Raw genomic sequence first — 121,896 nt, 5'->3', positions numbered from 1 at the left:
AGAGAAGACAGAGCAGAGACACAGAAAGCACAGAAGCTCACATTAACCCAGGAGTACTTTCTATGTTAGATGGTAATAGAGGATGATCTGCCTCCCCTGATGATGTCACAGCTAACAGAATGCCAGACCAGGTGTACCTTCTATGAAGAGAAAAATGACAGAGAACAAAAAGTTAAAAGCTGAAATAACAACAAACAATGCAGATTGGAGAGCAGTAGGAGAACTCAGCAGAGAGAGAGAAATAGACCCTGATGTCCTCCAGCAGCCTAAGCCTATAGCAGCATAACTATAGAACCAACTCTTTCTTTTCTGAGGGCAGACATACACAACTCATTGTGGTTTGGCTGTTTAATGATCTACAGATCCATTTTCTATAAACCAATAGACTATTTTATGCCTTTCATTAAAATATTGTATGTTGAGTGTTTTGTTAAGTAGATGAAAATACTAAATTTCACATTAAAATTATTTTTGTGAGTTTGATCAAAACAATACTTCTAACCCATGAGTGTTCTTTAACTATAGGTTAATTGTCTGCCGTGGCATAAAGTTTGGACCCCCCTGCTGTGATGTAATAAATGTGGCTACAGCTGACAGACAGGAAGGATGGTGGTCTGTTTCAGGTCTGAAGGAGGAAGTTGTTTGATTAGTTGCAGCAGGAAGCCATCAGAGCTCCACCATGACCGTCCATCACGCTTTGTTCTTTTTCTTCCTCCTCTGTAAGTAGATTTGATTTTTACTTCTGTTTCTCCTCGTCCTTAAAACATGACCTTAAATTCCTTAAAGCCAAAACTAATAAACTTAGAAACAGCTTCTTCCCCAGAGCTGTGAGGGCAATCGCCCCCTGATGGGAGACTCTATCCAACGCTTTAACATCACCTCGATGTTACTAACACCTTCATGCATTAGAATCACCTTAATGTTACTGCCTACTGCACACTATCATCTCTGAATATCTAAATGCACATTTCTGTAAACGAAGCCTCAAATCATCGTGGCTCAAAAAGCATCTTACTACCTCATTATCTGTGACTCTCCTGAACGTTAAAAAAATGTAACCCTTGTTCATTGCCTGTTTGCTTGTCAGTTTTTACCTTCATCATGTGTAATGTGAACCAGAGTGGCCAAAGATAAATTTCACAGCGGTGAAAAATGAAATACTCTGATTCTCTGATGATAATCAGAACATCTTTAATGTAAAACATCACATGTTTAAATATGAGTCTCTAAACAGGAAGAGCCGTAATTTTATTTTATAATTTTATTCTAAAATAAAATTATAATGTTGGCAGTTTTAGTTTCACCTTTAATTCAGCAGATAACTGTAGTGATCAGAAGCTAACTTATTTAGTGTTTTGGGGTCACAGCCATTTCCATTGTTACCCTGTAATTAGAACACTGCTATTACTGTTGAATGTTATCTCAAAGAGCATTTTTGTTAAAAAAAATCTAAATTATCCTTTGATGTTTAGTCCCAAATCAGGTCCTTCCTAATAGACGCTAAACCAAAAGACGAGTTTAACTCCTCATAAAATTAAAAAATATCAGAGGGAACTCCTGCTCGTAGCAATGACATCTTGGAGTTTCGAAACCACATTTCCACACATTAGGAATAGATAAATGTTATTTGTAGGTTACAGAAAAATACAGAACAACATGCTCGAATCACGAGGTTTGAAGTATAATTATTAACGGGAAATGTTGTATAGCTTCTCCAAAAACTACTACTACTACTAATAATAATAAAAACATTATAACAAGTGGGTAGCGCTGTTGCCTTGCAGCAAGAAGCTCCTGGGTTCAAATCCAACCCTGCGTTTATCTCCATGGAGTTTGCATGTTCTCCCTGTGCATGCGTGGGTTCTCTCCGGGTACTCCGGCTTCCTCCCACAGTCCAAAAACATGACTGTTAGGTTAACTGGCCTCTCTAAATTCACCTTAGTGTGTGTGTGAACGGTTGTTTGTCCTGTTTGTCTCTGTGTTGCCCTGCGACAGACTGGCGACCTGTCCAGGGTGTACCCCACCAAGACTGTCAATGAGATAAATATCATGTAAGTTTCATAAAAAATCTTTTTAAAGGATGTTATGCTCAATGCTCAACAATCTACAGAAACATCTCATCTGTCTCAAACACCAACAGAAACCGTAAAGCAACACAAAGTGCTGCTGAAAAACTAATGCTCTTAAACTTGATTCACATGATTATTAAGTATCCAAGACAAAGATTGGTGAATAAAACAACATTCAACATTAGATCACACTATAACATTGAAATGTCTCAAAAACTGTTTAATATAAAATTGATTATAAAAAAGAAATGGAATAAACGTATCTTTGAACATATTTAGTCCACCATTTGTTATTCTGCACCATCAGGCTGGAGGAAACATTTCAGTCTCAGGATGTGAGCTCACTAATCCAGAAGTTAGAAAAGATATTCAGCCACTTTAGCCAAAGGTTGAAGTTCAGGAGCATCACTAAGCTTCAAAAAGTTCTCATTAAATAAAAAATAATCTATTGAATATTCAGAGATGTGAACTAAAGCTTAGAGCCATGTTGATGATACTGAGTTTCATTATTAACATGAAGGTTTTTCTGTCACTCTGACTCTCCAACTGTGTGATAGAAACAGAAATGTGGTCATTGTGTGGTTTCTCACAGGAAGGACTTGTAAAAACCTTTTTGTTTCTCTGCAGCTCTGCAGGTCAGAAACTGCGGTTCTGCTAAAGTACTGAGAAATATATACGGAGCAGCTGGAGAAGACTTTAGAGTTCAATGTGGCTTTTCTTTATCTGGTTCCTGGAAGATCTTCTGCAGAGAAAACTGTGAAGGAGGAAACATTCTGATTGAAACGAGCTCAGAGTGGACGATACAGCATTGAATGTGGTACAGAAGCACCTTCTGGGTGGTTTGATTTCTATGTGAGAATCTCAGGACTGACCCAGTCTGATTCAGGACGGTACAAATGTGGTCTGGGTGACTCTTCATCATCAGTTTCTTACCAGGACTTCAGACTCATTGTTGTAGACCGTGAGTTTCTGTTTTAATAACAAAATGTTTTAATCTCTCTGAAGGTCTGAGGATCAGTTTAAATTTAAACACTGAGGTTCTGTGATGGCTGTTCTAACAGATCCAGACTGGTTAAACTGGGCAGATCCCAGGAGAACTGTAGAGAAACTGGGATTAATGTGATCAGACTGCATCCTGCTGAGGACAGAAAGTAACTGATGATTATTTACTATTAAGGATCTGCCTCAAATAGAAATTTAGTTTTCATGGTTTTAATCTAAAAACAAATGATAGAGTTGCTGACTTGCACTGAATCATTTTGTGATGTGAATCTCGTTAAGAGCAGTTTGCAGAGAAATTGCCCTGAATAAATGACTTTTTACTGTGAGTTCAGATCAATAATTTATTGCTTCCTTAAATGGATCCTTCGTAGAAAAGCTCAGTCACCTAAAAGATAAAATCAATTATTTCTGTAAAATGCTTTAAAAACTTCTGTTTGATCTTCAGAAATGTCCAAATTCTATCATCTTGAAGCAAAAACATACGTATAGAGTCTCCTGGATCATTGAGCTGGATGAACGTCTCTCTGAGCGCTCAGTGGATTAATTCTCACATCCAAACGTTTTAATTAATGTTTGAATCCTTTATCCTGCTCTGTTTGTTCAATGATTTCACTTCAGTTTATAATATTTGTTCCAACAACTGACTAAAGGTTTGCCTGCAGACGTTGTTGTGTGAATGAGCTGAATTCTGTGAGACTCTGTGCATCAGAGATAAATATAAAGGTGCTGTGGTCTCTCAACATTTTCTAACAGGATGTTCTGGTGTTATCTGTGTTCTGCAGCTCTGCAGGTCAGAGGCAGCAGAGCCGTCCAAGCATTGACACATTATGGAGAATCTGGAGGAAACTTCTCGTTTCAATGCCCCTTTCTCTCTTCTGGAACCTTGAAGATCTTCTGCAGGGAGAACTGTGAAGGAGAAAACCTCCTCATTAGAACAAGTGATAAGACGGCTCAGAATGGACGATACAGAACCGAATATGTCCAAGAAGCTTCTAGAACCTACTCAGTTCTGTCTGTGAGCATCTCAGGGCTGAACCAGTCTGACTCAGGTCTGTACAGATGTGGTTTAGGCGACTCTTCATCATCAGCTTCATACAAGGACTTCAGACTTGTTGTTGTAGACGGTGAGTCTCTGTTAAAGATGCTGAAATGTTTTAACGTCTCTGAAGGTCTGAGGAACCGTAGATGTTTCTCCTCTGGTCTCTGCTGGATGAACTGTTCCATCTCCAGACTGGTTAAACTGGGCAGATCCCAGGAGAACTGTAGAGAAACTGGGATTAATGTGATCAGACTGCATCCTGCTGAGGACAGAAAGTAACTGATGATTATTTTAACAGCTCTGCTGGATGGAAACAAAGATCATCACGTCTATAAAGAAGCTGGCAGCTCGCTCACAGTCGCCTGTTCCTTTGGTTCCTCTGGAAGAACCAAATCCTTCTGCAGAGGAGGACCTGGAGAAGAAGGGTTTCTTTTTCAGATAAGTGGAGGCAGAGCTGAAGGAGGCAGATACAGTTTAGAATATGATGAACAGCCTTCAGGAGGAGTTCTGTTGGTGACCATCAGCCAGCTGACCCAGTCTGACTCAGGACGGTACCGATGTAAACTGGACAGAACTGGTTCAACTAGTTTATACAGAGACTTTCATGTCACCTTCAGAGATGGTGAGATTTCACTGATATTACATCTTCTGAATGTCCTTTATTCTGAATATTTAAGTATTTCAACAGTAATATTTAATGAATTTATCAAACATTTCCTCCTCAGCAGCTTTAATCACATCTAAATCCAAACTTCTCTCTTCTGTGTCCCAGCAGTCGACCCATCAGTCTCCACTCCACCAACCACCGTCAGCATCAGGTCCAGTTCAGGAAGCTTCACACCTTCAGCTTCTTCTAAAACCACCAATGTGACTCAGGACAACACTGCAACATCTAAAGGTGCATCCAACCACAGTGAGTGATGGATAAAACCTTTGTAGGATCAAAATGGCCTCCATCAGCAGTCAGAGCGGTGATCAGTTTGCTGCTGATGAATCCAGGATGATTTATTTGTTGGAGGTCGTGTCTTGCCTCTACATTTCAGGTCCATCGTATAGATAAGCTGGTTGGCTTCATGTTGCAGGGCAGTAATACTCTATGAAAAGATATCTCAGGACGTAAAACTAATTTACTGATTGCCTTTATTAAATCAGGACTGGATCCTGCATCAAAGTAGGCTGTTATATAGTGACCCATGTCTGCATGACCCTCAACCATTAGGATTATTTCTAAATGGGTAAATGAAGGTGAACGTAAAGGTAGAGATGTGTTTTTTGTGGAGTGGAGGTGTGTGAGTTTGTCACCTGGAGGTGAACAGTTGTAAGAGTGGAACCCAAGAGCAGCAAAGGACAGGTGGACCGGGCTCCAGAGGGCCACAGTGGGTGGTGACCCCAGGGACCCCCAGACTCTCCACACCTGTAGCCTTTATATTTAGACGCTGAGCATTTTGGAAGTATAGGAACCTCCTCGCATGCTGTGCATGTTAAAGACTTAACAAACAAGAATACCTCATAATAATAATAATTGTCTCCGTCTGCTCTTCACTACATGTTGATGCAGTTTGTTTAAACACGCGTTAATAAATCTCAGTTTAGCTCCATGTCCCACTGGTTCTTCTTCCAACATTGTCTGCAGGTGTCCTGATGTTTGTGGGTCTAACTCTGCTCATCATCGCCATCCTGATATCAGTGGTTCTGTTGGTTTTCTGCACAAAGCGACGCAATAAACGTCATGAAGGTGAGGTGGCACCTTCTCATTCAATGGTTTGTCTTTATCTTTATTCCAACTAGAACTCCTTCAAGACTGTAGGAAATCCATTTCAGGTGACCAACCTCACAGATATAAGACCGAGAATGACCAAAATATTTAATGACAGTTTAATCACCATCTCGAAATTGTGAGTGTCTAGTTAAAGTAATGTTGCTAAATGATTTTCAGGTAAATCATTGTCATGGTATCTAAACAACTCCAGCATCTAAAATACTAATTGGGCCTCAACTTGAATATTAGAGAGAAATACTTTCTACTTACAGATACTCACAAAACCTTTATTTGATTTATGAAAAGTAGTCGTAACTTAAATTATGAACTGAATGGTTATATTACATATAGTCTGCAACAAATTAATATATAAACTATTGGTAATCACACTAATATATTTTAAAGATTAAAAAACATGAAATCTAATTACTTAAGGAGATCCCCCCCCCTAAACTTTATTTATAGATTAAAGCGCATAATAAACAGATAAGTGATGTACAGTATATGAAAAACTGCCAATATAGAAAATTAAACAAAAAAAAATTACAGGTACAGAAAACAGAGATAGAAAACACAAAAACGCACCAGGTGTCATGGAAAAGTCTTACTTGGTGTAAATAATAATAAAACCAGGAGCAGGTCAGAAATTAATCAGGCACAAAAAGAAAGTTGACTTCTTTCAAGGGTATAAATAACGGTCCCATGTTTTAGAGAATTTATCAAAGGAATCTCTCACAACGAAACAGATCTTCTCAGATTTCATAAAGTATAACCAATCCTGAATCCAATGGATATATAAAGGAGGTGAAAGGGCATTTCTATTTAATGAATAAATATGTCACTAAAAGTTTTCAAACCCAGTTTAGACCAGGAAATAAACACAGTATCTATAAGAGATGGTGAGAAAACATGATTAGAAGCAACTGGGTCGCATAGAATATAGGATTGCCAGCTGAGGTATAGTCTGAACTAATGCCAGATCTTCAGTGACGATCATACAATTCTTTACTACAAGGAGTAATTGGAGAAGAAATAGGAGAGAGAAGCAAAGCTAGGAGTGAGGTTGGTTTAACAGAGTTAGCTTCAATGACAAGCAAAACAGCAGAATCTGGAGCAGCACATTGAAGCCAATATCTAAATATTCTGATATTATATGACCAACAACCAAATTTAAAATTTGGCAAGGCCATGATCCCAAACCTTTTAGATTTTTGGAAGTACTGAATATACAAACTAGGAACCTTCTTATTCCAAATACATTCCAAAAAAAGTAAAAAACAAAGCAACTAGACTTGTTTTCCGTAGTTGAAGTTCAACTACGGAAAACAAGTCCAGTTGCTTTGTTTGGAATGACCATGACCTGGATGACTAAGAATCTTCACCAGCATATTACAAATACAGTTGTCAACAATACTATCAATTTTCCTCAAAAAAGACAAGAATAAGTTAAGAGGATTTTAAAAAAAGAAAAAGATCAAAGTTTATCTTTCTATTAGGTAATACAGATTTACATTTATGAAAAGGTCTACATTTCTTTCTAGAAAAAGTAAACTCACTGTTTACGAGAATGATTTAGTCTTGAATTTACAGGGGGGGGGGTGGTCACATCAGCAAACACAGCCTCATGGCAGGACCTTTTTTTGCACAAGGTTGAAATTGTAGACAAGAAACAATTCCATTGTGGTCCACCCTTTGATTATGGAATAATCACAAGATCATAGTCTCAGCATTTATCTACAATTTTGGGTTCAACTAATTATGTAAAGGCTGTTTTAGATTCCTATGTGCACATTATTTTAATTTACATAAGACTAGGTAATCTAAGCCTACATACTAATTATGGTCAATTTCACCTACTCTCACTACCCACCTGAAGGCCTCCTATGTGCACCCCTGAATTTTCTAACCGTTCCTCCCTAAGTAAACGTAGATGTTCTAATGTCTTTGTCACGGACCCATTTGGAGATGTGTTATCTGGAGTGAATATACAGTAGATGTCAGCAAACGGTGAACAAACACTTCCCTTTCCAACTAAGAGCTGTCTAAGGCCGTTCTATTCTGCTAGGCAGTTAGTGAGCAGCTAATTAGGTAAAGGTAGCTAACATAACATGAGCACATTTAGAACATGACAATCCACCCTGATAACAATGGATCATCCTGAACTCAGTCATGTTTTCAGATGAATTTACCTCAGTGGGATCATTTTTATATTCATTAATAGTCATTAATATGATCTTCTCCAGGAACAGAAACGTAGACCATCGGGATCTGAAAAGATAAATGATGCAGTCTTTAGAAGAAACAGCTCTGGTGGAGAAGACAGCAAACTGATACCAGAAGTTCTTCCTGATCTATAGGGTCTGGTGTGGATAAGGCTCAGCTGCTTCTCTTTGAAATTCAGAAGCAAATTTTAAGCAACCCGGAAAAACTTAGTCAAAAAATTATTAACAATGTTGCAATAACTAAAAATAATCTAACAACATATTAAACAATTGGATCAAACATGTTTGCTGACCAAATTGAGTCCAGCTTCTTGATTGCGTCTCTCTGGTTCTCTCCATCATCTTTTCTGTCTTCAGTCCTTCACTGTGTACCCAGTTTTACCGAGAATCACTGTAGTCAGCATGTTTTTGATACAACTATATGGATATCCATCATTAAAAATTGATTCGGATATATTTTTAAAAGCCTTTATTTACTGTTTCACAGTTAGAGAATTACCAGATTAGAATTTTAACATCTGGAGCCAGTCTGGCCCTTTAAGGTCTTACATTCACTGAGAAATTCTAAGAAGAAGAAACACAACGTGGCATTCTTTAAACCATGACAAAGCATCTGATTGGAGAAAGTCAGCTTTTAGTTCAGGATGAGACATTAATGATGTGTTTTATAGAGAAAATAACACACATAGCTACTTATTTAATAATGAGACTGATGTTGTTGTACAGGAAGAAAAATATCACATGAAAAGACAAAGAAGGTGATGACAAACTGCTTTATAGCCAATGATTACATTTATTTAAAACAGCTACAATTATTTACATATTGTATTTATTATACATATATATAAAAACATGATTATAATCTGGATGTAAAAATACTCAGTAAAAAATGATCCTAGAATTCTGTTTCTGTCTGTTTAATTCCTCCGACTACAGAAAGTTTTCCTGATTAACAGGTTTTATTGTCTGAAATGATCTCATGTTTTTTCTCCGTCTTCTCTGCTCTTTGGACAGTTTCTCATAATAAAAACATTTTTGTACAGGTTTGCATGGGAGAGGAGCAGATGGAGCAATGATGGAGGTGATTTTCTCTCCTTTGTTTTAACTCATAAAGTGAAGTTTGCAAAATATTTCACAAAATATAGATAAAAAACTGTTTTTGTTCATTAAAACCCAAATATCATTGATATGTGGACTGATAGGCTGAGTGCAGAAAGCTGTAAACATCTTCCTCCTAAAGCTGTAACCTCTGAGGCTCTCTGATGCTTTTAACAACAGCTTCTCATTTCAGAACGTTGTCCAGGAGAACGTATCTTCTCAGGACTCGACCTACCAGAGTCTAAGTCCTGCAGGCAGAGACCAGAACCAGATCTACTCCACACTCACACAACCCAGATGAGAGCCTGGACTCAGACCTGGACCCAGTTCTGGACCTCAGGGTTGCAGTTTGTTCAGTGAGGCTGAAACAAGAAGAAATGCATGGTCTTTGTTCTATTGATGATAAATCGTTTAAATGTTTGAATTAAAGCTTTGCTGCAGAAAAACTCCGAGTTTAAATCCAGATAAAAGTTTCTGGTTGTCTTCCTCTAATGATAAGAATGAAACATCAAACAGCCACTTAGAACCAGGTTTTATTTTGGATTTAGAAGGCGAATTCTGCTCTCCACCCTTGCTACATGCAGCTTCATGTTTGCTCAGGTTTTACACCCTGTTAAAGGGGAGTTTTCCTCTCCACTGTCGCTTCATGCATGCCCAGTATGAGGGATTGCTGCAAAGCCATCAACAATGCAGACGACTGTCCACTGTGGCTCTACGCTCTTTCAGGAGGAGTGAATGCTGCTTGGAGAGACTTGATGCAACCTGCTGGGTTTCCTTAGAGAGGAAACCTTCTGACCAATGTTGAGGAAAATAAATATCTTAGTTGTTATATTAATCTGGTATTCGTATGGAAGAACTGAGGAATGCATGGTTTTTGACTGTCTCCCCCTTTGAGGTTAAGATAAACATGCAGATTTGGTTTATGGCCGGGATTTACAGCACCACAGGGTTGACCCAAAAAGGAAAGGAGATTTTCCACTCTCCATTGGCTATAATTTAGACATAGGCTAAATCAAGCGGGGCTGTAGATGAGAAGCTCTCAAAATATCAGAGGTTAAACAGAGCAACTAGTATGAGAGGATTGAATGGAATTTATGTTGAAACCGAGAAAGGACTGAATGGGATTTATGTTTAAGTCTACGTCAAAAATTTAAATAACATAAAAATTACAAGATATACTAAAGAAGTAAAGAAAATAAAAAAGTTAAATAACAAAGACAAAAAATATGTCCGGAGGGTTGGACACACGCAAACCAGGCTGACGAGACTGGTGACTTTAGGGCTGAAGGGTTTTGCTACCTCTTGAGAATTAGGGACACTCATTAAGAAGCAGGGAACAGGTACGGTTAAAATACGTCAACATCTTTAAAAGTTGAGACTAAGACAATTTCTTAAATAAATGCAGCTGTAAGATAAGAAAAGTGATTTAAAAGGGATCCCAGAGAAACAATTTTGGTTGTTTCTCAGCTCCAGAACCAACCACGGCAATTGTAAGCACAGCAGCACGGCAGTTAGATCAGAAGGTTTTAATAAAAAGAGAGCAGATTCTGCCGATACGGAAGGGACAAAGGTCTCTCCTTGCGCGCAAGCTGTCTGTCTTATATGTTGTGTTTGTCATGTCTTGTCCAACATTTTGTCTTGGTCAAAATGGGATCCATTGTGTGAAAAAGAAGACTGCTTGAGCCCGCAGATCTTGGGAGTGTGGATGTCTCTGTGTGTGTCTGTGTGTATTTCTGTGTGTGTGTGTGTGTGTGTGTCTCCAAGTGTGTCTGCAGCTGTTGGGTTTACAGTAGAGACTTGCTGTGGAGTTGGTCTATTTGCGTTGAGAAAGTAGTGAAAAGTGTGTATTATGAAGCAAGAATCTGGCTAGGATATGGGTGAAAGTGAAGGGGAATTTTGAAGTCATTGGAAAAAAAGGTAGATGCATTAATGATGTTTGTTGAAGCGCAGGAAATGTTTGAACGGAGAAAAGTTATTAACAGCAGCTGATGGGAGACTTTCATTGGAAAAAAACACGGCTGGCATGACGGTGAGTTTTGGAGCAAATTTTATTTTAAACCATAGCCTAAAAGTCAGAAAGAGGTAAGAAGTTGAAAAAAGTTGTTGGAGATTTGGGAGAGAATTAAACATCTGTTTGTGACAACTGAAAAAAGGGGAAGATACCTTTTGTAAGAGGATAATTTTAATTAGTGTCATCCATCCATCCATTTTCTGACCCGCTTAATCCCTCAGGGGATTGCTGGTGCCTAACTCCAGCCAGAGGCGGGGTACACCCTGGACAGGTCGCTAGTCTGTCACAGGGCTTAATTAGTGTCATCTATTGCAAACTAGCATATTAAAATGCCTAAATGAGCTTTTACACTTTCATCAATAAAATATAATTTGCGATTAAATGGTGATTAAAATTTTTCATTGTTTGATAGCCCTAGTTATAATATATATATATAGATATAATACACCAGACTTAAATCTGGCTGATCAAAAGAAAGCATGAACCAGCCCACTAACAGCTTCTGCTCATTGTAGGTCTGGGAATAACAAGTGAGCAGAACTAAAAGTTAAACGTTAAAGGTTAAAAGGTAAAATGGAGCCTAATCGTGTTTGGCAAAAGGACAATGCTGCTGATTTGTTAAATTTTGGTAATCCTGCATCTAGTCATGAGTTAGTTTTGGAGTTATCCATAAATGAAGCAGTTGATGTTAAGGAATCTATGACAAATGTTAATGGCTTGCATCGTTTTATTATTGATACTGACACGCTGGCCGACAGGGGGGGACAAATGGGTCAGTTGTCCCGGGCCCAGGACAGGGGGGGGGGGGGGCAAAACTGACACTGACTGACCATTAAAATGGTCAGTCAGTGTCAGTCAGCACGCGCGCTGACTGCAGCGCGCTGTCTCACGGCAGCACTCTGTTGCTCCCCCTCCCCTCTCGTACATGGCTCAGCGGCGCCAGCCAATCAGCACGCAGGCTCAGCCTGGCCCGCCCACTCAGCTCTCACACAAACTCAACACACAAACAGCCACGCGCTGTTGAGAGAGACCGCAGGAAAAACATGAACAGGAAAAGTAGTGCCGTTTGGCTTTATTTTAATGCCGTAAATGAAATCAAGCTGTATGTTCTGTAAAAAGCCGGTTAATTTCAGTGGAAACACAACAAATTTATCGTGAAAAAACATGACTAAGAAAACGTCGAGCCACAGAAACGGAGACAGGAGACAAAACTTCTCTCACTGCCCCGGCAGACTCACAGACTGATGTCACTGACTGAGGCGTTTCAGTCCTCCAGAGAACATCCAGGTAGATCAGAGTGGTCATCTTCAGCAGCACTTCATGTTAACTTTCAAAGTAGATATTATCTATCATATGTTACTGGAGCCCACAGAGAAAATGTAATTAAGACCTTGAAAGAACCCAGTACATATATTAAAAAGTGTTATTTAAGATAAGATAACATTAGCTAATCCTTTATCCCACGACGGGGAAATGTATAGGATTAAAGCAACAGGCAGGTGCACACAACACAGACAAAATTACATAAGGATTGAAACATATTCAAGTCAATTCAATTCAATTTTATTTATATAGCGCCAAATCATGAAACATGTCATCTCAAGGCACTTTACAAAATCAAGTTCAATCATATTATACAGATTGGGTCAGATTATACAGATTGGTCAAAAATGTCCTATATAAGGAAACCAGTTGATTGCATCAAAGTCCCGACAAGCAGCATTCACTCCTGGGGAACCATAGAGCCACAGGGAGAGTCGTCTGCATTGTACATGGCTTTGCTGCAATCCCTCATACTGAGCAAGCATGAAGCGACAGTGGGAAGAAAAACTCCCCATTAACGGGAAGGAAAACCTCCGGCAGAACCAGAACCAGGCTCAGTATGAACAGTCTGCCTCGACCGACTGGGGTTACAGAAGACAGAGAAGAGACACAACAAGAGAGACAAAAAAGCACAGAAGCACACATTGATCCAGTAATCTGTTCTACATTAGATGGTAGTAGCGGGTGAGCCGTCTTCTCTGGATGATGTCACAGTTAACAGAACACCAGACCAGGTGTACCTACTATGAAGAAAAAGAGAGAGAGCAACAAGTTAAAAGCTGAAATGACGACAGTCATTTTAATGTAATACAATGCAAAACTGGAGAACAGTAGACTGAAGAACAGTAGAAATCAGTAGAGTGAGAAAATTAGACCCTGATGTCCTCCAGCAGCCTAGGCCTATCACAGCACAACTATAGAGGTAGCTCAGGATAACATGAGCCACTCTAACTACCGTATTTTCCCGACTATAAACCGCTACTTTTTTCCCACGCTTCGAACCATGCGGTTTATAATGTGGTGCGGCTTTTCTGTGGATTTTTCATAACCCGCCAGGGGGCGCTTTAGCAGAAAGTTAAAAAAAATGAGACGGTAGGGAAGTCAAAGTTGGAAATCAAAGAAGAAGATAGCGCTAATTTTTATTTAGCACTTGTAAGCAGCAGGCACGACAGAGAATTTTGTTCAAAACCATACCCACTCATCATGGAAACCACACGAAGAAGTTCGTATGATGCCGCTTTTAAGTTGAAGGCCATCGATTTGGCAGTACAGGAAGGGAATAGAGCTGCCGCACGTAAACTTGACGTGAACGAATCCATGGTTCGGCGCTGGAGATGGCAGCGGGAAGAACTCATCCAATGTAAAAAAACTAGAAAGGCTTTCAGAGGACATAAAAGCAGGTGGCCTGAACTTGAAAATGTTCTTGAGGACTGGGTTAACACTCAGAGAGCAGGTGGCCGAGGTGTATCCACCGTGCAAATCCGTCTGAAAGCCAAATCAGTCGCCCGCAAAATCAATATTGAGGATTTCAACGGAGGACCGTCTTGGTGTTTCAGATTCATGAGGAGAAAGAACCTGTCCATTAGGGCGCGAACAACTCTCTGTCAGCAACTTCCCCCAGACAACCAGGAAAAAGTAGCAAATTTCCGACAATTTGTTGAAAGAAAAATTGCGGAGAACGCCATAGGACCAGACGACATTATAAATATGGATGAAGTGCCATTAACATTTGATCTGCCGCTGACCAGGACCGTGAACAAGACAGGTGCATCATCCATTATGGTGAAAACCACCGGACATGAGAGAACTCATTTCACCTGCGTCCTGGGCTGCACCGGCTCTGGAAAGAAGCTTCCCCCGATGGTGATTTTTAAGCGCAAAACTATGCCGAAAGACCAACTCCCGAAGGACATAGTGGTTAAAGTCAACCAGAAAGGATGGATGGTTGAAAGTCTAATGAAGGACTGGTTAACCGAATGCTACGGAAAGCGCCCAGGAGGATTGTTTCACCGTAAAAAGGCGCTTCTTGTTTTGGACAGTATGAGGGCCCACATCACCGACTCAGTGAAAGCTGTCATCAAGAGAACCAACTCAATTCCTGCTGTGATTCCTGGAGGCACAACAAAGTTTTTGCAACCTCTGGACATCAGTGTGAATCGAGCGTTTAAAGCAGCACTACGGTGTGAATGGGAGGCTTGGATGACGAGCGGCGAAAAATCCTTCACAAAAACTGGCCGCATGCGAAGAGCATCATTTTCTGATGTCTGTCAGTGGATCCTAACAGCGTGGAGCAGCGTGAAGGAATCTACGATCACCAACGGGTTCCGAAAGGCTGGACTGTTGCTGATAACAACCATTTCAGTTGTTATCAGCGGCTTTTACCCCGGTGCGGCTTTTATATGTACTTTTCTAGTTTTTTTTTAAAACTTAGTGGTTGCGGCTTATATAGAGGTGAGCTCTATAGTCGGGAAAATACGGTATAAGCTTTGTCAAAAAGGAAAGTTTTAAGATTAGTCTTAAAAGTAGACGGGGTGTCTGCCTCACGGACCAAAACTTGGAGTTGGTTCCACAGGAGAGGAACCTGATAGCTGAAGGATCTGCCTCCCATTCTACTTTAAGAGACTCTAGGAACCACCAGCAGACCTGCAGTCTGAGAGCGAAGTGCTCTGTTAGGAACATACGGGGTAATCAGAGCTCTGATATATGATGGAGCTTGATTATTAAGGGCTTTATACGTTAGAAGAAGAATTTTAAATTCTATTCTTGATTTAACAGGAAGCCAATGAAGGGAAGCTAAAATTGGAGAAATATGATCCCTCCTGTTGATTTTCATCAGAACTCTTGCTGCAGCATTTTGGATGAGCTGAAGACTTCAAACTGCATTTTGTGGACTTCCTGATAGTAAAGAATTACAATAGTCCAGCCTTGAAGTAACAAATGCATGGACTAGTTTTTCAGCATCACCCCTGGACAGAATGTTTCTAATTTTGGCGATATTCCTGAGGTGAAAAAAGGAAACTCTGGAAACCTGTTTAATATGGGATTTAAATGACATGTCTTGGTCGAAAACAACACCAAGATTTTTAACTTTATTACTAGAGGCCAAGTTAATGCCATCCAGATTAAGTGATTGATTAAGAACTTTATTTTTTGAAGACTCTGGCCCAAAGATTACAACTTCTGTCTTGTCAGAATTTAAATGCAGGAAATTTAAAGTCATCCAGCTTTTGATGTCATCAAGACATGATGGCAGTCGAAGTAACTGATTGGATTCATCAGGATTTATGGATAAATATAGCTGAGTGTCATCAGCATAACAGTGGAAATTAATCCCATGCTGTCTGATAATTTTGCCAATCGGAAGCATATATATAGTAAATAGAATTGGTCCAAGGACTGAACCCTGTGGTACTCCACAAGTGACCCTAGAGTTTGAGGATGATTTATTATTAACATGAAAAAACTGGAATCTGTCTGACAGATAAGATTTAAACCAGCCTAATGCTTTTCCCTTAATCCCTACAGTATGCTCAAGTCTTTGTAGGAGAATATTGTGATCAACCGTATCAAATGCAGCACTGAGATCTAACAGGACAAGTATAGACACAAGTCCATTATCTGAGGCCATGAGAATGTTATTAGTGACCTTCACCAGAGCTGTTTCAGTGCTATGATGAGCTCTAAAGCCTGACTGAAACTCCTCAAGTAGGTAATTACTTTGTAAATGTTCACATAGTTGATTAGCAACTACTTTCTCAAGAATTTTAGATAAGAAAAGAAGATTAGATATAGGTCTGTAATTTACTAACTCATCTTGATCAAGAGATGGTTTCTTAAGTAAAGGTTTAATAACAGCTACTTTAAAAGCCTGTGGTACATATCCATTTACCAAGGATAGATTAATCATGTCTAAAATAGGACCACTGATCAGAGGGAATACCTCCTTAAACAACTTGGTTGGGATTGGGTCTAACATACAGGTAGAAGGTTTAGATGAAGCTAAAATTTTAGATAGCTCAGAAAGCTCTACTTCTTTTAAACAGTTCAGACACTGCACAGGTTCTAAAGATTCATCCAATGCTGCCTCACTTACTGAGGACGAGGTAATCATGTTTGGGAGGATTCCAATTATTTTATTTTTAATGGAATCAATTTTATTTATAAAGAATCCCATAAAATCATTACTGCTAAGAGCTAAGGGAATGGATGGATCAACAGAGCTATGACTCTGTGTAAGTTTGGCAACTGTACTGAAGAGAAATCTAGGATTATTCTTATTCTCCTCAATTAATGATGAAAAATATGCTGCTCTAACTCTGCGAAGGGTCTTGTTATACAACAATAGACTGTCCCTCCAGATTAGGTAGGATTCCTCTTGGTGTGTAGAGCGCCATTTTCTCTCCAATTTCCTAACATTGTGCTTCAAGGAACGCAGCGCTGAATTAAACCAAGGAGCCAGCTTCCTGTGAATAATCACCTTCTTTTTCAAGGGAGCTACATTGTCTAATGCAGAACGCAATGACGAAGTCACACCGTGTACAAAGACATCTATTTGTGAATTGGAAGAAACAACATTGCTGCTATCTGCAGGGTATTTCTGCAATACTGACGATATTAAGAGGGGGACAGACTTTTTAAAGTTTGATGCATTGTCGGATAAAGATCTACTATAATGGAACCCTCTTTTGGGGGTGGAGAACTCAGTTAGATTAAACTCAAATGTTATTAAAAAATGATCAGATAGGACAGGGATGTGAGGAAATACTGTTAATTCTTCACAATCAATGCCATATGTCAGCACAAGGTCTAAAGTATGGAGCCAAGAGTGCGTCGGTTTATGCACATTTTGAGCAAAACCAATTGAATCTAGGATAGTTTTAAAGGCTACACTAAGGTTATCACATTCTGTGTCATCATGGATGTTAAAATCACCCACTATAATAACCTTATCAGTATTTAACACCAAATCAGATAAGAAATCTGACAACACATCCAAAAACTGAGTGTAAGGGCCTGGTGGACGATACAAAACAACAAACAGAAGATGTTTTATTACTTTGCAGTTTGGATGAGGGGAACTGAGGGTTAAATGTTCAAAAGAACTGTAGTTATTAATTGGCCTGGGACTTATTAATAAATCAGACTGAACGATGGTTGCCACTCCTCCTCCTCTTCCCACAGATCTGGGAATGTGGAAATTTGAATAATTGGAGGGAGTTGACTCATTTATACTAATGTAGTCCTCTTGTTGCCAGGTTTCTGTGAGACAAAATAAATCAATCTGTTTATCAGAAATCAATTCATTAACTAACAAAGTCTTTGGAGGGAGAGACATATAAGAGGTGGATTAGGGGAAAAACACTGAACATAACATTATTATTATTATTATTATTATTATTATTATTATTATTATTATTATTATTATTATTATTATTATTATTTAATTGTAATAATAAAATAAAAATCACAAAACCCAAAAGGTCAACAGTTTTATGATACATCAAGCTTAGGGACTGGCTAATATACAGCAGATCAAAAAGGCCAAAGATCAACTAGTGCACTAAATTCAATAGATGGGTTGAAAATATCCAGTTTAAAATACAGAGATTTCCATGGCATGAAGTATACAGTTAAGTTGACTTTTTTTGGTGTGTGTGTGTGTGTGTGTGTGTGTGTGTGTGTGTGTGTGTGTGTGTGTGTGGTGGCGGCAGGTGTAGAGGGGGGGCCCAAAAAGACTGCGTTGTCCCGGGCCCTAGCAAAGCTGTCAGCTGGCCTGGATACTGATATTGCAGAGCAGCAGAAATGAGCAGGAACAGAAAGTATTAAGGGAAAATTAAAGGACGGACCCAAAAGTATTCATCGTATGCAACCACATTCTCAAAATCCCACCAAAATGCAGATGCCATGCTTACAAAATAATTTAGGAGCAGAGGAAGTTGTTCTTTATTCATTTGGTGAAGGCAACTCCAGGTGGATAAACTTCCCAGCATTGCTGCTGGTGGTCGATCGTGGCTGGCTGAAATATATAATTTGACCAAAGGCACAAAACTGGCTCTGGGTGATTTTAGAGCCATTTTAGGATCTTGTGTTTCAGCGTCTGTAGCAGCTGTTATTGAAAATGTTGCTCAAACATTCCATATGCCTGATGGAACTTTATTGTCTTTAGTAATTTCTTCCTTGGCAGATGCAGTTACACAGCAGTTTCCCTTGTCTACTCCAGCAGAGGTTCCTAAGTTTGACTGGGATTCAGAACAGCAACCGAAGAAATACTTAGATCAGGCCGCAGAAGAATGGATCAAACACACAGGTGTGGATCCTAAAACAAATCAGCCCAATATGGGTGAATTATTTAGAGAAGTAGTGTTAAAAGGTGTTCCCTTTTCAGTATCTCAGCTCATGAACTTAAATCCTGATCTTAATGGTTGTGATTACACTCGCTGGGATAAACATTTGGTACACTATTTGCATGTGGCTCAAAGGGAGGAGAGGAAGAAAAAGCAAGAGGTAGAGGAATTACAAGTTCAATTTCTAAATTTACAGCTACTGGAAGCAAAACGGAAAGTGAGGAAGAGAAAGCTTCCACCCTCTTCCTGTCAGCTCACTGTCAATAAAATGCGTGTCACTAGAGCCGCAAACACATTTTTAAAAAAAGTTTTGTTTTTTCCTGCGTCGCTCTCATCAGTGTCACGGGTTGTTTCGGTGTGAGTGGTTGAAATAGCACGTTGATAAAGATGACAGACAAGTGGCTTATCCAATCATATGCAAGGATTTTTGATAAGGCCCAGCCTTCTGAAACGCCATTCCTATGGATCTGTCCCAGATGGATTAGTGGAGCTAGGTGGAGCGAAATCCATCTGGCTAGGGTTAGGTTAAGAAAAAAGACCATGTCTGCCAAAAAAGGCTGGAAGCACGTGGACACTATTAAGTTGAAACACACACACCAATGGATACACACAGATTCTTATTGTAACGCACACACATCTGTGGGCTATAAAAAAGTAATGTCCACTGTATGTAATCAGAACTCTTTGCTCACACCCGTTTGTACGTGTGAAGTTGAAATAAAAGGAGTTCTCCGTTGGCAAGCAGAGAAACCTCATCTCCCCAAGTCTTCTTTCTTTTTTAAGGTTCAATAGTTAAATAATCTCCCCCAATATCAGGTATGATGAACTTGAATAATATTTTGATTTGGATTCAGGATACGAGGAAGTGTTTTTTCCCAATTCACCAAAGATTAGCCTTTGCAGTTGAATTGACTCCCTTTGACGGCTTTCTACTGTTCTATGTGGATGTTTCTGTAACAAAACTAGTTTGTTACAGACGAGGGAGAGAGGATAGTGTTATGTATATATCAGTAAATGTTGGACAAAATAGAAAAACAGAGGGCAACATAATGCAGATAAGTCGGATTCTATTAGTGTGAGCAGCTGGTGTCTGGGATGGAAAAGGTACGTAAGACCAGAATTGAAAGCTAGTTCTATTGGAGGCCCTCAGGTAAGAAAGTAGTTTTAAGGATTGAAAGCTATATATATATCATGTTGGAACTAACTGGAATAGGATTTGTAACAAGTTGATAGACAGATAAGTAAATGTGTATATGGATCCAGTATGTGTTGGAAAAACAGTGCATGTCAAATGATCTTAAAGAGTGAGTGCAGGATTTTTGACATGAGAATGGCATCTATTGAAGAGGAACTGAGAGAGGAATTAATTACAAGAAGAGTGAAGATGGAGCAGAGCAGCTTCAGAGGTGCGTTGAAGTAGAACGGGTGCTGTAAAACGACCTGATGGTGTTTTCTCCAGGATTAAAACAGGAACTTTTTTTGGGACCACACAGAGTAGGACATCTGAGGTTGAGTAGAGTTTACAGAATTTAATAGAGTGGTGACATACAGTTAGATCCGGCGTGCTGAAATGTTTTGTGTAAAGTGGTGAGATGCGTGGTCACTTTAATCCAAAGAAGATTCAGACATCGTTGCAGGAAAACTTTACTTTGATTTCAAACCACAGTTAACTCATTTTTGATTCCACAGACATGGTGATCCACATCAGAGGTTTAAAGTATGTGTGTATGCGTGTGTGGATTCTTTTGCAGGACGAACAGAGGCCTGTGAAAGGAGAGGACAGAGAAACTATGATAAAATGTCTCATTAACTATTACATTTCTAGACATATATTCACAAGCTTTTTTAATTTCTAAAAAGACATCCCTGTTAATCTAGTTTAAGACTCCTAGAGTCATTTTCAGTCATTATAATGGTAGAGCATACATTTTGTAGGAAATCTTTGAGCATGGGAAATAAGACCTCCTCTTCAGTTATAAGATTAGCAGTTTTTTGATAGTTGCACATATATATTGGGATAACACATCACGTCTAAAGGTGATTTTTATTGGTTTAGTATATTTTAGGATTCAGATAGCCTCAGTAGTTTTTCAGTTTATAAGTTGGGACATTTTACTTTAAAGGGAATAATTCAAACTTAATTTTGTGTCAAAACAATATGTATAGTAATTCATCTGGGTTGTAGGTTTCTGCTCTGTATGGTTTTACTAGTCGTCTACAGAGGGGAAAGTGGATTAGGAAATTCCATCTTATCATTTACACTTTATTTGAGGGTTCCAAGACATTAAGTTAGTTCTAGCTCAGTTATTGGTTTGATCTGTTGGATCAAAACAAAGGGGAATTGTTGACGAAAATAAATATCTTAGTTGTTATATTAATCAGGTATTCGTATAGAAGAACTAAGGAATGCATGGTTTTTGACTGTCTCCCCTTTGAGGTAAAGATAAACATGCAGATTTGGTTTATGGCCGGGATAGGTCATTTGGCTTGACCCCCTAACCGAGAAGAACAGCCTCTTTGTTTGAGAACAGATAGCCCCCAAATCTGTGACCACCTGCTCCCGAACTAAGCAGGAGGAGCAGTCAGTTTATTAAAAGGAGGTCTTTGCGAAACATAGATCAGACAAAAGCTGCAATGCCTGGGATAAGCATGTAGGTAACAATGGTTACCGTTTGGAATTCCTAATGAATAAATATGCACATTTCAATGTTTGTCTCTGATGATTTTTTCACCTTTACTGTCAAATCTTAAGCCGGGGTATGATGGGCCTTCAGAGATATGCAGGAGCAGGCCGGTACTAATATCTACACCAACCTGGAGGATCTGATGGAATCTGATTTTGGAAAGATCCTTGAGATGACGTATTTAACCACTGTTGAATATTATAGTTTGTTGTATTATACCTGTTTATTACTGATTTTTGATATGTTTATAAGTTTAATCTTACTGATGGGTTTCCTTAGAGAGGAAACTTTTGACCAATCTGTCTAAAAGAGAGGGGAAGAAAACCTTGAAGACAGTTTCAAATTTGGTACTGTATAAATAAAAAATAATTGAATATTATAGTTTGTAGAATTATACCCGCTTGTCACTGATTTCTGATGTTTATTAGAATAAAACCAGAGCTGTTCTGGGCTGCTCGAACTGAACTTCTACAGAATATTCAAACCATGAAATCAAACAATCAGATTGCAGTGAAAGAAAAAGATTTATTGAATTGATTGAATTGAATGTTGAGACAGAAGATTAATATTGTCTTCCACCAGTGATGTCATCGAGGCTTTACATCCAGGTGGAAGTGACATCACCAGCAGGAAAGTTACATGGTCATGTCAGATTTTAACCACAAGAGGAGAAAAGTTAGACGACTCTGGCGCAGGTGAACGGAAACCTATAGTGACAGTGCTCATCGTTCACAAAATCTTGTCCTGTAAAAAACAGACAAATTCTGACTTCAAATCTATAACAAAATACTGTTTTGTCTTGAACATTCACATATCATATTAAAAGATGACTGATAATTACAATTATTGTGGAAGGTTATTAAAGCAGCAGGTGTTATGAAGGACATAATGACCTTAAAAGAGCATATATTTAAATTTAATTAAAGTTTGACAATGTGAAATCTTCAGCTGTGAGCAATGAGTACCTCTTAAGTTGATGTTCATGCATCTTTCATCTCCACCACTATTGTTTGGCTCGTTGGGTCCCCAGGAATCAAAGACAAACTTCAAACCATCAGTCCACATCCAGAAGCCGTCCTGAAAGGATAATTTAATTCAAGTTTCTGTGAAAACGGAGCGCTTAGCACCAACCAAAGACTCTGTCAGCAGCTGTAGAAAACATGAACTTGTTAGGTTTTACAAACCCCCTGTTGGTCATTGTAGATTATCAGTTATACCAGGTCCAGGAAGTCTCTTGCATTACAAGATGTACTTTTACGTGTCTTGTGATGCAGCCTCAAAGGGGACACTGTCCTATGTCCTTTTTGTCCTGCCTGTCTTGTAAAGTGCAATAAGTTCACGTTTGTTGTGAAATGACACTATATGGGTAATTTTAACCAAACTGAAACTAAATCTAAACCAAAATATTGCATACAAATATAAATAAATCTCTTTTTTCTTGGGTTAGTTGTTTATTCTTAATTCTGAAAATATTCTCTGCAGCCCAGCAGAGAGGAATATTTAAAGTTCTTACCTGCGGTCCATCATGGCTGCCAGCCCAACTTGTTTTGTGTGTTCCAGTTGCTTTGTAGATCAGGTCTCTGATGAACTTATACTCATCTTTACTGTGGAAGGAGGCCAGGTGTCCTTCCAGTTAGAGGCAGTGTTTCTGAGAAGAGGCAATGCAGCAGTGCAGTGAGACAGATGGAGCAGTTCACGTTCAGCTTTTAGGAGTTATGGTCAAAAAGGTACTTTTAAAATGATTTCCCTTTGTTTAAGTTTAACTGAATTACAACTCTGTAACACTGTTGAAGGTAAAACATGTTTCCTCACATCAGGAAATGTAAATCTGAATGAAACAAATCTGCTGTGATTACCACAGCTGCTCTACCTCAGCATCAGCCCAGTTCTTTTCCTCGTTCACAAACAGGAAGCAGCGACCTTGGTACTAAGTCCAACCATGAGGGCAGTCATCGCAGGTAGCCGCTGGGAAACATGGGAAGTGGGAAGGTGAATATCTTCTTCATTCAGATATTGTCAAATATTTTCCTTAAAAGCTATGTTCACCAGGAATTTATTAACTTATTTTTTATTGTTTTTCTCATTTTTGTTGTGGTTTGGTTTCACATTACTGAAAATAAAAACATTATAACATTTTTATTGCACTCTTTCATGCTTATTTTATGCTTTTATTCATTTAATAGCATTTTTGTGCAACTAAACTCATTCCTTTAGTACATAAGATAAGATAAGATAGTCTTTATTGATCTCACATTGGAGAAATTCACTTGTCACATCGGCTCAATAGTCAGTCAATAGTCAGGAGAAGGTGCCAAAAGTAGGAAAGGGTGCATCAGTTATATACAGTGTATCTTCCTATATACAGTGGATCAAAAAGAAAATGAGAAAAATAAATAAGAATAAAAATACAAAAGAAATAATAATATGCTATTCAATTTGAATAATGATCCTATTTCATTTTTACAATACTGATTGAATAAGAATTTATTAATTAACGTCATTCTGAACTAGAATGAGTTTTAGGTCTGTAATGATGGATGACCTGTTAAAGTTGAGCTATGCAAAAGTTTCTGGTCTCTTTAAAGAATGTCACACAGTGCAAACACTTTCCTTTAGGTATTATAAACTCCAAAAATAAAAGAAGCACGCACCTCTCAGTCTACATCCCGCCTGTGTACGACAAAAAAACAAAGTTTAAGAGCAGAATTCCCAACAACAAAGTTTTTCCAGTGAATTTCTAGAATCTGGAAGCACTGATGGTTCAGATAAGTCCATCTGAGCTCCATCAGTCACCCAGTCTCTCTGCAGGTGTTCTCCAATAGGTTCAGAAAGCAATTTTCACAACAGACACACTAGAAATCTTTTTCTCATCCTTTTGCAGACTTACATCAGCTCCAGCCCAGAGTCCAACGCTCAGACCAAGCAGCAGAGTGAAGAAAAGACCTGAAGCCATCTGTGGAAAGAGCCGTTAGAGAAGGTCAGTATTTAATCACAGAACTATAATTCTTGCTGCTGAGATTTCCCAACTAGACACGGCAAATAAACTGGCTCAAGACCAGATGAAACACCACAATGGACAACAACACCCTAGAAACTTCACCTTGTTTCGATTATCAGTCAAAGAGTCTGTTCCAGGAGCAGTTTCTGGTCACAGGATGTCTTAGAGATGGAAACACAGACTTTATATACCTTCAGTTTGTTTGTGTTTCATCTCTGAACACATTATCAAATATTGTCACACCTGACCAGTGAATGACAGGCCAGGTGGGGAGGCCCAGACCTCCCTCTCCCCGGCCACTTGGGCCAGCTCCTCCGGAGGAATCCCAAAGCGTTCCCAGCAGAGAGAAATAGTCCCTCCAGCGTGTCCTGGGTCTTCCCCTTGGCCTCCTCCCGTTGGGACGTGCCCAGAACACCTCACCAGAGATGCTTCCAGGAGGCATCCTGACCAGATGCCCGAGCCACCTCAACTGGCTCCTCTGGACGTGGAGGAGCAGCGGCTCTACTGTGAGTCCTCCCCGGATGACTGAGCTCCTCACCCTATCTCTAAGGGAGAGCCCAGACACACTACGGAGAAAACTCATTTCAGCCGCTTGTATCCGGGATATTGTTCTTTCGGTTACGACCCAAAGCTCGTGACCATAGATGAGGGTAGGAACGTAGATCGACCGGTAAATCGAGAGCTTCGCCTTTTGGCTCAGCTCTCTCTTCACCACAACGGATCGGTACAGCGCCCGCTTCACAGCAGACGCTGCACCAATCCGCCTGTCGATCTCCCGCTCCATCTTCCCCTCATTCCTGAACAAGATACTTGAACTCCTCCACTAGGGGCAGCACATTCTCCCCAACCCGGAGGAGGCTCTAGACCCTTTTTTCTTGTTCAAGACCATGGTCTCAGATTTGGAGGCACTGATTTTCATCCCGGCTGCTTCACACTCGGCTGCGAACCGCTCCAGTGAGAGCTGTAGATCACGCCCTGATGAAGCCAATAGGACCACGTCATCCGCGAATAGCAGAGACGCAATCCTAAGGCCACCAAAACGGATCCCCTCAACACCTTGGCTGCGCCTAGAAAAACTGTCCATAAAGTTATGAACAGAATCGGTGACAAAGGGCAACCTTGGCGGAGTCCAAATCTCACCGGAAACGAGTCCGACTTACTGCCGGCAATGCGGACCAGACTCTGACACCGGTCATACAGAAACCTGACAGCCCTTATTAAAGGGCCCGGTACTCTATACTCCCAAAGTCCCCCCCCCCCTCCAGGGACACGGTCGAATGCCTTCTACAGATCCACAAAGCACATGTAGACTGGTTGGGCAAACTCCCATGCCCCCTCCAGAATCCTACTGAGGGTGTAGAGCTGGTTCAGTGTTCCACGGCCAGGACGAAATCTACACTGCTCTTCCTGAATCCAAGATTCGACTATCCGACGGACCCTCCTTTCCAGAACCCCTGAATAGACCTTACCAGGGAGGCTTAAGAGTATGATTCCTCTGTAGTTGGAACACACACTCCGGTCTTCCATTTTAAATAGGGGGACCACCACCCCAGTCTGCCAATCCGGGGGAACTGCCCCCGATGTCCATGGAATGCTGCAGAGCCGCGTTAACCAACACAGCCCCACAACATCCAGAGCCTTAAGGTACTCAGGGCGAATCTCATCCACCCCCGGGGCCTTGCCACCGAGGAGCTTTTTAACAACCTCGGCAACCTCAGCGCCAGAAATGGGAGAACCCGACCCGGAGTCCCAAGGCTCTGCTTCCTCAGTGGAAGACGTGTTGGTGGGATTAAGGAGGTCTTCGAGGTATTCCACCCACCAACGCACAACGTCCCGATTTGACGTCAGCAGCACACCACCCCCACTGTAAACAGTGTTGGTACTGCACTGCTTCCCCCTCCTGAGATGCCGGATAGTGGACCAGAATCTTTTAGAAGCCGTACGGAAGTCTTTCTACATGACCTTTCCTAACTCTTCCTCCCATGCAGTCCTGTAATGTTTAATTTAGCTGGTATTCTGTAGAACCCAGGAGCCCAGACAGCCTGGAGGCAAAGTCTGATGTTTGTCTTAGAAACGCTTACAGAGAACGATGTTCTCTGTAAGCTGGGTGTGTAGTTAAGCAGACCTAATGCATACAGACATATTAGCAGGTCAATCTGACAACATGAACGTTATAATTGACAATTACTTGCTAATTATCTCCAACACAAACACATTATTTACATTTAGTCAGCTGTGTGTCTCCAAGTGTTGATCTATTTCCAACAGATCTAAGTGCACAGCACCACTAGGCGCTACACTGAAACCCTGAAGCTGTGGAGCAAACTAGTAGGCTATACTGTTTCCTCTGGTCAGCACAGGCCACAAATTCACATTCTTTGGGTTCAGCTATGCTAACATGTAGACCAGGGAATGGTCTGTCTATGTTTCACTCCACAGAGAACTGGTACATCTAGAACAGGCAGGAACTATAACAAATTAGTTTTTATTTATACAGTGCCAATTCACAATAAATGTTAACTTTACAAAGTCAGCTTCCATCAGATCCTCCAGGTTGGTCAGAAAGTTTCCTCTCTAAGGAAACCCAGCAGGTTGCATCAAGTCTCTCCAAGCAGCATTCACTCCTCCTGAAAGAGCGTAGAGCCACAGTGGACAGTCGTCTGCATTGTTGATGGCTTTGCAGCAATCCCTCATACTGAGCATGCATGAAGCGACAGTGGAGAGGAAAACTCCCCTGTAACAGGGAGGAGAACCTCCAGCAGAACCAGAACCAGGCTCAGTGTGAACGCTCATCTGCCTCCACCTACTGGGGCTTAGAGAAGACAGAGCAGAGACACAGAAAGCACAGAAGCTCACATTGACCCAGAAGTACTTTCTATGTTAGATGGTAATAGAGGATGATCTGCCTCCCCTGATGATGTCACAGCTAACAGAACACCAGACCAGGTGTACCTTCTATGGCGAGAAAATGACAGAGAACAAAAAGTTAAAAGCTCAATTGAAAACAAACAATGCAGATTGGAGAACAGTAGGAGAACTCAGTAGAGTGAGAGAAATAGACCCTGATGTCCTCCAGCAGCCTAAGCCTATAGCAGCATAACTATAGATGTAATGTTCTGTTTTTTTGGTTTTGGTTTAGTGTTTGATTGTGTCGCTTCGTTTTTGTTTTTGGGTTTATATCTTTTGTAGATTCTGTCTTGTTTTAGGGTTTTGTTTAGTCTGTGTATTGTTTTTAGTAGTCCGGTCTCTGTTTGTTCTTTCTCGGTCTTAGGTTTATCCATCTGTTAGTCTCGTTATTGTTTCCACCCGCGGGTAGTTAATTAGTCCCCTCCGCGCACCTGTTTCTCTGCTTATTTAAGTCTCACTCCCTCCTCAGTTGTCTGTCGGTACGTCGCACTCTCATTCCCATGCATCCGTCCCTCCATGTTAGCAGTCTGTTTTTGGTAAGAGCTCCCAGCACCTTTTGTCTGTTTTTTGATAACCTGTTCTGTTTGTTTTTGCCCAGTCGGTTTGCCTGTGTCTGGATGTCTGCCTTACCCTTATTTTTGGATCTTATTTTTGGTCATCGGCCCTTCAATAATCCCAGTTAAAAGAAATCTCAGTGTTTTGGCTAAAGATCGGGTTCCTTCTCACACTAGTCATCACAGTACGTACCGACCATGCCGAACCCGCTGCCAAACTGTTTTTCTTTCACTGGAAGATTAGCGCTCTGCGAAGCTGGTTCTTTGCCCGGCTCACAGGCTTACGACGCTCACTCACCGGACCTCTCCCTGGAGGCGCATGGAGGATCATGGCGTGGATCGTCTTTTGAGGGAACCAGGTTAGCGGTTTGTCCCCCCGGTAACGGTCCCAGACGTCATCTCCGCAGCAGCGGTACTCCTTCGCAGTTGTGCCTTCCGGACCCGGATTTTTTCCTGGAGGTCAATGCAGAGGTGGTGCGGGATCTTCGCCCGGACCTTTTTCCCGGTCAGATTCCGTTCCCCTCCCCACAAGAACAGCCGCAGGGATCGCCTCGGGCTCTTGCGGTTCCGACTTGCCGGGTTGAGTTGGCCCCACCGCTTAGTCGGCCGTCCCACCGTCGGAGGAAGAGACTCTCTTTTGTCTGCCACTCATCCACCATTGGCGCGTAGCGGGCCGAGGAGCCAGCTCGGCCATTGTCTGCCGTCGGACCTCAACCTCAGCCCACTTCCGGTTTGGCGGACCACACTTCTTCGCCTCCCGCAGTGGAGTTGCGCCCAGCCCCCCCTGGTGGTGTCAGTTACTCGGAGTATGTGGCCCTGGAGGACAAGATAAGGACATTTGCACCCCTCATTAAACGTCTCAGGGAGGCTCTACTCATCCAATACTCAGAGGAGCTGGAAGAGAAATTAAAGGAGGTAGAGGGACATTATAGGTCAGCCCTCCAGGCTTTCTATAGCCGATCCAAACCGGTCCCCGAGGGTCTGGCGGATGCCCCGGTTCCTGAACCTGTCCCCGAGGGTCTGGCTGATGCCTCGGCTCCTGAGTCTGTCCCCGAGGGTCTGGACGATGCCTCGGCTCCTGTCAAGTCACCAGAGGGGGTCCAGGAGGATCTGCCTCTGCCCAAGTCCTGTGAGAGGGGTCAGGAGGACCTGCCCCTGCAGACCTGCGACGTGGGAACCCAGAGGGGTCCGTCGCGGACCTGCGACGTGGGAACCCAGAGGGGTCCGTCGCGGACCTGCGACGTTGGAACCCAGAGGGGTCCGTCGCGGACCTGCGACGTTGGAACTCAGAGGGGTCCGTCGCGGACCTGCGACGTTGGAACTCAGAGGGGTCCGTCGCAGACCTGCGACGTGGGAACCCAGGGGGATCCTTCGCTCTTCGGGCACCCAGGACCTCAGAAGGGGATTCAACTACCGGGACCCCCTGGAGATTTTGAGCCTCTCAGAGTTGTGTGTAAGCCAAGACCTCTTATTACCCTCATGGACAGCCAACTCTGGGAGAGACTTTATTGGATGTCTCTTTCTGAGACCCTCCAGGAGTTGATTCTGAGACTCCTGGTCGCTAAGGGTCTGACTTTGACACCTGAAGCCTGTAGCCCGGGGCCTCCTGAAGCCTGTAGCCCGGGGCCTCCTGAAGCCTGTAGCCCGGGGCCTCCTGAAGCCTGTAGCCCGGGGCCTCCTGAAGCCTGTAGCCCGGGGCCTCCTGAAGCCTGTAGCCCGGGGCCTCCTGAAGCCTTTAGCCCTATGGCCTCTGTAGCCTGTAGCCCTGTGGCCTCTGTAGCCTGTAGCCCTGTGGCCTCTGTAGCCTGTAGCCCTGTGGCCTCTGTAGCCTGTAACCCTGTGGCCTCTGTAGCCTGTAGTCCTGTAGCCTGTAGTCCTGTGGCCTCTGTAATCTGTAGCCCTGTGGCCTCTGTAGACTGTAGCCCTGTGGCCTCTGTAGTGGATAGCCCTGTGGCCTCTGTAGTCTGTAGTTCCGTGGCCTCTGTAGTCTGTAGTTCCGTGGCCTCTGAAGTCTGTAGTTCCGTGGCCTCTGTAGTTTGTAGTTCCGTGGCCTCTGTAGTCTGTAGTCCTGTGCCCACCTTAGCAGCCTGTAGCCAGGCCCCCACCTTAGCTACCTGTAGTCAGGCTCCCACCTTAGCTACCTGTAGTCAGGCTCCTACTTTAGCTGCCTGTAGTCAGGCTCCTACCTTAGCTGCCTGCTGTCAGGCTCCCCCTTCAGTCGCCTGTAGTCAGGCTCCCCCTTCAGTCGCCTGTAGTCAGGCTCCCCCCTTCAGTCGCCTGTAGTCAGGCTCCCCCTTCAGTCGCCTGTAGTCAGGCTTTCCTTTCAGCCACCAGTAGCCAGGCTTTCCTTTCAGCCGCCAGTAGCCAGGCTCCCTCTTCAGTCCCCTGTAGCCAGGCTCCCTCTTCAGTCCCCTGTAGCCAGGCTCCCTCTTCAGTCCCCTGTAGCCAGGCTCCCTCTTCAGTCCCCTGTAGCCAGGCTCCCTCTTCCGTCGCCTGTAGCCAGGCTCCCCCTTCAGTCGCCTGTAGCCAGGCATTCCCTTCAGTCGCCTGTAGCCAGGCATCCCCTTCTGTCGCCTGTAGCCAGGCTCTCCCTTCAGTCGCCTGTAGCCAGGCATCTCCTTCTGTCGCCTGTAGCCAGGCATCCCCTTCTGTCGCCTGTAGCCAGGCATCCCCTTCTGTCGCCTGTAGTCAGGCTCCCCCTTCGGTCGCCTATAGTCAGGCTCCTTCGTTAGTCGTCTGTAGCCAGGCTCCTTCGTTAGTCGTCTGTAGCCAGGCTCCTTCGTTAGTCGTCTGTAGCCAGGCTCCTCCGTCCGTCGCCTGTAGCCAGGCTCCTCCGTCCGTCGCCTGTAGTCAGGCTCCTTCGTCCGTCGCCTGTAACCAGGCTCGTTCTTCAGTCGCCTGTAGTCAGGCTCCCTCTTCAGTCGCCTGTAGCCAGGCTCCTTCGTTAGTCGCCTGTAGCCAGGCTCCTTCGTTAGTCGCCTGTAGCCAGGCTCCTTCGTTAGTCGCCTGTAGCCAGGCTCCTTCGTCCTTCGTCCGTCGCCTGTAGCCAGGCTCCTTCGTCCGTCGCCTGTAGCCAGGCTCCTTCTTCAGTCGCCTGTAGCCAGGCTCCTTTTTCGGTCGCCTGTAGCCAGGCTCCTTTTTCGGTCGCCTGTAGCCAGGCTCCTTCTTCAGTCGCCTGTAGCCAGGCATTCCCTTCAGTCGCCTGTAGCCAGGCATCCCCTTCTGTCGCCTGTAGCCAGGCTCTCCCTTCAGTCGCCTGTAGCCAGGCATCTCCTTCTGTCGCCTGTAGCCAGGCATCCCCTTCTGTCGCCTGTAGCCAGGCATCCCCTTCTGTCGCCTGTAGTCAGGCTCCCCCTTCGGTCGCCTATAGTCAGGCTCCTTCGTTAGTCGTCTGTAGCCAGGCTCCTTCGTTAGTCGTCTGTAGCCAGGCTCCTTCGTTAGTCGTCTGTAGCCAGGCTCCTCCGTCCGTCGCCTGTAGCCAGGCTCCTCCGTCCGTCGCCTGTAGTCAGGCTCCTTCGTCCGTCGCCTGTAACCAGGCTCGTTCTTCAGTCGCCTGTAGTCAGGCTCCCTCTTCAGTCGCCTGTAGCCAGGCTCCTTCGTTAGTCGCCTGTAGCCAGGCTCCTTCGTTAGTCGCCTGTAGCCAGGCTCCTTCGTTAGTCGCCTGTAGCCAGGCTCCTTCGTCCTTCGTCCGTCGCCTGTAGCCAGGCTCCTTCGTCCGTCGCCTGTAGCCAGGCTCCTTCTTCAGTCGCCTGTAGCCAGGCTCCTTTTTCGGTCGCCTGTAGCCAGGCTCCTTTTTCGGTCGCCTGTAGCCAGGCTCCTTTTTCGGTCGCCTGTAGCCAGGCTCCTTCTTCGGTCGCCTGTAGCCAGGCTCCTTCTTCGGTCGCCTGTAGCCAGGCTCCCGCACCGGGAACCAGTGACCAGGCGCCGCCGCCTGTAGCCACTAACCAGGCGCCGCCGCCTGTAGCCACTAACCAGGCGCCGCCGCCTGTAGCCACTAAACAGGCGCCGCCGCCTGTAGCCACTAACCGGGCCCCGCCGCCTGTAACCACTAACCGGGCGCCCTCCTCAGCCTGTAGCCCGGCGCCTTCCGTATCTTATAGTCTGGCGCCTTCCGTACCCTGTAGTCCGGCGCCGGGTTCTGTTTTTTCTCTCTCCAGACCTCGCCGCCGGCCTCCTAGATTCCTGCTCCGCTGCCGGTCTCCGAGGTTCCTGCTCCGTAGACGGCCTTCTGGACGCCCGCCGGAGAGCCTGTCACGCCGGGGCCCTCCGCCGGAGAGCCTGTCACGCCGGGGCCGTCCGCCGGAAAGCCTGTCACGCCGGGGCCGTCCGCCGGAGAGCCTGTCACGCCGGGGCCGTCCGACGGGGCGACCGCCGGAGAGCCTGTCACGCCGGGGCCGTCCGCCGGGACGACCGCCGGAGAGCCTGTCACGTCTGGGCCGTCCGCCGAGACGACCGCCAGAGAACCTGTCACGCCGGGCCCGTCCGCCAGAACATCTGCCACGCCGGGGCCGTCCTCCTGGACGCCCGCCGGAACATCTGTCACGCTGGGGCCGTCGCCCGGGACGACCGCCGGAGAACCTGCCACGCTGGGGCCGTCGTCCGGGACGCCCACCGGACTCTTGTTGTTTGACTGGCGCCCAGTCTGGGTTGCTCTTGATTAGTTTTGTTGTGTTTTGGACTATGGCCCGCCATCCAGGACCTCCCTCCTCCCGCCCGGTCTGGGTTGTTATTATTTTACTTGGACTCTTGATTCGTGTTCAAAGGACGTCTAGAATCCGTCCTTGAGGGGGGGGCTCTGTAATGTTCTGTTTTTTGGTTTTGGTTTAGTGTTTGATTGTGTCGCTTCGTTTTTGTTTTTGGGTTTATATCTTGTGTGGATTCTGTCTTGTTTTAGGGTTTTGTTTAGTCTGTGTATTGTTTTTAGTAGTCCGGTCTCTGTTTGTTCTTTCTCGGTCTTAGGTTTATCCATCTGTTAGTCTCGTTATTGTTTCCACCCGCGGGTAGTTAATTAGTCCCCTCCGCGCACCTGTTTCTCTGCTTATTTAAGTCTCACTCCCTCCTCAGTTGTCTGTCGGTACGTCGCACTCTCATTCCCATGCATCCGTCCCTCCATGTTAGCAGTCTGTTTTTGTTCCTTCTCACACTAGTCATCACAGTACTGTGATGACTAGTGTGAGAAGGAACCCGATCTTTAGCCAAAACACTGAGATTTCTTTTAACTGGGTTTATTGAAGGGCCGATGACCAAAAATAAGATCCAAAAATAAGGGTAAGGCAGACATCCAGACACAGGCAAACCGACTGGGCAAAAACAAACAGAACAGGTTATCAAAAAACAGACAAAAGGTGCTGGGAGCTCTTACCAAAAACAGACTGCTAACATGGAGGGAGTGAGACTTAAATAAGCAGAGAAACAGGTGCGCGGAGGGGACTAATTAACTACCCGCGGGTGGAAACAATAACGAGACTAACAGATAGATAAACCTAAGACCGAGAAAGAACAAACAGAGACCGGACTACTAAAAACAATACACAGACTAAACAAAACCCTAAAACAAGACAGAATCTACAAAAGATATAAACCCAAAAACAAAAACAAAGCGACACAATCAAACACTAAACCAAAACCAAAAAACAGAACATTACAATAGAACCAACTCTTTCTTTTCTGAGGGCCAGACATACACAACTCATTGTGGTTTGGCTCTTTAATGATCTACAGATCCATTTTCTATAAACCAATAGACTTATGCCTTTCATTAAAATATTGTATGTTGAGTTTTGTTAAGTAGATGAAAATACTAAATTTCACATTAAAATTATTTTTGTGAGTTTGATCAAAATAATACTTCTAACCCATGAGTGCTTTCTAACTATAGGTTAATTGTCTGCCGTGGCATAAGGTTTGGACCCCCCTGCTGTGATGTAATAAATGTGGCTACAGCTGACAGACAGACAGGAAGGATGGTGGTCTGTTTCAGGTCTGAAGGAGGAAGTTGTTTGATTAGTTGCAGCAGAAAGCCATCAGAGCTCCATCATGACCGTCCATCACGCTTTGTTCTTTTTCTTCCTCCTCTGTAAGTAGATTTTCTTTTACTTCTGTTTCTCTTCATCCTTAAAAAATAATAAACTTAGAAGCAGCTTCTTCCCCAGAGCTGTGAGGGCAATCGCCCCCTGATGGGAGACTCTGTCCAACGCTTTAACATCACCTCAATGTTACTAACACCTTCATGCATTAGAATCACCTTAATGTTAGTGCCTACTGCACACTATCATCTCTGAATATCTAAATGCACATTTCTGTAAACGAAGCCTCAGATCATCGTGGCTCAAAAAGAATCTTACTACCTCACTATCTGTGACTCTCCTGAACGCTAACATGTTTTAACCCTTGTTCATTGCCTGTTTGCTTGCCAGTTTTTACCTTCATTACTACTTCTACTACTAATGATAAAAACATTATAACCAGTGGGTAGCGCTATTGCCTTGCAGCAAGAAGGTCCTGGGTTCAAATCCAACCCTGGGTCTTTCTGCATGGAGTTTGCATGTTCTCCCTGTGCACACGTGGGTTCTCTCTGGGTACTCCGGCTTCCTCCCACATCCCAAAAACATGACTGTTAGGTTAACTGGCCTCTCTAAATTCACCTTAGTGTGTGTGTGAATGGTTGTTTGTCCTGTTTGTCTCTGTGTTGCCCTGCGACAGACTGGCGACCTGTCCAGGGTGTACCCCACCAAGACTGTCAATGAGACAAATATCATGTAAGTTTCATAAAAAATCTTTTTAAAGGATGTTATGATCAATGCTCAACAATCTACAGAAACATCTCATCTGTCTCAAACACCAACAAAAACCTCAATGCAACACAAAGTGCTGCTGAAACACTAATGTGCTTCAACTTGATTCACTTGATTATTAAGTATTAACGACAAAGATTGGTGAATAAAACAACATTTAACATTAGATCACACTATAACATTGAAATGTCTCAAAAACCGTTTAATATAAAAAATTATTATAGAAAAGTAATGGAATAAACGTATCTTTGAACATATTTAGTCCACCATTTGTTATTCTGCTGTCATATCTATGTAAATGTGATTCTGAAGAACGCAATGACTGACGAAAAGGTAGATTTTAAAGGGTTTATTATATGGTTGGAGATGGATGGTTCTTTCTGAGGTTTGAAGGTCTCATGGGTTCTGCCAGAAAGATGGAGAAGGTGGTGAACAACTTGAGCTTGGTTATTGTGAAGATGAGACTTGGTCGGGAACTCACTTAGGCGGTAGCTTGGGTTTGGTGCAGAGGAGAGGTACTGAGCATATGTCCGGGTTGTCGGTGCAAGTCCTGGTTCCTTCTCGGTGTTGTGGCTGGCTGGAGGGTGGACAGGCAGGTGAGCGCAGGCAGGAGGGCAAACAGGGTTCCGTAGGTTCAGTTCGGTTCTTGTGGACTGATCCAGGTTGGCTTCTGACAATGTGACGCAGTTTCCAGGCTGAGGTCAGATGAACAGGTTTCTGGAGCAAGGAGGCAACAAGAACAAGGTTAGTAACTGGTTTCAGGAAATCACAAGAGAACATAGGGTAGGTCTGTACCACGCAAGAGCGCAAACGAACTGACGCCCTCCTCCTGGTTCTAGCTCCTTATAAAGGGTGGCAATCAGCTCTGATGAAACACACCTGCCCATCCAACCCTGCAGAGAAGAGAGAGCAATGAAAACAGGCCTGCACCTAGACCACAGAGTATGACATCTGCACCATCAGGCTGGAGGAAGCACTTCAGAGTCTCAGGATGTAAGCTCACTAATCCAGAAGTTAGAAAAGATATTCAGCCATTTTAGCCAAAGGTTGAAGTTCAGGAGCATCACTAAGCTTCAAAAAGTTCTAATCAAATAAAAAAGAACCTATTGAATATTCAGAGTTGTGAACTAAAGCTTAGAGCCACATTGATGATACTGAGTTTCATTATTAACATGAAAGTTTTTCTGTCAGTCTGACTCTAAAACTGTGATGGAAACAGAAATGTGATCATTGTGTGGTTTCTCACAGGAAGGACTCATAAAAACCTGTTGCTTTTCTCTGCAGCTCTGCAGGTCAGAAACTACGGTTCTGCTAAAGTACTGAGAAAAAAATACGGAGCAGCTGGAGAAGACTTTAGAGCTCAATGTGGGATTTCTTTATGTGGATCCTGGCAGATCTTCTGCAGAGAAAACTGTGAAGGAGAAAACATTCTGATTAGAACGAGACAAACCAAAGCTCAGAGTGGACGATACAGCACTGAATGTGTTAAAGAAGCAGGTTCTGGATGGTTTATTCTCTATGTGAGAATCTCAGGACTGACCCAGTCTGATTCAGGACGGTACAGATGTGGTCTGGGTGACTCTTTGTCCTCAGCTTCTTACCAGGACTTCAGACTCGTTGTTGTAGACGGTGAGTTTCTGTTTTAACAAGGAAAATGTTTTAATCTCTCTGAAGGTCTGAGGATCAGTTTAAATTTAAACACTGAGGTTCTGTGATGGCTGTTCTAACAGATACAGACTGGTTAAACTGGGCAGATCCCAGGAGAACTGTAGAGAAACTGGGATTAATGTGATCAGACTGCATCCTGCTGAGGACAGAAAGTAACTGATGATTATTTTAACAGCTCTGCTGGATGGAAACAAAGATCATCACGTCTATAAAGAAGCTGGCAGCTCGCTCACAGTCGCCTGTTCCTTTGGTTCCTCTGGAGGAACCAAATCCTTCTGCAGAGGAGGACCTGGAGAAGAAGAGGTTCTTGTTCAGACAGGTGGAGACAGAGGTGAAAGAGGCAGATACAGTTTAGAATATGATGAACAGCCTTCAGGAGGAGTTCTGTTGGTGAACATCACCCAGCTGACCCAGTCTGACTCAGGACGGTACCGATGTAAACTGGACAGAACTGGTTCAACTAGTTTATACAGAGACTTTCATGTCACCTTCAGAACTGGTGAGATTTCACTGATATTACATCTTCTGAATGTCCTTTATTCTAAATATTTAAGTATTTCAACAGTGATATTTAATGAATTTATCAAACATTTCCTCCTCAGCAGCTTTAATCACATCTAAATCCAAACTTCTCTCTTCTGTGTCCCAGCAGTCGACCCATCAGTCTCCACTCCACCAACCACCGTCAGCATCAGGTCCACTTCAGGAAGCTTCACACCTTCAGCTTCTTCTGAAACCACCAATGTGACTCAGGACAACACTGTAACACCAAAAGGTGCATTCTACCACAGTGAGTGATGCATAAAACCTTTGTAGGATCAAAATGACCTCCATCAGCAGTCAGAGCGGTGATCAGTTTGCTGCTGATGAATCCAGGATGATTTATTTGTTGGAGTTGTGTCCTGCCTCTACATTTCAGGCCCATCGTATAGATAAGCTGGTTGGCTTCATGTTGCAGGGCAGTAATACTCTACAGAAAGAGATATCTCAGGACGTAAAACTAATTTACTGATTGCCTTTATCAAATCAGGACTGGATCCTGCATCAAAGTAGGCTGTTATATAGTGACCCATGTCTGCATGACCCTCAACCATTAGGATTATTTCTAAATGGGTAAATGAAGGTGAACGTAAAGGTAGAAATGTGTTTTTTGTTGAGTGGGGATGTGTGAGTTTGTCACCTGGAGGTGAACAGTTGTAAGAGTGGAGAGAAAACCTTCAACACTCAAGAGCAGCAAAGGACAGGTGGACCGGGCTCCAGAGGGCCACAGTGGGTGGTGACCCCAGGGACCCCCAGAATATCTCCACACCTGTAGCCTTTATATTTAGACGCTGAGCATTTTGGAAGTATAGGAACCTCCTTGCATGCTGTGCATGTTAAAGACTTAACAAACAGGAATACCTCATAATAATAATAATTGTCTCCGTCTGCTCTTCACTACATGTTAATGCAGTTTGTTTAAACACGCGTTAATAAATCTCAGTTTAGCTCCGTGTCTCACTGGTTCTTCTTCCAACATTGTCTGCAGGTGTCCTGATGTTTGTGGGTCTGACTCTGCTCATCATCGCCATCCTGATATCAGTGGTTCTGTTGGTTTTCTGCACAAAGCGACGCAATAAACGTCATGAAGGTGAGGTGGCACCTTCTCATTCGATGGTTTGTCTTTATCTTTATTCCTACTAGAACTCCTTCAAGACTGTAGGAAATCCATTTCAGGTGACCAACCTCACAGATATAAGACCGAGAATGACCAAAATATTTAATGACAGTTTAATCACCATCTGGAAATATGGCTTCATCGTGAGTGTCTAGTTAAATTAATGTTGCTAAATGATTTTCAGGTAAATCATTGTCATGGTATTTAAACTCCAGCATCTAAAATACTAATTGGGACTCAACTTGAATATTAAAGAGAGATACTTTCTACTTACAGATACTCACAGAACCTTTATTTGATTTATGAAAAGTAGTCGTAACTTTAATTATAAACTGAATGGTTATATTACATATAGTCTGCAACAATCAATAATTAAACTATTGGTAATCACACTAATATATTTTAAAGATTAAAATACATGAAATCTAATTACTTAAGGAGATCCCCCCCCCACCTCAACATTATTTATAGATTAAGGCGCATAAATAACAGATAAGTTATTTACAGTATATGAAAAACTGCCAATATAGAAAATTGAGCAGAAAAATATTACAGGAACAGAAAACAGAGAAAGAAAACACAAAAACGCACCAGATGTCATGGAAAAGTCTTACTTGGTGTAAATATTAACAAAACCAGGAGCAGGTCAGAACTTAATCAGGCACAAAAAGAAAGTTGAAAAGGGCATTTCTATTTAATGAATATTACTCTACATGTGGAAAGAGTCACGGAAGCAGGTGATGATTTCTGAGAAGATAACAAAAGTAGTTCATCTTTTTGCCGACTACACCAGACCTAAACCAGAATTTGTAACACTTTAGTCCAATAATTTAAAAGTTGAGTACAGAGTCAAAAAGTAGGAATTAAAAAAGAGACAGGCTGTTGGCATTTGTCACACGATGTTGAAATATTCAGATTTTAGCTAAACGAGATTCTGTGTAATAAGTACGGTGCAAAAGTTTACATTGTATAAAACTATTCCTAGAACAAATAGAAGATTTGTGGACTGATGACAAAAGTTGTGACCAAAGTTCATCTGATATAACTTCCCCCAAATCTTTCTGCCAAAGCAATCTGACAGTTTCTGTAACATTAAAACGCGGTAGTAGTAATCTGATTACATATATAATAATAATAAATCAAGAGGAGATTCTTCTGCAGCATTAGGCATTGTGGAGAACTTTCTGTGAACAAAACTGTGAGTAACCAAAGAAATTACTGCCAGGCAGATCAAACTCAGTAGTAACGGGCTGTAAGGAGGCAAAGAAGTAAACATGTCCTTAAAAGTTTTCATGCATAGAATAAAGCATTGCCAGCTGAGGTATAGTCTGAGGATAGTCTGATGTTACGCCAGTTCGGGACGTGACAGACTGCATTTTGTATGATGCAAGGTGGTCAAAATGGCCACCAACTCCCATCATGTAACCCGCCCAAAATGGCTGCCGACCCTGACAACTCAATGACAGATAACGTTGCTATGGAAAGGTATATAACACAGCGGCACGCTGCATTCTGCCTTCTTACTTGGCGCCCGTCAGACTGGGAAGATACCCACAGCTGTTTCATCCCGTGGGATTCAACCCCCACACGCCACGTGCTCGATAGCTCTTCACTGGACCGAAGATTTTCGGAGCAAAACCATCCCTGTGTTGAACAGGAGGTCGACTTTAAAAAGCACATTTGAATTTCCTTTTTGATCAAAGACTGAGAGCCGTTTATCTCCCAGTGATCGTAAAAGGGACCATGCTTTGGTTTTGGCTGAACAAAGCGTCCAAACGCCCAGAGAGAGAGACAAAGGGACTTCTCCTCCCGTTCCCCCGCTGTCCGACACACTGCTCGCTGAGCTGAACCAGACCCGCGGACCCCAGCAGGGACAACGTCAGAGTAAAGAAAGATTTCCCCTTTTTTTATTTCTCTTTTCACCCATAAGGTGAATTAATTGTGCCTGGGCAGATTTAGGATTTTAGTTTAATGCTTGTTTACTCCAAGACGGAGTTTGTTTTAACTGCTGAATATTTTCGATGTATGTGCATGCATTTTGGAAGTGGTTTTGGCTGTGTTTTGGTTTGTGGTTCTTCATAAGTGAAGAACCACCACGGGTCGATTTTTCCATCCTTTTCCCAGTTTCTATCTTTCATGTACTCTTATCAGTTAAATCTCTTTGTTGGAACTATCAGTCCGCAATCTTCCGTTGAATTTCTCATTCAGACCGTCTTCTTAATCAAGGTGCCACCCCACATCAGCATAAGCGTTGATTACGTCATTAAGACCTCCCCCTTTACGTATCACGCATGGTGATGCGTAAGGGTCACGTGTCGTCATAGTCGCCATCTTGGGAAGGTGCAGCGTAGCTAAGCTATAACTCGCTTGTTGATAACGTCGAGGCGCCCATCCAGTTTGGCAGAGCTGTCTCTGCCTTTCCCATCCTCCCAAACATGATTGCCTCGTCCTCAGTAAGTGAGGCAGCATTGGAGGAATCTTTAGAACCTGCACAGTGTTTGAACTGTTTAGAAGCAGTAGAGCTTTCTGAGCTATCTAAAAATTTAGCCTCATCTAAACCTTCTACCTGTATGTTAGACCCAATCCCAACCAAGTTGTTTTAGGAGATATTCCCTCTGATCAGTGGTCCTATTTCAGACATGATTAATCTATCCTTAGTAAATGGATATGTACCACAGGCTTTTAAAGTAGCTGTTATTAAACCTTTACTTGAGAAACCATCTCTTGATCAAGATTACTTAATAAATTAAAGACCTATATCTAATCTTCTTTTCCTGAGTTTCAGTCAGGCTTCAGAGATCATCATAGCACTGAAACAGCTCTGGTGAAGGTCACTAATGATATTCTCATGGCCTCAGATAATGGACTTGTGTCTATACTTGTCCTGTTAGATCTCAGTGCTGCATTTGATACAGTTGATCACAATATTCTCCTACAAAGACATGAGCATACTGTAGGGATTAAGGGAAAAGCATTAGGCTGGTTTAAATCTTATCAGTATGACAGATTCAAATTTGTTCATGTTAATTATAAATCTTCCTCAAACTCTAGGGTCACCTGTGGAGTACCACAGGGTTCAGTCCTTGGACCAATTCTCTTTACTATGAATATGCTTCCGATTGGCAAAATGATCAGACAGCATGGGATTAATTTCCACTGTTATGCTGATGATACTCAGCTATATTTATCCATAAATCCTGATGAATCCAATCAATTACTTCAGCATTTAAATCCCATATAAAACAGGTTTCTGTCAGGAACGAGAGATTGAGGACCCAGTATTCAGCCAGACACGAGAATGCAAATTAAAAGGCTTTAATAAAGCTCAAAAAGATCAGACAGGGATAAGCAGGCTCGGTGGTCAAATAACAGTCCAGGATCGATACAAAAACAGGCAAACTAGTTCAATAAGGGCAGGCAGATCCGATGGTCAAAAACAGTCCAGAACGGTACACTGATGAGCAAACTAACTAGGCAGAGATCAGGCAAACTCAGAAACTCCACGTTAGAACCAGGCTCAGGCAAAAAAGGCAGTCAAAAACAGGCGGGAAAAATAGGTTCAAGGATCAGACTGGCTCAGAAGACAAAAAGGCAAATTGGGTAAATATACACAGGACTATCAGAAAAGAGTACGCTGGACATGACTCACGAAAATGGCACGAAATAATCTGGCACTGTTGTCTGGTCTAAGAGCTGGTTATATACTAGTGAGAGCAGGTGGAACAGATCTGAAGTGACGAGGAATGGGCGGAGCTAAGTCTGCAGGCTGGATTTCTGGGTTTTTCTGAAGAAGGGAAGGTGAGAGGTGAGCAACGGAAAGGTGTGGATCTTAATGGTAATAGTCTGAGGGGAGCACTGAAACTCACTGGGCTGATGGTTTGGCTTGAGCTAGGGAGGGTGCGGTCCAGGATGGTAGATGGTGGGTGCAGGACCGGTAGGTGTTCTCCAGATGTTTGGTCAGAGGGTGGATGGGCAGGCGAGCTCAGGCAGGAGGGCTTACGCAGGGTGTAAATCTGAAGCTTCACAGGTTCCAGGAAGCTGGCTTGGAACGTCTTGGTGGAGTCTTCAGAATGTGTGAGTAACGAAAGAAATGGTTCTAGGCTTGGAATCCAGGTTTCTAGGAGGAAGGAAAACGAGAACAAGATAAGGCTTGGATCATGCAAGGAATCAAGGCTTGGAAAGAGGTTTGGTCTGTACCAACGCATGAGCGTTAACGAACTGATGCCCTCCTCCTGGTTCCAGCTCCTTAAGAAGGGTGGTAATCAGCTCAGATGTAGAGCACCTGCCCGTCCAACCCTGCTGAGAAGGAGAAAGAGAAAACCCGGCCTGCAGCTCGGCCTGGAAAATGACATGTACAGCAGGGAGGGGTCAGAACAGCAAACACAGCCTCATGACAGGACCGTGATCCCGGATCAGATGCTCCTGCTCCAGGTCCTGTAATACAACAACATTTTAAACAATTGGATCAAACGTGTTTGCTGACTCAATTGAGTCCAGCTCCTTGCTTCCGTCTCTCTGGTTCTCTCCATCATCTTTTCTGTCTTCAGTCCTTCACTGTGTACCCAGTTTTCAGAATCAGATTCAGAATCAGACATACTTTAATAATCCCAGAGGGAAATTGCTGTTTCTGTACCATCACCATAACATAAGCATCACAAACATTTCGGGGGGGAGACGGTTCACTGGGGCCGCGCTGCCAAGGACACTACTGTGTCCACAAGGCGCTGCCCTTGGATCTGTTGAAGGAAGATTACAACAACATGGGGGAAGTGGAGGGAGAAAAAAAAGACAGATGCTTGACAATTTATGCTCTCACGAATAAAGAGTGAAGCATCTGACAAAAAAATCCGAGAATGACTGTAGTCAGCATGTTTTTGATACAACTATGTGGAAAACCATCATTGAAATTGATTCAGATATATTTTTAAAAGCCTTTGTTTAATGTTTCAAAGGGAGAGAATTACCAGATTAGAATTTTAACATCTGGAGCCAGTCTGGCCCTTTAAGGTCTCACATTCACTGAGAAATTCTAAGAAGAAGAAACACAACGCTGCATTTATTTAAACCATGACAAAGCATCTGTTTGGAGAAAGTCAGCTTTTAGTTCAGGATGAGATATAAAATAGCATACATAGATACTTATTTAATAACGAGACTGATATTGTTGTACAGGAAGAAAAATATCACATTAAAAGACAAAGATGATGACAAACTGCTTTATAGCCAATGTATTACATTTATTTAAAACAGCTATAATTATTCATGTATGTATTGTTTTTATTATACATATATATCAAAACATGATTATAATCTGGATGTAAAAATACTCAGTAGAAAATGATCCTAGAATTCAGTTTCTGTCTGTTTAATCCCTTCCAACTACAGGAAGTTTTCTGATTAACAGGTTTTATTGTCTGAAATGATCTCATGTTCTGTTTCTTCTCTGCTCTTTGGACAGTTTCCCATAATAAAAACGTTTTTTACAGGTTTGCGGAGGAGAGGAACAGATGGAGCAATGATGGAGGTGATTTTCTCAACTTTGTTTAAAAAGTTTCACAAGCCACAAATAAAAAACTGTTTTTGTTCAGCCAAACCCAAATATCATTGATATGTGGACTGAAAGGCTGAGTGCAGAAAGCTGTAAACGTCTTCATCCTAAAGCTGTAACGTCTGAGGCTCTCTGATGCTTTTAACAACAGCTTCTCATTTCAGAACATCGTCCAGGAGAACGTATCTTCTCAGGACTCGACCTACCAGAGTCTAAGTCCTGCAGGCAGAGACCAGAACCAGATCTACTCCACACTCACACAACCCAAATGAGAGCCTGGACTCAGACCTGGACCCAGTTCTGGACCTCAGGGTTGCAGTTTGTTCAGTGAGGCTGAAACAAGAAGAAATGCTGGTCTTTGTTCTATTGATGATAAATTGTTTAAATGTTTGAATTAAAGAGTTAAATACCAAACACGGTCTTTTTAACTTCTCTAAGCAGCTTACCACTATAAACACCCTTTAAAGATGACTCAACTTTAGAGTTTAGCTTTACTATTTATTCAAATATGGCATAGAAATAATCCAAAGTTACAGCGCAGGACTCCTGCAACCAAATGACCTGGGTGACGCACCACAGATGAAGAGCCCCGTTCTCATGCAAACATATTTTTTTCTCAGCTTAGACATACCCTCCAAGGAGGCGGAGTCTCAGCATCTTAGGCTAACCCTCTTTCAGATCTCTAAAAAGTCGTTGTACGTACATTGTATGTATAATGACACATAATGCATCTTATTTTTTGTATGATGGCCCATCTCTCACCCAAGACAAAACTTTATCCCACTTAGTTGACGGTCTATCTGTGACTGTCTGGAATAAGACCCACAAAAATAGTCCAAACGCATTTCCAGAAGACATAGAAAATCTGTTTTAAGAATAGAAACAAAATGCAATGACATTCAAATTTCACAAGCCAATGTTCCCAATAGAATATTGATAACATGGCAAACGCTCAGCCTAAATAATCAGCAGGAAGAAAATCAAGCAATTAACGTTAAATAGCATCACCTGCAATGCGGATAACAGACGGCAGTGTGAACATGCCCCAAAATGAAAAATCCATCACGAGGAAAAGTGGTGAAACTTGTATCTGTACAAATTCAGCATTCATCAGCTGATTTAACATTATTGTCAGACTGAGAAAGAGCGAGAGAGAGCATGCTGTGGGGAGGGATGGCAGAAGAAAGGATGGAGACAGTCCTGAGAGGAGAGAGAAATATGGACAGAGAAATGCACTTCCTCTCACACAGACACACAAACCGTGTTTACATCAACCTTTTTAATGCTTATATTGAAATATCTCATTAGAACAGGTTGATGGAAACAGCTAAATTTGTAATACCTAGACATTTCGTAAATCTGTTTTTATGCTGGCTTAAAGTGGTTTTTGAGGTCTTTGAAAAACAGTAAAGGAGCTGAAGAGGAGACGGAGACATTAGCCAGACAAGCTCTGATGCAGCAAACATTTACCTCACATGACTGATCAGCTGTTTCTGCTGCCGGCATCTTCCTGAATTTTCTCCTAACGCATTAAAACATGACTAGAAGTAGCATATGGGTGACCGATGAAGAGATTTGGGCATTTCTTAGTCTCATCCGTGAAAATAAATAGCAACACATTTATTAAAACCTCACTCCATTACTGGTCCAGGCTAGTTAGCAACCGCTACTTCCCGTTTATTACAGCAACAGATGATGACATTACTCTGTGTGTCACCTGGTTAATTCACTATAAGCCAGTAAATGAAAACACGTCTGATTCACATTTTCGTTTTTGCCACATTTTAAAAGTTTGCTAAAAACTTAACTTTCCATTACTATCTCAGAATACAGCTTTATATGAGCAGTCATCTTTTTTCTCTCCATCTTTCCCTCATTTATGTCCATCTTATATTTTTGCCTTATATATGATTAAAGTTGTGCCTACTTTTATGTATGAATCAGTAATCAGAGCTCTAATATATGATGGAGCTTGATTATTATGTGAGAAGGAGATTTCTTTTTTAATCAGATCACTTGCTGCAGCATTTTGGATCAGCTGAAGGCTTTGAACTGCATTTTGTGGACTTCCTGATAGTAAAGAATTACAATAGTCCAGCCTTGAAGTAACAAATGCATGGACTAGTTTTTCAGTGTAACTCCTAGACAAAATATTTCTAATTTTAGCGATATTCTGGAGGTGAAAAAAGGAAACTCTAGAAACCTGTTTAATATAAGAATTACTAGATTAAGCAGAATCTGTTATTTGGACATTGTACCAACTGCAAATTAGGAAAACTGAGCATAATTTAAACCACTAGCTGGCAGCAAAGAGCTTTCAGTGTAATCCTTTGTCTTAGAAAACACATCAACAGGTGGTGGGTTACATACATTACCTGTGAGGTGGTTCAAACATAATAGCCTCCAGGGGGTAAAAGCAGTGGAAGTCCACCCTAGAGCATGTTATTTGCATTCAGGGCATAAATGTTATCATATTGGAAAGATGATAACAAATATGGCATCCAGGCAGTCCATTACAATTGTGAAGAAATGGAGAATGTGATTCGATTTTCTTTGGACCTAAAGAGGAACTAGAATCAGCAGCAGCATCAGTTATCACCACTACAAACTAGAGATCAGGCCTGAAATCTGGGAGTAGTGATGGACTCAGACCTGAACCTTCAAGGACACATAAAGACCGTCACAAAGTCAGCAATCTACCACCTGGAGAACATTTCTAGGATTAAAGGACTGATGTCTCAGCAGGATCTGGAGAAACTAATCCATGTTTACCTTTAGTAGAACTGATCACTGCAACGGTGTTTTCACAGGTCTGCCTAAAAAGTGGATCAGAACGCTACAGCTGATCCAGAACCTGCTGCCCGTGTCCTCACTAAGACTAAGAACGTAGAGAACATGGACCCGGTTCTGAAGTCCTTCCACTAAGACTAAGAACGTAGAGAACATGGACCCGGTTCTGAAGTCCTCACTAAGACTAAGAACATAGAGAACATGGACCCAGTTCTGAAGTCCTCACTAAGACTAAGAACGTAGAGAACATGGACCCGGTTCTGAAGTCCTCACTAAGACTAAGAACGTAGAGAACATGGACCCGGTTCTGAAGTCCTTCCATGGCTCCCTGGATCTCAGAGAATAGACTTTAAAATCCTTCTGTTAGTCTATAAATCCCTGAATTAGCACCTAAATCCATCACAGACTTGTTATCAGGGCATCAACCCTCCAGACCACTCAGGTCTTCTGGCTCCAGCCTGCTCTGCAGAACCAGAACCAGAACCAGACATGGAGAAGCAGCTTTTAGTTCCTATGCTCCACTGATCTGGAACAAACTCCCAGAAAACTGTAAAAGTGCTAAAAGCCTGAGTTCCTTTTAATCACAACCTGTTCAGAGCTGCTTTCTGCTATAATAACAGGAACTCTGACCAACATATTGATGTTTTCACCTGATATAATTTAATGTTTGTTTCTGGTCACAACAAGTGACTGATGTGTTTATGATGTTTTCATGTTTTCATGATGTAAAGCACTTTGAACCGCCTTTCTGCTGAAATGTGCTAAAAGATAAACCTGACCTGACTTGGAGAGGTTGTAAAGGTTAGTTTTAGGTTTCCGGCTCTTTGGGAATCACCTTCCTGGAGCTTAAATGCAGAGGCAAGTAAATCCTTGAGAAATTCTCAAACTCTCTATTAAGATTAACTGAGAATAATACTATGGAGACTTCAAGGCTTCATTTTAGACTGAACTATAATCCCTGATATGATAAGCAGATGTTAGTTTCTCTGGTTCTCTGGCTGAGACAGGAGGATGATTTTATCAGAATCTCTTCAGTTAGATGCAGTCAGGATGAATAAATGTTTATTCTGTCTGCCTATAACTCCATCCTAACCCAGCTTCAAACATCTACTTCTGGTCCTCTAATCAAAATGCTTCCAGTTTGAGAAATGGAAAACTGCCACATGTTCCAGAGAAAAGGTCCACCTTTCCTCTCACTGCAGCATTGAGCATCACGTTTTCCCAATGAACCTGATGTTTTACTCTTGATTCCATCTGTTAGAATATTAATAAATCATCATTGGTCTGTCCTACTTAAACTGTGGTATTTAGGTCATTTTAAAATAAAAATGGTGAATAAATTATATAATAATAACACCTTTGCTGATTTCAAATAAATATAAAGTGACTAAAGTCAAGAAACTGATTTTATTACGTTCACTGTGGATGAAAAGGAAACATTCATTTAGATGGATTTATTTGCAGGCCAAATAATCACATTAAAAACACATTAAAGGATTTAATCTGTGGTCAGTTGTGTTTGTATCATCTAGTTTTCACTTTACCACCAGAGGGCAGCCCAACTGAGCGTTTAATTGTGTCTGTGTGAGAAAGCCAGAGCCAAAAACACCAACAGAAAGTATGCATGCGTGATTGTGCAGGCAACTGTGTGCATCTGTGAGGGTGCCAGCTTTGTTTGTATGCCAGTCCTGACAAAAGCTCCATCCAGCCGTGCAGCAGAGGGCTGCTTGTTCCCAGAGACCCTCAGAGCTCCAGGACATCCAGTCCCTCTGCTGCCTGCAGCCCAGACACAGCAGCCCTGACAGGGATACGGACCCTCAGCGTGCTGCCCGCCCCTGTCCTCCGCCTCCTGGAGCTCTGTTTGGATTACCAATGGATGGGAAACACATAGAGGAGTGTTTAAAGTAAGAAAGTTGAAGTGTTTGGGGAGGAGGAAACTTAGGATTTGGCCAGAATCTCAGTTGGACGTCTGACCAGCAGCTGATGTTTCACACAGTTTGGAAAATTCAAATTTAACCATCAGCGTTTTTCTCTTGGATTGGGATCTTTTTATTTGACCAACGTCGGGGGAAGAATATTGGCAACTTCCAAACATCAGACTCGTCTCTGTGTCTCTGAGTATGAAAACTTTCTCGGAATACTGCTGGAGTTGATCATTGAGTTCTTGGTCAAGGACTTTACAGAACCAGGCTGAATCAAGCAGTTTGGGTTTGTGTTGGAACTAAATCATTTAAACCTTTAGGTCATGTCTCCATCACTGTTCTTTCTGCTGTGTCTGCACCTCCTGCCGCAGTTCATTCATGCAAAGAGTGGTGAGCAACGGGACAAACAGCAGAGCAACACCCATAAATCTCCCCATAGTGTCCAACTGGAGGCTCTTCAGAGTGGTAAGCAGTTAAATACTGCAGATGATGTCTACAGCCCTAAGGAGAGCCCCCCTCTACCTGACATGATGGACCTGGACCTGGACCGCCGTGTTCGCCTGGCCCGTGGTGCAGACGAAGACGAGCAGCAGTCCACCTTCAGTTATTCCTTTGAGAGCGAGTGGGTGACGATGCCTCAAGTCACAGAGTTCAGTAACACAACTAAGGTAGAAACAAACGACAAAGACAAAGACAAGATCGACCTTTCTGCCAATACCTCCAGCCCAGACCATGATGGCACACGTCTTTTTAACCCATTCTATCCGCTGGTGGAGAGCTCCTACGTGGCGTATGCGGTGCTGTTCCTGGCCGGTCTGGTGCTGGCGGTGGGTGTGGTGGCCAACATGGCTGTCATGTGTGTTGTTTGGAACAACTACTACATGAGATCTGCCTGGAACTACCTGCTGGCCAGCGTGGCATTCTGGGACTTCCTGGTCCTGGTGGTCTGCCTGCCGGTGGTAGTGCTCAATCACCTGTCCAATAGGAGGGTCCTAGGGGACATCACCTGCCGCATGGTGCCGTACATGGAGGTAGGTGAGCCATGCTGTCCAATGTGTCCAACGTCTGGGGACATGAAAACATGAGTTATCCCCTGAGGAGCAGATTCATCTGGATCTTTGAAATAGTTTACCAGTTACAGAAAGGTGCATCTGGTGATTATTTTGTCATGTGTGTGTGTGAGGGTGGGGTGGGGGGGGGACTTGTAAGTCTATCGTTGTGAGAACCAAAACTGACAGTAGCCCCCAATGTTGTGTGGACAAATTAGCTTTGTGAGGATATTTTGCAATGTCCACACAATGCAAATTGGGCTAATGCTCTGGTTTAAGGCTAAGGTGTGAATTGGGTTTAGGGTTAGGTACCATGACCTTAGGTTTAGGGCTAGGGTATAGGAAGCAACAGGAAATGAATGATGCTGCCAGAGGCCACTTTGATTGGCAGATAACAGGAATAAATCTGATTGGATAAATACTGTAACTATGCAAAAAGCACTGACTGGTCACGGTACCAGAGAGCTGTGGCCCATTTTATGAGAGAAATGATATACAGTAATTACTTTTTATTTCATGATATTTTTTGTGTTTATATTTCCTGCAATGTTAATGGGGACAGCAACCTAGTGCCCCCTATTGTTAAGGCACCACTGGTTATAGAATAATTTAGACCATGACCCAGAGGTAAATATGTCACTTGACACAATGAAGAACCTTTTACACTTTCTAGTCCATCACTCAAAAGTTCTGGGCCTTGACTTTCTACATACTTTTAAATGCTTCTTTGCATAAATCTACCAGATAAAATGACTGAATTATGTAGTCAAAATGTCAACAAGTCAAAGAGAAGTGTGTTATTCAGCCATAACGTTAAATCATAAAAATTATGCAGCAGAGAAGACATCATATAACAAGTTGTAGATTCTGTGTACAAATAGCGGTAAATCTGCTGCAAATCACAAAACGATCACTTCCTGGACCCATTTAAGTCCAGCAATTGAACCTGTAAGTCCTCAAAGTTTGGAAAGTAAGTTTAAGGTTTGGAATCTAAAAGGTAAGCACAAGAAAAGCAACAAATTCGAGAAAAGTAACTTCTAAGTCTTAATCAAGTAATGAAAGTAATGAAAATTAAAGTAACTTTTATAGGTAAAGGCTCTGCTTTTTCCATTAAAGTACCAGGTGACAAGACATCATATATTCAGCCTCACTCTGCCCTCCTCTGGTAAAATAACCTGTAAAGTTTAAGAAAATGGTCTGAAAGTTCTTGAAGGTATCGTCAAGAACTACTAGGGCACATGACATTTCATAAACCAACCCTGCCGCAAAGTAACTCAGTTTATCTTTAAAAAAAACTTTATCAATCCCAAAGGGAAATTAAATGTTATTGTGACTTATACTATGCAAGTATCTTCAAAGAGTTGTTGCAGACAGTGCTGCCAGATATTGTGAGACAAACAAGCAACCAGCGCTGTAAAAACAAGCCCAAAAGAAGCAGAAACTCCAGGGTACCTCATTTGGCAATGAGATTCAGCCTTAGTTTGTCAAATACAGAGACAACAAATTAATAGGCAGTAAATTATGGTTTATGGGTCGGGTTTCTGCAACGTTATCAGCACGTAAAAATCTCCAGAACCAATCTCAAGATGGTGATCTGCACTGCGTAATCTGCTTTCAGTGGTTATCGGCAGTTATTGCAACCGTAAACTGCAGAAGATGCAGGCTAAGTCGGTCCCTCTGCATTTACTCCCGCCGGCTCCTATGTCAGCCTAGAGTAGAAAAGACCCAATATGGCAATGATGCAGGATGCGCTCCAGCACGTAGTGGGGCGGAGGGATATGTCAGCTGGTTATACTGTAGGGCGTCAGTGCAAGCAGGTCTCTATAACTCGTGTTTATCGTCACTTATTTTAGGGCCCAAATAAGCGACTTTGCTTTTAGAAACGAGCTAAAAACTCAACCTGTGACTCACAGAATTTACAAGCGACTTAAGAAAAACGAAGCTCAACGTCTCTTATAATAAGCAGACTTGGCTACAGTGGTTGTAGATGCTGAAGGCTGTGGGCTGGAAGGATCTTTTGTAACGGTGGTATGGTTCTGTGTGCTGTCTGCATCCATCTACACCTCTCCTGCTCCAGGCTTAAGGATGATTCACTGCACCTCTGAGAATGCCTCTCAGCCACTGCAAACAAGCTCATCACACACCTGTTTGCTACTTTTCTTAAGCCTGATGCAGACAGTTTCTTAATTTACCTGCTTTGCCAGGCTCTTGACAGTCATCTATCTCAGCTTCTGTGTTCTGGACCATGACTTGGACTGTTCCAACAACTGAGAGCCATTCATTGACCCTTTGATTAGTCCACCTCTATCAGTTCATGACCAAACCTGCCTCCTGGACTCGTACCAAGCCTAAACCATCCTGTCTGTTTCTGCTGAAGTGAGTAAGTCAGCTAACATATCCAGGCTACTGAGAGAAAGCTTCACAGTAACATGTCCTGGATTACACCATTTGTTCTTCACAGGCACCACTAATCCACCTCCTTTGCTTTTGCCTCTCCCTTCCAATTCTCTGTCAACTCGTATGGTCAGTCAGCCCAGCAGGAAGACACTGGACTTCGGGAAATTATGCTGCAGCCATGTTTCAGTGAAACCTATACTACTATATTCCCTATACTCTGGCTGGGTCCATGTAAGGACTTGGAGTTCATCTAACCTGTTTTCTTGCTTTATTCTGCATTCTGTTTCTTCTATGGCTCTCCCGTGTCTCCTTTTCAACCCACCTGGGATTTGGTATCATTCAAGCTTTTGAAATGTTAATCAGCTGTTGCTATGGTTACGCGTTATAACAAATGTCCAAAAGTAAAAAAAAAAAAGCTTCAGCAAAAAACTCCCCCAGCAGCACAGTATCCAACACCAGAGAGAATAAATGTCCAACAAGCAATAATTTAGCCAGAAAAGGATGAATTAAGGTTTTTGAAAAATAACTACTCAGAATGAAAGTAACAGCTATTCTAACACGCCGCCACCATAAGCAGCGCAGTTCTACAATTTGTAACCTGGAAGTTCTGGGAAGGTTTTCATTTTGTGCATCAGTGCAACTATTCCTGTCAGAATAAGAACAAAAAAGTCACATAGATCCGTGTTTGTAACCAACGGCCGTGATTCTTCACAGCTTATTGGAAAAGCTGCACTCAGATCTCTGTTAACTGTGCCAGACGGGCTGCAAACAGAAAACATCAGAATGTCTTTAAACTGAGCGTGAACTGTGATGCCTGTTTGTTGAGTCGCTACACAGGAAAAAAGCTGCTGCTCCTCCTGATGGTTGCTGTAGCAGCCTGTTACTATGCCTGCTGGAACGTCCTGCTGCAGCCCGCTTTACTAAAGAAAAGTCGCTTTTAAAACTACTTGTTGAATCTGGAAGGTGAGCTGTGGTGTGAACTTTGTGCAGAGCTGTTGGGGTTTCAGTCCATCTCACCATGAATGAGGATGAGCTTACCAGTAGTCAGTGTTTCATTTTAAAGCATTAAACTAATTTTATTCAACAGATTTTGAGGTACCCGTCAAAGCTAAAGACTCCCTGAAAACACTGAGGGTGTGTGTGTGTGTGTGTGTGTGTGTGTGTGTGTGTGTGTGTGTGTGTGTGTGTGCGTGTGTGTGTGCGTGTGTGTGTGTGTGTGGGGGGGGGGGGATGCACACTTTCCGGTTGGATTCTGGGTTACTTCTAGTTGGGGGCATTCATAGAAACACTTGTGACTCCTATCCACATCCAGGCAAACCAGAAACATGTTAGTCTGTCGGCAGATATTAGAAACACAGACCGATGGGTGAATAACCTACTAGTGTTTTCAAAATATTATCCAAACCTTTACAAAAATAAAATCTTTCTCTTGCTTTATTATGGTGGGATTATTCTGTTTACAGAAGGTTCTTTTATCCGAGAGCAGTGAATGCTTCATGAAGCCAAACTAGACTGGACCCAAAATTAATGAGCTATGCTCATTGTCAGCATCCATCCACCCGTCCAGCATTTGCTGAGGTAATGGTGGCGGTGGGAAGCGCTAAATAAGAAACACAGACATTACTCTCTCCCTCTCCCTGTGGGAACCCAAGTTTATGAAGTCCTACGTTCATACACACAGTACCTCCAAAGCTCTGGGTCTTCCCTGGGGTCACCTCCTTTTAGAAAATACCTGGAAAACCTCCAAACCGAGGCATTCAGGAGGCGCCCTGATCAGATCTGGAACCACCTCAGTTCTTTCAGTCGAGGAGCAGCTCTACTCCGTTGCTTTATTTCACCTTCTTGTATCCAGGATCTCAGCAGATCCCAACCCATTTATGGTCAGATCAACATCTCCCTCTAACCTTAACAAGAGAATTTAGACTGAAAGACAATTTTTTGAGACAATACAGTGTTCCACAAGTTCTGTGTAAAATGAATTGACTGGAAGCTCTGATTGGAGGGCAACTAACTGGGTAAAGCTGAAGCTTCATGATGTTTTTCTTCTAACTTTCAAAGAAAACCATCAATATGCTGAAAAATAATCAACTATCACTATCACTGTTTATCTGTCAGTCTGAGCAAATGGTTCAGAGACTGGAGATGTTCTGCAGATAGTTGAAGTACTCATGCCCAGCCTGTAGGTGGCGATAAAGTCCATGTTAAGAGGTCAAAATGTCAAAGGAAGAGCATTTAAAAATAAAGTGATGCATCTAAAACATTCCCGCTTGTTTTTCCACTAATGTGATCTGTTCTCCATAACCACCGTTCTCAGCTCATCACCTGACACACTGGCTCCGGCTCTGAGAAAATATTTACAGAAAAATAAAATACTCCTGTTGTCGGTTGTACTGCATGCTCAGAGACATTTTCTGCTCTCTGCCTCCTGAGACGGTGTGAGGATCCCGGGGAACCCACCAGGAACGTCTCCAGGAACCCTTCACAGGACTCTAACGCCAACATATGCTTGTGTCTGCAGGTTGTGTCTCTTGGTATAACCTCCTTCACGCTGTGCGCCTTGGGTATTGACCGTTTCCACGCGGCCACCTCCTCGCCTGAGCCGAAGGCGCGGCGGGTGGAGCACTGCCGCTCGGTGCTGCTGAAGATGCTGCTGGTTTGGCTGGCGGCTCTGCTGCTGTCCAGCCCAGAGATCTTCCTGTGGCAGCTCAGCCAGACGGTGTCGCCCTCCTCTGGCAGGATGGTGGACTCCTGCACCATCACGCCCTCCTCCCCGCTGTCCCTCTACCTGCCCGACTCCCTCCACTCCCTGCTGCTCAGGTATCACCAGGTGAGATTCTGGCAGACCGGTGAACTGGATCCTCATCAGAGATATGAGCTTCTCTGATCAGACGCCACGGTTCTGGTGCTGAGTCTCCTTTCACGTCTCCTCCTTCACGTCCTCCAGGGTCGCATGTGGTGGTGTTTCGGCTGCTACTTCTGCCTCCCCGTCCTCTTCACCGTCCTCTGCCAGATGGCCACCCGCAACGTCAACAGCGACTCCAGCTCTGCCCAGAAGAAGCGGAGTCACGACGAGCGCTCCGACAGCCAGAAGCGTCAGCAGCACCAGGCGGTGGAGCGGCAGCTCAACTGCACCCTGCTGGCGTTGGCGGTGGTGTACGGCGTCTGCGCTCTGCCAGAACACGTCTGCAACATCACGCTAGCCTACACGCACCTCACCATGTCTGAAGTCACGGCAGCCGTTCTGGCGCTGTTGCATCACTTCCTGTTGTTCCTGAAGTGCGCGGTGACGCCGGTGCTGCTCCTGTGTCTGTGTAAGGTGGGTTCAGGTTGAAGAGTTTTAAACACCGTCAGCATTTAACAAGGAACCAGGATCAGACTAGAGGAGTAGACAACTCAGCCAAGAAAAACATGAAGATTTCTCAAAACAATCTGATTCCAGAGAAGCTAGTTGCCTAAAACGTGGCATTTCTGTTGGTCTACTCAGTCATTATAGCTGGTCATTTGAGAAAGCTGCACAAGTTTAGGAAAAATAAAACCGCTTTGCTTTTAGGAATCTGGTCCCGACTTGACACAGGAGGCTGTGGTTCAGTTGATCGTCCAATGCGGGCCCAGTTTTCCTGATATGGGCCCAATGAGGGGCTGTTGTCCTGTTCTCTGTCTGCCCTTTTCATGGATTCACCTGAAAAACTTTCCTGAATTTTTTCCTTTGATTTGTTGCTCAGAGTTTTGCTAGCATGAAATCATACACACCATTGCAGGCTCAATTATTCCAAATTCTCAGTTGATTTTTGAGCCCATATTTTATATAATAATTTGCACTGTAGGAGGTATGATAAGATAAGACTTTATTCAACAAAGTGAAAACTGCTCGTCTAGGAAGATAATTCAAAGGAAACTATTAATAAAAACAAAAAGTGCAAGCAAAAATAAATTATATTATCCAAAGCAAAGGTTCCCACAAATTCAATAAAACTTTATTTATATAGCTCCAATCCACATCACATCATCTCAAGGCTCTTTCCAAAGTCAGACTCCATCAGATCCTCCAGGTTGGTGAGAAAGTTTCCTCTCTAAGGAAACCCAGCAGGTTGCATCAAGTCTCTCCAAGCAGCATTCACTCCTCCTGAAAGAGCGTAGAGCCACAGTGGACAGTCGTCTGCATTGTTGATGGCTTTGCAGCAATCCCTCATACTGAGCATGCATGAAGCGACAGTGGAGAGGAAAACTCCCCTTTAACAGGGAGGAGAACCTCCAGCAGAACCAGAACCAGGCTCAGTGTGAACGCTCATCTGCCTCCACCCACTGGGGCTTAGAGAAGACAGAGCAGAGACACAGAAAGCACAGAAGCTCACATTGACCCAGGAGTACTTTCTATGTTAGAGAAGACAAAGCAGAGACACAGAAAGCACAGAAGCTCACATTGACCCAGGAGTACTTTCTATGCTAGATGGTAATAGAGGATGATATGCCTCCCCTGATGATGTCACAGCTAACAGAACGTCATATATGAACGCTATTTACCTAAAAAAAAATAGATATAAACAAGGTGAAACAAACAGTTCTAATGTTCATTTAGAGCTTTTTATTGTAGAGTATAGGAGGAAGACCTTCTGAAGCGTTGTAACCTGCAGAGTCCAGGGGACAGGCCACAACGAAACTGGACCTCCAACTTTAACCGGTCCATTAAGTGATTAACACTGTTGCCTGGTTTCTAATGTCAGCCAGGACTGTTTTCTCTGGAGCTTCCATGTCCTTCATTTGCTTCCTTGACGTTTTTTCTGAGTTCTCCAGTTTCCTCCTGAAATCTGTTTGCTGAGTAAATCTGCTTCTGTTAGCCACCCTGACAAGAGTGAGTGGGTGTGGACAGTTTCCAGTGTTGTGGCTCTTCTGATGGACAAGCAACTTCCTCAGGTGTTTCCCATCTGTCGCCTGTTACAGGGTATGATAAATGGACGCATGGGTGTTCTGTGTGCTCCAAACTCATTAAAAAAAGAAAGTCAATATAGAACCCAACGTGTGAGCAGTACCCAGTGACTCCACCTCAGGCTTGCTAAGCATTGTCACCATACATGTGTCTGTTGGTTCCTGTAAGTCTCTGGCAGCTCAGTCATTAAAACTCAAAGCTTTATGGGAAGCTGACAGCAAAGTGAAATAATTTTCATCCTTTCCTCACTTTTTAATGGGAAAACACAATAAGAAAATGCAGTGTCATTGTTCAGAAGGTGAAGCACAAAGCTTAGCCTGGAAGCAGAGTTTGGGAAAAGCTACGAACCTTATTGCCTTTGAAAGACGCTGGCGTAATGTTCTGGTTTGGTCCACCTTTGTTTCTCCACTGCAGCTGCATGAGAAACCTCATTGTTGTCAAACAGCAGAGTTTACTGATGGCTGGCAGTCCTCTCTGCTGTGTTTTGGTGTCGCTTTGTAAAGGCACTGAGCTCTCAGTTCCTCACGTAATCATTCTGCATGAGTTCAGGCAGAAATCACTGGATTTGTTGAGGATACTGCGTACCGAACCGACAGGGCTGTACTGGATATATTCAGCACCAACAGGTCCATTTACACCCTTAATATCTGTGTAACGGGGGAAAGTGGTTTGCTTCTCTAGACACAATTATGGGTGTTCTTACTTAGCGTATGGTCTCCCTTCACAGCCAGACATACAAACAGAAAGCACTGGGGATTCTTTTGGAAAGCACAGACAGGCTCCACTGGGTTTGACCTGTGGTCTTTCTGCATGGAGTTCTGTCTGCGCATGCGTGGGTTCTCTCCGGGAACTCCAGCTTCCTCAGTCCAAAGCTGTTAGGTTACTTTGTGTCTCTAGATTGTCCACAGGCATATTTGTGTTGCCTTAGGATAGACTGGCAACCTGTGCAGGGTGTACCCTGCATGGAACAGCAGGGACAGAGGGATGGATCATATTAGAATGTGAGGGACTGCCACACTGTGTGCAAGAGAGAGCAGTTGGTGTTACACAGCTCTGCAGGATTTCGTTAAAGATGTCTAAATAAAGACAAAATGTTTATGGAGTAGACATTTTAACTTCCTTTAGCATCTTATTTTACCTTCACTGCAAAAAGGGAAATAAAAGTAAATAAACCTTTCTTGAAATTAGTGTATTTTATCTTGATTTGAGCAGGTAAATAAGACTATTTACCAATGGAATAAGATTTCCGCTCTCAAAATAGGAACAATTTATCTCCATCTTCTTATTTCAAGTACAGGTTGTCTAATTATCTTATTTTAGGAGTAGAAATAATCATTCAATTTGCATTTAGTCTTATTTACATGCTCAAATCAAGGAAAATATACAAATTTCAAGAAAATTATATTTACTTTTAGTTCCCTTGTTTAGTGTGATTAGCATTACTAGCAGCAGTATCTGTAGAGTTAGTAGAACGTTTCCTCAGCTGCAGGATTTCTAAAATACTCCTAGTATTTGTTGTAAAATGTTCACCTTCTGCAGCCGACAAGCTACCACAGAAACCTTTCTTCCATTTTTTGTCTTATTTCTCATTTCCTGTTTGAACACTGCAGTGATCCCAGAATTAGCTAACTGAGCTAACGTCTTCCCTCAGTAAAAACCTCCTGACCAGAAAGCATCACTGTTAGCACGACGTGCACGACGCTCACTGCTCAGACAAACATCTGATTTTTAGTGTCAGACCAGCCAATCACGGCGTAGGATCTGCAGCGTATCTGGTTATAACGCATTTCGTCTGTATTTCAGGCTCTTGGTCAGGCCTTCATGGACTGCTGCTGCTGCTGCTGTCAGGAGTGCCAGCCAACCACGGCCCAGGGTTCGCCGGGCTCCGCCCAGGCCAAACTGAAGGCAGCCAATGAGACTTCCATCTTCTTTGACAAGGCTAAAGACACGACGGCCATCTTGTCCATCTCCAGCTAGAGCCACCTGTTCCTCTTCATTTATTACTCCATGAATCAATCTCCTCCCGCTTGTCCCGTCCTCCCATAGCGTTAACTCCAGGGTTTCCTTTCTTTCCTCGCTGTTAACCCATCTCTCTACGTGATCTCTCCCTCCTTTTCCTCTTTCTTTTCCTTGTTTTCTGTGCACACTTGTTGTTTGAGGACACTGCAGCTTCCTGTCTGTGCAGGAACTGAGGTTCAATCAGTCAGAAAAGTTCCTGTTGACCCCTGTGTGGACAGCAGGAACCCGCTTCCAGGACTCTGAGGAGACTCTCGCAGAAGGAAAACCTCGACCACAATCCTGTAGATCCAAGCTGTGAAGTTCTTTGTTCTTACTGAAAGTAAATTAAGCTAAATTAGGGCCGTAGTTTCTACGAATGTGGAGCTGGGTGAGGAAGGTTAAGGTCATGCTGCTGGGAAGAGACGCTGCTTTAATGTTTGATGACCAGCAGCTTAGATGTCGAAAGGCAACGCATTCCTGTGAAAAACTCTAGGTTATAGGTTACTGGAGGTAAAAGAGAAAATAAATACTTATGTCATATATGAAACAATTAGAGGTAAAACTCAACTCAACTAATCAAATTAAATAAATCTGTTGGGGGTGGAAAAAGAAATCAGAGAACTAAGAGAGTTTCAAAAACCTGGCTGCACAACCTTTGCGTAACAACGTTAATTTAATGACAAAATTCTTCAATTCTCACCTATTATAAATAAATAAGTTATAATTATATATATATATATATATATATATATATATATATATATATATATATACATAGTTTTTTTTCTTCATATGGAATCAATGTTTTTGGTGAAGTGGATAAATTTGTGGGCATTTAAAAAAAAAGTTTTTTCACTTGTCACTTGAAAGCAGAAGAGGAAGAGGAGGAGAGATTTTTTAGCTCTTCTGTGAGTCCAGCATGGATCCAAATCAGCTTCACCAGACCAGATAACTAAATATTACAATCTGACAGGTTCTGATTGACAGAGCGGGAAAATATCTTCAGATCTGGGCTGAATGCTAAAAATAATCTAAAACCTGTTTTATTAAAGCATTAAGTGAAAGTTGTGAACAATGCAATCAGGTTATTGAAACCCCTCCACACGGATTAGTTAGTTTTTGCATTTAATTGTTCTGGATAAATGATTTATTCTGAGTCTCCAAACGTTGGAATTTCAGCAGGGGTATGTAAACTTTTGAGTCACTGCATGTAAAACTATGACGGTCGTGTTGTGAAGGGTGTTCTTCATGAAAACTTAAAGTGCACTAACATTTCCAAACCTGACTAAAGTTTGAAAACAGCTCCTCTTGTAATTTTTATTTCAGTTTTTTTAAGGGAAGCAGAAATTTGAAAAATATGAAATAAACTCACAGAAATGGGGATGAAAAAAAATGCATCATTCAGTGCTTTAATTGTTGGTTGAAAAACATTTTCAGGTTGTAAAGGTTGCTCATTAAGTAACAAATATGTAAAAGAAATCCATATTATTTGGAAACTAATCGAGGAAATCCCTTAAAATACTATGAAAGATGGAGATGATCCCAGGGTGCAGTGGGGGTGAAACTCTTCACACAAATCTGTCCTCATGAAATCAGAGTTTAAAGTTTCCTTTCTAAGATCAAATTCTGTCTTCATCTCCGTTTAGAATATGAATTGGATTTTTGATTAATTCAATAAATGTAATGGAAATGCATAAACAGAGCACTAATATCCATTAAGATCATTTGGACCTTCCTGGTACCGTTTCTGGATCAGCTGGTCCGGTTAAACCCAAACGACGAGCTGGACGTCTGCGCCTGGACCCAGTTCAGCTGGTGCTGCTTCCTCGTGTTGTTCAGAACGCACGGTGCTCTCATCCAGGGAAGGTTCTGGGTTTCACCGGCTTCCTGGTTGTTTTCAGGACCAAAAAGAGGAGATGAAGTTAGTGAATTCTCTGGGCTTTATTGTTTAAAACGTTTTTGATAATCCACTGAATCCAGAAAAATGATGTTTTTTCAAAAGGTTGATAGTTCAGAGTGGCTGTTTATTTGGGGCATTGATGAGATTCAGATTCCCCTGTTTGCTAGCGTCTCGTCACGTTCTCCTGTCACGCTGTTAATGTGGACCTTAGTGCTACCAGAGTCTGGATCCTGATGGTAAACCCCTGTTATCTCCTGAACTTTAGTGTCAGACCCATTTAAACAGCCCTAACATGAATAAAGAGCCTCAAACTGAGCGTTTTCTCCTTCCAACATGGCTGCCGTTGTTCCCCCCCCCCACTGCTGGAGTCTCCTCATGCGACTGTAGCGTGAAGAACCAGGCTGGTCTGTTTGTTCCCTGCGTCTCGTGACTGTTTCTCTGCAGGTGTTTCTGTGAAGGTTTGTGCTGCTTAGTGAAGCTACTAATCTGAGCTAAAGAGCCGCGGTGTTGATGAAGACCCTGGAGGAGGAAGAGAGGAGGAAGAGAGGAGGAAGATTGTAGTTTAAAGCGTATTAATGTGCCTTAACACAGGCGGGCTAACAGCCAGAACCTGGAGCAACAGGAGACCTAAACGCAGCTCAGTGTCAGGTTAGACGTGCCACTAATCCCAGGTTTGTGTGACTGAAAGCAGGATGGCGGATTTATGTGACATGGACGGTTGTTTCTTTGTAATATTCTCTGTTTTAATGTTACATTTCTGGGATTACAGCATGTTTGCCAGAACTGGGTGTGTCCTTTCTTGTCTCTGCAGCAGAATTAATCCAGCTCCTCTGAAGGGCTGCGAGAGTAACTGTAGAAAATATGCAGACTGACTTCTGGTTTTATGCATCAGTTTGTAGTGACTCAGAGTCAGTTTGACTCTGAGTCACTACAAACTGATGCATGAAGCCTCTTCCTTCCAGAACCAAGATGGTGGCAGGACTGAGGTTAGCAGAACTGCACCTGGAGGAAGGACCAGACTTCAGGACATCGTCCTCTGGACAGAACCGTGATGGACAGAACCGTGATGGACAGAACCATGATGGACAGAACCAAGATAGACAGAACCATGATGGACAGAACCTTGATGGACAGAACCGTGATGGACAGAACCGTGATGAGGGATGGGTCACGGGAGATCAGCACAAGCTTACTGTCAAGCACGGTGGTGGAAGAATGATGATTTGGGCTGGTTCTGCAGCCTCTGGACCCGGCCACCATGCAGTCACTGATTGGACCAGGATCTCCTCTGGAGTCAAATTTGAGTCCACCTGTACGGCAGCTGGAGCCTGGACCAAACCGGGTCATCGACAGAACAGAGGTCTCAGAATGGCCTAGTCAAAGTCCACGTGTCAACAGCACTGATATTAGAGTTGTTGGACCTTCGGAGAGTTCTGCAGACAGAACCTAAATGAACTGAAACGTTCTTAAGCAGATTGGACCAAAAGCTGCTGCATAAGGTGATAAACCCCACAGAGAAAGGTGTTACGCAATAACAGGTCCGGGTCAGAACCAGTTTAACGACACTAACGTAATTTCCTCACCTTCGTAAATCAGAACCAGTCAGAATATTTTCCAGGTCTTTCTCTAACGCTGAGCAGGACTTCCTCTCCCCAGAGCAGCTGCTCAGCATATCAACGACCTCGGTACCATCCGGTCACCACTGGTACCGGTCCAGATTCACCCGCACCAACACAGCTGTGGACATTTTCTGTCAGACGGCCACAGAAAGGAGCTGAAGGACGCTACAAACGATCCTCTGGGCCCAACAGAACCGGTTCGAGTCCAGATTCAGGTCTGATAGCGGGTGAAGACAACATCCTGAGGAGAGTTAGACATGTCTGAGGACTTCCTTGGTTTTTATAAAGGTAATAATCGAAAATACTGAAGAGAACCAACCGGTTCCTGCAGGGTCCAAACCCGGGGTGTCCCGCTCCAGACATGGAGAAGCAGCATTTAGTTCCTATGCTCCACTGATCTGGAACAAACTCCCAGAAAACTGTAAAAGCGCTGAAAGCCTGAGTTCCTTTAAATCAAGAGTGTTTAGGATTTTAACTGTTCTAGTTAAACTGTTTTACTGAAAGATCATTAGTTTAACTTTGTAGTCCAACTGTTTTTAATGTTTGCTTTTAGTTTATATTTTTTCATGTTCTATTTTGTTTCTACATCTTATTCCAACTTGCTTTTATTCTGTTTTATTTTCCTATATTTTAATCATGTAAAGTACTTTGCATTGTCTCTGTACTGAAATGTGCTATATAAATAAATTTGCCTTGGAGAACTACTATCTAGTAAGAATCAGCTGCATCGGATGGCTGACCCATCTGGGTCAGGTGTTCTGGAGCATCTGAATGCTGCAGGATGGTACCTGTCCAGAACCCGACCTGAGTCTGAACCCACTTTAAGGTCCGGTGAGCCCAGTTTCTTCCTTGGATTTAGTCAGACCACTGGGTTTGGAGGCGGTGGAGCGTCTTCACGTTGAGGAGAACCGTTTGGGTCGGCTGGCTCCTGAGCCGGGCCCACGTTGAATGTGGTGTTTCTGGACCATGCTTGGCCTCATGAGCTAAAGGCCGGTTATACAGATCCAGGTCCAGTCTGAGCGTTCTGACCGTTTACACATAAAACAGGACAGATCTCTGAGTTTATTTAATGTAAAATCATTTATTTTGATGCTTCTTTCACTAATTTAATCATTCTCTTTAAAGCAGGATTAATATTACACCATTACAGCGAACAGAACCGGCCCGATGGACTTCAGTATGATGTCTCTGGTCCGTTTTGCAGAGGAACAGAACCAGAGTTCTGATGAAGTCCTGGTGGGAACCAAGAAGCAGATTTAAGGAGAGAACGTCAGGATGAGGAGTTCATTCAGAACCAGGAGAGCAGGGGTTCTCCTCAGGGACAGACGGGTCGCCTGTCTCACCAGAACCGTGTCCATTAGCAGGAAAACGGGTTTTATTTGTGTCTCGTTTGATCGTGACTGTGTTGCATTATCTCTGCTGGAACCAGCAGCAGTCCAGTCATAGGAACCGACCCGATGAGTCGGTTCCTAATAATAACACCCTCTAAACGTCTCAATAAGCACATCTTTCTGTACCTTAAATGTGTTTTTCTCATTGGTCTGATGTAATATTCTAATTTTAAATATGTTTTCATTGGCTGTGAGCAGAACACGACCAGAATTAACAGAAATAAAGGCTTGAAAAAGTCCGTCTGTGTGTAATTAATCTGTATTTTTCACTTAATGACGAAGGTAGTGAAATAAATAAACTTTTAAACAATAATGGATCTGATTATTGATCTGCCTTCAGAATCCTGATTAATAGATTTCTTCCTAAATTCAAGAATGTTGGAAAGATTAAGGATTCATTTCCTGGTTTCTCAGAAGATCCAAACAAATCCAAGTGAAGGTTTAATATTTAATATATTCAGACTAGGAAGAGCATCCAATCAGAAATACTCCTGAATGTCCCTGAGGGTGGAGAAATGAACCTTCTTTAATTTTTTCACACTCGTTTGTCTGAAAGACGATTTATTGTCAAAAGTCTTATTAGGATTTCTGAGTTTAGCCTCCAACAATATTCACTCTTGTGACTCTTTGGCCACATCTGGGTCGGGGGAAATGTGTCGGAGCAGCTGTTTCCTCCTAAATCCTCCCAAACGTCCAGCTCCACCCGCCTCAGTCCGCTGCTGCGTTGAGTCAAATAAATAAAGACGGTTTGGGGCAAAAGAAGCTGCTGGAGGTTTAATGAAGGCGGCAGAAAGCGAGCTCCAGCTGCTGATCATTAAAGGCTGATTTTAGCTGCTGTTGGATCTGCTGCTGAATGGAGGAGGACTGATTGATGGCGAGCTGGAGGAACAGAGTGTTTCAGGCCCCGCCGCCTTGTTCTCATTAGCAGTGCTGAGCGTTGGCCCCTCTGAAGCAAAGCCCCGAACAGACCGCCTCTGTTCGCTAATGAACGCACACACCGAGGCGACTAGACCTCCGTCGGTCATACAACGCGTCTCTGGGCCCGCCTGGATGGGAACCAACTTCAGGCCGCCGCTTGTGTAACGCAGAGGTCACAGGTTCGAGTCCCACGTCTCTCTGGGAGGAGGGGTTCACAGCCTCTTTCAGTACATCCATTTTATCGCTTCTTTTGTTACTTTCTGTCGTTGGCTTGGTTTTAGTTGAACTTTTAAAGTTTTACTTCAATCAGAAAGAAATACTTCCATAAATAGAGCATGAATTAGAAAAAAAGAACTGGACCTAGAAAACTTCCCTAGATTATTCATCGGATCCGCTACAACCTTGCATCGTAGAACTTTCATTTCACGTTTGCAAACATTTTTACTCATTTATTTTTTTTAAATGTTGACGTGTTTTTAGGATTGTTCACATTTAGGTACAAAATGTTCCACCTTGATCTGCTAGAATAGTAAAATTATCTGTAGGATCCACAAACTGGTACCGGGTCTCTTGGATAATGTTCACGTTTTACATTTCTGTGGTTTTGTGCTTCTCAGACAGTTCTGCCGGTTCTTTAAAGCATCTTCTGAGAACAGTTTCAATGTGGGTTTTTTTTCTGCATTTTATTCAGATCCAGTATAAGAACCTGAATTTAAATGTGTATAAAGTCTGAAAAGTTGTCAAATTCTTCTTTTTTATTTTTGATTGTGTTTGAATTCAGTCAGGAAGTCAAAATTCTGCCAGTTTTCAGTATTTGTGCCACAAACCCAAGATAATCTGAAACAAAATGAATCAAAGTGGAAATGCTGGTGCTGCCTTGCAGCGAGAAGGTCCTGGGTTCAAATCCTGAGCTGGGCTCCTTCTGCATGTTCTCCCTGTGAATGCATGGGTTCTCTCTGGGTACTCCAGCTTCCTCCCATGGTCTGATATGAGCGTCTCCATGACTGCCTGTCCAGGGTGGACCCGCCTCAGTTTGGTGGAACCTTGGTTTGGACTCAGGTGGTTATAAATATAAAATGTTGGATCTAATTAGAAAGGCTGGAAGGAGGAGTTTTTATGAAGGCAGCTCTGGTCTGGATCTGTGTTGTTCCTACAGGTAAGGTTCTTCTCCACAGAACCAGAATCTTTCCCTTTAAGAGGCACTAAAACCCAAACAACATTCACGTAGAAATACTCGGGTTCTGGACCCAAACCGAAGGAGAAACCCCAACAGATAACATCCAAAGATCAGCTCTGAAAGGCCTTAACAAAGCCTGCAGAACTTTTGCGCAGAACCACCTGAACCATCCGGACCAGGAGTTCTGGACCGCTCTGCGTGAACGTGTGAGTTTCCTGAGTGGAGCTGAAGCTCGGCCTCAGCGTGTGAAACCGTCTGATGGAGAAGGCCTCGTCCATGAGTGTTTGTGTCCGCCTCTTATGACTGAATGCCAGTGTGAGTGTGTGTGTGTGTACGTGTGTTACTGTGTGTGTGTGTGTGTGTGTGTGTGTACGTGTGTTACTGTGTGTGTGTGTGTGTGTGTGTGTGTGTGTGTGTGTGTGTGTGTGTGTGAGAACCACAAACTAATCTGACCTGAATGCGTTACGCGCACGCCAACGTGCACGCTCTCTGAAAGCTGAGAGCACAATGAGGCTTTTGTTCCTGTGGGAAAACTGATGAAGAGGAGGAGGCGGAGGAAGGGGGGGGGGGGGGGGACGGTCGCCATGATAACAGGAGGGGGGGGGGAGGTGGGACCACCTCACACTGCGGACAGGAAACACCGAGGCCCTCGGCTTTGTTGGTGGCGCTCCTCACGCTGGGAAGCAGAGGTTTTATCAGTGCGATCACGTCACAGCCTCACATCCACACCAGAGAGCCTCTCCTCCTTTCAGCTCCTTCTCTCCTTCTCTGGTTTTGTCCGTCCGGCCTTTGAGTCGATGAGAAAGCAGCAGACTCGTCTTTCTCTCCCATAAACTGGCCTTATCCTCCAGCACTGCTCCCTAAACGGGACACGGGGCGCTGCAGCAGCATCAGAGGCCCCATTCAGACTCTGGAACGCCACCGCCTGGCCTCAGATTCAGGAAGCTCTAAAAATACGTCATAAAAATCATTATCAGGTGAATTTTTACGTGAAGATGTCAGTTTGGTGGACCTGCAGCTGTAAAGTCCTGCTGGATGGAGGGACGGGCCTGACGTGTGTCTGCTCCTGCAGATCTGACCCCTAAATGACCCTGAACCCAAACCTGACACCAGCAGAGATTTTTACCCCCCCCTCACCTGTAAGGAGCAGCACAGGTGAGCTGGGACTTTAGGGGACATTTGGTCTGGATGTGACATGGAGCACACATGAACTCCAGGATCTTAAACCCAGAAACATTTAATCACTGGTGAGCTTTATGTGTGTGTGCTGCCCCCTGCTGCCCCAGCAGTAAAACTGCAGCTCAACCCGGTGGTCCTGTCACCACAGTTTGGTCATTTATCCTAAATTTGAGGATAAAATGTTCACTTTCTTGCCTGATGCTTCCCGGAGGTCTCCAGGTGCAGCTTAGTGGTCATAATGTTATGCCTGATCGATGTAGCAGAGAATCGTGGATCCTTTCCAGGGTGATGAAGGAGATGGTCATTGGTGGAGAGACAGGATGCAGCCACCTGTCCATCACACTAACGCTCACCTGAGCATAGACATATATACTTAGACGCCCCATTGTATGCTGCCGGCCGCTGGGCTGACGTGCCTACAGGGCGGCCATCTTGGGTCAGACCACAGATCAGACATCTGCTGCCAAAATGAATAGGAGGCAGCTCAGATTTAATTTAAATCATATGTTCACAATCAATGCTGGTGACCTTTCAGACAGATTACACATATTTATTCAGAACAAAAACAATTTAACCTGAAGTCTAACGGGATGATATATATACTCACCGTTATATATTTTCAGTTACATATTAATATAATAAACACAAATTATACACACATCTCTCTATCTATCTATCTATCTATCTATCTATCTATCTATATATATATATATATATATATATATATATATATATATATATATATATATATATATATATATCCTCAGTCAGATCTTTTAGAAATCAGGGTGTTTAATGTACTTTTCTCCGCTTCCATCCCTGCTACCCATTAGCACATAGTGTATTTATGCCGGAAAAAAACTGTAACTGTAAAGTATGAGGATTAACTATCATAAAATCTTCCTTATGGAAGGTAATTCCCCGGGATCTGGTTTGTAATGCCCTTTTATTTCCGCACCCATAAGCGGAGCAAAAGTCGGGGATCCTGGGACGGAGCTCTGGAAGTTTGCTGACTGTCAATCAATTGGTCCCATGTAGCCCCTAAAGGGGTGACGTCTTCAGCCAGCTAATTTATCTGGAAATCGGTTGAGAATTCACCGGATTCAGAGTGTCTGAAAACATAAAGCACCACTTACCTGAACTGACGTGTATTGTCTGACTGCAGATTGGTCTGACCTAAGATGGCCGCTCTGTCGGCACGCCTCTCAACCGAGAACGCGGCGTCTACGTATTCATGTCTGTGCACCTGAGTGGGAGTCAACTCTCCAGCCAATCATGTGGGAGCATCAACACACCTGAGAAAAGGCCCACGTGGTCACGGAGAACAGGACACAGGTGGCAGCTGATGTTAGGAAGCTCTGGAACAGGAACGACATAAAATCTTCTCCATCTTTGGTTCCTGAGCTGAGACTGATTCCTCTTTCCCTTAAATCCGCAGCAAACCTCAGAAATCCACTTCTTCTTCTGGCCTTTAGGTGAAACTTCAGAATAAAAGTCAGTTCAGCTGTTAAAATGCACCGTTTCCCATTTTTCTATCCGAGTTGAACCTCTTCTCCAGGTTATTTAAAACGTCTCTGAATGGAAATAAATAAATGTTGAGATTGCAGCTTATTTTTTAGGTCCATGTGAAAACTTATTCTACGTTATTTAACTAAAGACTTTATTTTCTAAAATTAAACTAAATTACAATCTTACATTTTAAATGTGTGCATTTATTACCAGCTCAAATATATAGACTAAATTTATCTTTTATAGCCTTTATAGCTGGATTCCTGCTACCAGTTAACTTGCTTTAACTGTACAGAACCAAGAAGAAAAAAAATTACTGAATCATTCAATTTAATAAATTTTGGTACCAAGACCCAAGTTGAAACTGAAAACTCAGTTTCTCTCAGGAAACTCTTTGATTTAACCTGATATTTTTAAAATGTTTCTATAGATTTTTATTAAGCTGAAAACAAACTGACTTTCCTGTCAGCTTGATTCAGGGAAGAAAGAAGAAATTCATTTAAAATAGAAATAATTGACAAAAAAGAGAAGCTTAGGACTCATAATTTGAGTTTAAATTAAAAATTTAATACGTGATTACAATGCTTCATTTAGTTCGACATGATGCAGATGTTTCATGAGGTCACATGACACCGCTGGTCCAATCAGAAACACTGAACTCCGGTTAGACGAATCATAAAACAATAAAAAAAAAAAAACAATAATATAAAACAAACATGAATAAAAATCTAATTACAGACAGAAACAATAACATTTGTCCTTCAGGTAACGTACCACACGTCAGGGTCGGGTCACAATTAGATTATTAACATTATTCTTATTAATATCTTACAAAACCAAACAGGACAGTGCAATAATAGAAAGGTTCTTAATCCCTCGCTCGGCGGGAGGAAGAGACGGCGAAGCGACAAAACATCAGAAGAGCAGAAAAAGAAAAGGACAGGAGTCCAGAGGAGGACGAGCAGGAGGAACGGAGGGATGAAGGATGCGGAGGTAGAGAGGAAAACGAGGGGAGAGAGGGATGGAGGGAGATCTGAAGAGGAGCTGATATCTGAGGAGGAAGAAATGTTCCTCCTCTCTCCATAAACCGAACTGGAGAAGATTCTGATCCAACATGGCTGACAACACGCAGCCAGGAAGGTCAGAAATGCACCGATGGCCCGGTTCTGATGGCCCGGTTCTGACGGCCCCGGTTCTGACGGCCCCGGTTCTGACGGCCCCGGTTCTGATGGCCCCGGTTCTGATGGCCCGGTTCTGATGGCCCGGTTCTGCTGCAGCACGACCCGGAGCTGAAAGTGAAAGCTGGATCTAAACGGACTGAAGCGTCTCTGGGGTTCTGGACGAGGAACGTCTCCCGCCTGCTTCGGGTTCTTAGCTCAGTAATTTATAAAGCGGCTCACGTTAAAAACCTTAAATTTCCCAGAAGCCAGCGGGTCTGTGCTGTGTTGCTGTGCTGGTGTTCTGCAGGAACCAGGTTCCCCGGACCTCTACCCGCCGCCTTCTGCTCCACTTTCAGCTCCGGTCCTGCAGCCGGAGTGAGGCATCTTTGTTAAAAGCTCAGAGACGGGGGGGGGGTTGGTGGGGGGGGGGCGCTCAGACGGGCCGCAGGAGGTCCGTTTGTCCTCAGCTGGAGTTCTAAAACCCGGCAGAGACAAACGGACAAACTTTGGGTTCATTTCGTCCACGTCGGACTGAAGCCGGCTGGAAAACGTTGATAAACTGCGGCATTTTTGTCCTGGGATAAAACCAGGAATGTTTGGACCCTCAACCAGAACCGCTGGAGGGTAAACGGGCCTGAGAGGCGTTGGAGGGATGAGGTGGATGAGGTGATGTGGAGGGAGGGGGGGTGGGGGGGGGGGGGGGGGGGGGGGGGGGGGGGGGAGGGGGCGGGTCAGGGCTGGTGGGCGTGGCCTGTTCTGTTCGGGTTCCTGTCGGTTCTCAAGAACTCCTCTTGGTCCTGGAGTGTTGGATCAGCCACTGGAGAGTGATGTCTGCAGAGAGAGAGGCGGAGCGCCAGCAGAACCACAATCAGAGACAATCAGTGGGGGGTCCAAACTACGGCGGTGTATATAAATAAATAATAATGATAAACCTATAACTATATATAAAATGTTTATTATTTTAACCATTAGCAGAACCAGAACTCTGACCAATCACTGCCATTCGGACCAAACGGCAGTGATTGGTCAGTTTTACAGGCCTGCAGCTCACAGACATCTGAATACATAATTAACATATTACAGAGTTCCTACAGCATAAGGCAAGTTAAATTCAAGACTTTTTAAGACTTTTTAATGCCACTTGAAATAAAAAGTTAAGACCAACTTCACGATAAACAAGATAAACCTGGTTGCGACAACTTCACCCAAATGTTTATTTTAACATAAACCATTACTTTCTGGCCCAATAGACATGTTTAAAAAAAAAAAAAAAAAAAAAACATTCCATATAGGAAGAAAGCTAAAAAACACAAATTACAGATATATTTTTAACAACTACTGAACTGAACTCACAAACTTTGTTTTGTTCTCTACTAAAATAAACTATAAATCAGTTTTAAAAAACCACAACATAACCGGTGCCAACTCTTTTTCGCAGCTATGGTCCGGCCGCAACAGTTTTTATTTTATTATTCATTAAATTAAATCTTATTCATTTAAGACCTAAGAAAGACTGATTTAAGACATTTTAATGCTAATTAAGGCCTTAGTTTTATATTACAGAAGTCAATGCCTTTTAAGACTTTTTAAGGATCCGCGGGAACCCTGTATTAACTGCTGTCAGGATGAAAGGAACATTATAACCAGTATAACAAAAACAGGATTACCAGGTAGAGATTTAAGGTTAATATCCAAATATCAGATGGATGTCTGCCTGTTATACAGTTTAGATTATTGGTTGAGTTTAAATTACCCACAATTCCCAGTAAATTACTAAATGTTCTGTTATTTTCATGGAAAGTTTCCCATTGACAGAATTCCTCAGGTTAAGCTCTCATAGAAGGTGTCTGGACACTGTGAGTGTGTTTGGTACCGATGTTGTCTTTCTCCTTGCAGGAGATGGAGTAGCAGCAGATCTCTCTGTCCTGGATGGCCGACAGGTTCCTGGAGGCAGAAACATTGAGCTGAAGCTGTGAAAGGAGCAGCGGAACACCGAAGATCCAACAGATGCAGCAGAACTTACATCCTCTCTATGAGCTCCTTCTCATCCAGGGCTCCTGGAAGGTCCCGCTTATTGCCCAGAACCAGAACCTGTGGACACAGAGCAGGTAATCACCAGGTTGGACCTGAAGCAGCAGAACTTCACAGGAGCAGCAGCTGGTCCAGTCAGCGGTTCTGGTCCACAGGGTTCCTCAACATGTTGTCCTTCAGGTCCCCGGACTCTAATTTCTGGATTGTTCTGACATTTTTAACATCATCATCATCATCATCATTATAACGTGAAGCTCTAACGCAGCAGAGAAGAGAGTCTGACACAGAGTCAGGAACTGCTGCAGCTGTTTGGAGTTAATTAGCTGATTAGGGAGAGACACCAGGATCTGAGACTGGTTCTGACCCCAGAATGATCCAAATTAGCAGAAATAAAGGCTAGAAATGAGTTCCTGAAGCTTTCTGCTCTTGTGGTCCATCTCTGTGGAACAATCCTCCTCAGACCTTCAGCAGAGATGTTCTGTGTTTAAAGCTAGAGACTCGTTCCCTTCAGAAGATCCGGCTTCATTTTAGGCCTAAAGTTGGTGTTTCCTTTTTGTCTGTTTTAAAATGTGTGTTTCATCATTTTTATCCTGTACACAGAACTAAAATTAAGTAAAATGTTCTTGAAATAAATGTATTTGCCCTTGAGCAGGTGAATAAGATTATCTGCCAATCGAATAAGAGTTTTTGACCCTTAAAAAAGATAATTAGATAAACTGCACTTGAAGTATGATGGAGATGAACTGTTCCTGTTTTAAGTGAAAAATATTCATATTCTATTGGCAGGTCATCCTATTTACCTGCTCAAATCAAAGGCAAATAAAATTTTACTTTTTGTTCCGTCTTTGCAGTGTAGTTGCTGCACAGAACTTTATAAAGTTATGATTATTAAATATTTCCCTCAGTCTGCTTAATATGGGCTTCGGTTCCTGAAATCAGTGATTAAAACTTTACTTTTTATTCTCCTCCATATTCTGACTGTAGGAGACGCGTTTATCCAGATGTTTTAAGACTGTGGAGGAACCCTGGGTCCGCCCGGTGGGACTCGGGTCGGTTCCGGCCCGTTTAACCGAGCCGGACCGTCATGTTTTCAGTCCAGCTTTGCGTTCTTACAGGAATCCCCTGCAGCTGCGGCTTGTCCAGCAGGTTGTGCAGCTCGTTCTTGGAAGCTTCGATCTTCTCTGGGTCTGCGGCGTCCACCATGTACCTGCAGGAGAAGCAGACCACACGTCACCCACAGCCAGCCCGGGACACCGGCTGAAGATCAGAACCACAGATCAGAACCAGAGATCAGAACCAGAGATCAGAACCACTGATCAGAACCACAGATCAGAACCATAGATCAGAACCATAGATCAGAACCACTGATCAGAACCAGAGCTCCACCCCTGCTGCTCCAGCTCATTCACACGTGGCTCGTTCAGCTTCTCACCGTGAAAGAAAACCTCTCTGTCGACGTTCCTCTGAAGAACGTCTCAAATAATTCACATTTTAGCAGCTTTGAATCACATCTGATGAAGACTGAGGCCAAAATAATCTGTCTACTGAAGCTTTAGGTCCACCTCTGTTCCTTAATCTGTAAATAGAACCCTGTCGTACGGTACCACCGGTTCACGATCCAGTGTTCCCTCCATGGAACCAAACGTCAACCAGTCGGGTTTATGGAGGTTTTACTGGTAAAGCCTCAGAAAATATCCGGAAATCCCACAGAAACACAACATCTTCTATATTTCTTCTCCACAATCAGCCTGATGGACGGATTAGAAACCAGATTAGGATTAGGATGACAGGATTCGGATTTGGACAAACTGGATTAGGATTTGGATGGACAGTCTGGATTAGACATGGACAAAAAGACAGATTAGGATTAAGATGAAGACAACAGGATTAGGATTTGGACACAGATGAGGTTTACGAGATGGAAGGACAAATGGTTGGATTAGATATGGACAAAGGGACAGATTAGGATTAGGACAGAAATCAAGATTAGGATTAGGATATAGACAGCAGGTGTGTAAATTTGTCTGGATGATGATCCGATATTTGCTGATCTTACAAAATCTGTTACGATTTTGGATCGATATGATGCGATATAATCACTATAACACTATTTTTTACACTGCTATATAAATAAAAACATTTGAGCATTTTATTTCTAAGATCTTACAGGTATCGGGCATTTAAATACCTTTAAAATTTAAAAACAGCATATTAACAATAATAATAATAACTAGAAAAGGCTGTTCCTGCGAAACAGCAGTGAGAATGCTAATCTGCAGAATGATTGAGCAGAAGATGCAGAAAACATTGAAATCAGATTTGAAGAATTTGAAAAAGTTTGAAGAATTGAAAGAAATAGAAGAATTTGAAGGATTTTGAAGTTTGAAAAATTTGAAAAATTTTAAGAATTTGAAACATTTGAAGAAATTTGGAGAATTTGAAAAAGTTTGAAGGAATTTGAAAAATTTGAAGAAATTTAAAATATTCGAAAATTTTCAAAAAATTTGAAGGAATTTGAAAAATTTGAAGAATTTGACAAACTTGAAGAATTTAAAAATTTAGAAGAAATTTAGAGAATTTGAACAAATTTGAAGGAATTTGAAAAATTTGAAAAATTTAAAAAAATTGAAGAATTTGAAGATTAAGAACAACTAAAAAATTCTGAAGAAATTTAGCATGGCGCCTGCCTCATGGTACCGTCAAAAATAATAACGGGGAGTAACACTGCGAATTTCAGCTTCCTACGGTCTTCACAGCACCCACAGTGCCCTTCGAAATGTGCCATGTTAAGTCAATGGACCTCCTAGAAGCCTCTGGCTAAAAGGGTTGTCATGGAGACTCCTTCACAGCTGTAGCCCTCTATTTGTCTGTAAAGGCAGAACAACCCCGGCTAAGCAGAAGTTGGTAGGACCTTTCTAAAGCTACTTCTGGTTAGCAACATGCTAACCGTTAGCCGCTAGCTTGGTTGTGTTCAGTATCACCGGGTGATTGTACTCTGTCAGTGTGGTCCAAATCCTGTACTGGGAAATGCCTCAAAAAGGGGTGCCAATACTTAATGTCACCAAACGTGACCAAAGTTCATGGGTCAGATTGGCCTCCTTTAGCAACTCAGCCTCACCAAATCTGGGCCAAGAACTCAACAATTGACCAAAATGGTCAGTAGCGCCATTTCCCACATGTGGGGGGTGCTGTATTGGCCAATTGGGTCGTGTCTGGGCATCATGCCAGGTCCTTTTGGAAGCAAAGGCCCAATAGGAAAGCATGTGACATCCAAAATGGGACAGAAAAGTGACATATCGCTGAAAGTCACTTGAAAATTTTAAAATGTTAAGAGGAAGTGACTGTGCGAATTTCAGATTGCTACATTAATCATAGCCGCTGCAGCAGGCGTCGAAAGTTGCCATTGTATCTCAATGGAGATTCTCCCTCTGGCCCTCAGAGTTCCGTCGTCATGGAAACTCACTGACACAGCTGCAGCGGCCAGTCTCCCGAAGTGCAGAGACTTTGTCAGACTCTGCCTCATTGAAATAGAATGGAGAACTTTGCCTCAAACAACGCTCCATATCTCCTGTTCTGTAAATGGTAGAGACATAATTTTTTCAGCGTTTAGTTCGTAACAGATAGGAGAACAAGAAAAACTATCGGTTTTTGCTAGAAATATTTTAATTTAGGCGTAAAAAATTATGATATAAAGAGGATTTTTATGAAATTTGAGAAATCCTCTACAAACGGTCACGAACAAATCGCTGTAGCTGAAAAAGTATAAGAGATATCAAAATAATTCTTTCACTCTGAGTATCAGCAGGCTTTTGAGGACTATGGAGTTCATTTTTAGGTTTGTACAAAAATCGGTGTAGGCACAGCGACGACGTAAAAAGTGGATGATGTGGAAGAATGAAGCTCCAAAGCGTTTTAAGGATTTTGCACATTCGCTACTCCCGAACAAATTGTTCCTGCGGAAAAACCGTAACAGTTATCCACAAAATTCCTTTTTTATGAGTGCCAGAAGGGTCGGGACATTCATGTGTGAAAGTCTCATGCCTGTACATAAAACGGTTTAGGAGTAGTGACGATGTAGAAAAGTGCCTCATTTGGGGAGATTGAAGTCTGATCCTGTTTTAGCATTTTCCCAAAACGCTACTCCCGAACAAATTGTTCCTGCGGCAAAACCGTAACATTTATCGACAAAATTTCTCTTTTGTGAGCGCCAGAAGGGTCTGGACATGAATGTGTGAAAGTCTCGTGCCTGTACATGAAACGGTTTAGGAGTAGTGACGATGTAAATACATGTGATGTTTTGGATTTCCAGGTGTCATTTTTGAAAACCGCTCCATAGGAAATGAATGGGGAAGGTTTCGGGTTAGTGTCGCTCTGAGGTGATTTGCGAAAAATCTATAAATCCCACACCAATGATGGTTACATTTTCCGAATCCAGACAAAAATTCCTACGTTTTGATGTATAATTTATGTGGATAGGTTGAAAATTGAGCGAGTGAGAAGAAGTTGTTCGGAGAAGAAGAATTTGTTGAATTTCTAGAGTGCGCACTCTAACAGAGGCTCCTTGACAACCATAGCAACGCATGTTATTTGCTGAATTTCTTGAAAAGCCAAAATTATTTTAAGGAGGTACTATATGAAAATGGTAAAAGATATGAAAAAGCTGAACTATACCATAATAGCTGAAAGATATCACTACATTTTAAAAGTTGAATGGCGTTTCTAGCTGAAAGTAGGCTGAAGCAGTAAGCTGTCAAAAAGCTGAAATATTTGAAGAATTTGAAGGATTCTCCATTCATTTGAATGAGACCAAAAAAGTTACAAAAAGTTGAATATTTTAAATATTATAAAAGTTATAATTACCAAAAGTCATAGCAGTAATGTCCTGAAGGAGCTGAACGTTTTGATACCAGAATGGTTGAAATCGGTTGAAAAATGCGGAACGAGAAAGGCGTCGAAAAACGTACGGAATAATAATAATAAAAAGTAAAGAAAAACAGGAAAACAATAAGTGAGAATGCTGTATAGCATTCTCACTTGATAATAATAATAATACTGGGTTTCCTGGGGGTAGGTGTCATGGTGGTGCGCTAACAGCTAGCGTGTTAGCTTATTAGGAGGCAGGAGGTTCTTCTGCTGAACTTTAAGGACCGTTTCATGTCGCTCCCAAACATCGAGGCATTTAAAGAACAAACGACGCTCAGCCTGGTGAGGAAGAGAGGGGTGAGTGTGTATCTTTGTCACACAAAGATGGACGCCATCTTTGTGTGACGGCCTTCTGGTTCCTGATTGCATAGTTTGTGGAGCCTCTCTGGACAACCTTTGTTTTAATAGAGCTGCTCGCCTGTGACGCGTTCTTGTGTGTCATAGATTTAGACTTTTTAACACGAGATTCATGAGAAGATGAGATCTGGCTAGCACCGACCACTGATGGATGGAGGGATGAGGTCTACGACACTGAGAGACGATTAAATCAGGGTTTGTGTTAAAGGACGTTTGATTAGGATTAGAATACAGATGGATGGATGGATGGATGGATGGATGGATGGATGGATGAACAGATGGATAGATGGATGAACAGATGGATGGATGAATAGATGGATGGATGGATCAATAGATGGATAGATGGATGAACAGATGAATGAATGAATAGATGGATGGATGAATAGATGGATGGATGGATAGATGGATGGATGATAGATGGACGGATGGATGAACAGATGGATGGATGGATGAACAGATGAATAAATGGATGGATGATTAGATGGATGAACAGATGGATGGATCAATAGATAGATGGATGAATAGATGGATGGATGGATGAATGGATGAATAGATGGATGGATGAATAGATGGATGGATGGATGGATGGACGGATGGATGAACAGATGGATGGATGGATGAATGGATGGATGAACAGATGAATAGATGGATGGATGATTAGATGGATGAACAGATGGATGGATCAATAGATAGATGGATGAATAGATGGATGGATGGATGAACAGATGAATAGATGGATGGATGATTAGATGGATGAACAGATGGATGGATCAATAGATAGATGGATTAACAGATGGATGGATGGATTAATAGATAGATGGATGAATAGATGGATGAATGGATGAATAGATGGATGGATGAATAGATGGATGGATGGATGAACAGATGGATGGATGGATACATAGATGGATGGATGGATGGACAGATGGATGGATGGATGCATAGATGGATGGATGGATGGATGGATGGATGGATGAATAGATGGATGGATGGATGAACAGATGGATGGATGGATGAACATATAACAGAAGCCTCTCTAAGGCTGAGCTGCCCCCCCAGAGCTGTTTTCAGTCCAGGTTCTGGTTGTTCTGGTTCTGATCCAGACCTCATGGTCACAGCTGAAGGTCTGAAGCTTCAGCTCTTTCTCCACCTCAACAGACCGGATCAGCGCCTGCAGCCCATCAGAATCTGTCCTTCTCCTGATGATTACCACACCGGGTCGGCATATCTCCAGCAGCATAAAGGACACGTCAGCGTGAAGGTTCCCAGTCTGTGACGGTACCAGAGCTCTGGTTCTGTTCGGACTCGGCAGAGACGACACGCTGACCCGCATCACTTACACGATGGCGCTGACTCCTCGACAGTAACGCTCCCACATGCTCCTGAAGCGAGGCTGGCCGCCGATGTCCCACAGCTGCAGGCGGAAAACAGCGGAGGCTCAGACACATTCTGCTTCTGACGGCAGAGAAGCAGGGAATCGAACTACCAACCTTGATGGTGACGTTGCCCTTGGTGATCTTCCTCATGTTGAATCCCACCGTAGGAATCATGTCTTCGCTGAACTGACCCGACTGCAACACAAACACAAAGCGTGAAGTCATGGGAGAGTTGATCTTCATCGTCTGGAGGAAGCTCCTCCTCCTCCTCATCATCATCATCATCAGAACCACGAAGCTGAGCGGGTCCAAAAGGGTCCCTGGGCTCGGCCTAGCGGTCGCAGTCTGACCCTGGAACCGCTGCAGGCCAATAAAAAGATGGCGGCGGTCATAAAATGGAAAATCCACCTTTTTAGCCGCTGTGTCCTCAGAGTCGTTAGTGCAGCAGAACCGTAGAACCGGGTCGGTCCAGATCCTGTTTGGGTCAGATTTCTCGAGCCGTTCAGTTCTCTCTGCTTTCTATTAAGTTTCCTGAACAGTATTTGCTAAACGAGGTCTGGAGGTGCGGCCCAGGGCTGGACGATAAAGGAAAATAGCAAATCTATAAAATATAAATCATATTGATCCATATCAATAATTATCAACAAATTTAAAACATGTATTTTAAACGCATTGCTGGCCATTTTATGCTGTTGCTTAGCAACCTGTTTTAAGATACAGACACAAACACTGAATTCAAAGTCAAACCTTTATTCAACCAACTTTTTTACCAAACTGCAAGTTTTTAGAAAATAAAAATAACGTGTGCTCTCTGAACTCTCTGATGGGGGCGGAGCTTGGTTCCTGGGTCTGCATTGTGATTGGTTGCGAGGATGTAATGATGTAATTAATATTAACCTACATGATAGAATGCAAAAGAAGGAAAACTATTATTCTATTGAACGTTTTATTGACCCTTTTTGTTCCATCATTAATAAATATTGTTATTGAATTATCGTCCAGCTCTAGTCCGGCCTACATGTCTCATGAATCGGACGTTTTTTATTTCTTGGAGTGATTTTGTACTCTGAGAAGCTGTTCGTTACAACTCCTCCTGCTTGCCTTGACTGGAAGAAACTTTTTCATAAAACAGGTGATCTATTTATTAAAATGTAAATCTGATTTGATAACTACTCCAAATGTGTCTGACGTTTAAGGAACCACGGTTAGCAGGCAGGTTGCGTGAGCTGCCTGCACTACGCTGCGTTCACACCGAACACGACTTGAGCGTCAGCGGCGTCCGGTTGACACGCCTGGTGGACGCAGAGAGGTCGGAGCGTCTGAAGCAGCAGACTAGCGCTGTAGAATCTGAACTTTTCCAATCAGAGACGTAGAGGTCGATTTTCCAGCGGGACGGCAGGAAGTGGACCATCATGGTCGGCGTTCGTGCCCTTCGCTTTCCCTACGGTCCTGCAGAGACAAGGACCTGGAGGAGGGTTAGCGAGGATCTCAGGTCAGTTAGCGAAACCTTTAACACAGTAAATGTTTCCCTGCATCGGTGAAAAGAGCAGCGCAGCTCCTCCAGAGCCAAAATGTACTACTGATCGCCATTTACACAGCTTCTTCCCACAAGCTGTGATTGCTTTGAACAAAGCATCTTAAACTAGGAACTTGTATGTATGTATGGATTTTATTGTACAGCATTTTTATATGGAGCATTTTTAATATTGAGGCTTCATGTGGCTTTGTTTGTCTGTTTTCTATGTTGTGTCCTCTGATGTGTTTACGTTGACTTTGCACTTTGAGCTACTTGCACATTTTTTTTTTTACAATGCAGGAAAACTGCAAATGGCTAATAAAGTGAATCTGAATCTGAACCCAGCGCTGCGCCTTTGTTGGTTCATGTTGCCAGACCGGTTCTCCTTAAATAATTTCTTAATTCTTCGTGTCGGGCCGTAATCAGGCCTGGGTGTGAGCTCTGAAGTTAAACTGACAGACGAATAAATCAGAGCTATTTGAAGATGAAACATATTTACAGGAAGTGTGAAAATATGGAACCTTTACAGTTTTTTTTCCTGTTTAATAAGTAAAAAAAAAAATCATAATTTAAGGACTGTTGTGTCACATGACTGTGATGTTTGATGATCTAAGACATTTAACTGTGATAAGCTGAATAAATCTGTCAGGGGATCCTTTTACATACATCTCGGCACCATCTGGAGGTTATTTTACTGCTCTTGGACTCAGACTCCGGACCGGGAACATGGATCATCCACCAGGGGAGGATCCGGACATGGCCTCCCGCAGATGCGTCTCTAACATCCGCATCTCTAGCCAGAGGACAGCGGCGAGGACGGACCAGCCGGAGGTCCGGTGTGGAGGCGCGGGTGCCGGACCCGGTGGGTCCCACCCCGCCCGCCTCCAGCTGACCTCACCGCTGCAGGACAACAATGGCAGCGGCCACCGCCGCCGACTTACCGCGATCACGTTAACGAAGGTGGTCTTCCCGGAGTACTGCAGGCCCACCAGGGTGAGCTCCATCTCCTCCTTCCAGAACAGCGCCTTGAACCAGTCCAGGAGTTTGTTGATCAGCGCGATCATGTCTGCGCTCCGTCCGCTGGGGCTGCTCCGCTGCTCGGCTAGCTGCTAACTGACTGCCCGGCCCGACGCGCCGCTTTCACTGCCGCTGACAGCCGCTGAGACACCCGCAGACGGTAAGAGGCGGAAGCACGGAGCCGGCAAGCCTCACATTAACCCCCGGGGCCCCGTTAGCTCGCTGTCTGACCGCTAAAAACGCACCGACAGCCGTTTTTCTGCTGTTTACTAGCTGCGCCTTTTCCTGCTAGCACCGACAAGGAGGAAGCAACGCACCCGAGCACATCCGGTGGAGCCCTTCAAAATAAAACGCGGTGAAATGAGTCATGTCAAAACTTGCAATGAGTTACGATTTTTACACCGGGATCCAGTTTCTTATATGGTGAAAGATGTTTCAGCTAATCAAAATATATATTTTATTTCACATATTTATCGCTATTTGACCATGTTTGGTGGTTTCAAATAAAAGGTCAAAGAAAAACTTGGGGAGCATTTCCGGTTAGGGTGGGGTTGGTAAAGAAGGCAGAGGAGAGCAGAGCAAAGAGGAGGCAGAAACAGCAGAAAATATGAGGAATTCTAAAACACTGACCTCTGTTGGTTCCTCACATACTTTCTATCAATATTCACTTTTTCCCCCAAATAAGAGTAGACAACAAGGTTATGCGCCCTTACAGATGCTGTAGTCATAGTTCACATTGTCTTACGTCAGTGGTTATTAACATATTCCCATGGACCGCCATAGTAACATTTTAAAAATAGTAGTGCTACAGGTTTGGACTCTTTTAGTTTATTTCATGAAAACAAACATCCCTTTCACTCACAATTGTTCGGATGTCCACCCCACAGACAAAGGGGAGAAGTTTGTGGACGACTCCACTGTAGTGGGTCTCATATCCACCAATGATAAGTCCCACTACAGGGAGGAGGTCAGCAGTCTGATGCAGTGAAGCTCCAAGAATAACCGGATCCTGAACACCAGTCAGACCAAGGAGGTAATGATAGACCAGAGGACTGAACACCTCCAACAGGTTATTGGGCATTCACATCTCCTCTGTCCTCTCCTGGATCATAAACATCTCCCACGTGGTGAAGAAGGCCCAGCAACGGCTCCTCTTTCTCGGGAACCTGAACAGGTCTGAACTTTCTACTGAGCTGGTCATAAACTTCTACAGAGCTACAATAGAGAGTGTTTTGTGTGGCATGGGAGCTGCAGGACAGGAGAGGAAGGACTGGTGGTCAGGTGGTGAGTGTTTGTCTCACTTCCATCAGGATAAACGATTCAAGAACATTAAAAGGGACATTTCATGATTTTCCGTTCTTCCTTTTTCAAATGAAATAATTTAGCTTTGATTAATATAAAGTGATATAAAAACTGAATAGCTTACAAAATATGATCCAACCAGAAAATAAAGACATCCACACAGCTCCTGGAGAGACTACATTCAGGTTGTCTGCCTCCAAGACTCCCAGTACACAACAAAATGTATTTAAGGGCTAAAAGGTGGATTTTTGTAAAGGTATGTCACCTTTAAATCAAAAACTATTAGACTTAAATATAGTTTCTTTCCCAAAGCTGTGAGGGTTATCGCCCCCTGCTGGGAACCAGCAGTCCGGTTCATGAACTGTTACAAGTTAGCAGACATGCTGCTGGTTCCACAGGTTCTTGATTTGATACAGAATTATTTACGTTGTCTCTCACATGCTGCCGGCTGTTTGCACACTTTTTAATTTACCAAGGAGAGTTTGTCTGATACATTCACGCAATTGCACCGTATTTTCCATCGTTCTGCAAAGCTATCTCTTTTGACTTGAACATTTGCATTTCATCAGAGGCTAAGGCCTATTAGCGCACCTTTTAGCTTCTCAGCAAGTGTTGTCGGTACTTGAATATTTTTTTATCAGAATATGTCTCATTATTAATAGAATTTTCCCTCTTCTGATACGTCTCTCCATTCTTCTACTTAACTTCAAATGCAGCTTTTTTCATAGTATATTTTTACATTTTTGAAGGTCGTTTCTAGGAATGCTCATTTATCCTTTTTGTATGGATGTGTTATCTATGAATTCTGAGGTGCCGTCTCACCAAAAATTTAATTATGGCACCATAATGACAGGAAAGGTTGTTGATGTTAGATTATTCATCCATCTTCTATAAACCGTCAGACAAAGCAACCCAGGGACACACAGGACAAACAACCATGCTCACACACTCATGCCCAGGGCAAATTAAAGACACCAGTTAATCTAGTAGTCGTGTTTCTGGGCTGTGGTAGGAAACCAGAGTACCCAGGGAGAACCCACACATCTACAGGGAGAACGTGCGAACTATTTGTAGAGGGATTTGAGTCCAGGATCATCTTGTTACAGTGGAACCAACTATATGACCATGCAGCCCGAAATGCTAATAAAAAAAACATAATATTTCACTGTATGATGAGTTGAATGATATTGTTTGATCCATAGTTTAATTTTTACACAAAAGCTTAAAGTTGAGATAAAGGTCACAAAAAGCCAGAGCTCCAGGTAAAAACAGCTGAAGGTTTTCACCAAACACAAACTGAAAACCTAATTTTAACTTTCTGCTTCTCATTAAATCTTTCACACAAACCAGTCAGAGAGTGAATTGCTGCAGTGTGTGAAAGCAGAACAGGCAGCAAATGACATTGTTATTAGCTTGTACTGCTAAGGGCAGTTAGCACTAGCAGCACATCAATTAGCAAGTCTCGCTGGAAATAAGCGGATGGTTAAGTTAGGATTAATGTCTCTCCAAGACCCGCGCTCCGACTTCAGGGCGAAATAAAGCAGAAAGCAGTGGCTGCTTCATTTTGTTCTGGAAGTTTTCCACATTTTCTCTGCTGCACCGTTACCTAGAGACGTTTCTGATGAGGTAGACACCAACCTGCTGGAACAGTTCATCTTTCTTTGACTTTGTGTCTATTAAGTCTGCACAGTTAATTAGTTCATAAGGACCTGCAAATAAATAAAATGTTTATTTTCAGACAAAATAATTCTCACTGAGTATTTAACCAAACAGAGTCCTAATCACCTGCACAGGTAAAGCCTTCAGGGGATTGTCACACATTTGCCTAAAATCGGCTCATAGCCGAGGTGTTGCATGATGTGTTCAGGAAAACTCCTCAGATCTGAACACCACCGGGGACCTGAGGTCAAAGGTTCAAATAACATCCTGAAGTTCTGTTTGGGAAAATCTCAAAAAGGTTGGGATGCACAAGATCCAGCACCATGAATAATATGATGAAAAAGGGAGTTTTTCATCATCGTGATGATGATAAGATGCCAGAGAATATCCTAGTTTAAATGTAGCCAAATTATGCCTTTAATTGTGGAGAAAAATATGTATTTTCTCAAATATTTACAACTTTTTGACATCAGAGGACATCAAAGTTTTTTATTGCAAATGTGTGAAATGAATGAATTTTTGTGGATATGTACTCCTCCATGGCCAATAATCTATTTTTATTTAATCTATGATTGCCCTTATAGGATTTTTTGTGTGTGTGAAAATGATGAGAATACAGTCATATTAGGTGTACAGGAGTGACTAACATTACAAAAAATAAAGTTGTGATATTAGGGGAAGAAAGTCATAATATTAGCAGAAAAATCATGAGAATAAAGTCACACTTCGTTTCAAAGTCCTTATACTAATAATAATTTGATGCTGATGTGCTAAAAATGATTTAGCATTTTCTTATTTGCAAAACCGATATCAAAATACAAATTTACAAGATGCTCAACATTTCTTATTTTAACACTGAGCTTTGTTGGAAGAGTTCTCCTAAAATAAAGCCTAACAGAGGCTGAAACGTTTAGGAACCCCTGCCCCAAAAGACCATCATGATGAAGACTCTTAGGCTGCTCTTCATCATTCACTAATAGCTGAGGAGAGCAGGAATTATTCTGGGAAACCTTTGTCCAGCTCTGTGGAGTTACTTTTACAGGTGCTATGGTATAAAAAGGATATTAAACTTGTCCAGAGGCGACATCCACTTCTCTATGATGATCATTTCACGTTGATTCAGTTTTAGAGCCGCTTCATGGTTTGTGAATGATGTCAGAACGACGTCTAGCGTTCAGCAGTGGTACTGCACCGTTAAATTCCTCATGTGTTAAAAGTAAACCAAGCTGTTAATAGAGCAAAACTACTTTTTTTATCGGAGATAAGTTTCTGATAAACTAAATGTAGTTTTACCTGCTCTGTGTTTCACTGCAGCTCTTCCCAAAATCCTCCAATATTCAGGTAAAACTATGAATTTCCATCATTTATTCTATTTATCCTGACAGCTATCTTCTCCTGCACGGCGGCTTTGTAGCTAATTTGGCAACAAGATTCAGTTTTTTTTTTCACAAACGTCATGAATAACAAATATTTTACTTTCAAACAAACTTAGATTTATTAATTTCAGATTAAACACAAAGGGGTAAAGAAAAGATTTTGTTTGAGTCCAGGGTTTAATTTTCAGTCCAGGACGAACATCTTGGTTCTTTGGGCTCTCGGTGTATTGAGGGAAATCCAAACAAAGTGTCCAGTTCTGGTTCTGCTGTGTTACCCTGGCGGATCCAGGCTCAATCCGAATACCCTTAAAGAGACAGTTAAAGAGACAGGACTCAGGCCAAAGCAGAAGAGCGTCAGCGGTCGCCATGATCAGCTGTCTGAATGGTGCAGTTGGTGAGGAAGGAGGCAGGAAAAGGAGCCTGTATGCTTCCTTCTGCGGCTAGTTTAGCCTAGGAACCTCGTGGTGTCCCTTACCGGTGCAAGGTATCCCACAATCCTCTGCGTAACATGACGTATGAGCACGGCCCCTTTACTGAAATCAACAAAAATGTCCGGAGAGAAGAGATTCTGCATGCTGTTGTTCATTCTCTGACTGTAGGCTGTAGGATCTGACTTCATCCTCCATGTTTCTGACTCCATCCTCCGTGTCTCTGACTTCATCCTCCATGTCTCTGACTCCATCCTCCATGTTTCTGACTCCATCCTCCATGTTTCTGACTCCATCCTCCATGTTTCCGTCACTAATGACGTCAGAGTCAAAGTCTGGAATCAGCTCAGCAGCTGAAGCTCCTTTCCTCCCTGATGGAGTTCTGCTGACCCAGGAAAGGTGAAAGGTCAAGGAGCAGGAGCTAGGAGCTAGGAGCTAGGAGCCGTTATTAAGGGTATTCGGATGGAACCCCAGTCGGTTCTGTCCTCTGCTGGTGTCCAATAGGCTGCCCTCAGGTTCTCTGCTGCGCTGATTTCCTCCAGTTTCTCTGAGGGCGCTGACACTTATCCAGGTTCTGGGTTTCTATCAGTTCTGCAGCCGGACGTTCTGCAGCCGGATGCTGACCTGGTCCTCAGGGTTCTTCTGGTTCTGTGGGACTGTGGTGGTCTGGTTCTGGTCCTAATGGAGAGGAAAACAGAGTAAAACTGGCAGCTCTTCCACTGAGACACCGGCCCAGGATCTGTTGGAGGACGACATTCAGACTAACAAATGTAAAAATTCTCCAAAGTTACTGATACGGAACGGAACCCGGATCAAACCAGAATCTACAGAATCCCGGTGCCACCAGTGCAGAGCTTGTTAAATATTGCAGCAGGTGACGCTGACACTAAAACCCACTCCTCTAAAACCAGTTGAGGTTCTAAAACTGTTCTAGGCTCAACCGGGTGAGGTTCTGTACCTGGTTCTGTTGCAGCTGGAGGCTGTACTGGGCCAGTGTGGAGTACAGGAACTGGTACTGCTCTGTGGTCTGGATCATCCCACCCCTGCACAGGACGGAGAAGGAGAAACATCACATTCCAATGAAGGTCACGGCGTTTAACGTTTAGGTTGTTCCAGTTTCTGCGCCGAGAATTCTGGTTATGCTTCAGATTCAGATGGTGCAGAGACGAGTTTGTTACAGAGAATTTTAGAACTTGAAGGTACGAGGTTCACTGGCAACAAAGTAGACGAGGATGTCCAAGATGGTCCATCAGCCTCCAGGACGGATAACGGAGCAGCTCAGTCAACCCCGGCTTCAGGTGGACACGTCTGTGTCAAAGTCAGATCAGGTCTTCGTCTTCCTCCATGCTCCCGTCCTGGCATTTCAGGTATGGAACATGTAGAAGCTGGCTGTGTATATGTACCAGGGCAGATTTGCTCAAACTAACGAAACACTAACGATTGACTTTAATAAATCAAGAATGCGTTCAGCATCAAAGAGGAAGTCCCCAGGGCTTTACAAGTAACCCGTGTCTGCCCTCCTGGGCAGCCTGCTCTGAACAAAGCTAAGAAAGACCTAAATACGTCACAGTGATGTCTGATTCCAGCGTAACGCCCACGCTTGGCCCTACACATCCCCAGGGCCCGTGGGCATCCAGAGAGGAGCCCATCAGTCGGGGAGGTAGGAGGAAGTCTTGAACAAGAAGGGCAGGAGAGAAGTTGCTTCTGTCCAACGAAAACATCAAGAACCTCCTTAAACTCTGCAGGAGGATGAACAGCAGCAAGGTGTCGCAAAGGTATTTCCTCCTGATTGTTTGGAACATCTGGAGAGGAAAAGACGTGAGCACCACCGGTGAAGCGTCTTAAACCCGTCCCTGTGTGGAGCTGCTTGTCCTCGATAACGAGTGTCTTCAAAAGGTCCTCCAAGAGCAATGGTCAGTCCATGTTCTCTGGCTTTACCAGCAGAGTGGCAAAGAGTTCAGAACACTGATTATGGACCTGTGGTGAGGAAACCTTCCAGATCTGTGCCGCCCTGAGAACCTGTGGTCAGTTCAAACCAGGATCCACGCTGAGCTTTAAGAAGACAAGAACTTCTGCACCATCAGGTAGAACCTTTCCCCCTGACGGTGGTACCCAGCAGGTCAGAGAAAAATAAAAGTTAAAGTGTTTCATGTTCTTCACACTAGAGACACATCACATCACCTGCAGAAATGGTAGCAGGACCCCCTCACCTGTCAAGTCGGAGCTGACACACCGTCTCCAGAATGTCCACGTGTCCCGTCTCTCTGAGCTGCTGACAGCAGATGCTGCTGGCTATGAAACAGCCCGTCCTCCCGATGCCGGCACTGAGGACACAGCAGGAGAGGAGCTCTTAGAGGTGGACTGACAGAACATGGTTCAGATGTTAGAGGCGTCCAGCAAACAGGAACCCTCTGTTCTGTTTGTCAGGCGGTCACTCATTCATCTGAAGACGCTGGAACAAACCGTGTCTCAGGCGCAGGGTGCAGTGAAGAAGCTTAATGAGCCTGTTCCATAAATGAAGACCGGAAATCATCATGGTGGCTTTCAAAGCTGTTCCTGCTAGACCTGCTGCTGCTGCTGCTGCTGTACACGAACAGGTTTCAGGAGGAAATCTGACTTCTGCAAGACTGTCCATCTGCTGTCCATCTGCTGTCCATCTGCTGTCCACAGCCAGCACGGTCTGACCTAACTATGAAGACTGAAGCTGATGCCCTGACCATTGAATCTGAAGGTCTAGACCAGAGGTCTCCAGAGCTACAACCTCCAGATGCATCCCTTCTCCAACACACCCACAGAAGACGGCTGAATCAGCCTTCAGCTCTGCAGAGGCCTGAGAACCATCAGGTTCAGGTTTGTTGGAGAAGGGATGCCTGTAAAAGTGTCAGGACTGGTTTAGGCCTAATTATGTCTGCATGCCTTGTTCCCACTGCGTCCTGCAGGATGATGCTCCATGCAGATCGGCATGTCTAAAACATAACTAAAATGCATGATCCGACATCGGTTTGGGAGCAACGTCTGCAGCACTGAGGCTTTTAGTCTCTTTTTTTCTTTAATTCTAGGTTGCAAATAAACTTTTACTTGTTCGACGTTTTAAATTGTGTCTTAAATTGCTGGTGAACAGAAGCTGAAGCGTGTTGACGCTGCTTCTCAGCAGCTTCTCAGCAGCTTCTCAGCAGCATCTGTGGACTAAAGCGCCGCAGTGAACCGGAGGTTTTGTTAAACGCCAACCTGCAGTGGACGACGATTGGCCCGGGTCCAGGCACAGCGTCTGTGATTGGAGGAGAGCTGGCCGGCGGTCCCAGAGACTTCTTGTACGTCTCCACCTCCTCCACCAGTTTCAGCAGGGAAGCGATGCATTCTGGGATGTGGTGGTCGGGCCAGGAGCTGAACCAGTAGTGTCTGAGAGGACGGCGCTCAGAGTTAAGCTGCAAAACAAAGCAAACAGATTCACATGCTTCACAGGATAAACATGACAGGATGCAGATTCTGCCAGGGTCAGAGGTCAGCCTCTGCCTAGACTGGAGGAGCAGGGAGGACTCCAACACGTCTGAGCTTTGCATGCAGCTCTGATTTATGGCAACAGATATGGATCATGACAACAGAGATCCAAGAACATCTCACTGGGAAGAAAGACCCAGAACTCACGACCAGAAGATTTATTTCTATGATCCTTCTGCTCAGCGAACCCATGAGATCCCTCAGGAAGAGCTGGGCAGCAGAATGATCTCTGGGTTGGCCAGTCTGAAACATTTGCATTTTGGTTGCCTGCCTTCATTTTTGCAGCAGACTGAAAAAAACTTATTTTGAAGGTTAAAGTATAAAGCTTTGGTTGAGAGGATTTTTTCCTTAATCAGATGATTCATTGTGTGTTTTTATTAACTTTTGCAGGAGGAGTTGGAGTTTTCTAAAAGAGAATTTGAAATCAGAATCAGGAAATGAAGGGGAAGATGCCAGAGAAAAGCTCAGATTGATGAGGGAGTTTGTTCTTTCAAAATGATCCCACAAACGATCATAATTCCCTACACAGCATGGGCGTAGGTTTGTATAGGGACCATAGGGACATGTCCCTACCAATAATTCGATGTGAATAACATGTTTATAATTTACAATACAGCGTTGCAGCTCCGCTGCTTGGCTGCTGCTGCTGCAGCTCCGTCTGCCAGCCTGCGTGTCCAGTCGGTCTTTCCTGTCGCTTTAACTCAGCAGCACACGTAACTGTGCTGTGTGCTGTTTAACTCCACTCTCATTGGTTGTTTTGCCTTAAGTCCCGCCTTTTCTCTCCCTGGTTGGCTGTTTTCTAGTGCGTGCATGTGCGTGCATGCTTGCAGCGCGAAATTTAAATTTAATTCACGCTAGAATACTGCGGTTACTACAACGAATATTACACTACGAAACTAGTCCCAATTAAAAAATATATATTATCCACGCTATAACAGGCGATAGAAGAAGCAGGAGAGAGTAGTTTTCATTTGTGGAACTTAAGAAATGTAAGTAACCAACGTTAGCATCTTAAAATAATATTTAATTCTGAAGTATAATACATTTTATCAACAAAAATATTCTGTGTCAGGCAGGAGTTCTGAAGACTGCTGGAAAAATCGACAAGCAAAGAGTGTAAGCTTTCAAAAAATCCCTTTAAGGTGGTTCAGATATAAATACCAGGTGTTATTCGTTTTATAGAGTATAACAATACGAGATGGTGCCTAAACATTGCTATTTTTTGTTTAGAAAGCATAATTAGGGTTCAACATAATAATAGTGCTATTTAATTGACTATTTCTACTTTTGGAAATAGGATAAAGTACAAACAGAGGAACACATTGGTTTGATTTTACATAGATTTCCACACAGTCCATAAGTAAATTAGTACAAACATTAGTGTCCGGTAAAAATGCTTGAATCTGGCTGTTTATTTTGGATATTATTACATTACGGATAAGATAGTGTTATATTTTCTTTTAGTAATTGTTAAAAGCGATTTTATATTTGAATAAACTTAGGCTCATGCTTAGTGTTGTGATTGTAGATAATGCCACCAAAAATGAAAAGAGACATAAGGAGCTATTTTAACACTCAGACAGTAAGTATCATAGGATGATATTAAAGGTTGTGTTACATTTAATCCTTTAATACTAAAAACACACTTGTATAATAGTAACATTATATGATTATAGGAAACACAGATATCCAGTAATAATGATGCAGGGCAGCTTGAAGGTGAAGCAGCTGGCCCTTCAGTGCTTCAGGTGATGTCTAATTTATTTTAATTACAAATTAAGGAGCAGCTTTTTATTTATATACAATATATATAGTGCTTATAAAATTTGTATTAATGTTGCAAAAAATGCTGCTTTTGTCTTTAAACGAAATGTCCCCTGATGCTCACGTCAAGTATAAAAAAATAGGTGCATGCATACTGCGTAGGACCAATGACATCAAACCAATGAAACTTGAGACCAGTGTCCCTACCAAAGTTGAAATCAAACCTACGCCCATGCTACACAGAATAAATGGTCAGTTTATAGAGCTTAAAGCTCACAAACAGGCAAATTGGAATAACTTTGTAGATTTAATAACAGTGAAAACTAGCATGAAGACCAGGAACTAAAGCATTAAAACAGAGTATAAGGTCTGGAGAAGAGCTGTAGTGGTGAGCTGGAGGTGGATAAATGGCGACACCTAGAGGCCTGTGGCAGTAATACAGGCCCTGGACCCAAAGAACCCAGAACTTAAAGTCATGGTTTGCAAATTCAGAGAAATACTGTGAAGCAGATGCAAACAGAACATTTTATATAAGCAGAATTAGTTTTTTGATTAAACCAAGAATTCAGGAAACATCTCGTTTTTACTTTGTTTTAGCTGAGATCTGTTTAAGAACCAGGCAGCTGTCTGGGATTCACATCCTGACTGATGAGGGTTTGGATCGGAGCTGAAAATTATCCGTTTGACTGATTTTCAGACGGTCAAACCTCCAGGATCTAATGTCCCAGAGGACAGAGAATATAAAAGCTCCCTGTTTTTCTCTCCATTATTCACATTATCGTGTTTGTGTTGTGTGTGATCCAGACATTCAGAGGCACACTCTCTCCTCCCAGGTACATTCTCCAGATGACAGACACCTGTTGAAGACAAACTCACCTGGATCTCTAGATCTGTGATGGTGAAGCCGTTTTGTTCCCGGCTGTCTTTGACTCTCAGCAGGAACCTGCCAAACCGACCCGTCTCCCCCTCCACTCCATCTCCCTCCCTCTGAATCTCCTCCTTCTGGTTCTCATCCTCCTCCTTTACCCTCGTCCTCTCCGTCGGCCGGGGCCAGTACGGCTCGCATTTCTGAGCAGATAGACGGGTGTTAAAGGACAACAGGGGACTCTCTGGACGTCTCCGTCCCACCAGGAGCTAGGATAAGAGAGAAGCACCTAACCTCATTGTTCTCCTTCAGTTTGGTGACCATGATGATGATGCTGCTCCTCTCCTGCCACACCATGTCCCAGAAGTCTCCCACAGTGTGCAGCATCGGCCCCTGGGTGGCGATGAAGGCCCTCGGAGTCCCTCTGTAGCCCTGCAGGACGTGGAGAGGATCAGGTCTCAGATCTTTAAGGCTGGTTTCAGCTGCAGAAAGCAGGCTCTCTGCAGCTGAAGCGTCCTCAGCGTCTGTATTAACACGCCGCTCTCATATGTAGTCTTGGGTTGATGAGCGTCTGTCTACACGGAGCATAACGAACACAGAGCAGGGGGTCAGGAAACGGACGAGTCCAGCCTCTCCAGGTTGGGCTCGGCACCATCGGGCCATCAGAACCGTTCTGACGCTTCCCAGGAATCTTTTTTTAAAAGTTGTCTTGACTCAGAACACAAGTTGGGGTAAAACTGGTCGACCGTTGCTTCACGTGTGGTTTTGTTAAGAAAGCGGCAGCCCGAAGATTTGCATGCGGAGCTAGCTCTCTGAGCAATTACGTGAAATAGGGAAGTTGGGTTAGCCGAGCGTAACTGAGGTCAGGGTTTAGAAATCTAACATCTGGCTGCTGCTTCACCTTGACTCCCGTTTCAGCCGTTCTGTTGAAGCTTTGCTGCCGTGTTTGGGATAATTTTTCTGTTTATGACCCAAACGTCAGCTCTCAGACAGATTAGCTCACATTTGGCTGTAAAACAGAGAAGTTTAGGGTCCAACTAATGACTGTCAGCCTCCCAGGTCCGGTGGCCTGACGAGCCCAAATCACCAGTCTGCCAAACCCTACTGTTGGTCTTAGGCTTTAAAAATGCTGCTGTGCAGAATGGCCACATCTCTACTTTGTCTCATCTTTGTTGACATTATTCCAGAAGTCTTGTGGTTTATCAAGATGCAGCGTATCGTTCTCTAGAGCAAAGAAACGTTGTGCTTCAGCTCTGTGTTTGTCTGAGCTCCCTGTCTAACCTTAACTGGCTATCTGAGGCCGAGGGTCTGAGATGCAGCGTGCCTTTGAGCAAGGCATGCTCTGACGCAGGGGGAATCTGCTTGGAAGTCCCTTTCCAGGAAGACTGGGAGTCGTGAAGAACATTTTTCTCCGCAGAGTTTGGAAACTGCCTTATTACCCTTCCTGGATTGATGGGTAGAAGCTCCTCTAAGCTTATTACTGATCCTGTTCCATCTTGGTGTTAATTAACATATCTCTGTACTTCACCTTGTACAGTTGTTAATTGACAAAAGTCCTGCTTTTATAGAGGCTCTCACACTGATAACGTTCATCTGTGCATTTGACAAACAGCAGCTGGCTGCTACTACGTGTCGTAAATATGGTGGAGGGACCTAAAGTGGACTTTGGTTTTCTTCATGACTTTATATTGGCTGTTGAATCATTTGTGTGTTGGAAAAAGGTAAATAATGCTGCATTTCAGACCGGCTTCAGCTCCTCACACAGGGACTTGTATGTTAATGTGAAGAATGTTGGGTCATTCTACCAGAACTGCTGTCTTCACATCACATTTTGTTTTAGGGATAGTGCATCAAGAAAGCCACACTTTCTTTTACATCACATCAGCTTCTGAAACCAACACACTTCCTTGACTTCATTAAACAGGAAGTTAATGATTAAGACAGTTTTGCTCGTGAAAATCTTCCACCAAGCACTGAAGCGGAGAGTCACGACTCCCTACCTGGGCGCACCAGAACAGGTGAGCTGGAAGACGAAGCCTCTTTAGAGCTGCTGCACAGATGGCACAGCAGCAGGTATCAGCTTCATAAAAAAACATCTCTGCAAACACTCTCCTGATGCGGCAGAGTGTGAGGGACGCGTGGGCGGCACTAGAGGAGGGGGGGAGTCGGGGACAAGTCACTTCCTCCCTCACTTCCTGTGGTTTTCCTGGTTGTCAGACTCCCACGCTGACAAACTGACGGCTGATACCTCTGTGTGTTTTTGCTTCGCCATTCAACAAACACACACACACACACACACACACACACACACACACACACACACACACACACACACACACACACACACACACGGCCGTCTCTAGAAACAGATAAACCAGAAGACACCCACGCTGACTGATGACGCTGTCACACACTTTACCAGCTTCCTTTTTCTTTAATGAAACCCTGAAGGCATCAAGTTTCGCTGTCTCTAAACCTAATTAAACACACATTTGACACTTTACTAATAAGGCCGCTTGGCAACAGCAAACAAGTCATCACATCCTGAAGTTCAGCGCACATAAAAGATGCACACATAACTCTTTTTATTTGGCCTGTAAATAACAGACATCCAGTTTCATGTCAGTGTTTGTCTGTCAGCCACATTCTGCACATACTGCTTGCAGTCGGATGCATTTGGTTAATCGAGATTTGATCCTGCAAAGCTCTTAATTCTGTTCAAAACAATCTGATTTATTGTTTAGGAAATGTTACATTCAAAGCAGCTCTTTATTTTTACTGGAGAAGAATGAGTGTTTGGACCGGTCCTCATCCTAGTCCCTATGACTCCATCTCCACCATTTGCAAAAATAGTTCAGGTCAAATGAAACATCCCCTCTCTGTGTTTTTCAATTTTAAAAGTCAGATTTTTTGGGAAATAATTAAAAAAACAGGGTTTATAGTATTGTTTCAGCTGCTTTGACGTTCAGCATGATAATCCATGTGTCCATCAGACATTTATTTTCTGACTTTCAGATGGGCTTGCCTCTAACGGCTCCAGAAGTAGCTCACAACGTGGCCCAGAATAGTCAATGAAAGCTTTGTTGCACAGATTTTGTCACAAAAATGCTAAATTATTGTGGGAGATGATGATTAAAAACAAACCCCAACATGTTTAAACCCTGAATATTTAAACCGAGTTTAAACTATAGTTTAGGGTTTAGCCGTTTTTTCTTCATTATGCAGTTTGGGTCTACCCTAATTTCATTTGGTCCAAACAGAATCTGAATTTGAGCCTTCAGATTCTACTGGGTGATGGAGATGTTTCCCTGTGATTAGTAACATTAAAGAGCATGCAGAATTGGCATTGGGTCTGAATGGGTAAACTCATATGCAGATGATGCACGTTTCTACCTGACCACTTATTTATTTATAGAGTTGTTCTCATTTCTGTACAAAGTAGATAGATGATAAATTGCCTTCACGGCTTTTATCAAAGTCACTGGTGCAACTCTCATTGGTTCCTCTGCTCTGATACTTTGGACATCAGGGCGCACTTGGTCTCCAATAACATTTCACAATGTTGGAGCATAGAAAGAGAGAAACGTTTCACCGTTCTTCTTTGTACAATCATTCTAGACCAGGGGAGTCCAGCTCCAGTCATCTGATGTTAGACATGTCATCAGTTGAGCTGATTCAAACGGCTCAACGACCTCCTCAGTATCTCATCTACCACTGCAGAGTCCGTCTAACGAACCACTCGTTTGATTCAGATGTGTTGAATCAGGAATAAAACAGGAAGGACACCGGCCACGGAGGACTGACTTTGGACACCATTGTTCCAAATCATCTGAAATTATTGGTCCTTTCTGATTCTCTCCTCACTAAAGCTTAGCGCTGAGGTTTTCTACAGGACCCGGTCTGGGGACCATGGTGAACACGGTGCAGCTGCAGCTGCTGAACAACTTGTGTTGATCTGCCCACATCTGGTTTATCACTATCTGCTGATCAGCGCAGTGATGAGTCATTTTCAGCTTCCTGACACAGACCACCAGATTTAGATTTTATGATATCTTCTGATGCAAAGCATTCTGACAAGGTTCACCTGGGAGAGAGAGAGAGAGAGAGAGAGAGAGGAGAGAGAGAGAGAGACAGAGAGAGAGAGAGACAGAGAGAGAGAGAGAGAGAGAGAGGAGAGAGAGAGAGAGAGAGAGAGAGACAGAGAGAGAGAGAGAAAGAGAGAGAGACAGAGACAGAGAGAGCCCACAGCATCACAGATCCTTTACCATACCTAACATGAGTTGCTTTCCTAGATGCCCTACATCTGATTTATACCCCAGAGAAAAAGGATATCCTTATATACTTACATTTCATTATATGTATTTTATTAATTAATTCCTCTAATAGTACTTTCAGTGAGTACAAATAACTGTGAAACTGTTAAACTTCAATTAATAAATTATAAGATTAATGTTTTAAAAAGGGTTTTTCACCATCTTTTCTTGGGCTGCCAATAAGAGTAAATGGCTTGTACTTGTATAGCTTTAACTAGTCTTGACGGCCTCCAAAGCGCTTCACACTACAGTTCAGTCATTCACACCCTGACGGTGGTGAGCTATGTTAGCAGCCACAGCTGCTCTGAGGCAGACTGACAGAGGCGATGCTGCCATACACCGGCGCCATCGGGCCCTCTGACCTTACCTGACTCCGCCAGATAGATTTGCTCCGCATATCCATCTGGAAACCTTCCGTTGAAGTAACTTTGGGAAGGGGCGAAAATACTGGTTAGCTGATTGGCCTATGTTGGTGATAGACGGGCCAAATGAACCAATCAGATTCGTCGTCGCTCTCTGTTACGAGCGACGACGAAAACACAACCACAAGCCAAGCTACTCTTGCTGCTGCAGGTAAAGGCTCGTTAGCTCAGCAAAGAAATACTCTGTAATTCCGATAAAACTTGCTCGATAGCCACGCTAACGCTAGTTTCATCGGCTGAAGCCGCCATGTTCTTTAGACTGAACTGACGCGCTTCCCGTTGCGTCACACCTCAACCCGCCTCAAAGCCAACGCTGATTGGACGTTCGTTTGGTGAACGGCTCCAAATTTTCTTTAACGGAGAGTAGCCAGACTGATCTGCGAGTGAAACCTTGAAAGCTTGCGAGATCAGGATGGTCTCACGAGGCTACCTCTGACCACCACCAACAGGCAAATCAAATCAAGTGAAGTGTCTTGCCCAAGGACACAATGACAGAGACAGTCAGTGTGGGGGATCAAACCAGCAACCTGCCAATTGCAAGATAAACTCCCTAACCTCTGTGCCACGTCACCCCACAAGTAAGGGTAAAGTACACTATTAAACTCTTCACCTCAGGACATGTTTTACATCATGACAAGTGAAACCTGAGTTTAATTAATTGCTTCAATGGAGGGAAAAAGGTTCCATAGCAGAGCTATATTTATCATTAGGTGTATCAAAGGTAATAGAAAAAATGACTTTTTTTCCATTTTAACTAAACTGAAACCCTAATAGGTGTTTTCATTTTCATTCTTAGAGATGTTTTCCACCTCTTTGTCATTTTCACCTGTCTCACATTCAGATTAAAGTTTAGATTCAACGTCTGACTGTTGTTGAGTGGGAAGTAAAGACTTCCTGACAGCAGGACGCTTTAAACAGACTTCGTTAAGAACAAAGTGAATCTCTGACCCTGACATAGTTGGCGTTGATGTAGCGATCCGGTCCCGGTTCCTCCTCCGGGTTCTTCAGGATCACTCGACTCTCTGGGTCTAAGAAACAAACAACAAACTCCAGTGATGGTAGAGAAGTGAAGTTAAGGTCGGCGGGGCGTCTGACGAGACTCTTACTGGGGAGGATGGTTTTGTATCGGTCTTTCATCGTGTGTCCGGGAACGTCGAGCTCGGCTGCGCTCACAAAGTTCGGAGGAATCTTCTGCAGATGAGAGCAGAACATGTTCAAACTTATTCATGTTGTCCCTCGCTGTCATCGATCGGAAATGAAACTGCTGGAACTGTCTCAGTGCCAAAGCATTCAGGACCCTGAATACGTAGGATTCAGTTCTGTCTCTTTGAGTTTAGTTTGAATATATTTTGTATTTTAGTGGATTCTGGTGTTCAGTCATGTTCTGTTCAGGATTTAGATTTACAAACAAAACAAAATTCAATACAACTACCTGATGTTGATTCAACAGTGATTCGACATCAGCTGGGTTTAATTGTGTGTTTTTTTGGCATTATGACCATCCAGTTATTAGATCTGCAAAATAGGCCTCGTTACATTTAAACTGAATTATTTATCTTCTTTGAAACAATTGTGAAACCTTTACTCTGTGAAAACAATTTGCAGGTTTTCTTTAAGAGTTGTGATGCCGCCTTCCACTTGCCTTCCACCCAGTCTCATTGGAAGGTTTTAAGTGATTTTTTATTTTGCAGAATTAAGTCTAGAATGCATCAGTTTGGGCTTTAAAATCTGTATGAAATGTGGAACACACTGTATGTTGGGAATGATGAAACCACGAAAAAGCACAACATGCTAGCATCGGTGTGTTGCTAATGACAGTAAACATAATCTGTTATGCCTAAATTAGGTAGAAAGCTCACATTGGCTAACATGCATGTACTGGCTAATGATATGCCTATAATTAGCTCATAAGGATGCTTTGGTTCAGATAAAAAGAGATATATTATGGTTTTGGTGGATGCACTTGGATCAGAAGATCTGAACCTTTACCATCACTAAACCATCCAGCGGTTAAAAGTTCTGGAGACCTTTTGGGAATTGCTGGGAAGCTTTATATCTACAAAGAATTTAAAAAATAAAAAAGGGCAATATAAACTTCAATAACATACTGCCAATAATAAAATATTTGGTTTTCCAACAAATACAACATGTTTCCAGAAAAATAGAGATGAAAGCAGGAGCTGAAAACCAGCACAGATTTTTCTTGGCCATGGCCAAGAAAAAATATAAAAAGCCTTTTTTGTTTTTGTCCTTGAAGAACAGAACTTTTCTTCAGTCTCTGAATAAAGAAGCAAGCATTGTGTTAGGAACTGTACCTGGTACTCTGCGTTCAGAGCGTTTGTGTCTGCTGCAGCTTCCTGCAACTGAGCATGTGTGAGCGCTCGGGAGGAGGTATGAAGCAGCTGAAGCCACACCTCCTTGGGCGTGGTCACAGAACAAACTGACTCCACTCCCAGGTTGCTCACATCCAACAGCAGAGACAAGTTAGAGCCCCGCCTTGTGAAAACAAAAGTCAAAAGTTTAAAACATTTTTACGTTCAACATATTTTTAAACATTTACGACTAAAGATAAAGCTTTACATACTACAAACATCACTGCATTGTTTTATAGAAATATTTATAGAGTTTATATACGGTTCCGTAGAGTTTATCTATACTGAAGATTTGATTGAATGCTTTGATATCCTTAGGCAAAACCTTCTACTAATTGACTTTATAAATAATTTATAGGCCTTAATTAGAAAATGTATTGGAATTAACTGGATGTTACTGGAATGAACGGGAAACCTTCCATCCCGGACGAGCCCCCATTTTGTCACACCTGGCTCAAAGATCATGTATAAAACGGGAAAGGACAGGCACAATGTTGTAATTAAAATGACAAATTGGTTGTTTTATGTAAAGATACGGCTTGGTAATGAATTACCACAAATACATAAACTCAATTGATTTCAGTCAAGTTAACTATCCCCAAATGTAGGCCAATCCAGCACTAACTGAACACATGCCGATTCCTGTTTAATTTTAATTACATCTATCCCAGATTCAATTCCAGTTTGATCCATTCCAAACATAAATTAAGCCATGCTGTCACATATGGTGTTAAATTGTAATGGGTTACTATTAAATCAATGTTAATTCAATCCACTTGAAATCCAATTTAAATCTATACAGAATAACTTTAATTTTGCCAAATCTAACCAATCTCTGTTTAATCTGACTTTAGTCCAATTCAAACCAAATTAAATATTAATTACACTACATTATGTACCAATGCCAATCCAAGTGAAAACTATGATTGAATCTACATAGTTGTAATGTTTATAGGAGTGTGTAAATATATTAACTATGCAGGGTTGTGTATAAACTGTCCAGCCAAGGAAGCCAAAGAATCATCCTGCTCATTGGTTCTAGATGATTCTTGTTCCCTGGTTGGTCCTTACCTCTCCTGGAGGCGGACCGAAGGTTTGCGAGGAGGCGTGGTCAGTGGCGGGGGCGTCAGCGGTTCCTCACTAGGACTAGAGCTGAATGAGCTCATTTTGAGTCTTTTCTGGCGGCGGTTTTCCTCTGAGCTGGACTCAACTGCTCACCTCAACACCATGCTGCAGAAAAAACAGATGGATCTGTGGTGAGGAAAGCTGCTACTGGCAGATTTCAACAGAAATCACTAAATGACGCCATCTAGTACTTTACACGACTGGCCACCTCTGCTTACTTGTAACCAATGCAGTAGGAGGGAGACAGAGATGATTTAAAAAGACCCTAAATATGTGGGTGACAGTGGAAAAAGAGGTACAGAGTTTATCCTGCAATTGGTGGGCTGGTGGTTCGATCCCCTGCTCCAGCTGTGTCAGTCGTTGTGTCCTTGGGCAAGACACTTCACTTGATTTGCCTGCTGGTGGTGATCAGAGGGCCCGGTGGTGCCGATGTCTGGCAGCCTCACTTCTGTCAGTCTGCCCCAGGGCAGCTGTGGCTGCTAACATTGCTCACCATGGGTGGGTGACTGACTGTAGTGTGAAGAGCTTTGGGGTTGTCGGACTAATTTAAATTGCCGTACAAGTAAAAGCCATTTGCCATAAATATAATAATATCCATCCATTTTTCGACATGCTTAACCCTGCTGGGGTCTTCTCTCTATATTCAATTTACGTCACAGTTCTAACATCTTTTCTATAACTTTGGACTTTTAAAAGTGACCCAAGAGAGACTTTCTGAGAAACTTTGGAGAAGTTTTTAGTTGGGTTTTAGTTGCGTGATGTTATACTTTTTGGTCCATTTAGGGGCAGAAAACAAGTAACTGTAATGTAACTCTGGAATTTTTTTTACGTATTTGTGTACATTTGACTTTGGTCTTATAATGATTAGTTCTAATGCAATGAATGATCTAAGACAAAGAAAATATTACATTTCCGCCCCGGGGACAGAGTAAATGATCACCCAGATGCACGGTTCACTTGCAGCATGGATATGCTGCAGCTGGGAGGGACTGCTGGGCTACAAGTGGGGCCCTAAGTGAGCGGGAGCACACGGAAATGCCCGCTTTCACCAAGAAAAGAAAGAAAGACACATGCTTTCACATCAGCGTCTCCAGAACCACCAGAAGAAGTAACTAGATCTGTTAAATGTTGTTCTGTTGGTAATCAGTCACTAGTTGGGTCTTTGATCGTTTTAAAGATGCAGAAGAAAGTTAGAAACATATTGTGGAGTAAATCCAAGCTGCTGCAAGTTGCTTAAGTCAGTGGGTTTTATTCAACATCATATGTAATGTGGCTATCACTAAAATGCATTTAAACTTTAGAACAAAAAGACATAAAAAGGCTCCAGGAACTGAGAGTAAACCCAGAATTGATAAAATTTTATAATAACTACACCTTGTTTAGATGTAATTGATAATGAAATATTAAGTAATTAATCTGCAGAACATCATTAAATTAATTAAGCTGCTACTTAAAAAGCTATAGATTAACACAATTACATCCATAACCAAGATACTTAATGGCCCCCAAGAACCATATGTGGTGCCCATGGTCTCAAAAATAGCATAACCCTCCACAAACCCATTTTATTTTATTCCATTGCTCTTCCTTTTTAATCAAACTTCCATTTATAAAGACTGAAAAATTATTATATCTAAAAAGCATGAAAAATGTATTAATTTTACTTAAAGTTAAGGGTAACTTTGCCTCTTCTAGTTCAAAGGTCGGTGCTGGCAGCCCTTCGTATGGCACAGCACCAGTGAAGCAGCTCTCAGAATGGTTGGTGACTCCTGCAGTACGCAGAGATTTTTTATTTGTATCAAGGAAGGCCAAACCAAAACATACATACATGTTTTTATTTTTATTAAACCTAAAAAGTTGAGGCATCCTGGCATAATAGTTTGATCCGGCTGCGGACCAGGGGAGGGTTTGTTAACGATCCACTCAGCAAGCACAGAGTGGCTGCACCGTGAAGCCAGGGCACCTCAGGGAGAGCACCAGACTTTAATCTGAGGGGCCTTGGTTGAAGTCCCTGTTCAGGCATTAATATTAGGCAGACTGGTTAGAGCAGGATGCTGGTGTCCTGGAAAGGATGCAAGATCCCCGGTTTGAATCCCACAGACTGCCACAGAATGGTCCCAGGTGCCGCTCAGAGGAAGCCCGCTGCTCTCTGAGGGACGGCTTAGGTGCAAAGGACTATCAAACGCCGTCTGAGCTTGTAGATCCACTGTATCTCCTGACCTCCATCCCTGTTTCGACTGTCAGGTGCTTCTGTAACTGCCTGATGATCCTTAGAGCGACTGCTGTGGTCCTCTGGTGCTGTACTGGATATCAGACACTTACACCCTAACCACCAGTCTGCTTATGAACACATCCACATTTAACCATTTAGTGCTGAGCAGCTTTTCACAATGAGTTTGTACAGTTAGCATTAGGATCATAGAACATTTGTTTACCCCCCCCCCCCCCAAAAAAAAAAAAAAAAAACATTTCAAATGTAAAAGTTGAGACTGAGCATAAAGTGTTGCAGGTAAAATCATAAGATTAGCAGACAGCATCAGATCTTACATCGTGGTTAGTTTGATTTTGGGCAATCAAACAAAAGTTGTGTTTTTGAAACTTGACGAGGCTTTCAAAAACTGATAAAATATTAAAAAGCAAAGGAATTGTTCTGATTGTTAAAAATACGTGAAGCAGCTGATTTAAGCCTCAGCGTTTGTCCTCAGATCTGCAGAGAGCTGAGGAACACGTCGGTCACAGCAGGGAAGAGCAACAGATTTCAAGTAAATGAAAGAGACACAAGATGTTTTCTGTCATTTACTTTACATGTTTCATTCAATTATTGTACTTTGCATTCATTTAAACATTACTACATTATTTCACTCATTTTTTCACAAAGATATTTTTCTCATTATTTTTAGCGAGCAAATATAAATTAGGACTATTAATTATTTAATGAGGATATTATTAATTTGAAGAAAACCTTGGATCTTTGACTAGAAACCCAAACAGAAATGCTCACTTAAATGTTCTGTTTGCAGGTTTCACCTGGTCCAGACCCACCATTTATTCTGGGATAGAATAGTTAATACCAGATCCTAGATAATATCTTAGGTATTATCAGTCCATAAGTAAATAAAGAATAAAGAATTATTGAATGCAAAACAGCACAGAAGTTTTTAGCCTCTCCACTGCACCATCTCAGCTTAATATCAGCATAATAAAGGTGCATTCAAAAACTCGTTGAACTTTCAGCTTGTTTTCACTACAACATTGAACCGGATCATGCTCACCATTCTGATCTCCGTAGATCTTCCTCTTGTCTTGCTTTCAAGGTTCCCTCTAAGTTAAACTTCTGACGTACTTTAATTCATAAAGAAGCTTCCTGAAGAGGTGAGACTAACACCCCCGACTCATGACTCCTCTGACAGATGCCGACTCGGCTTGAAGTCGATGTTTGTTGAATGGGTTTCTGCTGCGATGAGGAGGCAGAGCTCCCGGCATCACTATGATGAAGTAGAAACGGGTGAAACGGACCTGCGTGTGTGTAGGTCTGTTAGAGTTCTTCGTGTTTCCACATCACTACAGATCTGAAACGTTTCAGTTTGCCTCTGTCGGAAGAGAGTTTCCTCAGAGCAGGAAGTCAGCGCCCCCACGCTTACTCAACACACAGTCATACCAAACATAGACACCGCAGTCAATACGGTGAAACACCAAGTCCACTCTGACGTGTTGCTATTCTGGATTCTGAAATACTAAACAAGAAATATGATATTGTTGGTTTTGTTGATTTTTCTTTGTAGATATGTATGTATACAATGTTTTTACTTGCGATAGGACATGGCTGGATTGGTGAAAATAAGCGCAGTATCAATCTAGTTCCTCTGACTGTTGGGTACTCATCAGAGAGACAGTCTGGAGAGAGAAACTCTCTGTAAATGGTAAATGGCTTGTACTTGTATAGCGCTTTTAACTAGTCTTGATGACCTCCAAACCGCTTCACACTACAGTCATTCACCCATTCACACCCTGACGGTGGTGAGCTATGTTAGTAGCCACAGCTGCCCTGGGGCAGACTGACAGAGGCGAGGCTGCCATACAACGGCGCCACCGGGCCCTCTGACCACCGCCAGCTCCTGCACCAACTCTGTAGCTCCTGGTTTTCTGCAAAATAGCGCTCTTTAGCGCCACCTGAAGGTAAAAGTCTAGGACCAGCTCAGGGCCAGTGTCTGTGGGGTCTGCAGAGATGTTAGCTGCAGGTGCTGGACGGAGGTAAGGTCTGCCTCTCTGCAGACCTGATTGGCTGTTGCAGTTTGGACCGGTTCCGCGGATGAACCGAACCACGCAGTGATGGATGAACACAGGACAGAATGAAAAGATGACCAGCAGCTCCTTTGGAAAGGTGGACTTCCTGAGTTGCAGTCTAGTCCTGGGTCTCTGCTGGACTTTCTTCTGAACAGCGTCTTTGTGAAGGACCAGTTCAGAACCAGAGAAAGTGTGGTTCCTAGAGACTGGAAGTGACACAGTGCTGTTGAGGATGGAGAGGGCAAAGGGTGTTTCCACAGGTGTCCACCATCATCTCCTCTGTTAAGCTCCAGGTGGACCAGCCGATCTGAATGTAGCCTCTTCACTCTCCTGGATCAGAGCAGTGAGAGCGGCGATTCCCAGACAGGTCTGCTGAGATGCAATCCTTTGTGTACGGAGTAGAGGAGGGGGGTGAAAACACATTCCTGGAGAACGCCGGAATCCTTGTGTACATTCTGGGTGGTTGAGGTGGTGCAGGATGAAGTCTAGTCCTGGGTCGGCTGCATCATCTGCCGAACTGTTCACCTGGTAAGCAAACTGCAGGGAGTCCAGTAAGGAACCTGTGATCTCCTTCAGATGCTTCACACCCAGTCACTCAAAGGATCTGATGACCAGAGACATCAGGGTCACGATCCTTAGTTATTCATCCATGAGATGCTGCATTTCGTGGGGACTGGGATTATGGTGGAGCAAGAACCTCACACCGCTCCAGAGACTTGTTGAAGATCTGAGTGAAGATGGAGGCCAGTGGTCAGTGCAGGCTTTCAGTCAGAATGCGCTTCCTTTCCCTTTAAAACAAACCTACAGTCTATCGGATGTTTGTTGATTAATTGAATTTGAAGGTTTTGTTGGCATTCATAAAGGTCACCAGGCTGCTTTGACTCATGGAGTCTGCATCATTACACTCCCATCTCTGTACTTTCACTAGTTTCATAGTCCAGGATGAGTTTCATTTAAAGTGTTTGTCATACTAAAAGTCAGGTGGAGCTCAGCCTCATGTTCGGCCTTCTGACCCTGACTCATTGTATTTGCTTTTTCTCACAGTTCCGCTTTTTATGGGTTGTTTGGTCACTGCTTGCTTCTCCTTAGTTCATTAAAAACATGAAAAGCCTAAGTCCACAGCAACCATGGTTCTTAACTGCTGCCAGGAAAAATGTTAGCATACAGTGCTTACACGCTAATAGACAATCTAATTACCAATTATCAGCCGAGCCATGATGGAAAACTGAAAAGTAGACAGTAGCGCGTCGTTACATCATGGTGTCAGCTGCAAAGAGTGCAGTGGAGAATATTTAGAGATCTCCAGGGGAATCTGTGGATCTGTCATGATGTGTGAGGATCCAAATGCAACAGGGCAGGAAGTGTCAGAAGATGTGTTTAATGAGCTGATAATAATCCAGACACTTACTGATACAAACACTGAAAAACAAAGGGAACACCTTGGAGGAAAGCAGCCAGGATGATGGAGGACATGGAAACGAGCACGACTGGCAACCAAGGGAACTGACAAGAAGGGAAGGAACCTGGGTGACGTGACGACTATCTGCTAGAGGGGCCGTTAGCTCATGGGAACCCGGTGAGTAAAATCCACAGAATGCAGAGGAGCGGAGGACCTGCCCCAAGGAAGTGAATGAAAACGACTCATGAACACACAACAGACCACAAATGGATCTTAACACCATACAGAAGGATCCTAATAATTAAAAACAAACACAGTAAGAATCTTAACCAACACACAAAATCAGAACACAAGAGACGTATAAACCAGGCAGGGAAGGCTGCATGGGACAAACCCAAAATAATTCCCACAATCCAGAATGATCTGAACACAGAAACTCACAGATCATGGCAGGATGATGGGTATGAATGCAGGTCATTTAATTTGGATTAAGACAGCTGTCAAAAAGATGATTCTAACAATTCAAATTTATGTAAGTCAATAAATTACTGTACACAAAATGTAGCTGTCATATACGAGAGTTTGAGGTATTGTGCAGGTTTGGATTGTTTTTATGAGTATGAATCTAAAAGCTGTGCGTACAAAGTCTAATGAATACAAATCTAACTTCTACAATTATAAAGTCTTCTCTGCTGGGAATATAAATTCAAGTTTGTGGAGGAAGTCATAGGAGGGCATCCCAAGGGGTCTCGCTCAGGGATCCAGAGTGACAGACAGAATTTCGAACCATCAACCTTTAAGGGTCTCTCCAAAACGCAAACACCCAGCTCTCTTATGACTGGGACGCCACTCCCACTCCCACTCCCACTCATTAGTTTCTGAATCAAAGTGGGAGGGCTCGCCATGACGGCACCAGATGGAGCTGTGTTTTTTTTTTTTTAAGACGGCGCTGCTTTATACCCCCAGCGGCAGAGCTACCTACGTCACAGTCTCCAAAAGCAGTGTTGATCCGAAATTCAATGCCAGACCACCGTTTAAGCCTGGGATGGAGCAACACTGACAATTTTAAACACAAAAGCAGGATTTCAACAAATACGCACAGATTTTTCAAAATATTGACCAGGATATGTTGACAGTTCTATAAGACAACCATATTAACAGTTTATTGATGAGTTACCTTTAAGGGTCTCTCCATGGGTATGAATGCAGGCCATACCCATGGATGGCTGTGAAAGCTGCAGACCTATAAAAACTTTGACCAAATCCTGTTGCTCAGTCCAAAGAGATTCAGAGTGGTCAGAGTTTTGTTCGTGCTCCTCCTTATCTACTGGTTCTCCCACATGTTAATCATTCTGAGGCGCTCACATAACGCCAGTGTGCGTGCTCGTTCCTTTCTAGTCTCCGCTTGCTGGCTGCACATGTGCACTTTTATGTATCTGGTTAGCATAGCGGTTAGCTGAGCAGTTAGCTTAGCAGTTAGCTTAGCAGTTAGCTTCAGTGTTAGCCATTCATTGTAGCTCTGCTGCTCCCACCGTAGATTTTGAACATGGCTGAGAGTCGCATGAAGCAAACCGTGTTCACGTTTATGAGAAGAAGAGGAAGGACTCTGTAGAATGAAATATGACCAGAGAGGATTTGGGAGATTTTTTTTTCACACGATCTTCCTGTGCAATTATTCAAAAAGGGACTTGGGGAAACTTTTGGAAAAATCAACGACTCTAGCTTTAAAGGTGACCTATTATGCTTCCTTTTAAACATTTAGCATAGATCCGTGTGCTGCTTAGGTCTATGTGCTTTACAAAACATTTTTTTTTTTTGCACAATATCATTCTCAAATAATGAGATTTCACCTTCCCAGTTTGACAGTTTTGGCTCCTTTGAGCTACTTAGCCTATCTGTCTTTTTTAACTTGAACAGGAATCTTATCAGATGCTATGGACTATTTGCACACGTTCGGCTTCTCGGAAATTGTTGGTGCAATCAACTAATTTCTTAAAAGAAAAAAGTGAAAACATTATGTCTTGTTGTGCCTGCCTGTATGTGTAATCTATGGACATTCTGTCCCGATGGTAACGCCTAATGACAATAAAGATTTTTGATCCTTGAAAAGGAAAAATACTGACGTACAAACAGCAGCGGCATCTGATGTGGAAGAGAAACGCTGAGTTTCAGGCTTTTATAGACACACACACACACACCCAAGGATGACCTCAGAACTTAAACAGCCGGGGCGGTACTCATCTGCCAGCACTAGGGGAGCTGCAGTTTTGAATTAGGGGAAAAGCAGAAATAATTGTAATATGTCTAAACAGCTAAAACAAAGTTGACATTTTGTGCCATAAATCCAAAGGAGATCAGTTAAAGAAGCGGAAGGAAAGACGAGAGGGACAAACTTATTGGTTAAGCTTACCGGTGACTCCATGTTGTTGTGTTTTTATCTCATTTAATCCTCCTGACTGCCTCCAGATCAGCTGCAACACCAACATGACTAATGTCACTAAACCAAGACCTGGCCTGACCCAACCGGCCAGCCCACTAACTGCACTAACTAAGCGGCAGTCAAACAGACCAGAGTTCTCTGCTCCTTTCCACCCTTCCTGGAGTGAAACTTACTGTGAAACCAGGGGCAAGAAGAAACAAGTGAACTGAGTGAAAGTGATAGCAAGCTGCAGAAGGAGAGAATATCGAGGGAAGAGAAAACAGAGGCAGCAGGATTAGACTTGTCTTGTTTTTCTGGCCGTTATTACCCTGATTCTCATGTTCAGGTGGAGAGACCTGAGGGAAGAGAAAGGGAGCGTGAGTCAGCCAGCGAAGGAGAGGAAGAGAGGGATGCTCCGGGCGTTGATTATTAACACACCGACGGCGGCGTCTCATGAATCATTCATGTCAAGAGCAACACAAACATGTGCGCTAATGTGCTGCAGCAGTCGCATCCCAGCAGAAATAATAATCAGCGACCTGATCCTGTGCTCTGTCACACTTCAGACTGTTTATGGCGGCGTGCAAAACAAACAGATAAAATCCAGCAAACGGTGAATCAGCCTCACACCTCCGCTCTGCTTCTCGTTTATCAGCCCAAAACTCAATGTTTGATCCTTTTAACCCCAAACTAATGACTTTAACAGGAACAACGCTCTCATTTCGAGGCCTGTCGGCTTCACAGGCCCGTGCTGTTTTAAGTCCATTCATTTCTGACAACAGCAGCCGTTTTATCTGAGGCTGAACTCTGCAGCTCTGATAAAAACCAAAACAGTGAGTGCTATCAGCGCCTTCCTCTTCTGCTGCCTGCTCTGCTTTAATGTCATTTCAAAGTTGGGCAAATTGGGTAAATTTGGTTCAAAATGGAGGAGGAGCAGGCTGAAAAACAAAGGAAATGGACCTTCTGGAGAGAAATTGAATTGTACAGAGACTGAACAGCAGGATGGGAGCTGGATTCAGCTTTCTGGACCTGCAGCCTCAGCTGTTTGGTTCAGCTGGACTCATGTTGGTGTTATTGTGCCTTAAACTTCATACATGTGTGGGTTGGGGTGAATTTAGGACGGATGTGCTCAGTACTTTCCAGGCAGGATGTTCCTGCTGATTTTCCCTGAGATGCTCTCCTGGGCCTGCTCCTACACCAGCAGCACCATGACCTGACCCGGATCTGGATCAGGCCAGCAGTTCAGAATGCAGCATTCAGCAGACGATGCGCTGCTGCCTCAGGTTCTGGCCCAGCCATGAGGCGATCCTGCCACCATGGGCCATCCAGGGCCCTGATACACAGTGGTGCTTTGTGAAAGCATTTATCGTCCTTGACTTTGACTAGGCCATTATAACTTGTGAATAAGCTTTAATCTAAACCATGCCATAATATCTCAGGCTGCATGTTCAGGGGGTTCTCCTGCTGGAAGGTGAACCTCCACCCCAGTCTCAGGTCCCCTGGAGCCTCTGGCAGGTTTTCTTCCAGGATTTAACTCCATCTTCCCATCAGCTCTGACCTGATTCTCAGTATCTGCTAAAAGAAGAGTGTTTCCCCCCACAGTATGATGCTGCCACCACCATGTTTTACCGTATAGATAGATGACGTCATTTGCATTGTTAGTTTTTCTCCACATGAAGTATTTTGGAGTAAAAAGGTTCTGGTCTCCTCTGACCAGAGGACTTTCTTCCACATGCTTGCTGTGTCTCCTACACTTTAAGTGACAAAATGCAAACAAGGCGCCTGAAGGCTTTCTTTCAACAGCAGTTTTCTTCTTGCCTTTTACTTTAATAAAAGACCAGATTTGTGGAGATCACAACCCGGTCTGAAAAATCAGAACTTTGGTTTTTACAGGGATTGTCTAGATATCAAGGAAAAACTGATTTCCTGCTTATTTTTTAATGGTAATGATTTACTTGTGATCTAAATTCAATGTTTACTTTCAACAGAAAGAAAAAAGCTTCTGACAAAACACAACAACCATATTATCAGTCATAAAACGGTGTTCTGCTATGTTCAAGGTCCTGATTTCAGAAACAAAGACACTGATCAGAAAAATACTTCTATTTTTCAACTACAGTCAGAAAAGGCAATTGCATGATAAGAAAAATGATAATTAAAGGGACAAATTTAATTGCTTTTATAAATACATATTCTTCCAAAGTCTAATTACATCATATCAAGAATGAAAGCATTCTCATAACTTAGAATTAGTATTATATAAAACATAGGTGTCCGTGCATCTAATGAAAGACGTCATGTTGTGTCACTATTTCTGATTTCAGCAGCTGAAAGGGAACAAACTTGTCAGCCATACGTGTTTTACCCCATCTGTCTTCTATATGAAGACATGCTGTCGGTGGTGGAGGAGTAGAAACAAGCAAAGACGACCGTAGATCATTCTGTTTGATGTTTTCTGTTGGAAAGAGGAACATCCATAGTCTCTGCCCAGCGAGAGGGAAGAGAAAGTAACCAAGAAAAGAAAAAGATGTAATAACCGGGAGAAATGAGAGGCTACATCAGTGTAGCTATTATTACCAGGTGCAGACAAATCATGAGGGAAGTAAGTTCATTAATTATAAGAGTGAAGTTTATTTTTGCCGTCACATTAGAAACAGGGCAGTGTAGAGCAGCAACTACTCTGTCCTCCCGGCAGAGACGGCTCGTTTGTTAGTTAGCTAACACTAGACGAGCTCCGTTGCAGCAGTTATCAGTTGCTGTTATTCTTCACAGAAGTCATAGCAGCAGGCGACCGTATGCTTCACTCGGCCGTATTTTACAAGAGTTTCCATGTGTTTCATCATTTATTTTGACACTTGAACTTGTGCAGGATGTTGACACATTGTCACATTTATGACACTCCGCAGCTTCCGTAGCAGTTATTACGCGCTTAACGAGCTAAACGAGCTTAACGAGCTTAACGAGGCACCAGAGTGCGCATCTCGTCTGTCATTCATTTAGCGCACCACTAGATGGGAGTAAATTTAACATGTTTCCTTTAAGTCTATGTGGGTAAGAGCAGCTTTTTATGGAGGAACGAAGTTGAAGCAACAAACTTTACATTTAAATTACTCAACACAGCAAATATACACCGACCCACAGTAACACAGTAATAAGAAGGTAAGCTTGTGTGTGTTTTTTAAACAGGTTTGACAGTAGAGACATCTGAGCTCTGATGAGTATTTACAGGCTGATTGTTGGAGCGGGTCTGTTGGTCTCACTTATTTATAGCCTCAAATGAAAACATTTCCAAAGGTTTGACTAAATTTCCTCTGGACCAGCGCTGCTGCAGCCTGACAGCAGGCAGGAAAGCATCGTTTTATAATCCATATTCATTTCTGAGATCAGACTGAAACATAAAAAGCTAAACCTCAGTGAACATCTGCTCTCACAGAAGGCTGCAAGTCAGCCTCATTATCTGCTGCACAGAGTTTCATCTTCTGGAGAAAAAAATATCAAGGACAACCTGTTGAGCTTTTTTGCTTTATATTGAAGTAGTATAATATAACAAAAAATAAAATTGTATTTAAATATAGGCATTTCAGCAATGTCTTTTATTGAATAAATGAGCAAGAGAGATGTATTTATAAAGAATAAAATGAATGTAAACTAGATTTAAATCAAAAAAATCAAAAAAATTAGGAGACATAAAATATTAACAAAGCAAAATGAAAATCAAACAAATGAATCATAATGTTATTTAAATTGTAAATTAAAAGCTAGTCTTCATCTTATAAATTGCATTAAAACAATAAACCAAACACGTCACGAGAAACTCATCCTGCAGGAACAGAGCGATCCCTCTGGGTCTGAAACAGGAAGCGCCAAACGCCTCGGCTTCAACACATCAGGAAAAAAGATCCCTCTGAGGCTTCTCCATGAAGACGCTTCATATTTCAACAATAAGTCTTTGCTTGGAGTTCTGCTGCCATCTTTGGGTCAACTTCACAGGGCGACACAGAACGGGTCACGACAAAGACCCACCTAAAGAAGAGCGGGTAGTTAACCCGGCATCAGCGCTGTTTAGTTCTGAGAGGAACCAAGGAGAACATCTGGATGCACCCTGAACTTTGGGGCAACATTGCATCCAACTACATCACTCTGCAACACTAGAAGTTAAACTGGATCTCTAATGAAGTAGTAAAAGAATAATAAATTAAGTTTAGACAGCAAGAACAGGCCTGGGCCTAAAGCAGAACCCTGAGGAACTCCTCATGACATTACAGTCAGACATCATCTGGCTCCTGTTAGAAACGCGATTTATTCCAATAAATAAATAAATAACGCCTTAATAATCAAAGCTCTTAAAATGCTGTGGAAAACATCACTGAAAGCTGAGCTGACAACTAACAGAACCAGAACCACATCATCAGAATCAGCTTCAGTCATGAAGTTTGCTTCAGCCAAGGAGTTTGACTCTGGTTCCGCTTTGCTCTAAATGACGACCTCTAGTAAAACATACAAGAAATGAAAATAGAAAGAGTTTTTTCTTGTAAATATGTTTACAAACATGTTTCTACATTAAATGAAGACACGGCTGAGTCTGGTCTGGATCTGGACCCTCTGACTGTTCAGTGTCCGTCAGAGAGACAGCCTGCAGCGCCACCTGGAGGTTAAAGTCTAAACGATGATGTGACCTTCTAAGGTTTTACTGATGTAGACTTTCCAGAAACCACACAGAGATTTATCGAGGAGCAAGGGATGAATGTACGATCACAAGTCCATCACTGAGACATGAGACTCCAGAAAGCTTGGAAGACTTTAAAAGTGAATCGTTATCTGCAGATATCAGAGCTCGGCCCATCAGAACCAGTGGTCAGTCTGGCCAAAATGACGCTCTGTCCAATAAAACCTTGGAATCAACTCCAAGGCAGAAGCAAAGTTGTTCTAAAGTTGCTTTTAACGGGTCAACCACCTGTTACCATGGTGTTGTGCTGCACCGTCTAATCCAGACACCAGCCAGATGTTTCTAAATCACTTATTGGAAAATAAAAGCCCAGAAACCTGGTTTAGTTTTCCTCTGTATGAGACGCAGTCTACTGTTATAGTGCATTATGGAGACTCCGTACACTCTACGGTAATTTACAGAACGTACATCATAATTTACATAAATACCTTACATAACTTCACCTGAATAAATATTAGCGTCTTCAGATGTGCTTACAGAATTATTTGAAAACATCAACTTCAGATTTTTGGCTATATTTTTCAGGTGCATCGGAATAAAACTTGAATATTCTCTTTAATGGGAAAGGACTTTATACTGTAAAAGATGAATTTCAACAAACAACATATAAGGAATATTAATTTTTGCAGATTTTTTCACAGCTTTCATGCATCCATCACTTCCCCGTTGAAAGAAAAAGGTTCAGATGAACAAGTTTTCATAACCTGTGCTGCTCACCTGACCCTCGTTCTCTTCCTCCTCCTTCCTCGCCGTCCTCCTCTTCTCCTCTTTTGATTCTGCTTCTCAACTCCGTCTCGGTCCTCCTCCTTTTTCTCATCTGTTGCTCTCTGTTGTTCTGTTTTTACGTCTACCTTCTCCGCCACTTCTTTGCCTGCCCCCTCCCACCCACTCGCTCACCGCCGCACACACACTGGTTTCCACGCAGGCACATTTTCTGTTCCCCCATCCAAGGTTATGGGTCCCCTTCAGACTGCACGCCACAGGCTCCAGCGCTGTTTATCTGTGTGTTTGTGAAGCCCACAGCAGCATCTCACACCGAAGCCGGTATGAGCTGATGTTCCACAGCTTCTTTCCGCTCCAGCTAATATATGAACAGCAGCAGGAGGCAGTCCAAAGTACGTTAGCCTAATCTTTTATCTTTATCAGAGCTAAGAAGGAAATTGACTGAGAAGAGCAGGCTCCACTGTTTGCAGTGCAATCCTTCCTCATGTTTACTCTCAGTCATAAATAATCTCTTCACGGCAGATCAAATGTCTCTGTGCAGCAGTTTGTTTCACAAACTTGGTTTATTTGAAGGTTGTCAAATATTTTATTCCTCACATTTTACAGACTCTAGATGGCCAGGATGTTAGTGGCTGCTGTCTACAATCTTCAAGTATTAGTAGTAAAAGTTTTGAAATGATAACTTAACAAAATGTTAAATGAAGATATCCAATGTTGGGACAACAGGGTCTAATTTCAAACAGGAAAAAGGCTTGAAGAAAAAATATAAATGACATATGTATTAAATATGGTAATCTGGATAACATTATTAATCTCCATGTTTTTTCCCGTTACCTAAAATACCAAATAAAAAAATCAGAGACGGCTAAAACAGCTAGCTTAACAGTGACAAACAGCTAGCATGACGTTGCTAGCAGACAGTGCTAACATTTTCTACAGCTTTCCATTTATCTGAAGAAAAACTCTTACTAAACAGAGTTCACCTGTGTTTGTTTGAACCTCAGGATAAAATCCAACTGTCCTTTGAAGGCCTGGGAGGTTCTTCAGAGATCATTAGAGAACAATCAGCAGGTCAGGTTCTACAGAACCTCCCAGAGTTCTGATCATCATGTGGACCTGGAGAGAGGATGGACCACCTGCAGACCTACCAGGACATGGACGTCCACCTGGACTGACAGGCTGGACCAGGAGAGCATTGATCAGAGAAGCAGGAGGACCATGGTGGCTCTGGAGGAGCTGCACAGACCCACAGCTCAGGTGGAGGTTAACCAGGAGGACCATGGTGGCTCTGGAGGAGCTGCACAGACCCACAGATCAGGTGGAGGTTAACCAGGAGGACCATGGTGGCTCTGGAGGAGCTGCTTTTATGAGCAATGCACAAATCTGCTATTTAAGAAAGGAGTGCAAGAAGGAAGCCAGAAGAAGACCATTTTACAGTTTGCCCAAAATAGGAGACACAGAAATCATGTGAAAGAGTGTTCTGATCAGATGATACAACCACTAAATGTTCTGGCCTACATGATAACTGCTATGCCTCACCCTAAACACACTGCCCTGATGAAACATGGTGATGGCAGCATCATGCTGTGGAGATGCTCAGCTGTTCCAAGTTGATGGGCTGATGTATGGAGCTAAATCCAGGACAATCCTGGAAGATTGTTCTGGATTACACTGGAAGCTTCTCAGAAAGGGGACATGGGGCCATCTGAGAGATGACTGGGGTGGGTTCCTGGACCTGTTGGCCCCCGCGACCCGATCTCGGGTAGGCGGGAGCCGATGAGCGGATGGGTAAACTGATTGGCTGAGCAGGTAAAAATGCAGGAACAAACACGTTAGAGAGTGAAAACACAGGAGGAACGCTGCGTCATGCAATCGCTGTGATGCACTGGAGCGTGTCGACACAACGCAGATCCCTGAACCTGAGCTGTGGGGATTTTTCTGCTGCGGAGCAGGATTGGTGAGGTTCCCGCCCAGAACCGGTGGAGCTCAGATTCTCCACAGCCAACCAAAGCTTGAGTCACGTCCGGACTCTGCAGCTGGCAGATCCTGCTGAAGCACTGAATACACGGCAGATAATGTAGGAAACATTTTATCTAAATGGTTTTTCATAAGAATATCAACAGACAGCAATGAACTGAGTCCAGATATTTATTAAACATCTTTACAGGAAACGACATTAAACATGAAATCATCTTTTTCTTCATCAGACATGAATAACGGCGTGTAGATAAACATTCAGCACTTCATCCTGCCTTCAGCTGTTTTTACTCCTTCAGCTCCGTCTGTCTGTGTCCGGCATGGACGCTGTGAGTAAACAGAGGTCAGAGGTCGGATTCATTTCCACAGCTCTGCCTCAGAGGCTTCAAGGCGACTGAAAACATGCAGCGCTTTCGCTAAAACATCCAGGGGCTTTTCGCTCGCTCCTCTGAAATTACTTCCCTCCATTTGGATGGAAGATGAGGAAGCCTTTTACATCTCAGTTATTATTGCTCTGCGGCGCCTGCCTGCTCCTTCCCAACACTTATGAGGCGCTGGGTGATTAGCGCTGGTCTGTTTTCTGTGAATGGCTCGATCCTGATTCTGCAAAGCAAATTTCCCTCAGCAACAATAAGAGCAGAACGACTGAAAGAATCAGACGGGGGAGTGTTGATGAAGCTCAGCGAGGCCGACTTCAGCGGCTCCCCGTCAAGCTGTTTCATTAGTTTCTGCAGCAGTTTAACGTCGTGCTTGAAAACGGTTCACCGTGGAGTCACAAGTGAAATACTTTAATTCAGACCTTAATGGCACAGGGAGGATTTACTCTGCCATCTGGGTTCTAGCGGGACTCAGGGAGATGACAGAACGAGAAGAAATGTGAGAACTAAATTAGTGAAGCAGAGCCAGAGAGGATGTAGTGAGACTGAGGAGAGATGAAGGTAAAACCGCAGATTAAAGACGGAAACAAAGGACAAAATCAGAACTTGATGGAAATTAAAAACACAAGATAACAGGAGGCAGGACTTGTGATGTGCAGAATAATACGATCAACTACACATTTTTAGATACAGTTTACACCAAAATTATTCATACCTCCAACAAATTTTGTTTTAAAATGATTTTCATTTAAGGAATTTGATTCCCATGAGAAATGAGGAAGGCATCTATCAAAAAGCAATACGTAAAAAACTAACTGTTTTTACATGACAGCAGAACAGTTCATTAACGTGGCAACAATCAAACCCTTCGATTTATCTTTGGTGATGAGCATCAAGTCTTTGAGGAAGAAAGTCCTCTTGGCCACCACCCTAATATTTAGCTCCTATCACAGATTATATATCAGAATAAATGTTACTTTAGTCTGAATCTACCAGGATTATAAATAATTGTAGGCTGATGTGTATCAGAGGGCCGTCATAAACGTAAGGTTTCTCTAGATTAGGAAACATCTTTCATACAATCTTGCAAAAAGCAAAAGATGATGCAATGTCGACCTCTAGTGGTTCTGTTTGTTTAATGCATTTCTGTCGATGTGCTGTTCAGATTAGATTAGATCAGGTTTATTTTTATTATATGTGCCATTCAGTGAAATACACATAGTTGCTCTCAGCATTGTCAGCACACATAGGAACACGATTACACACAAATTATCACCCAAGAGCAAAGGAAGGTGACCATCCAATAAGTTAAGTAACATAAAATGTATCAAGAGAGCAAAAAGGTAAGGACAACATTGAGATTGAACAAAATAAGCATCCCTCTTAAATGGAATGGCACAGTTTAAATGAAAATTGTATAATTATATTAGGCACAGAGTCAGCCACAGTCTAAACAAAAAGTGTTTATTATGGCCTTTTGTCTATAGAAATAATGAATCCCTAAAGCAAATAAAATATGATTCATAAATACAGAACAGTGAGTGAAGTTTTAAGTTTAAATTAAATTAAATTAAATTAAATTAAATTACATTTTTCATCTGAAATATAAGCACTCCGGCTGGTGGGAGGGGGCTGATGATTTTCACCTAGAAACAGAAGACCTCTGGTCAGGGGGGACAAGAGGCTGTCCAGCATTTGGTGCTGGGTAAAAGCCACAGGTCTACTTAAAGCCTCTGACTTCTATCTAGACAGAGGTACATTTGAAAAGGAGAATTCTCTCTCATTACACCCGAATGGCCAATAAGTGTGAAACCTTTCATTTGGTTGGTCGACCTCGCAGAGGACCTTTAAAAACGAATAAAAAAAGAGAGTCTAAAAGCAGAGAAGTCCGTATAATGGGTCAAAGGCAAAGCTTCCAGGGCAACATTTCCCTCAGGGTGGAAAGTTTGATTTCATGATGAAAAGTATGAGCCTAAAGCATGACATGCAGGGTCCGAAATTAACACTCGCCAGTCGCCAAATGCGAGTAAATTTCCCGTTTGGCGAGTGAATTGCAGAGGGCTAGCTGCCACATGGCGAGTTTGTAAATTAAAAATAACATAAAAATAACAAAACCCATCTGTGCTGCGGATGACCTGTTCACAGCTGTCCATCCAGAGCTCAGTCTGAACTCCTCCTTCTGCGGAGCAGGAGGCATGGGGGGAGAGTGGCTCCCAGATGAATCCTTTATTCAGAACCAGTCATGGCTTCACGCTGGATCAGAAAACAGTTCTGCTAACCAGATACAGTCTAAAACGCCAATTAGTCTGTTTATAAGTTTCGTTCTTATTTATTCTGCATTTTTCAACTACGTGCGCTGTGTCTCTGTGCTTCACCGCTCTTACTGCCCCCCCCTCTCGGAGCCAGGTGCTTTTATCAGCGGCCAGCCTTCAAAACTTGAATCATTACGTTTAATGTCCTTCCACTCGTACCAAAATGCCCCACATGAAATGAATAGTAGAGTCAGTAGCTGTGTTTCATGCTATTTTGTTTTTAACGACACAGAACCAGCAGTTCCTCGGTGGTGCGGTGCCTTGCACTTGAATTCAAGTGCGCAAAATTACGTTTGATGTAATGTAGGTGCGCACTTTTAAGGGTCATTTTAAGGAACTTGTAAGATCAGGGGCTTTAGCTTAGACCCATTTTTCCTTCTCTCCTCCCTAAAGGAGCCCTACAGTCTTCATTAATGCATTTTCCCCACCGTTTATCCCTCGCATGCAGCGTACCAATGAGGGTAAAATCCAGCAGCTGGATCAGCGTAAAGACGCAGCGTGAACCCCTGCGTGCTGTAAGTGTTGCAGCTGAGGGAAAAATGTTGGACCGCTTGATGAAACTCTGCCTCGTTCACAAATGAGACCAACATGGATAGAATAATGATAATCTGTAGTGTTTTTATTGCCTGGATGTGAATCTGATAATTCATATTGTGCCTTTTATAATAAACTTGATAATTTCCTATCAAAGGTAGGAAACAAAGATTTCTCTTCCAGGGTCCAGTCAGCCACGCCCCCCAAAAATTAACATAATCTCACTCTTAATTTTTGGTAAAATTGAGAGGTCTGGTGAGGGTTGATATTTTGGCCGGTAAAAAATATGCCTGGCGGGTTGATTTTTACATCTACCGGCCAACTTGGACGGTGAATCAGGAAGTTAATTTCAACTTTGTAGTCCAACTGTTTTTAATATTTGCTTTTAGTTTCTCTTTTCCCATGTTTTATTTTGTTTCTACATTTTATTCCAACTTGCTTTTATTCTGTTTTATTTTCCTAAACAGTCATGTGAAGCACTTTGTGTTGTCTTTGTACTGAAATATGCAGTAGAAATAAATTTGCCTAGCCTTACAGTGACCGTTTCAAAGCAAACTTCACTGTTATTGTTAGAGGGGTGGATGGAAGCAGAGTCAGGCATGATAAAGCATGAATAAAACTGGGCTGAGCACACCAGGCTGTGTGCTCATGGTGTTGGCAGTGTGCTCGCGTTCTGGGAAAGCTATAACAACCCCCCCCCTCCATACTACCACCATGGGTCCGTAAACAAGACCCCAATCCCTGGATTACCCCTTTGGCCCACTGCCTCCTGAGGGATGTGTTAAATGCAGAAGACAAATTTAGTCGGAATGTACAATTACAATAAAAAAAGATTTCTTCTGCTGGGGTTCAGGAATCAAGAAGCATTATTGTCGTTGTGTGTTACCATAATTACATTTTGATTACGTTTCAATTAGCCAGTATTACATCATCACATGAGTGATGATGTAATACAGTATTACATCATCACATGAAAAATGGAAAGATCATTACATGATCTTTCCATTTTTTAAGATGTTGATTTTACTGGCCAACAACAACACTCCCAGAGGGCGTAAGTGTGTAAATACTCCTTAGCAGCTAACTGACTCAGTTTCAAATAAAAAAGATACGAGTCTGGGCAATAAATCTTGTTTCAGAATTAAGCAATTTTCATGGATGTCTAAACAAACAGTCCCTGAGAGGTTGAAGTGTGTGAATACTCTTTAGCTAGTGAGAGACAGTATAAAAGATTTTCATCAGATCAGAGACCTGTGGAATCAGTAGTGTGTTTCTAACACAGCAGTCCAGATTATGGACTGCTCTGATGATTTACTGATTTTTAGCAGGGGACAACAGCCCTTACAGCTTTAAAAAATTAGATGTTTTTAAGTCTGTAAGTGTTTAATTTAATTTTCCTGAATCGTTTACCTGATGGAAGTGGAACAAACAGTGCATTGTCTGGGTGGATCAGATCCATGTGGCAACATGTCTGACCCTTCGCTGGACTCAAGCAACATAGACCGTGTCTAGGTCCTGCATCCCACAATCCCCTGTTCTGTCCTCACCACCTGTGTTAAATGCTTCCTCTCCTGCACTGGGTAGCTCCCATACCACACTGTCATACTAAGACAAAACATGCTTTCTATTGTAGCTCTGTAAAGGTTTTTTAACAGCTTGGTGGAAAGTTCAGTAGAGCCGTTGTTGGGCCTTCTTCACCAGGTGGTAGGTGTTAATGACCCAGGATGTCCACACGCTCCACCTCCTTCCCCTGTATGCAGAGAGGAGGTGTTCAGTGCAGTTGAGTCCAACTGTTGTTGTCTGATGCCCCACTCTGACATTTTGAAGTCTGTTTGTGAGGAAGCAGTGTATCCAGGACCAGAGTCATGTGTCCAGGCCTAGATGGCTGAGCTTTGTTGTCAGTTCACTGGGTAAGATTGCATTGAATGCTGACAGAAAGTCTACAAGTAGCATAATCAGAGACTGTCCTACCCTGAGATCGGTGTCTGAGACTGCCACCTGAGCCCTTCGTTTTTTGTTTTTGGGGCAGGGGTGGATCCTTGCCCTCTTTCCGTGACTCCCCTCCATCCACAGTGTCTGGTTTGCTTTGTGTTGGATTTTTGGTAGTCTGGATTCAGCCCCATCAGCTCAGACCAGTTCCACCTGCAGCTACTAATTAGTTCCAACTCTGCCCACCTGTTGCCCTGCCTTCATATACCTGCCTCACCTTTATACTAACTGCCAGATCGTCATGAACCCATTGCTAACACACAATTTACGTTCTGGAATTGCCATCAAGGGGTTCAGTTCGGCACCAAGAGCAGTAACTGGAACACCCCTGAGGTCTCCTTGGGAGCATCGTTCATGGGTTCCAGACTGATGAATTGCCCTCTCGGTACCAGAAGGACAAGGCACCCAGTGTTAAGGCTGAGGGGAGTAGAGCCAATTAGTCCAACATTTCCAAAAGACAGATATGGGGCTGCTGCTCCTCCGCCTTCCTACTTTCAAGTCAGTGCATCAGCTGGGGGGGGGGGGGTGTTTGCTTGAGGGTGTGATCTGATTGGAGAATATCAATTATGTGGAAATGTAACCTGTTTTCTGATCTGACCATTTTTGAGCAGATTAACAAAGCTGAGCAAGTGCTTTGGTATTCAATTTAGACATTAGCACGGCCTCATCAGTGTACAACAGACCACATAACCTCAAAATTTTTTATTTATTGTTATGGTCCCTTTAAGAGAATAGGTTAGAAATATCCTTATTGTGGTCGTAAAATTATGACAATAGCAAAAACAAGCAGAACAATGACATCAGACTTACACAGATTATTCAATATGGAAAATCCACAGAAGAGAACAAGAACCAAACTCTCCTGTAGATGGACAGTTCTGATATAGTAGTGGAACAAGCTCTTAAAGTTATTTTCGCTTTGCAGTGGAGTTCTACTTTGTTGTTCCCATCATCTTTAAACTGCAGCCAGATGCTTTGTTTTCATGCCTTCGTTATAGTTGGACTATAGAACAATGACCCACCCATGGGTGTACAAGAGCACTCTTCACTCAGTATGTTGACTGACTGTTGGACAATCTAGAAACCATGTATTTTCAATTGACGTCTGCATTGTTGATGGCTTTGCAGCAATTCCTCATACCCAGCATGCATGTAGCAACAGTGGAGAAGAAAACACCCATTTAACAGGAAGAGACGTCCAT

The 121,896-nt window shown here is 43.0% G+C and overlaps 4 protein-coding genes and 2 long non-coding RNA genes across 8 annotated transcripts; 2 read left to right on the top strand and 4 right to left on the bottom strand.

The window, feature by feature from the left end:
- Nucleotides 1-612: 612 nt before the first annotated feature.
- Nucleotides 613-44,091, top strand: LOC118564564 (polymeric immunoglobulin receptor-like). Its single transcript, XM_036143202.1, has 7 exons — nucleotides 613-719; nucleotides 3,854-4,195; nucleotides 4,409-4,732; nucleotides 4,883-5,023; nucleotides 38,001-38,102; nucleotides 43,616-43,653; nucleotides 43,842-44,091. The coding sequence occupies exons 1-7, from the start codon at nucleotides 680-682 to the stop codon at nucleotides 43,947-43,949; spliced, it is 1,095 nt and encodes a 364-aa protein (XP_035999095.1). The 5' UTR covers nucleotides 613-679; the 3' UTR covers nucleotides 43,950-44,091.
- Nucleotides 22,068-23,104, bottom strand: LOC118564566. Its single transcript, XR_004931935.1, has 3 exons — nucleotides 23,065-23,104; nucleotides 22,517-22,628; nucleotides 22,068-22,295 (listed from the first exon to the last, which is right to left on the bottom strand). It is a non-coding gene; the product is annotated as an uncharacterized LOC118564566 (long non-coding RNA).
- Nucleotides 23,108-24,706, bottom strand: LOC118564565. Its single transcript, XR_004931934.1, has 5 exons — nucleotides 24,652-24,706; nucleotides 24,439-24,504; nucleotides 24,203-24,221; nucleotides 23,422-23,516; nucleotides 23,108-23,199 (listed from the first exon to the last, which is right to left on the bottom strand). It is a non-coding gene; the product is annotated as an uncharacterized LOC118564565 (long non-coding RNA).
- Nucleotides 44,092-48,130: 4,039 nt separating the features above from the next.
- gpr37l1b (G protein-coupled receptor 37 like 1b) lies at nucleotides 48,131-59,375 on the top strand. Its single transcript, XM_021313874.2, has 4 exons — nucleotides 48,131-49,420; nucleotides 54,354-54,662; nucleotides 54,780-55,151; nucleotides 58,563-59,375. Exons 1-4 carry the CDS (start codon nucleotides 48,713-48,715, stop codon nucleotides 58,734-58,736), a joined length of 1,563 nt encoding a protein of 520 aa, XP_021169549.2. The 5' UTR covers nucleotides 48,131-48,712; the 3' UTR covers nucleotides 58,737-59,375.
- Nucleotides 59,376-70,021: 10,646 nt separating this feature from the next.
- On the bottom strand, nucleotides 70,022-81,175 carry LOC105922185 (ADP-ribosylation factor-like protein 8A). The gene is made up of 7 exons (XM_036143190.1): nucleotides 80,755-81,175; nucleotides 78,412-78,492; nucleotides 78,262-78,335; nucleotides 72,755-72,848; nucleotides 71,634-71,701; nucleotides 71,484-71,554; nucleotides 70,022-70,441 (listed from the first exon to the last, which is right to left on the bottom strand). The coding sequence occupies exons 1-7, from the start codon at nucleotides 80,875-80,877 to the stop codon at nucleotides 70,389-70,391; spliced, it is 564 nt and encodes a 187-aa protein (XP_035999083.1). The 5' UTR covers nucleotides 80,878-81,175; the 3' UTR covers nucleotides 70,022-70,388.
- Nucleotides 81,176-85,985: 4,810 nt separating this feature from the next.
- Nucleotides 85,986-113,797, bottom strand: LOC105922186 (protein tyrosine phosphatase non-receptor type 7). Of its 3 annotated transcripts, none has more exons than XM_036143187.1 (11): nucleotides 113,500-113,797; nucleotides 99,901-100,059; nucleotides 98,773-98,953; nucleotides 97,564-97,648; nucleotides 97,406-97,485; nucleotides 92,017-92,154; nucleotides 91,734-91,925; nucleotides 88,824-89,020; nucleotides 87,806-87,919; nucleotides 86,554-86,638; nucleotides 85,986-86,273 (listed from the first exon to the last, which is right to left on the bottom strand). In XM_036143187.1, the coding sequence occupies exons 2-11, from the start codon at nucleotides 99,993-99,995 to the stop codon at nucleotides 86,181-86,183; spliced, it is 1,260 nt and encodes a 419-aa protein (XP_035999080.1). In that variant the 5' UTR covers nucleotides 99,996-100,059; nucleotides 113,500-113,797; the 3' UTR covers nucleotides 85,986-86,180. The 3 variants fall into 3 exon arrangements, with proteins under 3 accessions (XP_035999080.1, XP_012713524.2, XP_012713523.2); XM_012858070.3 differs by lacking the exon at nucleotides 113,500-113,797 and adding an exon at nucleotides 108,048-108,234; XM_012858069.3 differs by lacking the exon at nucleotides 113,500-113,797 and adding an exon at nucleotides 103,227-103,533.
- Between the last annotated feature and the right edge of the window lie 8,099 nt (nucleotides 113,798-121,896).

This window comes from Fundulus heteroclitus, chromosome 1 (assembly GCF_011125445.2).
Source record: "Fundulus heteroclitus isolate FHET01 chromosome 1, MU-UCD_Fhet_4.1, whole genome shotgun sequence".
Taxonomy (NCBI): Eukaryota; Metazoa; Chordata; class Actinopteri; order Cyprinodontiformes; family Fundulidae; genus Fundulus; species Fundulus heteroclitus.
This window is presented reverse-complemented; position numbering and strand designations above follow the sequence as displayed.

Coding starts and splice junctions, on each gene's coding strand:
- LOC105922185 (XM_036143190.1), bottom strand. CDS start 80,877: ATGATCGCGCTGATCAACAAACTCCTGGACTGGTTCAAGGCGCTGTTC. Junction 71,702..72,754: donor CGCAGCTGCAGGGGATTCCT/GTAAGAACGCAA, acceptor CTGTGTCCACAG/GTTCTGGTTCTGGGCAATAA. Junction 71,555..71,633: donor AAGGAGCTCATAGAGAGGAT/GTAAGTTCTGCT, acceptor TTCTGCCTCCAG/GAACCTGTCGGCCATCCAGG.
- LOC105922186 (XM_036143187.1), bottom strand. CDS start 99,995: ATGAGCTCATTCAGCTCTAGTCCTAGTGAGGAACCGCTGACGCCCCCG. Junction 97,649..98,772: donor CTCTGAACGCAGAGTACCAG/GTACAGTTCCTA, acceptor TCTCATCTGCAG/AAGATTCCTCCGAACTTTGT. Junction 86,639..87,805: donor TGTCAGCTCCGACTTGACAG/GTGAGGGGGTCC, acceptor CGTCCTGTGCAG/GGGTGGGATGATCCAGACCA.
- gpr37l1b (XM_021313874.2), top strand. CDS start 48,713: ATGTCTCCATCACTGTTCTTTCTGCTGTGTCTGCACCTCCTGCCGCAG. Junction 49,421..54,353: donor GCATGGTGCCGTACATGGAG/GTAGGTGAGCCA, acceptor TTGTGTCTGCAG/GTTGTGTCTCTTGGTATAAC. Junction 55,152..58,562: donor TGCTCCTGTGTCTGTGTAAG/GTGGGTTCAGGT, acceptor TCTGTATTTCAG/GCTCTTGGTCAGGCCTTCAT.
- LOC118564564 (XM_036143202.1), top strand. CDS start 680: ATGACCGTCCATCACGCTTTGTTCTTTTTCTTCCTCCTCT. Junction 38,103..43,615: donor ACGCAATAAACGTCATGAAG/GTGAGGTGGCAC, acceptor CGTTTTTTACAG/GTTTGCGGAGGAGAGGAACA. Junction 43,654..43,841: donor CAGATGGAGCAATGATGGAG/GTGATTTTCTCA, acceptor TTCTCATTTCAG/AACATCGTCCAGGAGAACGT.